We start from the raw sequence: 130,541 nt of genomic DNA, 5'->3' as shown, positions 1-130,541 counted from the left end.
TATCTGCTAGTCCTGAAGTACCACTGGAGATCTTTGACTGTCTTTTTTTCATTCCAGTTATTTACACAATTGAGGTCTTGCTTTAACCGGTGAGAACACAGACTCATTTTGCAGGTGGTGTGAGCCATCTGTGAGAACCTGCATGTTGACTTGGGTTTTTATTGGTCTTCAGGAAATAAAGAGCAGCTAATCAAACTTTCTTTTTTCCCTAATGCTTACATCTTTCTTGTTTACCTGGGTGTGTTAGGAACTTGACAAGAATATTTATTTTTTTACTCTTACTGCCTGTTGGATTCTGAAGTGTTCAGCCTCACAGGATATTGAGGGGCTCCAGTGTAAAAGTCTCTGCTTGCAGTGCTCTGAAGCTCAGCAGGCAGTGGGCTGCTGGAGGTCTGAGTGGCCCTGCTGGGATTCCTGTTCAGAGGTCTGAGTGACTGGGCAATGTCAGAGGTAGCCATGCCTGCCTTCTACTTGACACCACAGTTGTACTGTTTTTGTGGATGACTGGGCAAAACATAAAAATCAAAGCTGTCAGCCTGACAAGGCCTTGGGCTCAGTGTCTAGTAACACTGACAAATCAGCTACTCTTATGGAAATATGTTGTGTGTAAAAATAGGGGGCAAATAATAATTTCCGATCAGTAGCAATTACATAAAACAAAATGATTCCTATATCAAAATAAGCCATTTCACAGACTGGAGGATTATTGGCAGGAGCTACTTTTAATACAACTTTGAGCAAGATTATAAAGCACACATAAAGCGTCACTTTATCTTTATGCCATTTTGTGCACTTTCACATAGTATGTTTTGTTAACATTTCCCAGACATTGGATGTTTCAATTAAAATCTACCATGGAGCAATTGAAAAAAATACCTGTCAGGTTGCCTTCAAGTGCCTTGTATTTTAATAGCAGCCACAAGTGTCATACAGCTTAGTTAAATCTCACCCTGCGGTCCGTGTGGGTCCTAATGCCCCAGTATAGTGATGGGGACACTATACCGTAAACAGGCGCCGTCCTTCAGATGAGACGTAAAACCGAGGTCCTGACTTTCTGTGGTCATTAAAAATCCCAGGGCGTTTTTCAAAAAGAGTAAGGGTGTAACCCCGGCGTCCTGGCCAAATTTCCCATTGGCCCTTACCAGTCATGGCCTCCTAATAATCCCCATCTATGAATTGGCTTCATTACTCTGTTCTCCTCCCCACTGATAGCTGATGTGTGGTGAGCGTTCTGGCGCACTATGGCTGCCGTCGCATCATCCAGGTGGATGTGGCACATTGGTGGTGGTGGAGGGGAGTCCCCATTACCTGTAAAGTGCTTTGAGTGGAGTGTCCAGAAAAGCACTATATAAGTGTAAGCAATTATTATTATTATTATTATTATTAAATTTGACCACAAATCTACTAGGAAATGTTGTTCAGTTTTACAAGGTACTTCTGCTGAGCTGAGTACCGTGCATACTGATAAAATACAATCCTTTGAATGAAATAAATGTAACACCTTCCACAGGACTGATTATATCGACATTTCATTAAGCCTAACTCACATGCATTATTTCTAAGAGTTAGATAACATTCCTTTATCAGATACTCTTTTCAGGATAACTATGCAAAGGCAACGAGGGGAGTATCTGCTGAGGAAATGTGCATCTACAGTACCTACACAGCTCTCAGTGAGCAAGGTAAACACCCCGAAGGAACACTGATTTAGCATTACATAAGGCAAGGAGGACCAGACACAGAGCAGGAGATGAAGCCTGTAAAAACGAACATGTTAGAAATGGACACCAGTTTAATACATCATGCAGATTGGAAGGTAAAATCAATAGTGAACTAATGGGTGTTAAAAGTAATAATAAACTTCTAGAAGTTCACTTAGAATTCATAGAGAACTTCAGCCAGTGAACATGTGGAAAGGTTATGAGAGGAAGAATGTTTGTTTTGTTCTTGTCACACAATGCAATGAATAGACACATAATATATTAAGATATTTGGGGGCTCACAGATCTGGTAAGAATAAATAGTATTTGAAAGATGAGGCAAAATGGAAATTGAAAAGTGTATTTTGACAGCTGAACGTTGGGAAACAGTGAGCTAATATTAGTTCACATAATGCATAGTAACAGCATGCTCTTAAGGCACTCCATAACCCTGAAATGTGTTCCTTGTAAAATGTTAATCTGGTTATACAACTCAAAACTGTCTTAATGACTGATTCTGATTTTGGGTAATATTGATTCCTGAGAAAACTGTTCAGTTAGGAACCAGGAAGTTGCCATTCTGTAAGCAAGACACATGAAGGATCTTTTGACCAACATCACTAGTACAAACTATAATTTGGTGTTTGTGAAGTTCTTAACCTTTTTGCAGACTTCGTATAACAGAGCTCACCCAAGTGTGTTCTTTAGCAAACACTCAGATGTTAAGTTATAGACAGCACTGTGGATGTCAGGGATGAATTAGTCAGCTGTGTTGTTCAGTGATGGGTTACTCCTGTAGAAAGTGGCTCTTGTAACTTGCTTTTCTGTAAGAGAGGGTTTTAACAGGAGGCTGGGGTATTGTCCATCAAATCTCCTTAGCAATGTCAGGGTGTTAGTACCAATAAAGTTAGGATTGTTTTTGTCCCTCTCTTTTAACACCTCTCTGAGGCTGTGAATGAGCAGGATATGGTTCATTCTAGGCTTCTTTCTCTCACGTACACGTTTAAATTAATCAAGGCATCCACTTCTTGAAAAAATATTACTCATACGGTAAAAAAAAATCACTGTCCAAACTTTAGTGGTCTGTAACTAAAGTGGCTCTTCTGACAAAGGATAAATATACATCAGGATTTAAAGTTTTACCCAATTGGGGCACAAAGTTTTAGAGATCAAGACATTGTCTATATCTCTACACTGCTCATGTAGTAAAGCCACAAATCATTGAAGTATGTAAGGTAATTCTGCCAGTATAGTGATACCATTTTTCATGCCTTTTAATCCCTGCAGACTTGAGAAGACATTTTTTTTTCTGCAAACAAAAGACCACAGAAATAAATGTAAAAGCACAAGGTCAGCCATTGTACAGCGCCCCTGGAGCAGTTGGGGTTAAGGGCCTTGCTCAGGGGCCCATTGGAGTAGGATTCCTCTGCTGGCCGCAGGATTTGAACTGGCAACCTTCCAGCCACAGGCACAGATCTTTAGCCAAAGTGCCACCGCTTCACCTGGCACTTATTTATAGTGCCATATTGTGTGAGTGTAACAAATGAACACTGAACTTTTGATGGCAGAGCATCTCTCTAAACCCTTACATTGTGTGATTAACTTTAAAATGCATAGAAGTTTAATTCAGACATATCTTGTATTACATTATTCAAGCAATTCAAATTTTCAAAGAGCTTTCATCACACAGATTAATCTCATGATCACAAATACAAATTTCTTGACTGTAATGCAAAAATGAAGGACACTATGAAAAAAAACATTTCGCAATTTGAAATAAAATTAAATTGCAGAATGTGCACCTTGTTATTCGTTGCCATTTATACGTTTTTTTGTGTGCTTTTCTTGTTTTAAGGATGTGCCTTAATTAATAGTTTGCCTTTTTAAGGAGAAAAAAAATCTTAATTTTCCTTATTAGTCAACTTTTGTGAAACCCAGGACTATGTCTTAACACTGTGAAATCTAAGAATCACAGTGCTCCTATTTTCCCATTTATGGTTACATATGGCCTAGTGTGGAACTAAAAGTTTTTATCTGAAATATTGGTAATGACAATCAGAGCCAGAATGAATACCTCAGGTAAGAATAAATATGAGACATTAGTTTTCGATGAAACAGCTTTCTTATTTAATTTGCCCAAAGATATCTTTCTATCAGTCGCTCTTACTGTTCTACATACTGTCACAAGCACTCACTACAGAGGTATGTGGTGACCAAGTTCTCAGTTGAAATGACTTGTTTTTAAGGTATGTTCTTTTTGTTTTGCTGTAACACGGTATCTTATTGTCAGAGTCTTGCTGCTGCTGTTCTGCAATGCTTTCTTGAAATTTCCATTAAACTTTTTTTTTCTTCCAGTATAACAAAAGTCCTCATTCATAATTAACAAAGCCACAAGTTCATGAAAAGCAGAACATGAATTTCGAAGGGGAAAATGTCAGAATCAAATGTTTGTCTCTTTAACTTTTTAACAAACAAGCGTCTTGTCCCAGTTTCTTAAACTAATTAGGATTTCAAACTGTGTCTTTTCAGAAACGTAGCAGGCATTTTAACTGTGTGGTGAATCGATTCCAGCCTCCTCTAGACTACCCTCTGTTGGCATTGTTATGGTTTTCTACTGACTGGCATTAAGTGGTCACATCTGACACTTGTTGTGACACAGACGTGCTCCTCATGCAGGATGGACGGAATGTTACAACACAAGCCAGCAAAGTCACTGGGAGGAATGGCATTCCTCCGGCTCCAGTTGAAAGCCAGTTCAATTTCTATTTATCCTCCATTTTTATCGTATGTGTAAAATGTTGCTCTCCTAAATTGAAGGCATGAGGGATTTTATGAGACTGGACAATATAACCATAATCCTATTTTTCTATTCCTTAAGGGTGCAGAGTTTTTATTCTTTGGTGATAAAAAGAAAACCAGAAAAAAATAGACCTCCCATACAAGAAAACAGTAAGGAAAATAATAGTCTTCTTCTTCAGGTAAGTTTCTTGCCTAAGAAATGAGTAAAGGATGCCTAGCTGAGATTGAAATCACAGTTCAGTGTTTTTTAAACTGATCACATGAAGAGTAATTATAGTGTGTTGTTCACTACAAATGTAATACTTTGATTTGCATATATAACAGCTAACAATAATCTAGGTATCACCTTCTCTTAGTTTTGATTACAGTCATAATTTATGTCTGGCAAATTCTAGGGTTCTAGTACACACTGATATAGGTAGTATTAATAATAGTGTCATCATTGACATCACTAAAACAAGGCACATTTTTCAGACTTGCTTGTTGGTGCTTAATGATAAAAGTCAAAGTCATTAGCATGCCAGCAGTCCCTTCCTCATCAGATGATGCTTCTTTCAGATTACCCCATTTATAATTACAACCTTTATCAGACGGCTCAGGTCTGGGCATCATTTTCATATAATCATCTTAATATGAGGTAACAATTACACTGAGGCAACCCAACGTGCATTTAGCTGCAAACTGCCAGTACATTCATCCTAGTTTAAAATACATGGTGGGAGATGCCATTTGAACTACTCCAGGAACTAAAGATGTCCCTTTCCTCTGACTAAATATAGACTAAAAAGCATTAGTGGTTGTTTTAGTTGACATATCTCATTATTTTTACTTGAAAACTGTGAGGATGGGATTTCCTGCTGATTGATAAATGAATGGCAAAATACCTGTGTTGTCAACTTTTCAGACATCCTAAAGAATCTGAACTGTATATGTGGGTAGAAATTTAAGTCTTCGAAGGGGATCCACAAATAAGTATTCACTGACCCCATTATTAACCTTATTAGAAATTCAGCTAATGGACTGTTCATTGACAATTACAGCTTCAATTCTAAATTCTATCAAACATGTCTCTTCTGTTCAAATATTACATTTCAACCGTGTTTAATAACGTGTCCTGAGGTCATATTTGGTTTGATTTTTATTGGGTCTTACAGTTGTCAACTCTACTACTTTTATTCTGGGCTAAGGCCCTATAAACTGTTAGTAAAACACTCTCAACTTACTGGGTCTTGTGTCCATGCAGCTTAACATCTGGCAGGTTTATTAATCCTGACAGTTCTTCTCCAGGGGATGTTTTCATGAACTAACATAGGGAAGATGATAAAAAAAAGATACGGATGTTGGTTTCCATGGCTACATATCATGATGGTTAACCGCAGATCAAAGACAGTTTGATTTCTTGCCTTGGTTCTCTACTTTATAAATGGAATGTCAAAAACTAGGGGAAAGGCATTCTTTTATTTTTTTTTCCCAATACATTTCTATACTGAGCATCAGAACAAGGATATTTCTTTGCATGTACGTTAGAAGAAGTTAATAGATTTTAGTACTGTATTTGGACAGATTTTGACAGCAGTGGTCGGGGTTCTGGACTTGTAACTGGAAGGTTGTGGGTTCAAATTCTAGTTGAGAAACTGCTGCCATTCCCATGAGAAAAGTACTTCATCCAAAATGCCCGGTTGTAAAAATGGGACCATAAATGGGGCAGAAAGTTGCTTTGGATCAAAAATAAATTAGTAAACCACTACAAACAAGCATTGTTTTCAGTTACTGATCATTCATGACTGTGATTTTGAGTGATTTGTGAAACCATTGTTTAGGCACAGGTGTACCTGATGAAACCAGTCGAATTTCAAGCCTTGTGAAAATTCAAATTAAACAATACTTTGGAGCCGAGTCCTCTTCAGCAGTAAACCAAGAATTTGTGTAAAGGGCCCTGTGGATGTCAGCAAATGTACAAGACCGTTGAGAATAAAATGTTAATTGCAGTGCAGAACACACAATTCAATAGGGATTTCCAAGTATGATGATTTGAGTGTCTAGTCACTGAAGAACTCCACTTGTGATTGATGGCAACCTGACCACATGGAGCTTCGTTCCCACTTGCTCCACTTGCTGCCCTGCCTGCTGGCTCTCTTCATGTAATAAAGTTCCAGCAGGAAAACACACATCTGCATTTTGTCTGGACCATGACTTTCTTGCAAGAAGAATAAGATGACACCAGGGAAGCCCTGAAATTCCATTGAGCACCTGTAGGGTGAGCTAGCACAACATGTGACATCTGTGGCTCAAAGGCCAGTGAACAAGCACAGGCCTCTCCAGGCTCTAGGAGATGAAAGGGACAGAATCCCACAAGACAGCAACTGCCTCCTGGTGCAAAGCACGAGTCTCAGCTTCCGTTGCTTCCAGCAGTGGGCACACACACTATTAGCTTGTGACTTTCACAGTACAGCCACCATTGATCACTCTTGTTGATGTCAAATGTTAATCGGCATAATGAAAGCTCACACGGGGCCAAACAAGGCTGATTTTTTACCAGAAAACCAATACAAAAATGTTAATGGGCATAATGAGTTTACCTATGTCTCGACTGTTCATTAAAACAGTACACCTGCTACGAAGAAGACTCATTTTCCTGAGAACAGCCCTGTGAATTTACTCAAGTCAATAAAAGAGCATCCATTCTTGCTGAAGCTGAAAAATTCCACACAACAAATATGAAGTGCAAACATTCTGTTACCTACACATGTACTAATAAAGCTCTCATGAGTAGAAATTTCAGTGCTATACTGCTTTCAGACTATGCATGTATATCTTGAAACTAGTACTGTACGTCTGTGGAAACCCTCGTACATCCAAGCGCCACGGTATCTCCCAGCTTTTTGTTCAATTCTACCACTTATTTAAGTAATTGAGCAAATTTCCTTAACAGTATGAATTAAATTTCTCCACAGCTGTAAAGAGCTGATGATTTAAAGACTCCTGTAAAGCCTGAGTAAGTACATTTTAATGTCCCAAGAAATGTGGTGTGAGAGCTACCAGCCTGAGATGAAAACTGTGGTTTTCATTTAGTGTTTTAAATCTTTTTACCAAGAGTTAAATGCTGATTGTCTTTACTTTTTTTTAAACTAGTAGGCACCTAAAGATGGGAGCAGTGCAACAGTGGAAATGACAGCATTCAAGATGTCTGTGCTGGACACTAGTATGTACTGTATATATCTGCCCTCAATGATGTTATCTTCCACCTTGTGTAGCATTAATTTTAAATCAATTAAAAGCAGAAAATACTTGCAAATTCAGCAATATCCGTGCGCTTATAAGGTTTATTCAACATTAGCCGAATGAAAGCAAACAATCTTGCAGTGCACTGTTTTTTTTTCCAGCATTTCAATAATTGTGGTTGGCTAAAGGGTTACCAAAAAGGGCTACAGGCACACTTGTGTGGTAGAATGTCACAAATGCTGTAAAAGAGAATACTTTTCTATCTGTAGATCTGAAGTCATGTCCTGCAGTATGAGCTATTTTCTACAGTCTGAAGTTATTTTTTCTTTCCAGAGACAAACAAGTAATGTGATTCTTTCACTATCTTTAGCCATAGGCAGAATGTATTGGGAGTAAAGTCCAGAACAGGGCTGCAAGGTGGTCCACAGGCCATCTCTGTCCTTGGCAGTGAAGCTGTGCCATGCCACCGGCTGCCAATTTCACAGTCTACTGCCCAGGCGCCGTTGATCGTAACCGCTCAACAGGATTTTGTTTTTGGAAATCTGTTGTAAAGTGATAGTTCAAGATTTGATTGACAAGGTTTCAAATCATATTGTCCTTGAAAGAAAAAGTTTGAAAAAATCCAGAGAATGTTGTTTCGATTCTGTGGTCCTGGGGGAAGCTTCTTCGGTTATGTCTGAAGAAGGTAGAAAGTCCAGGACCTGTCCAGGTCCACCTGCATGGATCTTGGTCCGTTTGAATAATGAGCTTTAGTAAATCTGCTTGGCCACCTGGATTTTTATCCATTGTGAGTGGACATGTAGTCATATGCTATGCATGATCAATTAATCCAAATAAATCCAGAAATATATCTTCAGTATGGATATTGATTACATTTTTCTAGATTTATTTAATTTGAGTAATGGGATCATTCATGACCGACTGTGCCACATTAAAGAGACTCGGAGAGAAGTGCTGAAATAAGCATTAATTCACCACGTCAGTGAGAGAGCTGACTGGACACAGGTAACTGTGAAGTTCAATCTGTTCATACATTAAACACCCTGACCTGTTACCGGCAAGTCCATGGGGTTCTTTCCCAAAGCGAGATTACTCAGTTAACCTGATGGTTTTTGTAAATAGTTAACAAAGTCAGGATTTTCGGTTTCATGAAGCAGGATTGAAGGATTGCAGAATTGTATCCGTTGAAGAAACTATAGTAAAACTTCCTGTATTCTTAACTTGCCCCAGGGCAGGTTAAATTACACCCAACCTGATTTTGAGGTTAAGAGCTCGATTCACAGACCAACCAAAAACGTCAAAAAAACGTTGACAAAGAAAGGTTGACACTTTCTTTTAGGGATTCAGTTGACTTTAGAACTTTGCGGAGAGATCGAAAGTTTAGAAATTGCACTTTACGATTTGCTGATACTTTTTATTTGAAAGATACTGTTTCAGTAGACACACTATACTTTACATTTACGATCCCTAAAGCCCATACAATGTTAATACTACTCGTCAAAGCTAAGCTTTAAAAGAAACCCAAACTCTGTTCACAGGGCTAAGATTCCCTGTGACTGGTGCAGGGTTTTTTTTTCATTGTGTTGGTACTCAGAGTGTATTGTGCAATAGGAAAAGTGGTGTTTCACTAAAACAGCTTTTGTGTGCATTCAAAATGTTTCTAGGCCATACAGAAGTGAAGAAGGAATTTCATGAAATAAATAGTAATATTCTCATATTTCATTCTATCCACTGTAATTGTACCTTCTGTTCCCTGTAGCTATCCTGTGACCTAAACATTTCTTGCAACATTTTCTAATATAATATATTCTCTGGACTGGACAGACATTAAAACTCACACAGGGCAAAACAAGGCTGATTTTTTTTAACCAGAAAACCAATATACAGGCATCTACTTAAATTTAAAAAATAAAACACTTTCCTAAAAAAACATTGACTTTTTACCTAGCTCAAGACTTTCTGCAACCTGAGGGGGGAAGCACCTCAATTATACTGCATGATTCACACCACAAAAACACTGGGAAAAAGACAATACCCCAATGAAGGAATACATTCTTTATCGTGTTAATGATGATACCTCCTCCTTTAGTCTTACTCTGCTCACACTTCTTGTTGGCTAAAATTCGGGAACATTTTCAATCAGAAATTGCACTACACTGTATTGCACAGGACCACTGTGGATGATAATCCTGTATTGTGTCTTGACCTGCGGCCAGGTCCTCCCATGTGGTCCAGCTACTGTGAATGCTGTGAATAGTTTGTGAAATAGCCTCCATGACCTAAGATACATGGAAATAACATTCTTTTAATGACTAATAGGCATCTGTTTGTTTTTTAAGTTTACAGTAACGCTCTCAGTCACCTATGCTACAGACCAACAGCACATTCAGGTTCAGGATTAAGTTTGTAGTTTGAAGAACAGTAGCCGGACAAGCGCCGGTCTGATTCTATAGTGCCCTCTTGTGGTCTGGAGGGGAGCTGGTCTTCCTTTTTATTTGAATACAACGCTGTCAAACCATTTATCCTACTTAGCCTGGATATTAAAAAAAACACACTGAAAAAGTGTATAGATGCATTCTGGGGGGTTGGTTATTGGTAAAGTAAGTATAGATTGCACGTATGTAGAAAAAATCAGTTTTTTTCTTTCAAACTCACCTTGGTTGGTAACAAGGGAGACGAGCTTCAGGGATTAAATTGCAGGGCCTGCTACATTGGTCTGCAACACGTCTAACTATGATTTTATAGACACAAAAGACAGGTTTACAAGTCTCTAGACGAAACCACAGCAGTATATAATCATAGCTCTGAATGCTGTATGGTGTTAATATGGTGCCGTATGCTCTGAATACTGTATGGTGTTAATTGTGAGATCTATATGTTGAGATGTTCTCGACATTGTTCTTGAATGCTAGCATGCATTTTTTCCATTTTAAGGCAAAATAGATAAATAGACACGGAGCTATCAGTGAAATGGTCACTGCGGCATTTAGAAACAGCAGAGATGACAGGACCTGGCTCGGCTCCATCCAAGTTTATTCTATGATGTTGTTAGATGACCAAGGAACTGACAGATTCTAAAATTCCTTAGACACAGGTCAAATGAGCTTAATGTCTCCAGCTGTGTACCACTGAATCACTTATAAAATTGTCTACCCAAATAGCATTTTTACCTGCAAATATTGCACAGATTTAAATGTTAATAAAATTGTGAATTTATTGCTAAATACAGTATATCAACATCTAAATTCTGCACAACACCTGATCCACACAATAAGGAATTTCTTTGATAAGAAAAAGAAAAATGACACTGTATGGGATACTATTTTACATTCCAAATGCACTGGACAGTTTGAGTGAGAGTTCACCATTGTTTTTCATCACAAGTGTTGAAATAGAACATTTTAACATCAATTTCTAATTCACTGCTTGCCCGCTAATCTTAACATGCACCAAGCTTTCAATATACAAATCCTGTAAAAACAGTTCTCTGGATCTAGATTATGATGATTCTGGTTTCAGTGAGCAGGAACAACACTTATCTATTAATGATGCCCACCCTGGAACTTCCATTCTCGTAATTATTTCCTTCAATCAGTTAGCGTACAGAACATGCATAGAAAAACAGCCTCCCCTGAGACTGCATCTAATTTATGTCTTGAAGATAATCCCTTATTTATAAAATGGTGTAAGGTTTTTGCATATTGAAAGTTATAACATTAGAAATGTCAATACCAGTGGAAACTAATTTAATCAGGATCAGCCTCTATGAAATGCAGTTAGCACTATTCAGTGGCTGTACTGATTTTATCTCAGTGTTCATTACGCTTTTCCTAATAACTGAGTTTTAGGCTGGTATTGCCAGTTGAATGTTATACTTCTTCCAATACAAATGAAGGTCAATGTTTTTGTGTCTACAGCTGTTGGTAGGATTACCATTTATAAAATAGCACAGTTCATTTCACCCATTCTGCCTTTTTTGGACTGGGAATCTTCCTGTCTCAAACTAGAAAAATAAAATTGACAGTATTTGGATTAGAAAAGAATTTCTACAATAAATGGCAACCTTTCATCTACTGCTTTGATCAGCTCGACTGGCAGAGCCCTGATTGAAAGTCCCTGCAGCCTGTAATCTGGACGTCGGCTGACCATGATTTTTTTTTTTACCATGAATGATTAATGCCAACAACCGTTCTTAATCTTTCTTCTAATTTCTTTGACCTGCTTCCTTCCTTGTATTTCAATTTTACCTTGCTTTATGACTGTCTAGGACATCTAACTGTATGTGTTAAGATGCTTACAGTATTTTTCCTTCTCTTGATACACCAATATGAACACTTAATACAATTTCTTTTTGTCTTGTCTTGAGCTAATATTCCATAATCTATTTTTAATGAAATCTTTGCACCTGAAATGTCAAATAAAGCAATATACAATAAAACTGTACGGTCTAATTTCCCAGAAATTTGTCTTGCATCAAAGCAGCTATATTTTACACACACAGAAGCTCACATACCAGACAAACAGTACAAGTAACCATTACATTACAAATAAATATAACATTAAATAAGAGACAACTACGATATTCATTTCAGTATATAAAAGTGTGAATTTTTTTTTTCATTTAGCCGAGCATTTTTATAGTAGTATGTTCATTGTGGAACAATGAATAGATCAGTAATTTAACTCCATATTTTCTTTAGAAATGATGATATTTAAAAATCTTCAGGCCATTATTACAATTGAGAGACAACAGTTGTATTAGCATAAATGAAATGTGACAGCATTCATCAGAGAAATAATATGTAATGTAATTCATTCTGATTAGAAGGGCAACCAGAGTGTTCATACAGTATCATTAACCAAAATGCAGACTTTTTAATTTGCATCAGGATGACTTTCAATGATTTTCATTTTAAATTTATTATTTCCTGTATACAAGAAGTTTTTTTCTTAAATTGGTAAACAAATTATGTACAGTAGGAATTCTGAAGAATTTAATTACATTCACTGCAATTTGTTACACTTCAGGAATAAAGGCTTAAATACATTTCTCGTAAATTTTACTTATGAACTAGTCCAAAAGAAATAAAGCCATGCAGTCCACCTACCTAGCCTGTTAGATAAACAAAAGCCCACATACATTGAGACATTGAAGGCAGAACCAAGTCATTGAGTAAAAACAAAGCAATAACCCAAGTATACCAGTTGTAAGGCCTTATCTGGTAAGTCTTATCGTAATGTATACCATGTTTGAAAACAAGAGTAAGAAGATGAAAAGGTGCTCTTAGCTTTAGTACTCAGCACACAGCAATTAGCATTTCTCAGGGTCCTGGGGCTTACAAACCTGATACTGTTCCTCGTGGGTTAATTATTGTATCAAACTGTATGATCAAGCTGAAACACTCTACAAGCTTGGTGTGACTGTCTCACAGAGGAGAAGGCAATGCCTGCAAAGCAATGGCTCCACCTGCTGCTCTAATCAATTGAAATAAGACATTTGACTGCAGTTGCAGGATTTTCAAAATAAGTTTGAGTCAGAACATTTTGAATGGTGCAGGGGAACCGAAATGTAACTACGAGAATCGTATTTTATTTATACACCCCTCTTGTTCGGTAATCTGGTGTGTAGCTGGTGTTCTTGGACTACAAAACAGCCAGCATACCATTGTTCCCAGAAGTGTCCAAAGATTTTTACAATGTGGGAAAAAAATTATTAACAGTTCTACAGAAAGATCCACACAAAGATGGGTAAAAAGCTAAAACGTCTAAGGAAAGTGTTTCACGGGACATTCTTTTGGAAATAACCAATAATGTTATGTCACAATACTGTTATAAATATCACCAAAAAGCATTGGACTTAAAGAAATGTCACAACAATCAACCATTTATTCCTATTGTTACAATTATTTAAAAACATAAGCATTTTTATGGACCAGGTTATGAACAACAAATAAGAATAAATGATAAAGTCTCATTACTTTAATGGTGTCCTTAAATAGCTTTCTTGCAGCAGCAACCTGGCTCATTCTTCTTGAAGAGAGGGGTAGGATTCGGTCAGATTAAATCTAGTTTACATTTTCAAATATAACATTTTTTATTGAAAACAAGCAATATCATAGCAATTGTTCGGAAACTTGCAGTCAATCAAGGATAAACACATGAAAAACACCTTAAAAAGAGCCCTTTAAAAGGGCTCATACAGTAGCACCATAGGACACCCAGTAGAGGTTAGCTTGCAGAATTCACTGTTATTATGACAGTGCTATGTAGCTCAAGCTTGGGTGCTTTCCTGTGGGACACAGAGCAAATCCTATATGGACACAAACTCTTCCACCCACATGATAAAAGGTTATTTTTATAAAAATGTACCATAATTACATCAGTTTAAATGTAATGCAGAAAAAATGTTCAATGTGCAGCACACACTGTATGATGCTGTGGAAACATTATGTCAATATAAATCTGTCTTGTGTTGTTTTTCCTTCCCAGAGGCCTGGAAGTTGGAAGTGGTTTTATTTGTACAACAGAAAGTGCTTCAGCTCAGCTGGAATTGGGAGTCCAGACACTTCACTCAGCCTTGCTCTCCCCAAAACTTTCCTAATAGACCGACGACATATCTGCATTAAGGATGTGGGTCCTGGAGAGAGAAGCCAGATGTGACTATAAAAAAGCAATTATGCACCACAATTTGGATTTTACATTGAAAGTCACAACAAATAAAACAGAGAAAGACAACAAAAAGATATGGTAAATAAAAAAGGATTCTTCTTTATATAAATTTAATCTGGCAAAAACGTGCATTAGCACAGTAGGACTTTAGGTTGCTAAATATGACTTAATTTCAGAGAAGCTTGCCCTGTATCCACAGAATAATGCAGAGAAAGTAATGCCATGCAGGAAAGTGGGATTGGAAATGATGGGACATACCTTCCCCCTGCCTCAGAAGTTTCTCCACATCGCTGTTTGGAGGAGCCAGATCCCGGGGCTGTTTGCCTTCGGCATTTCTGACGTTCATATCTGCGTCATGAGCAAGCAGTGCCCGAACAAACTCAGGTCTAGAGTTTCGAGCTGCTGCATGAAGTGGGCTGTCCAGATGTTTACCGCTGTTCACGTTGGCGCCTTCAAGATAGGCATTGGCTCAATAAAGAACACTGTTACAGTGCAGAGAAGAATCTCTTCTAATTACCGATATTGTTTTGGGTTTGGTTAAATTCCAAAGAATGAGATACAGGGACAAAATATGTAGAGTGTATTTGGAATGACTTGCCATGAAGATAAAGCTGTCCAACCTCCCCTCAACATGGTGAGGATTGAGCCAGGGAGCTGCAGCAAAGGTGTAGATGGGATGGAGGTGCCAGGGACATGTGCAAAGGGAAGTCCCAGGAGTGTGAGACTTATATACATGGATGAGCTGAGGTATGTCAGATTAGGATCTAAACGTCCTCACAATTTTTTAGAAACTCCATTAACAGTACAATGTGTGTATTTTTTCATCAGATCAGGGAATGTATGTATGGAAGTAGATAATTTCATCAATGTAATCAGGTCACACAGAGACAAGAACCATTTTAGGAAGGAAGGTTAGTTAAATTGTAAAATAACTAAATATTATTTTAGAACAGCACACTTACTGTAGGCGTCATACCTGACTGAAGCAGTTTCGTCACAGATTCCAGATGCTGTCCCAAGCAAGCAACATACAGAGGTGAACCCAAGTGTTTAACCTGGCAGTCAATATCAGCCCCATGCTTCACTAAGAGTTCAATACAATCTGTATGACCTAAACAACAAAATAAAAATAAGAAGTTCAGGTGGGTAGCTGCATCAGCATGCTTAGGCTGCAAAGGAACAAGTAATAAGTTTATTCCATGCCGAAAAAAAGAAGTTCACTGAGTACAAAGAGCTGCACTGAAAGAGACCAAATACACTGAGATTCAAAAAAGAGCAAGCAGATCCTTCTATAACAGTTTAGACATCCTACTGTAGGTTCACCAAAATAATAAAAAACAGGGTCCTCTAAAAAAATGAAATTATTTCACATTTTAAAATTAAACACCCTTATACAGTACCCTTGAACTGTCACATTGGACATTTCACTGTGGAACAAAATTGTATGATGTAGTGCTATTTTGCTTATAGCTGTGATGCAGCTGAAAGATGTATTTTTGTATTTAAATGGGATTTCAAATGCATGTCTTTTACATTTTGGTTTACACATCAATTTACACTGAAATCTGACCATCTTTAAACAGTTTTTATGACACTTTATACAAAACATTTGCCCAGAGCATATTCTTCTTTGCTGTAAAGGTTCTTAAGTCCCTCACAATTTCCTGTTTTAAAAGGAGTAGGACTTGTCCTGCTCAACCTGCAAACATCCCGAAGAGAGAGGATTTCCTCTTTGCTCATGGGGAACAGCGTCATAAACCATCACCGTGTTTTGCAGCCTCGTGGATGGGTGAGGCCAGGTCATTTGCTCCCTGAGGTTCAGCCCTGTTCTGCAGGAGGAGGTTCACACAGGCAGTGTTTCCTCTGGAACAGGCATTGAACAGAGGGGTGTTCCAGTCTACTGTGGCCACATTCACCTGCAGAGGCATTGACATCCATGAATCAGTTTCTATCAATTGCACATCTTACGCTTTGCAAAGAATACATCTAGTCAATCTCAGAAATGTCCACTATTACATGTTACCATTAAATATATGTATAGAATGTAAAATGGGTAAAACAGACAAAGACAGAGTCAAAACCTTTGTTACAGTAGTTTTTAAAAATAATGAAGCAGATGCACAGTTCCACATCAAGACCACATTTGGAATACTCTCGTCATTTCTGGGTATCACATCCTGGATGCACATACCTTGGAAAAGGTCACATTGGCTTATTCCAGAAAAAAGGACAGGATGTCCCAAAGAAAAGAAAAAGACCTTAGCAAATGAGCCTTGACTAGAGTCTGTGAGCTACATTTCAGATTGATTTTCTGTGGTTATTTAAAACGTACTCATCTAGAAGAACAATTTTCTTATTTATACAGTATAATCAAGGGAAACACAATCTAGTTGTCAAAAAATTCAATACTCCAACATCCCCATGAATCAGCCGGGTGCTGTGTTAGGATCAATTAGAATATAATATTTCAATGGGCTGAAGGACCATTAAAGTGTTAGTTCAATGGACAAGGATACATAAAGGAAAATTATTCTATTCATTACTGAAGTTAAAAGAAGAACTCTGATGTCAAAATTAATGTTATGAATACCTTAAATAGCATACTTCTTTTTTATGGTTACTCTATGACTCAGTCAGAAAAAAATAATATATAATGTGCTTCCAGGAACAGTCACGAACACCTTTATTTTGCCAAAACATATTTTTTTAAAAAACAAAAGTACTTGGACATGGTAGCTAAGTCAATTCTGCACAGTTTTCTGACCTTGTCTAAGTATTTAGCTACAGTACTACTTACGTTTGCCCCATTTTCTATCAAATGTTTTGCACATAGGACATGTCCCTGCAGGCAGGCTCCATGGAGAGGGGTCACTCTGTCCAAAGTTGACAGGTTTACACTGTAGCCCTATAAGGAGGGAGGGTAAAATGGATGAAGACAGAGTCAAAACCTTTGTTACTCAACACACATTTTTTCTGTGTTTCAGTGATGTGTTCAATATTGTGTGCCACAGAAAAATTGCTTATTTAATTGTATGGTACAGATTCAAGAAACACATTACAAAGGTATTTCATTCAGACTATTGTACTTTTTCACATACTACAGTATATCTACGCAGCAGTGCAATCTTCTTTTACAGGAAGAAAAACATGATACATATTTAATTCAAAATAATCAGAAAGTACCTCAGGTGACAGCTACAAACCTGGCCAGATATCTAGACAAAGCAGACTTTTTAGAGTCAAAGTGAAACACAGTGGTGCTGAACAGCACACCCTACCTCGGCAATCAGTTTGTGCAGTGAGAGAAGGCGCCCATTAAAAGCAGCATCATGAAGCAGAGACCAATCAGACTCAAAATCTTTCAATGGAAAAGAAAATAATAAATGGTTAACATGTTAAAATACAAAAAAAAACAAGTAAAATTTTAATTTTCTAGGGGGCTTAGAGGTTAGCACTGCAACCTTTCAGCTCTTGTGTCATGAGTTCAAATCCCGACTGGGGTGTCATTCTCCATCTATCTGAGTTTGCTTTCTCCAAGTGCTCTATGTTCTAAAGACGTGCTACCTAGGACAATAGGTATCTCTTTGCTACCCCTGTAATTGACTGACATCTTATCCAGGGAGTAGTGCCACCTTATGCCCTTGTGCTTCTGCTTTTTGAGCAGGACCCAGATTTCTACAGATTTCTCACCAGGAAAGAAATAGTTTTCTGATAATGAATGGATAGATCAGTACACTTGCAGGCCAGAAGAGAGGACTCTAAAGATCGCAGGGTTTGGAGGAGCTGGGCGTAACATGTGATACATTTCAAGCTATAAAGAAACATTGTAATTTTTTAACTATGTCTATTTCCTATTGAATTATGTTGTGTGGGCATTATTGTTTCAGAGACTGCACTGTAAGCAAAGGAACATGAATAAAACGAAAGAATGAATGGAGAAAGAGACAAATGTTATATAACATCACAAACTCAAATATGAATAATTCACATCTATACAGCGTATGCTTGAATAAGCAGTTCTTCTTGTTTCACAAGCATAAGAGCGGCTATATGCTCAGTATGTATTTTCGACCCTGAGGTTTAAACTCGTACATAAAACAGAGGAGTAAAACCTATGTGGCAAGTACAAAATAATTACTTACATTAGGCTATAATAAGTCATCAAATAATCACGAGACAGTTGAATCCTAGGATGTAGGGAGGCCACTCTGTTCTCTTACATTGGGGAATGTACTGTTTCAGCACAATTTAAACCAAAATGTTGGCTACTATTCTAAAAAAAAGATGGTTTCTCCTCATAAAAAAATAATACTTTGAATGTTATGTATAAGATATTCAACAGGTTCAGTTCATTTTTCTCAATTAACATAAAAGACTCTTACCGTTCATGGCTGGGTTTGAGAACTTGTGTGGGTTTGCCTGAGGTTGCTGGTTCTCTTTGTTTGCACCATCTGTAAATAGTGGATATTTTACAGCTCTGGAAAACATGCAGGTACAGGGAATGGGGAACACAACAGTTCTTTCTTCAGAATCTGAAGCATGAAGAGAAGTAAAACTTACTTCGCACAATTTCCCCAGAAAATATGCTATTATCTGTCTCTTGTAGTAGCAGTTACGATGGCTTCTTCCTGCTGCAACTATGAAGCAAGCGATAAAAAAACAGAAAGTGAGTTATTCCTCTTCCCTGTTTTTTTTACCAAAGCACGCTTAGGGCAAGTTAGTGAAAGAATGTTCAGTGAGAACTGAAGCAGAAGCTTGTTGAGCAGGAATGTAATATGACACATAACCACAATCCCTCAGATGATCATTAACACACTGCAGTTCCAGAACAACACACAACGTCACAGAATACTGGATGAAGAGAGTCTAGGTTTAAAGAGTAAAGTGTTTAATTATTTAATTATATGCTTTTAATCAATAACAAACCTCTGCTTTACTCTTAGTATGTTTTGAATTAGTTTCTGAATCTGCAGACATGCATGCTGAACTCACACTTCAGAAGGCTGTCTTTATTAGGATATACAGAAAAGTTCGTTTGCTTGCCTAAATTGTACTATATATGAGGAATGCTTGCTTTGTATCAGACAATTTCTGCTTCTCCAGCAGGGGCAGCTTCTCCAGAAAAAATAGAAGCAGATTTAGCTTCGGTGTCTGCTCACTTCTCCCTTAAGAAATCCAAAACAGTACTGAAGGCTATTTTGCACATATAATTTATATTTATCTAGGACAGACTGTAAGGGTGTGTACTATTGTGGAGGTCATAATCTCACAATGGTGTAAATACCATCTGGGTATATCCTTGGACTGGACTTCTACTGATTCCAGGTGTATTGATGGACTTTTATCCTATGAATGTAACATCTGATAATGAACACTTTGACCAGAGGGAAAAGTATACCAGACTAAACATTTTCCAAATGTGGTGGAAAAACCTCATATGGTTATAATAACATTGTGATGTAACACTGCTACCACATAAGTTAGTGACATTGCATGAATGTTGCAGCAACAACGTTGCAGCTTAGACTTGTATATTGTACTTTAATGAAGCAGCAATTGAATGATAAATTGAAATGATCATCATTCCGCGTAGGAAGGATTAACTAACAAAGAAAGGGCAATATTTTTGGAAATACTGAAATAATCACTGAAGTGAAAATCCTTGCACCTGTGCCCTGTCCCAGACTGATGAACCCGTCTCATTCACTTTCAAAACAATCAACAAACAGAAACTCCCTGAACATTGCAGGATAGGAGCTGTTACTGATGTATCTGTGTGAAAATGCTCTACGGCCATTTCAGTGACCCCATTACAGACACCTTCAAGGTCAGATTCACTTGGTACACTAACACATTGCCTGGAATTAGATTCAGGGGGCTAGTCTACTGTTCATTGATTAATCAAGAGCTAAAACCCACCAAACATCTGCATGACATTATTGTCAGACTCCACTCATTCAGCAAAGCTGGAAAAAGAGCTCTTTAGAGCATGAAATTCCATTAGCCCAAGGCAAGACTAGAGATCTGATCAAGCCAAAGAGGTATCCATGTAACTTAGTCCTTGATACAGGGTAATACAGACTATTTGGTGATAATATACCAAACATGGCATTTGTATGCCAACAGTAACTTCAACAGCAGTGCTACTAACCCATAGCTTGATCGCATCAGATCTCAGAAACTACAGCATAGATTCCCCAGTCATCATGCTGGAGCACTGCTTTTGGAAAATTTTGATACAAGGAGATTGACACTTACTGGTCCACAAACACTACTTACAGCAGCAATCTGGTTTTTCTCAGAGGTCCCCCCATCCCATTATGTCCGGGTTCAACCTTACTGAGCTTCTGATGTCTGACAAAATCAGACGGCAACGCTATTGTCACAAGTCCATCACAAGAAAAGTCTCTTGCTTCGAGCAAGGTGATTTCACAATTCACTCATGAGCATAATCAAAAGCTGCATATTCCACAATCTTTCCTAACAAGCTGTTGCAAACCATTAGGGATGCCACTGAAATGCCATTCATGCACTTCCGGGATGTTGCAACACCAGCCCTAAGCTCGCTGTTTGCACATCCACGTCGAATGGCTACATCACAAGACAGATGGGTCACACGGCACTGTAATCCTCAGATGGCGACTGCAACAGTCAGAGGTTGCCTAGAAATTGCATCCAAAATATTTCTGGAAAAAAAAATCCAATACTGTTCAAGAGAATAAAACATCTGCTAAGTCACAAACTATTCATGTGATTTGTGATTAACTTTGTAACTTGCAAGACATTAAATATAAAACTTGATTATGTGCCATAGTCTAAAATTTCATTAAGACAAATCAAAGAAAGAGCACACTTCATTACCAGACACTGGCCTCATGCATTTGTTTTAGCAAAACCAATAACGGTGACGTTTTTAGACAAGTCTGTATTAATTCACAAAGAAAAATCGTTGTTATTGACCAAAGTTTTACAACATCCAGCTGCAACAAAAATAGTAAAAGCAAAAGAAATTGGTATGAAATATCACATTATATAATATTTTGGTATTTCTTTCAGTCTTGAACTATAACACACTTATTTATCCATAAATAAAAACAATCTAATAAAGCTAGTTTTCTATACAGTTTTCTGGGGAATATCACTTTATTTACTAACATTCTTTACATTATCAAGTACTGCATTTTATTTCTTTCACAAAACAAACGCTTTGAAATTGCTTTGAAATCTAAAACAGACTTCAAATAAAAGAAACACTGATGGACCCCCTGGTTATTGACAGTTTCCCTCTGCCTGTTTCTTGACTGAGGAAGCATCTTGAGCTCCAGTGTATCATGTTCTTAAGCTTCTCCTGAAAAATGACATGATAAAAAGAGTGCTGGACTGTTCAGCAGGCTCATTTTGTATTATCTCTGTAATATTCACCATTAGCCACCAGATGGCAGAAATAAATAGGAAATACCAAGATAACCTTCAGATATTTGCACACATCATACCTTTTATTGAGGACTTTTTTCTAATTCTAAATCTCCCGTTGGTCATTTTTGTTCTCAATTAACAAGAAAGGTAGGATTTTCTCTCTTCGTTTAAGGGTGCCATGCCTGAGAGAGTTTTAACAGGAATGGTTTAGTAAGCATGTAATACCTAATATAAAAAAATAATGTTGCTGTACAATGGATAAATTTAAAGAAGTAGAATTTGCACTGCAATCAACAATGGTAATGAAAAATATCTTCAGTTGGATCCCCACAAAATTACCATCTGGCAAATACTTGCAAAGCACTAGCATGGTGGCACACTGGTTAACATTGTTACAGTATCTCGCGGTGCTGGGGTTCTGGGTAAGGTTTCTGGGGTGCCGTCTGCAGGCACTTTTCCCCATGTTCATGTGGGATTCCTCTGGGAACTATGGTTTCCTCCCACAGTCCAAAGACATGCTGGTAGGTTACTTAGTTGTGGTGTGAATGTGTGCGTTTGTGTCTTTGTGCGCCCTGTGATGGACTGGCATCCTGTCCAGTGTGTACCTAGACATGCTTCCATGCTTCCATGCTGGGATTGGCTCTGGATCTTCCTATGACACTATACTGGATAAAGAAGGTAGAAATTGAATGGATGGATGAATATGCAAAGATCTGCTTTTTTTACTTGAAAACCCGAGTGGACACTGAATGAAAAGAAACCTTTCCCAGACTCTCTGTGATCCTCTACTGTACAACAGAGTAACACCTTTTCTTTTTTTTTAACCACAAAGGTAAAATATTGGGACAACCATTTTAGAATTATACATAAAAAATAACAGGAAGAATCCCATATGTCTAATCCATTGATTTACTGTTTATTTCCCTCCCTTTGAAACTTTTAAAAAGCTCTGTATTTTAAATGTTATCAATTAACTCTTTTGAATCAGTTAAATCTTAACCATTTTCTATTTTGTATAGCCAAAAGAATTGTATAGTATATTATAAATATAATGATCTTTTACAGTTTTGTCGACCTATTTTGTTTTAAATGTTGTTACCGTTTCTTTCACAGGGGGTCCTAAGAAGATGTAGGACAGAGTAGAGTCTGGCTGGAGGGATTAAGAAGAAGCACATGATAAATTATCCCGTGATTCCTCTGGGAACCCAGACTGCAGAGCAAATGAATGAATTTCCCTTTCTTTCTCTCTGACACGGACGCCTGACTCATTCCACAATGGCATCTCCTCGGCTAGAAAGTTTTTGCTGCCCTAACAGAGACAAATCCACCGAGTTTGTGATAAGCTTCCAGCCTCGTTTTTTCAGTGCCATCTGCATCGGTAGTGCCAGCGTCAGTTTCATCTTCGCCATCCTACAGATTCTGCCCAAAAGACGGAGCTATAGAAGACTTGGGCAGTATCCTCTTCCAAAACCTGCCTCTTCTTCTCGGATACTCCTCATCATTAGTCTGTGCGATATTCTAGGATGCGCAGGTATGTCAAAGGCCTGTGCAGTTGTGACCAGATTGTGTATTTCAGGATTGTGTGTGTGTGCACTTGGGGAGGAATACAATTTAAGAGAAGTGTTCTGTTTAATGGTTTTTCATGGCTAGCTTGTCTATGGAAATACTTAGAATTTTCAACTTACTGTATAACAGTTTTTGGATATTTTCAACCAGTTGAATTTACATATCAAGCAGCTATTAAAGTAATTGAGTATCCCTCTGATTACCATGTTTTCTCTGATTTTCTTTTCTAAAGACTGGTAGTAGGTAGGAACTACTCACAAACACGCTTCTGCATCATCAGGTGAGATGACAGACATATTAAAACAGTTTTTTTACCATGGAAAGTTATTTTTTATATGAAAAGAAAATTGTAGTTTGCCGCTACATGCAGCAACCTAGATCATTTTAACATCTGTTTTACTCCAGTTTGTTCTGCTACTGTGGAAAATCAGTTCCACTACATTTTGAAATATACTTAAAAAAGGATAAACACATTTGTTAAACATCACCATACACCATAACAGACCTGTCCTTTTATCTTTATATTTATTGGAACTCTGATTTTTATGCTCCGTTTGTTTTTTTAAGAGAAAAATCATTCTTGTGTTTATCATGTTTCTCAAGGGAGCAACTGTTGTTATATATTTTCATTTGAAAAAGAAATTAAATTGTCTGCTTCACCTAGATTTAGAGGACATTCTTACAATGTGATGGCGGGTCCCCAGTGTTATTCTAGAAAATAAGCACCAGGCGGTTTTGTTGGGATTTTCAAGGGAATAGTTCATCATACAAAGTGAAAGAGTGCATGTATAGTGCATCCTATTTCTTATTGAATGGACTCACCTGAAGCTTTTTGTTTCTATACTTACAAATCTGCAATATCTTATACACAGAGAGTTCTGCTAGAATGCGATGATCCACTCTGCCATGAAAGTAACACAGCAGCAAATGACCAAGCACAATGTGTGTTAACAATAGCCATTATGTGTGTCTGATAGTTTGCCCAGAGGCTCTGTTGAGGGTTCATACCAGTAGTACAGTAGAACAGGAAAGTGCTTGGGAATAACTGGATGACTTCACTGTTGGGAGGTCCTGTCATCACTAACAGAAGTGAACCCAGAGAAAAACCTATATTCAGGGTATTAACCCAATAAAACCAGTGAGTATAGCATGAGTATATAAATAAATTCTATTTACAAAACAGTAAAAATATAGGTATTCCAGTGGTCATGAAAATACAATATAATGGTTAAATACAAGCAGGTGCAGTTTAAAGGATTTGGATATTGACATAAAAGTCAAAGTCAGCTTTATTGCCAAACCAACCAATAAAGTTGTTAGTTGATAGGGAAGGTTTTGTGGTGGGAGCAAAATAACAGCTAAGAAAGAGAGATATAAGAAGATAAAGAGAAATCATAAATAACATACATGTACTATATACAAAATACAATATAATGCTACATTACTGGGAAGATAGAATCCAGAAATCTACCAATAAATACTTTTCTAAGAGTGTTGTGTTGAGAGAGCAAATACAGTAGCTTTAGGGTAGGTGCTCTTCCAGCACCAGGAAGGAAATCAGACAGGGGAAAAGCTGTATGGTAGTGGTCACTGATAATCTTCAGAGTTTATCAACTTAACTATTTTGTCGTTATTGAAGAATAGAGGGTATGTGACAACCAATTACTTTAGAATTTGTGTGGACCCTTCTCCTGAGTGGCAAAGTTCCCAAACCTGACTGTCACAGAAACAGTTAATACGCCCTTATCTGTTCCCGTGTCAAACTGGACTATTGCTTCCTGAGACACACTGGATGCCAGACTCTCCATGACATCACAGACATGGAATCTAGTCCCAAGCCCTGGACTAGTAGACCTCAGATTATATCTTTATTTTACTGTTGTAATGAGCTCTTAAGAGTACCTGAAGTTAGACTATTCAGTGCTCTTTAAATGAGAAGGACAACCTTCCAGTCCACTCTAAATTTCCCATGCTGTCACTGCAATTTATATTAGAACAGGAGTTAAGTGCAGTTTGAACTGCAGCACAAAACCATGTGGAATATCTTTTCAAATTAGCTTCTGTTAGCTTCTGTCTCCAAGTAGGAGACACAACAACAGAGGAAAGTAGTAACATTCCCCACTTGATATAATTTTCTATTCACTTCAGTAAAATATAATGATTGACAATATCAAAATCTACACTTAAGTCTAGCAGGAGGAGAATATTACATGACCTCAATTCGGCAGCCACTGGCAAAACCTTAACTACTTTAACACATGCTTATTGAGTGCTGTGTCTCTGTCTTAAAGAGCTCATTAGATGCAAGATACAGTACGTTTGTCATTGAACTGCCTACAGTATTTCAGAATTTTGTAAGAAAAGGCCAAGCCGTTTAACACTGACTTTAACTTTACAAAAAATAAAGGTGGTAGAATTAAGAAGGACTGTAGGAAGAAGGCACAAATTCAGTCACATAATGTAAAAAGTAAAATAAAGAGAAACACAAACCTATGAAAGCAGGAGAGGGAGAAGTAGTTGTCTCAGCTGCAGGCAGTCAGCAACCTCTTACCACTGTTATGTTTTTTACTGTGGAAGTATTGTATCAATGTCGTTGTTCAGTAGAGGGACTTATAAGTTCATTCAGGCATTTGTTCATGATGAAAAAAATTGCAACTCCTCTCAATAAGCCTGGAGTTAAAGGAAGATCTGTCTGCCTTAAGGACATCTTCACAGCTGAGAGTGTTCAGAAGTTGGCAGATGAGCAGTCAGCTGCATTCGTTCTTTTCCCCCAAATGCTCAAAACTTTGCTCTTCCAACATTCACAGAGCGCAGTTCATTTGTGATCAGGGTGAGGATAAAATAAAGAAACTCAATGGGTTTTAGTAACTACTAGACAATCAATAACCTGTATTAGTGTGTCACTGTAAAGATCAACAGAATCCTCAAGCAAAACACGTTGCGCTTCTCTAAGTGGTTTTTAAAGATCTCTTCCACCATATTAGTTGAAATAGTGTCAATAGAAGGCAAGCATTTTTTTCATGGTTCTGACAGCTTTTGTGGTCAGAAATGCACAGTTCAATTGCCTGTAGGCTCACTATCTAATATGTAGCCATGCTGAGTGCTGACATGCCAAGTAAAACTGACACAATCCAAAGTAGCTACGAAATCTGTTGTAGTCGAGCATTTAGAAGAGTGTATTTAAATCACCAAACAGAAATCGGACAAAGCAGAATTAGTAGCTTTAGGGCAGCCAGAGCTAGCAGGTAAAATGGGGAATCAAGTAGCGTTAAGAAATCATGAGCTTGAAAATACTGACATGTAGTTAGAACTAGCAAAAGATTAGTCCAAGCAAGGAAAAAAAATAGTCACAAACAATGAAGAGCTTTGAAGAAAACTGAGTAATGTGGATGGGAAAGGGCAGTCAAAGTGCCCTTAGTATCTTCTTATAACTGTCACAAGCTCTTACACAATAAAATTGGGAAAAGCCAGATTAAAAATAAAAACATCTTGACATTTTTAAGCAGAATCAGCCATGGAAGAACATGATGCATTAGTGAGATACAGTACATGTGCATAATCACATCAGACTGTCAAAATGTCCAAAAATCAATTTTTTAGGCAGATACTACAACTGAACCATGGCACATTCATTGAACATAGCAAAAGTTCTTTTGCTTTTCCCAGGCTAACAGAGTGCAAAGACATTGCTGTTTTCAAACTGAACAGAATCTTGATGAAACAATGATGGGATTTGTCCTTGTTCCTATGACAAAAGGTGTATCTTTGTATTAAAAAAGCTATCATCCTAATGAAAGCGATAATTCCCCTGGAATGTCTTGCAGATAACATCTTCTTTCTGAGTGTGATACCTCCCAGCAGCTTTCAGTTCTGAACCCCTCAATATGACCTTTTCAGAGCTTTATTGAGCTGCTGGAGCAGTTTTCGAATCCATATTATCATGTTGAATGCCTGACAGTTTCACAAGACTCTGGTGTTTTAAAAAATCAAAAGTTTGTTTTTTTTATCCCTTTCACATCCTTGGCTGTTTGATGTGGAAACCAGACATCTTATGGAATTGCAGTAATCTACCAAATTAGAGATCTAGACTGAAATGTGGAAATCCTTAGAATAAAACAGAATGAAAAAGATACACCTGGTATTGCTAAACAAAGACGCTTATTACAAGCACAAGTTGAGATGTTTTCCAAGGCAGGTGATTGAAATCTAAACTATGTCACTGAGTGACATAGCTGAGTGTGGCTGGAATTCCCCCATCGGTGGTGTACAAACAGCTGATATCTCTCAGGACTGGACAGGCATGAATCAAGCCATTGACTGTCCTTGTCTATATACGCATCACTCCTTCAGATTGATACTCTCTCGTTGAGTGCTGTGGTAGAAAAACATAGTGCCTCAACACTGGTACGAGTATTGCAGCAGTGATAATGAATAAACAAAATTCTAAATTGGATATACAGAATAATCTCTTGAACAACTGTGCAATCTACGGCCCCATAATCACGCCCTTCAAAATGAGATGTACTGTATTGCTAACATTTTTTTGTTCAAAATACCCTGACATTAAAAGGTGATATTTAAAAAAATAGGTATACCCCCCAAAAAAGTTTCAATATGTTTGCTTACCAGTAACATACATTTGGATATATGGAGAAGTAAATTGCTAAAATGTCTATGCATTCAAGACAATGAATCAAACGTTGTTAGTCATGACCTCTCAAGAGTTGTTCAGAATCTTGTAAGGTTGCAGGAGTACCACGAGCATGAGTGTCTTGCTATTGCCTATGGTGACCACAGCCTGTACAGTGGAATGTTTACAATATCACTAACCAAATACTAACTTTTTTATACCCTTTTATAATGTCTCAATGGATTTACTTGATTGTCAGTTTTCATTTGGAATTCCATTTGGAAGTGTAGAAGAGTTCATTCATGTCATCATTGACATTTGATTTTCTGGTTAGCTAGGTCATCACACATACTGTAGATGTAGTTGTTCTTGGCTCTTCGCAGAGCATCAGAAAGCACCCCTGTAGGGCACTAATAAAATAGGGAGGGCTAGACACATGAGATCAGTATGAAAGTGTTAAATCATTGCATGCATCTGCAAGCATCAGCAATATAAAGGGACTGTTTCATTAAATGAAGAGACTGTGAGTTTTTCTCTTTCAAGATGAAAACTTCTCTTAATGAAAACTTTTCAAGTTGTGTTTTACAAGTCGATATCCTTTACAAACTAGTACTCTTGGGCATCAATGTGAGTGTAAAGCGAGAGACACTTTATTAAAAAAATGAATGCTCTGGATAATAAAAATCAGTTCTTTGTTTCTATTTTGATATTCGAGGACAAGATTAATAATGCAGCTATCATATGGACAAGGCTTTTATTTAAAAGTTATTTTAAAGTTATTCACTCACCATTGTCAGAGTGCAGTTTTTGAAGCAGCAAAGAAAAAGACATTTTTGCTTGTATGTTTGTTTTAAAGGGATAATTCTTAGATCCTCCACATGGCTTGGTCTGCCAGACTTCGTTTCCAGAATGTCAGTTGTCAATACCACTGAAGTCTGGCCAGCTGCTTTCTGTGTGGGAAGTGCGGTACGTAAAAGCTAATTTTGTCTTCATGCAGGGAATCCACGACGTTGGTTTTACTGGAGATACTTCTTTTTTCCACCAGCTGCAGATTTGATGGCATAATGTCAGAACTACATTCCTTTTTTAGGAGCAGTTAATTAAATCTGAAAGGTTATAGCTTTTCTTTTTTATTAAACTGTACTGGCCTTTTTAAAAAATATATATTTATATTATTGTTGTGAGGTATATAAATCCATATACTGGATAACCACTTTTTCCAATTCAGGATTGCGGGGCGAATTGGAGCCCATCCTGTCAAGCAGCAGGCACAGGGCAGGATACACCCTGGAAGGAACACCAGTCCTTCACAGGGCAGACACACAGACACAAACCCAGGGACAGTTTTCTAAAAGTCAACTAACCTACTGTACCAGTATGTCTCTGGACTGTGGGAGGAAACCAGAGCACCAGGAGGAAACCCACACAAACACGAGGAGAACATATAAATTCCATACAGATGGCATGCTGCCCGGGGTGTATATTTACTCATTAATTACTGTACAGTATATAAAAGGAAATATATAAAAAAAGTGTAAATACCAAAGTAGTATTGAACAATACTCATTATGGGCTCTGGATAAACGTTTATATTTCAATTGAAAACAAGAAAACATAAAAATATTTCATGGTAGGAATTTAAGAACGTAGAACTACTTCACATTTAATCTGCTAACAGTAACAAATAACTGAATTATTTTTGCAGATATGGATTCAGCTGTTTTACAGTGCCTCTTTCTGGTGGACATTTTGCTATGCAGTGGATGTCTTCTTAGTTGTTAAAAGATCAGCTGGACTAAGGTACGTCCTGTTGATAATTCTATGTCAGGTTTGATTCTTTAATAATAAGGATGAAAATCTCTTTTCAGGGACTCCACTCATTCAAAAAGGTTCCATCCATTAATAAAATATACTGAATTTATTTAGGGAGAACTATGCTTTGCAGTAAAACAAAATGAATATGGAAAGCTGAAACCAATTACAGGGCTATTATGAAAGCTCATTATTTTGGGTCTTCTCCTTGAAATAAGTAACCTTTTATTTTTAATACTACAGAAAATGATACAAATGAAACAATATGTTTTTTTCTGATATTGAAAGGTAACCAACACATCTCAAAATTAAAATATGTATTAAAATATTGCTTTAAAAGAAAATGTCTATGGGAAATCCAACCAGTCATCTATCAGTCTTAAAATAGAGAGCAGTTAGAAATGACATCATATAGATTAACTGTTAAATTTAAAATATAATGGATGTACTAGAAAGGAATCAACTTTATAAAAGACACATTGATGGTAATAAAAGAGGAAGGGAAATAGTATTACAAAAGACTACAGTAATTGTTACACAATAACTTATTTTTGGCTAAGTAAGCTGAAAATTAAGAGTTGTAACACTCTGTGAATGTGTTCCTACACTAACCCATTTCAAAAGGGTTTAAGAATTTGGAATATCCAGCATCTCTTTTCTCATAGTATTTTTATTAAAGATATTAATTTATTGTTTGAACTGAAATATATATAGTAAAAATGTATCATCAGCAATGTACTTTAACCTTTTAAAGATCTTAGTGATCTTTTACATCCAGAGGTCAAATGTGTTCTGCACAACAGTCAATACAAAAGCTTCACAAGGAGAAAAGGCAAGGCCACGTGTCAGCTCATCAGTGCTTGTGGACACTCACGCTGCCGCCCCTCTGTTTCAGCACAATTGTGTTGTACCACATGATCACCTGGGGCCTGGCAGTGCTGCTGTGTGTGGAAGGCGTGGCCATGCTCTACTACCCTTCCATTTCAAGGTGTGTTTAAGCTTTCCTACAGACAAGCACTGGGTAAGAACCCTTCCCTGTCAAAGGCGTGAAAGGTTCATGTGTCGCTTCATCAGGTAGAATTACATTTTATGTGCTTTGGGATGTGAAGACACAGCAGGTTTTTATTATACATGCTTGGTCAATCCATAAGAGCTGAAGTATTATTGACAAAAGAAGCATTTCTAGAATATTGCAATTTTGCTTTTCAAAACTCAAACAGTGATATGAGTAGTGCAAAATGATGCTTTTTTTTACACACTAGGCTCAGAACCTTACCATTTTACTCTATTGTATAAAAGCACATTTTTATGACACAAAAATGTTTGGCATACATATAATGATTCTTCAAGAGAAGTCTCAAATTTGTAAGTGCATTGGGTATACAGGGGCATAACTACTAGAATGGCTATGAAATTGAATTCGAATTGCATTAAGCTTGTTAACTTCCAACGGAATAAAACAATTAATTCTGGTAGTTAACTTGAAGGTAATCTTTCACCACAAGAACTGGGGTGAACCGTATTACAGCTGGCGCACTAACATGAGATTCGAATTCCAGCTGTGAAAATGGACTAGAACATGCCGTGCCTCACTATATCACCACCTACGCTCCCATGTTGCTTGTCCTAATTGTGAACCCAATACTGTTTGGAAGAACGGTATCAGCCGGTGAGTACATTTACATTCTTTAGTAAAGCTGATCATCACTGATTAATCTATTTTATTATTGCGACTTTGTTATATGAACCCATGCACTAGAACAAGTAGAAGGCTTAATAGCCAAAACCTTGTGTTTCTTCTTTCTACTCTTCAATGACGAATTAACCTCTGTTTGTTGCTTGTGCACTGACACAGCTACCCACTCAAACACCTTTTAGCAACACACTTATCCATGTGTTACATGCCCATGTGACAGTTCTTCATACCTTCTCAACACCCATATGTATGACTAATTCATATAGTTGCTGTAAATAGCATAAAACTGACAGTATATCACAGTGCCATTCAAAAACTTAGAATCAGTTTGTACAGAGGGGCTGGGAGACAGAACAGAACAGCATTGTTCCTTCAGGAATAGTTTGTTTCCTAATACATCCGATTTGAATATTAGAAGAAAGTCAAGAACTGTTCAGAGAAACTGACATTTGTGCATAAAGTTAAATATTTACCAAACCTTGAGCGATATTTTGAAGCAAAATTGTATTAAAATAAATATACCCTTAGTTCATTTATCAGGTGAGACACACAGTTCTCAGTTTCATAGCTGCAAAACTCTGTCAGTCCTGACATTTGAACTGTGATGTTCTATCGATCGAGTATCAAAAGAAATCACTTATACTGTAACTACAATAAATGAAAAAATTCATCACAAAAATAACTATGATAGCAGGTGCGCTGAATTTTAATTGAAAAGACAATCTTAGCTGATTACTGTTCCTCATCAACAGGGGGTCTACTGCAAAAGTCACAGGCTAACAGCGAGTGTGGCACTGGAAGCATTACATGCATTTGTTTTGTCAATAAGGGGCATGTTGGGTTTCTTTCTTGATTTTCACAGGAACTGACTGTCAACAGACATGACTGTGCACACACATGAATTTCCAAGCATTTGAGACAAAACATGAACAAACGTGATGCACAGATTAATCAAAATAATTATAAAGGCATATCTAGTTGAGCAATTTCAAATCTATAAGCAGAATCAACTGCGGAAATATTTCACAATACTTGACTATATTACAATAAATTAGGTGTCACATACCAACACGTGTGATATGGGACATTAGGTGTACAACAGGTGTATAAAACAGTTACTTCAAATGCTCACATTTGTTGTTTTTTTCCAATGCAGTGACATCACTGCTGAAGGGAAGGCAAGGAATTTACACTGAGAATGAAAGACGACTGGGGACAGAGATAAAAATACGCTTCTTCAAGATTATGTTGGTTTTCATTATTTGGTGAGATTTGTTATCGACTTCTGAAATGTAACAGATATTTAGTGCTGTAAGTCAGAATGGTTAAAGTATTAAAAATAATTTTAAAATATTTTCTGTCTGTCGGTAGTCTTGTACATGGCCAGACAGATGACAATTGCTTTTCTATGTGCTGTCTAAAATCAATGGCATTTCTAACTGAATAAATCACTGCAAGACTCTTAGTGCATTAGACCAGACACATCCCTTTCTGGGATGTTATATTTACCTGGAAGTGTAAATATAACATTCCACTCACAAATTCACAAAGTAATACTTTGCAAGGTTATTACTCTAAATGTGTCAGTAAATCCATGCAATACTGAATACCAGTTTGAAAACATCATATCTCAATTGTACTGTATCAGTGGAATTTCTGTAAAATGTGTCTCCTTTACAGAACCAAATCAATAAGTGTCTTCAGGCACCTCTGTGTGAAAAACAAGCTTTAAAGATAGGGAATCGATAAACAATTGTACTTTAAATTTCACTTTAATTATCATAGTTACATGCAAAGATTTGGTTTCCCTTTTCAGTATTCTGTAACTTTAAAGCAGGTTGTTAATTCTATTTTCTATAATTCTGTAATTTAATTGTCCTGTAGCCTAAAGCTGAGAATTTTTAATATATACAACCATTAAAAACCTTAGTTGAAATATATGTTTTTACTAGGGATGGCACAGTGATGGAGTGGTTAGCATTTCTGCCCCACGGTGCTGGGACCCTGGGTTCAATTCTGGACCTGGGGTGCTATCTGCATAGAGCTTGAATTGAAAGAAGTGGTTAGAAAATGGATGAATGGGTGTTTTTGCTAACTGAAATACAAGACTGCACTATATTTAGACTCAAGGCTTGTTGTTTCCAAAGAAAGAATTTTATATTTTCTAATTGCTCTCAGTTACAGATATATAACAATTACTTTATATTGTCTATATATCATAATTACTCTACAGTCGTGTGTTCCTCACTGGGATAATGCAGGAACTGAAATCATCTGTTCTTTTCAATTTACAGTTGGCTGCCAAACCTCATCAATGAGAGCCTACTCTTTTACATGGAAATGCAGGATGATATCAGAGCTAGTCACCTCAAGAATGTGAGAAATGCAGCCCTCATCACGTGGTTCATAATGGTATGTTATAAGAATTGCTATGCTTAGTTCTGTAATGGTAATGATAGATGAGAATATTTTGGAATATGATTTGAACTGTTTTCCCTGAACTGTTTCTCCCTGCCTCACCTACTTTGTTTCTCAACCACACATGGGACATTAGTAGTCAAAGTACAAAATTGCATAGCAGAACACACCACACGAAGTGCAAACATAACGAAACTTCCAGTTGCATCACCATTTTTTACAAATTAAACATTGTGCCCTATGCAGTAAGTGAAAATAGGTTGTGAGAAAAGTAGCCATATAAGAGGTCTATCATCCGCTGTGACACAGTGGATTCTGTGAGCTCTGCAACTGCTTTCTGAATGAATAGCAGTAGGTGACTTATGGGTTAGACTGGAGTGTATAACCTATTATAGTGGTCCACCCTGTGTTTTGTCAATCAAAAACAAAAGTGTTCTGGATCAATATCCTGATCTCTCCAAGGCCAATAGCTGGCACTAGCAGTCAAGAGAAATCCACTAAAGCCAGAGAAAAAGCAAGATATCAGGGAAAGAAAAAAGCCAATTTCAGAGGCCACAGTACTGAACAACACCTATGTATGCCGAGTAAACATATTCATAGTGAATCTTTGGTCTTTGAGCTTTTATGTAGTTGTAACGTACCTTTAGAAGCTGTTGATGTAACACATTGTACTTATTAAACTCACATTACTATGTGTGTGTGCTTTTCTTGTACTTTGTATAGGGAATTCTCAACCCAATGCAGGGCTTTCTCAATACTCTGGCCTTTCGGGGCTGGACTGGCTTTGACGTTGATCTCAGCATTCAGAGGGAACGAGAGATTCCCTGGGAATCAGCCACAACGTCCTTGGTTACTGGGGGAGCCTACAATCCCACAGTGGGCTCCTCACTCAACTACCCAGGCCTTGTACAGGAGACCAAGAAGAGCATGAATGGGAATGACCAACAGTCCACTGATGCCATAAGTGTCCTCTCTGAAGGTAATAGTATGAGTAATGAAAACCCTGAAAGAAGAATCTGTCTGTTGATGCTGGTTATTCTGGTTTGATTATGTGCCAGTTTATCAACACAGGATGTTTTTGGTATTGTTGTATTTTTTAAAAATAACTTTAGAAATGTGCATGTATGGTGGTGGTGACTATTCTGAAGCAAGAACAAAGGAAACTTCTAAGGATAAAGAAATCAATTAAAATTAATCAAAATACAATAAGTGGGGTTTGTTATACTGTAGTATCAACAGCGAATGCAATACACCATGACTGATGGACAGGAACATCTCATGTATTTATTAATAATAATTAGCAGTTAATAAAACTTTGTAGGTCGGTGCACATTTTTAGACTTTACATTTGGTCCCATCATGATGATTTTTTTAAAACGATGTTTAAGAATTTATATTAAAATTGTATAATATTTATAATAGTTCACAAATATTTTCAATAAATAATAATTCAAGAATAATGATATAATTAATGATTATAATAATAAAAGCAAAATGCATAATAAGTGAGAGATGAAACCAAACAAAATATATATAAAAGAAGCTGAATAAAAATACCAGAACATCAACACGTGTATGCTGTAGAAATCAAGAGTCGCCCTTATCTCATAGACTGCTGCTGCTTCTTTTGAACAACGAGAACACTGGACTCTACGGCCACCAATCAGCACCACTGTGTTTTAGTACTGCAGATGAAAAACCCATTTTCTGTGGTGTTCACTGCAATTACAAAACAAGCTCCACTTTGTAGACTACATGCAGTATATCCTAAATTTTAAAAATAAAATAGATCAGCATAAAATTTCTCCTCAGATCTATGTTAATTAGCTGTTGCACTAATCTAGTAAATTGTTCCCATCAGTTGGAAATCTTTATAATAATGACAGAAAACCCAAAAGCTCTGAGCTCTTGTGCCTTGATATGGGTGATATAGGGCACAATTAGAAGGTAAGCACCCCAATAGGCTTCCATTGCTCTGAGGGTCAGATAATATCTTTCATTGCACAGGCAGAATTTCAACATGGATCTGCTGTCACACGATGTCCTTGATTTCAGAATAGTGTTGACTACTTTTCATTTCCAATTGAAATTTCAAAGGGTATTGAAAAACATGTGAATAAATATGGCGATTATCACACTCACAATCACTCAATTGCCCTTAGCCTCAGGCTACAGTGTGGAAGGGTGAACTATTTATGAAGTCCTTGAACAACATTGGAAAATAAAGATAATAGGTTCCATAGATAATAGAATCCCACAGTTCTGGTTCATAAAAAAGAAACCCAATAATCAGTTCTGTGCCTGGCTGCTGCCAAGGGATTTGCAGAAAGACGTTGTTACTATGTGAACTATGAAGATAAGGTCTATGCAATTTCAGGCAGGCAGGAATGTTGCAAGGAAGAGTACAAAGAATTTTACTACAGTAGCCACAATACATTTTTAAATATTATTGAACTTTATCATTTTTTTCCAATAAACTATATATTTTAAAGATCTGCTACTCCTATCCCTTAAATAACTATTACATTTTTTTTTGCAAATTCATATGCTATTATTGATGAGTAACTATTTTAAAAAAATCCAGAATATGCAATCTATACAGTATGGCATAAATACTGTTCTCAGGAAAAGCAGAAAAGTTAAAGGCTTGAACTAGCATACAATATGTCCCAAAGGGTCTTGCACATGTTTTTCTGTGCTCCCAGCATTTACAATTTACATATTTTAAAACCTTCAGAAAACGTCATGTCAATTTGAAGAAATGTAGAAAAAATTGGGAGGGCATCTTATGCTAAAGGGCTATGAAATGTCAAATTCTTGATCAAGAGAATTTTTAAATGTGGGACTGAAGTATTCTAGAAATGAATCAAAACCTTTCAAAAAATGTCTTCAGTACCGATATGAGAGTATAAAAGCAAGAAATGTAAAAACCTAAAGAGTTCTTTCCCTTCTTTGTCTTGTTAGATTCCGAGTCTAGTACAATTGAAATCCACATTTCAACTGAGCTCCGTGACTTTGAGGGCCTAGATGCTGATGGGGAAACAACCAGTAAATCTGAGAAACATCAGCTGGTGAGATGAGCTGCATTGTATTAGAAGTTCCAAACTCTTTGTATTCACTGTGTCTGGCACCTTCTTCTGTCTAGGAAAAAGTACTTTATTTATCAATCTTTAGTGATTCCACCTTACAGCAGTTTTATCCTCCTGCCAAATTTTATTGAATAAATGTTTATTTTTGCATTCCTCTTGTACGTTACTTATTCACTGAGCATACAAAAATAGACACCTCGAGGATCATGTATTGCTGAGTTTTCCATTCAGGTAGCTGCTGTTTTTATACTACTCTTAATAATGACACTACACATTAACCATTACGCAGAATTAAAGTATAATTTTTAAGTATATTTAAGTATAATTAAAGAAGCATTTTGTGTTTCAAAATGCCATATTTAACCAATAGCAACAATTAACCCTACTTAAAAGTCATTGTCAGATTAGTAGGCAGAGACTGAAGGCCGTACTGCTCCTTAATAAACAGCTAACTGAATGCAATCAAGTTTATTTCCATATTTTGTGGCTGAAAGACTCAAGAACACTAAAAAGAAAATGGCAAAATAAATGCAATGCCAATAAATTTCAGTGATTGGAATACATTTTGTTTGGAAGATGTTCAAAAATAAATGGCAGGCTTAAAGCTCTCAGAATGTGATCTGGACTCCTTACCTTGCCTGGTGTTTTGACTTTTTTCCGGTTTTCAAATAATTTTAAAACTGTGATTGTTTTTCTGAATAAGAATGATTCACTTGCCATGTATTACTGAAATTACTTAATGTAATTTTGAACAACAATGTATCAAGTCTTCAGTATTGTCTTCTCTGTGGGGATGTGCTAATCCTGGCAATGATACAGGAGAAAATTATGTTTTTCATAATAAACAAGTTTTAATTTTGCAGCATTCTTGAGACTAATCTTATTTTTTTATTTGATGTAGGAAAATATACTTTAGCCTGTACTAAAGCATTTAAAAAATTAGGGAATGTAAGGTTAAAAAAACCTAAACATCACAAAATGAAAAGCATTCATAAAAGTCTGCATGATCCATGAATATAATTTTTCTGACTAGCTTCTGAATACACAGACATACTTTATATTACTTACTAAATAACTAACTCAAAGTATGCAAAAAAAGCAATATGAGAAATGCAATTACAACATTTTATTGACTGCAAGACTGGTGTTATGATTTTTCTGATGTTATTGCTTTTGTAATTCTTAGAAAATGTTTCATATTTGACAGCAGTCTATAGAATCTGCCAAAGGAACTTGTGCTCATGGCAACAAGACAATGAGATACAGACACAGTGCATTCTAATATCAAAATAGATTTATTTCAGACATTGGATATGAATGTTATTTTTTTTTCTTTCTTGACCAGATGAAGTAGACAAAAACAGCAAAGGAATCTGTTCTACCCTGGACCTTACGCTGAAATGACCACTGATTGTAGTCTGGTTTCTGGTCTGAGACAGACAATAAAAACAGCAGAAGCCAGAAAAAAGTGAACAAATGTTTGAAAGTATGTTTGTGATGGACAGTATTTTTCAATAAAGATGGAGTAAAGCACACCCTACCATCTGACAAAGTGTCCTTTGTGTGGCTCTACAACTATTAGCTTTATTGAAACAAATCAAAAACAAACCCAAAACAAAGCATGTGATTGGTAAGTATTTAAAGATGCAGTATCCCCATATTAAACAGATTCTTATGAGGACACAAAAAAACATACAAAAGTAAAAACCAAATCCCTCTTCCCCCCTCAAAACAAAACAGCCTCAAGAAAATGAAAATGAAAATCGTATTCATCCAATTACAAGGTTCAGGCCCCTTAGAAAGAGATTCACAACATGACATTAACAAATTTCAAGAGAAAGCGACTGTCTTAATGCAAACATAATCTGGGACGTTCATGGTAATATTTAGGGAAAATTAAAGATGCACAGTTCAATCCATTTCAATTCTGTTTTACAGCAGGGCCACTACCGATGCCTCTGTCATGTCTTCTGAGTTTAACATGTAATATGAAGGTAGCAAAGGTCAGATGTTTTTACTTCATGTCAGTTTTCAAAACCTGCCAAATACACCCTGTTGCTAGTTTCTGTTGAAAACATTGTTATAGGGAAGATACTTCCTTATGAGGTACTTGCAGCTTATTTTGTATCTGTATACCGTCAATCCCCAAAACTGGACGCACTTCAATATATCATCAACTAACAAAGCCGTTTTGTGTTACTTCTGCTTCAGACATTCCCAAAGCTGTGACAAATCAATCTCAAAAACAGGCAAAAGAAGCATCAGTTCCAGTTTTGTTTTGATGGAGCAACGTACTGAATACTTCACTGGTTTACTGAGCTAAAAAACTGTTCTACATCGTGGGCCTAAAACCTCACAAAGGCATAGCCAATTACTTCCGAGGTCAAATGGCTGCTTCCACAACAGCCCCAACATGCAATACCTGACCTCTCCAAAGTGACAAACTTCTAGCCACCAAGACAGGGTATGGATGAAATATAACTTAATAAATCAGCTACTCAGCTGTTCACATTTTCATGAGGTTTTAGCCCCAAAACCTCTGAATCTCCAGCAACCAGAACCTTTAACATTGTAAGGCTCCATAAAGCAGCCTCTGAATTAAAGGCTTAATATGGTTCTAGTACAGAAACTAGGTCAGAAAAAAACACTCAACTCAGCAGCACAAAAGGAATTGTCTAGAGAGACAAATGTCTCAACATAAAGGATCCTCAATATGTGAATATGTGAACACCCCATGGCATGGTGTGCAAATTGTGTGATCCTGAAAAATTAACCCAAAACACACTCCCAAGAAATGTTGCGTGTTTGGTCCTGAACTGGGGTCGTGTAAACCCTGTTCTCTAAATAATGAAAATGCATAAACGCAAACAAATGGTAAATTCAAGGCATTGCAATAGAATCTGAACATTACTATGAACATAAACACATACAGTCTTGGCCACGGTTTGAACATACCTTTGATGTTTTGGAACTATTACAATCTTAGTACTGAAAGAAAAAAATATGATTTTGTATGTTGCTGGCCTTCTATCTGCTTGCTTTGGTGCTGAGATCCTTTACTGCACCAAGAGTAATTTGCATGACCCTATAAGTGACATGGAAGTGGCACTTAGAATATTAATCCATCTCAACCAATTCTTGTTTTACTTTTGCCATAGAACACACACTTCCTGACAGCTTTAGTCTAAAGTCTTCATAGACATTGAAATGTTTTAAATTAGGAGATTGGAAGGCCACCTGAGAGGAGCAGACTAATTTTTACAAACTATAATAGTCTAGAATATCTGCAACATACATATTTAACCAGGACTCAAGTTGCATTTTAGTACTAAAAATAATTTTGAGACACACCCCCATGACACACAGATATAGGCAATTACTAAACCAAATGCGACAATTACGACCGACTGATCCATCAGGATAAAACACCTCTCCATCACTTAAAAAACAAAAGTATGGAAAATGTTATCACTAAGAAAAAAGGATCAGTGTTGGGGGAGCTAGGATATAAAGTCTTTTTGAAGCAATTGTTCCTCACCTGCATGCTGCTCTAACCTCATAACTGCTTCATCTTAATAAAAAGCTCCTTTGCCAAGTTCCCAGTAATTTCACGTTTGCCGATACTTAATCCATATGTTTTCCTTTTTCTACAAAAGGCTTTCTGTTGAGGCTTTACTCTTGTTTTACATCCATTGAATCCACCATTATCTAGTATTTTTCTGTCAGGTGTGACTAGGTTAATTCCAGCTCCTTCTTGAAACAGTAGAGCTCTGATTTTTTTTTTAAATATTGAAGAGATTTAAAATGTCTTTTCTCTTCTTTTCTCTACCATTGAGGCACTTAAATGTTTAGGATTTGGTGTTTAAAGGGTTTGGGTTTTGGGGGAAATTTGCTGTGCTGATTTCTTGTGTTTAGAGCTCAGTAATAATCCTTTATTGTAAAAATACAAATATGCATTATCCATTTCTGAAAAAAAGAAAACAGCAACTATAAATGTAGCTATTCATATTCATTCATTACTTAAGAACATCATGCGACAAAGGGCTCTAACAATATTAAGAGCAGGTGGAATTTCCACAAATTATAAGAACAGATTTAAAAAAAATAAAAGTGCTTGCATTAATTTATGTGGAATTCTTATTTAAATAATCAATTTCAGGGTGTGTCTATTCATTTTAGCAGAGACTGGAGATATATTTATATATGTATTTGTATTTATTTTACAAACTTTACATTCATGAAATTTACATCCAAAAGAAAAGGTTTACATATATTTGTGGTAATAAATGTTTCCATTGAAAAGTTAAAAGGATGTTTTTCAGTTTTATTTAACTTCAAGTTATTCAAAAGCATTACATGAAAAAAAAACTTTATAAACAATACTGAGTTTTGTATTGCGGTTTATCTTATTATCTTAATATTAACTTTGAAATGAACTTGCACAAATTAAAGGTAGTCTGAAGATGTAATTTGAACATTTTTCATTAAATAAACCTTAAACAGTGCCTGTCCAAACTTCTGAAGTCCAGTGAAAAATCTTGAGGCCTACATTGATAACATTTACAATTTAGAAAACAAAAAGGTTTACATTGCATCCTGTGAACGATAGTTCCGTTTAAGAAGGATACTGCAGCTTTAAAAACGTGTCTGTATTCAGTTTGAGTCACCCCAAGTGACTTTTTTTTTTAAAGAAAGCAGTCTGTCCTTGTTTAGCCCATTCTGTCTCCAAAACTCATGTTTTACATAAAAAATTATACACTTTTATTTTTTTTCAAAAAATACACTGCGTTCTTTCCTTGTATGACATTTCCCTGTATAAAGCTCCTTGTGCACAGGAATATTGTCAAAGCACTTTTTATTCTTAGAGTTTTCTTAAGTGCTCTAGAGATATCAAGACCTATAAGCGAGGAAAGATTAACCACCTATTGAATGTTTTACATCTTTTCACTCCACTCTTCACTCCCCAGCTAGGAAGAACAGATAACAGAAAAGATTTTATCCATTCAAATGCCAAGGCCGAAAGCATCTCGGGATTCTACGTCTTATTCCAGCTTCTATCAAACAGTGCAGAACCATGTTGTACAGAAAACAGGCGATTTTGATGTTACAGGTTTACTGAAATCCTTTGGGAAATTGACAGTAGTGTCCAAATATACGAACAGAGATCCACATTTAGAAGGGCAACTTTTTTTTCCTTTGTTTTGGTTTATACATTTTCTCTTTTTTGGCACACCTTTTACAGTCCTTACTATGTTCTCCCATTACCAAGCATAAACTGTTTCTCTCCACAGAATCGCTTCTTTTTCTTCCCTGCACCTCTTTTCTCTTCACTCAACAAGGTTCACCAGAGAACAGTTGAATCCAGTTGCCAAGGAGGATAGTTGAGTGGTGTAAATATGGTTCACAGCAATGTTTTCTACTGGTTCTGAAGCTGTTGTTACAGAATGGAGAATGTTTCTTCCAACATTGATCACTGATGGTCCATCTTAATTAAATACTGCCAGATCACTATTTTCGAAGGTCAAGAACACAGACCTAAAATTACAAGAGACAAAAACATTTTCTTGTCAAAACAGACTATTTGTCCCTGCAGTTTCCCTCCAAGATCATCCAATCCATCTCAAGTTTAATCCACCAATGACTTCTTTTATATTCAGGTTTTCTTGTAAAAGCAATGCAAATTCTGAACCTTTTCACTACAGTCACATCAAACATGAGAGGTAACTGTCCTGAACAAAAACTAAAAGTTCACAGCAAGGAAGTATTAAGCAGATACTATATACCCTCAACTTAGCAGAATAATAGGGGGAAGTTGTTTTCAATATTGCCGGCTGTCCATTAAATTATGAATAAAACATTTTGAATTTACATTTACTGAATATGTATATACATGATTTTGCTGTAGATAAAAATAATATACCCTTGTATATTACAATGTAAGGTATACTGTATATACAAATATAGAAAATAAAATACTTTTATACAGTACTGGCACATTGTTAAATAAGAAGGTTGGAGGACTAACTCTGTTATGCCACTAGCTACCACTGTGTATTAGTAGTGGTAATGGCATACCCTCAAATCCGATGGTTCTGAGTCAATTTGGGCAGAGACTCATCACGTTTCATGAAGGTGCGTGATTACCATCACTAAAAGACAGCGCCACCTTGTGGCACACCAGAGTTAGTCCTCCACCCTACTTACGCATTTGCACTTCTATAACATCAAACCTAAATACTACACTGCGTTTTAGTTTTATTTGTGATCCATAAGAATCATCATAATTTAAATACCTAGAGAAAAAAATATTGTTCGTTACAGTTAATTTTTATCTTTTGAGGGTTTACTGTATTCTAACAGAAAACATCACCACTTTTTCTTCACTACTTACGGATCCATCGGATGCACTAGCCCCAACCTTGTCCCCTGTGCCATTCCAGCACACCTCAAAGATTCCCCCAGTCCCTCTGTAGCTGTGAACCAGGGACCCGCTCTGAAAACACAGGTGTTTAAGGTGGGAGAGTTTCCAAGAGATCTAATGCAAAAACATCTGTACATTAGCTTTAACAAAATATGCAAATGTAATATAAAAATATAAAACGATTGGATTGCACATCTTCCTTAGCACTTATTCATCCATTTTCTAACTGCTTGCTCCAATTCAGGGTCACAAGGGAGCTGGAGTCTATCCTGGTAAGCAACGGGTTCAAGACAGGGTACACCCTGGATGGGACACCAGTCCATTGTAGGGCAGACACACACACACTCACACCTAGGGCCAGTCATTGTTTTTTAATGACGAGAGGACACTAGGACAACATACAAACTCCACACAGAGAGAGCCCGAGGTCCAGAATTGAACCCAGGGCCCCAATGATGTTATGCAGCAATGCTAACCACTGTGCCGCCCTGCACTTATTCAGTAATCTAAAAAAAAAATTAACACTAGAGTATAATCCATTATACTAGAGAATAAAATTCCATTTGTTAACAATGTTCATTTATAATATATCACATTTTGAATCTTGTCATATTTCTTTAGCACTGATAAACAGTATAGTGATTTTTGCTGCACGTATGCCAAATAATTTTAAAATGAATGGAAGAACTATTCTCTCTTGACCTTTCTTAAATCGGAATGAATGAAAGAAGGTTATTACCATTGTGTTCCATATATGCACACATTTGTCAAAGGATCCGCTGGCCAGGTACTTGCCATCTGGGCTGAAGGCCACACTGTATACTGGTTCTTGGTGTTTGGTTAAAGTGTGGATACAGACTCCTCTTTCTACATCCCACAGACGGACAGTGGAGTCGAAGGAAGCACTGAGCAAGCAAAGAAAACAAGTTCATTATCTGTTTTAATAGGCACAAATCAAATTATTTTTTGGAACCATTTGTTGATTTTTTACCCCGTAATGATTAAATTGCTCAAATAAAATAAAAAACAAAAGCTTGCTAGTATTTGGGAAAAGCAGAAATACTAGTCTGCAACAAACTCTAGGAAAGAAAAGTCTGCAAAAATGAGTTCTCACTTTTCAGTCTTGCCCATTGGAACTGAGCCAACAAATTGCCCACAGTACAGAAAATCATTCCAGACTATCCCACACTGCCTATCCATGGCCCTCCTGAACTTTAAGAAACTAAGTTACCACAATGAACTTGCTATTCTAGAGTTAATTATTTACACACCAAGTGTATAATTGTGCAAATCCCTAACATAGAGACATCTTACAAAAACATCACCACAGGAGACCAGTTTTAATGAGAACACCAGGCAGTTACAGAATTGAAAAAAAGCGTTAAGATATACTGTATGTCAGCACTTGAGAGGAAAAAATAAACTACAATCAAAATGTGTAAAGAGGTGCAGATTTTAACACTAAATAAGAACACTTATTTTTGTTAAGTTTGACAGCATAAGTAATGAAGGAATATAAGCATAAAATACTTTTTGTTCATGTTTAAGCTGAATTTGCTGAAAAGGCACAGTATTCTCAGAATTGCCCTTTCAATTTCACTGTTACCCTTTCAAGGTTTAAGACATAGACCTAAATAAAATCAGAACTTTGACCCAGCTGGTCATAAATGATGCACCTAACACTGTACCTGGAGGCAGATTGCCATTGGATATTAGGAAGAAGCATTTGTTTAATAGACAGCCACCAACACCATTTTCAATCCTGGGGTAAGAAGGTGGATTGCATTTTATTTCCTAAAAAATACCTAGTTACTTTAAAGAAACAATTCTTATAGGGTATTTAAGTGCATTTGAGATTCTCAACAGTCTTTATTCTTTTTTTGCAGCTTCAGTTTAAGATGACAACCTTAATGTAGGATAAATACTGTTCTTCATTATCAGTGCAAAAACAAAATGCTAGGGAATGCTTCTGTGGTAGCCGAGGTGACCAGGATATCCTGGGCTGCCTGCTGAGTGGCAAAAGATAAAAAAAGGTCTCACTGGGAACGGTCTCCCCTGAGAATGCAGGTGACACCTGTTCTCGTACCTGGCTAGCATAATATTGGAGTTGGGACTGTTGGTGCCCGGGCCAGTTGGGCTCCATTTGATGGTGTAGATTTCCTTACTGTGGGCCTGGAGGTCGTGCACACAGGAGTCCTGCTTCATGCTCCAGATCTCAAAATCAAACGCACATGCAATTACTTTTATTTTTAGTTCAAATTTAAAAAAACAAACATCCGGAGTCTCTCAAAGACAAGCAAGTTCACAAAGACAAAAGCAAATACACAGAAATGCTAAACTTAATTCCTATTAAAAATATAATTTGTGCTGCATTTTACTTTAACCGTATTATTTCCACGATTTAAACAACTGAATAACATAGAAAAAAAATCATCTTTTTTTAAACTCACAATTACCTTAAAATAAACATCTCAACACTTTCCCCAGAGTTTGATGCTTGTTCACCTAACACTCAATTACCATTGATAAAGAAACCTGAAGGTTTAAAAATCAGCTCTACTTTGTGTATTATACAAACAAAATATTTATCAAAGTTCTTCAATAGGGGGCCAACAGACACTGTAGATAATTTCAACCAACATTAGAATCTATATATTAATTTATTCAACAGAACAGGCTGTTAGATTATAGTGTAAACCTTTTAACAAATTAGAAGTGTGGTGTGAGGACTTGATGTGATTAATGACAATCACTTCTTTTTCATAAGACAATTATTCTGTGATATTTATTACGAAAAAACTAAATCAAATTCCTATTTTCTTACCTTCAGCGTCATGTCATCTGAGCAGGATGCAAGCAGCATGCCAGATGGGTCCCACTTGATTGCATTAACTTCATTCTGAAAAAAAATAAAATCATTAGGTAATGAAGGCTTTGAAGCTCAGGTCCTATATAGCTGTCCTTGTAAGAAAGACAATTTAATTGAAGGGTTTAGATGCAATGTTAAGTAAACCTTGAGATTTATGCACACATATGGCATGTAATTTTAAAACTAACATTTTAAAAAAGTATTTGCTATAAAAAGAAATTGAAACATTTATTTAAAATGTATTAAGAATTTACTAGCACCTCATAGCAGTTGTCTACAAGTAACTGGACAGGTATCTACAGTCTTTAGTTTAACAGATGTCCATTAAAAAGCAATAAACACACTGGTATTCTCAAATACATTTAAAGTATTTAGAATTGTTGCAGTGCAGTGTACTTTAATTACTTCATTATAGCAGTGCTGAAGAGCTATTTCATATGGGTCAATAGACACTCTATTAAGTTTCTGGATTAACAATATCACCTCTTGTTCTGTAAACGTTTATTGAACTTTAAAGCTATGATTAAACCACTGAAAATGAAGTGATGACTTTACGGAAACAGAAAAAACATTTGCGAGAGAACATTTTAACTAACGTATTCCTAAAAATGGGTCCACTATACCAATAAATAAAAAGAAAATATTGTCCAGACAGAAAATAAAATGTACTTAAATGGACGTTAAACTAATGCTGCTCCTTAAAACAATTTTAAATGACAGTCCTATGATATGGTAAAAACAGAGTGCATTCTTTATACTAAGTACTCAGGACAATGAGGAACGACAGTAAATTAGTAAACTAGGTTCTAAACTAGACCGGAGCTTCAACAGCAGATGTTTTGCAGTCCAAGTTCAATCTTTCTGCTCTAAAACGTCTCAAATCTCAAGCTAGCACCCGACACTGGTATGGGAAGTGTCTTTACATCTCTCCCGAGACAGTCTGTCTCAAGGTTGTTAATGAGAGTGACAGGACAGAAATAGCTGGTAAACCTTACTCTTCAGTGTTGTTAATAAAGAAACAGAAGGAAAATGATTATATATGCTGACTCTTGGTGAAGCACACCTACCGTATGCCCTTGAAAGGTTTTGACTGGCCGATCGCAGCCTAGCCGGCACACATGAATGCACATGTCTGTGCTGCAGGAAGCAAAGGTTGTGTTGTTCTGCCAGTCCACATCGAGGGCAGGCGCTGTGGAGTACAAAGTTACCATCTTGAAATTAAAGCCCTATACCCAGTTTAAGGAAGTTCTACATTTTTTATTTGCTTCCATCCCGAGTGAGTTACATTCATATGAGATTTACAGTTCTTGTCCTTGCACAACACATGACATTTTGAAATTTGAGTGGCGAGGAGGTTCTTAGCAAACAACAGCTTTATGGCTCTGGAGAGAGGAGATGTCAGAATATATACTTAAAATACAACATGCTTAATTGGCAGCCTTCGCTTATCAATGTGAATTATTCTCTGGTTATAAACCTCTTCTACATTCTTGACTACTTTCCTATTTCAACTTACTGCAAAATCCTTCACTTTTAGTACAAAAACCTCACTTTATTCAAGAGTGTTAAGCTTTTAAATCCTTTATCGATTTAAAGGATACATCACCTGATAACAATATCATCATCATAAAATGTGGTTTAAAAACACTATCTCGTTTAAGCAATACATAACATTCAGGTTTCAGATACATACAGATACATTATATTAAAAGCAAATAAAATTGCATTGCTCGTCACTGTTGTCTACTATGCTTATAGCATTCTAGCAATATTTCAGGGTAAGAATCTCAAACCTTGTTCAGGATGAATTAACAGATGCGTATGTACATATACAATAATGTGCCTGTGCAGTGTAGTGTTCTTGTCTTCTGTGAAACAATGTGGGATTTAAAAATAAATATTCCTTAGCCAGTTTATGGCCCAGAGTATGCAAATCAAAAGATTCTCAAAACCATAATTATGTTCAACATGCTAGTTTGGGAGTGAGATATTTGATGGCAACACCGGGGGATGATCTGCCACACTTCTATGTACTTGTCTTTAAAACACATAATGGAAAGTATGGTTCCTCACTGAGGAGGAGAACACTGCAGTTGCACAAGATGGCCATTTAATTCTAAAAAATAGTAATTATCAATTTAAGAGGCAGCACAAAGTGATCTATTACACTAACACTGTAATAATACTGTAGCAATTAGCAGTGATTACTTAAAAGGGGTACAAATTGCTGCTCTGCTTAACCTTGTCTGAATGAAAATAGCACTTCACCAAGGCAACTGATGAGGAATATGTAGCAGCTAAGGGCAGCAGCAAGAACGCAGTGGCATTTTGATAGCATCACAGATGTTAGTGTCGCCACCCTCAAAAGGCTTCATTTGTTTTGATTACAAATGTTCCCTCCCAACAATCTGCCATTATCAGTCCCTGACGACAGCAGCCGTGCAACACTGTAATCTTCTTCTGTGGCAACGCACCTGAGTGGAATGGAAACTGCTGCTTAGCCTCTCCTGTGTGTGCATCCCAGATGATTGTTGTCTGTAAGAAAAAGAAAATACACAGTCTGAACAACACTTACAATTTTTCAAATGTCTAAATGTCCTCAGCGGTTACTTTCAGCAAAGGTTTCCAATGCAGCGCTTTATGTTCGTCACAGAGTACGTAATTGTTCAAAATATTTTGTTAAAAATTAAGAACTTATAAATCAGTGGAGATTAATTTACGGAAAAGCTATGTATCTAACAACACCAAGCACCAAGTATAGAGTCTTACGATTTCTGACAACAGTTGTTTTGCCTATTTGTAAAGTGATTATGATTTATAATTCCAGAATGATAACCTCATCTGTCATCTCAATTTTAAAGAAGTTGTTTAAACAAAAAATCAGTATAATTCAAACATGATTTCTGAATAAGTTTTATGGGATTCATTGAAGTACCTTGTCCACTCCCGCACTGAGAATGCAGTTTGCTTTCTTGTTCCACTTCAGGGCAAAAATAGGACCTTTATGCTGTCCCAGAGTGCTTGCAAGATTACCTACATGGAAAACATAAACAGTCATACTAATAACTGAAGCTTTTCAAATCACATTTTAGGTTAAGATGGACACAGAAATAAGAAACATACCATCCTTTGTCCATATCCTTGCAAAGCCATCGTACGATCCTGTTGCTAAAAGTGTTCCATCACTCTGTTGATAAAACAAGTACATGAGAAGGTGTTGTCATACTGCATTACCAGAAGCTGAAACATCTGAAACTTAATCTTGTCAGACATCAGAAGATAAGGACTGCAGCTGGGGAATATCATGAGGAGTCAACTCAACGGAAAATCATGTCTCATTTGGAAGTGGGGCAGCTGAACCACTAGATGGGCCTCTGTCCTTTGAATGAGAAATTCCAAACCAAAACAGGCCAGCAGGTGTCATAGAGGTCTCAAGACAGACAATACAGACCTATGATGCCATCTGCGACAAGAGGGAGTAGTAACTCCCATGTCATGGCCTTAAGTCCCCTGTCCTAATGAAGGTTAAAGACTTGTTTCTGACTCTGCTGCTGTGCAACTGGTCTCTGATGAAAAGGGCAGTTTGAGTTCAACATTATAGTGAGCACCAAAAAAATGTATGGATAGCTTTAGAAAAATGTACATTTTGCTTGAGTGTTTCTGACATCATTTTGATTAATTGATAATTCATGGTGCATTGCATTGGCCGGGAAACGAACCCGGGCCTCCCATGTGGCAGGTGAGAAAATTAATAATAATAATTCATGACTAACTGTGATACATTCGAGTGACTGATACTGTAGCATAAGCAAATGAATTATAGCACCAGTGGAAGAGTTGACTGGGCAAAGGTGATAAGGCAATTTAACATGCTAAGTGTCAAAATACTGGTAAATAGAAATTATGTCTTGGTAAATCAAGAAATTAAAACATGGATATTCTCCAACAATTAAGAGAATACCACGTACAAGACTTCACAACAAATCTTCTTTAGTGAATAAGGTTGTGCAGATGAATCTGGTGGACATCAGTGAGTGGGGTACAGATGAGTAGAATGAAGTGTTGTGTGAACCAGACCAATCAATGGAGAGGCCCAAATGAGAGCTGGAGTGTCTATTGCTACAGAATTCCATCTGTAGTGACCGATGGCTTCTTGACTGCACAGTGTAGCGCCAATATCACAGCAGGATGATGCACGTCTTCATTCTGCACATGTATCAACAGCTTTCCCATGAGCTGAGAATTTTAGAATTTTTGTATGTATTAGTGTCCTACTTGCCACACCTGTGCCCAGCTGAATGTCTCTGGGGAGGACATAGCTCCTAGTATTCAGAGAATAGTGAACAGACACATGCTTGTCTTGGCTCTACAAGAGGAAAGAGACAGATTCTGCAACATTGCAGATATGCAGCTAATATTGCTTTCGATAGTGGCCTCCTGACTGCTAGCCTGCAACTTCCTCAACAGATGCCCAGTTGCTCAGCCCTGGTGATGACCAGTTCCAGAAAGCACTATGAATTTACTGATATCATACTCATTCAACAAATATACCAGTGAACCAGCTACAAAAAAGCATTGGTTTAAAAGTGACAAGTGTCTTTCAATGCTCAGTATGTTTCTCGATTTAATAAAAGTTAAATAAAATGAAGAAATGATCCTAGCATAAACTAGTCCTACAAATAGAAACATTGTAGGATGCACTGCAGACTTTTAAGAAGAGTTAGTAACAAGTTCATGAATACCTGAAATAAGATGTTAATGAAATGACACTATCTGGAAGCTTTGAAGCTGGTCTCCAGCCCTTGTGGTCCAAAGCCAAGCAGGTTTTCTGTTTCCTTAAGTTTTAAATCTTTCTTCACCTCAGAAAAGTGTTAAATAGATCCAGTTAAGGTCTAACTGGACCAGTCTACCCCTTCTCCACAGCTCTAGGTATTGATGGGGTAAACAGACATAGAAGACCTGCTCAGTTCTCGACCCCAAGGTTTGGAGATGGGAGCCCCTGCTGTGAAGGTTCCCTTGCCAGATACTCACGTTCCAGTCCAAGGAGGTGACATCCTTGTTGCTTGGGACGTCCTGCCCACCTTCTCTTATACAGTGCCTGAGAACCAGCTGAGTGGAGCCACTGCTTCCGTTCTCATTCAAGTTCCATATACGCGCAGTGGAGTCACCAGACCTACGTGCAAGAACATCACACATCTGAACTCTTCCTTGCTGTCATTTCAAGAAAAGCACAGCAGTCATACAGCAATAAAAAGAATGTAACACTGCTCGAAGTTTTCTTACAATTGTCTTCTTTTCCTTGACTTTTCAACAAGTTAATCTTTTAACCAAGTCTAGGACCCAGAATATAAACAGTGGTGGGCAACACAGAGGCATGGCTTCCCAACAGCTCCTGGGGTCCCAGGTTCATTTCACTGGTGGAGGAGGCTTCTTTGTGGATTCTGCATGTTCTCTTTGTTGCTGCACATGTTTTGGGGTTCTTTGGTTTCCTCCCACGCTCAAAAGACATGCTGTCTAAATGATCAACTCCAAAGTGTCCTCTGTGTGTGCATGTGTGTAAGCAACTGTGAAAGTGAATGTCGCTTACAATTTAAAGGTGTAAATCTTACAGGTCAGCAGAGTGACACCGCAATTAAACACTGCCCATTGTACAGGGTAGGAAGCAGTCATACACATCCAATGATATTTGTCAACAGAGCTGTGGCTGCTGTGTTCAGAGATGTGAAGGCCATATTCCATTTTCTTGCTATATCTCAGTATTCTTTTTATATTCTAGATCCTACAGAACAATTATTCTATTTTACTCTATTCACTATTTTACACTTGATACAACCAATTTATAATTTGTGCAATTAAAATCTATAAGAATATATTCTTCAATCCATCTTCTAGCTGCTTTATCCAGTACAGGGTCGCGGGAGACCCAGAGCCTATCCTGGCAAGCAGTGGACACAAGACAGGGTACATCCTGGATGGGATGCCAGTCCATTGCAGGACACACACAAATACAAATACACACACACTCCTGCCTGGGCCAGTTTTTCAGGAGTCAATTGAACTACCCATGTGTCTTTGGATCGTTGGAGGAAATAATCACACAAGTTTATAATCCTGACACACCTTTTTTGGGGCACCATATATACTGATGGAAAAAAGAAACACAACACCTCCTCCTCCACACTCTGGCCCTCCCTTCTGTGTGGAACAGGCTGAAGAGTGACTCATCTGTGAAGGGGACCTGATGCCACTGCTGACGAGACCATCGCAGCTTCTGTCTGGCCCAAGCCAGTCGGGTGTGATGTCTAGGAGGCGTGAGCAGAGGGCCTCTGACAAGTCGCCTTGCATGGAGCCTCACTGTCCTGTCACTGATGTGGACACTGTCTGCCGGCAGTTTCAGCAGCAGTATGGTTGGAAGATCTGAAACGATCTCTCAGATGGACAAGTCTGATGTGTTGGTCCTGCTCTGGTGTGGCCACTCGAGGGCGACTGGATCTTGTACGGTCATTTGTCCTGCTGGTCTGCTGAAACCTTTTCTGCAGTCAGGACACAGTGGAGCGGCTTACTCCATAGTGTCTGGCAACGCTGGCACATGACATGCCTGCCTGCAGCACGCCAATGGTCCTCTCCCTTGCTTCTGGTGACATTCAAGGCATTATGGAATGCACAGAAAACTGACTAAGTATGTCTTTTTCCTTGCAGTCACCTAAGCTTTGAATTAAAGCCTTTTTAAAGGTGACCTGATCGGGCATTGTTCCATCTGGACCTAACGAGATTTCGTGTGATTGGCAAGTTGCAATGCTGCACTTCACAAGCTGTATTGCTGGTCAGAGGGCTTAAAACAAATTGACAACTTTTTGTGAGAGTACATAAGCTAAAACTATAGTATTCTCATTCCAGAAAATGTTGTGTTTCTTTTTCCCTCCCCCATCAGTATACATAGTATATGTAGCGTATTGTTTCCTATATTTATAGGAATGGCATACTTTTATCATAATGACAAATTATACATGTGCAAAACCTGCTGATATGTTTTATATATTGTGCTAATTTGTATTTTTGTATCATAAGATACAATACAAACATGCTCCCCATTCTTTCCTCACCCTGATGCCAGAAGGTCACTGACAGGGTTCCAGGCACAGATAAAGACTTCCGACTCATGCCCTCTCAGGACTGTAGCCTTGTTCGCTGGAATCTCGACATCACCATCAATCTCCATGGCCTCCGTATGGTTATCTGTAACATTATTCATTTAAAGCTATTCTTAAGATTTGGATGATGAAAACCATAACAACAGATGACAGACCTTGCAAAGGATGGAAATCTCCAGCTCTCCTTAATTTGTTTTGATCAATCTCTCCAGGTCGTGTGTAATAAGTTAAAAGAGGTATCCTATTTGAAAGATTCTGGACCACAATAACGAAATAAGCTCAAAACAAGAGCAGTGGAATGCAAAATGCAGATCTGTCTAAAAAAGGCATATGTATATTTGGAAGTAAGTAAAAATTCCATCCTTTAAACTGATACAGGGCAATTAACCAATAACAACACTGCAGAAATTACAGCTTTCTTAATCGTTTCTCATGATGTAGGAAAAGATTTACACTTTCAGGCGTCAGGATTATTGAGATTTCAGAATCCATTCCTACAAAGTCTTACGCCAAGATATTTGTCAAACCCATAACCCATTCAAACAGATCAGAGGTACCCAAAACTAACAACCTTAAAAACACTTAATAAAACTAATAATAATAACACAAGCTGGGAAGGTGATTTTCTAAATGAAATAATGTTGTCTTATTGTAGGACTTGTCTTTACCTTGAGTTACAAACTGAGTATCACATTCCTGAGAGGTAACACAAGCATTACTTACAGCACAGATCTTTACTTTCAGTTGCCTTCTTCACTTGAATTGTTAATGGGATGAAGATCTGTTGATGGGCATATTGCCTATCCTGTCTTTTAAAGAAAGTGTACAGCCTGCACCTCAGGAGTGTGGAAAACTGTTTCCTCCTACTTATATTACACTGAAAATCAAAACCAGCTAACTTCTGCAGGACAATATTTACTCAGTATTTAGAGTGGTAAAGATGCTATAAATGGAGTATGAACTAAAGACCACACTGATCACCATCGAGCTCATTTCCTCGGAGGACTGTCTGCTGAAATGGAATCTCATATACTATATAGATAAAAACTAAGTAATTAAAGGTCTACTGAAAACTATCATAAAGCTCTAAATATTAACATGAATCACTCCATTTCCTTATTATAATCAATACACTGTTCTGCTGCTTTGTGTCCATGCACAGCAGTTTCAGATAATTTCAAAATGACAAAAGGGCACACCCACATGATGTTAGTGAGCTTTTCTTTCTTGCTTTGTGTTGCCAAGTCCCATCAAATGTGTACTGTAGGGTATAGTTAATGCAGAAGCAATTTTCCTTTGCCTGCTGATTTTATGACCTGCGGGGAAATAGCTTCTTCTTTCTCGAAAAGCAATTATTAAAATATTCTAGACGTCCATTTACCAGGATGAAGATTTTTCTTAGTATCACAGAATTCAATGCAATGCTTCATCATGTTGAAATGCACCATGAAAAAGAGCTCAATGGGAGTTAACTTATAATGTTTTTTGTATGATATTTCTTTAATAAGGTACCTGCTGTTGCTGCAGGTTTCTGGATCTTTAAGGAAACGGAAGGAAGTTGGGAGGGTGCACGCCAAGCCACATCTTGAAGATGGGACAAGTGAACAAAGTCCACAGAAACACTGAATGCAAGCTGTGGACACCTTCCGTGACAAAACGCTTAAATGCAGAACCATAAGATAAATTTAAGATGTGAGCAGTTATGCTGTGTGAAGGCAATGTGGTCAAACCGAATGTAATGCGTACTTTGAGGGACAGTGAATTGAACAAGTGAATGAAGTGGCACTGCTGGAAAAATGAGATGGAATAGAACAAGTGGAGAAATAAAAAGGCAGGGGAATCCTGGTTCATAAGTAGTTATCATCCTCAGACCACTCTTCTAAGAGAGGGCTATAAAGTGAATACAATTCTCAGCTTCATGAAGCCCTGGATGTTCAGTAACATATGTATGGTTGCAAAGCCTGAACTACGAGTAGAACAAAGCAATCAAAAGCCAAGGAAATGTGGAAATGAAAACTGCATCACTGGGTCTTATACAGCATGTACATATATTTGCATGAAAACAGCAGATGTTCCCTTAAAAGTTTGTTAGATGTCGCCAAGTGGCTATAGCACAGATCTTTACTTTTGGTTGTCTTTTCCACTTTATATGACCCCTTGGTGTCTCATACTAAATTAAGAAGAGTGTGAATGAGTTGTGACTTCAAGAGTCAAATGTTATATACAAGAATTATTTAGCTAAACCCAAAGGAAATTTTTAACAGGGAGCTGGATAATCTTCAGCTTTGTGTGTTGTATGTATTAATTTAAGTCACCCTTGATAGAATACTCATCTAAATTCACTGCTATCATCATCATGTCTCACTCTCAGCTTGCTTGTTACTTGGTACAGGAGGGGTTTGCAGGTAGGAAAGTCGGAAATGGCTACCTGCCCATGGCAAAGCTGAAGGTGCCTGCAGTAGGTTTCTAACATTATTTTAAAATCACTAAAAGATACATTTTAAATGCAATAAAGCTAACAAACAGCACAGGGTATTAATTGTAATAAGGATGGTGTAAAGTTCAGTAGATCTTTAAGGAAAAAGATAAGACAATTACTTGACATTCATTAAGGAAAAAAAGTCCCTTACTCTGGTCCTGCATACAAATTCAGTAAGTATAAACTGTACCACTTCCTTAACTGAGACCCTTCTTTGAAGCTATCCATGTTATATAGCAACAATGATGAGAATCATCACATTTATAATCACAGAGTGACTGAAATCTAATTGGTGCGGTTTCAATTTTTTTTCTTAAAAACTTGTAAATTGACCTGTTTTCCCTATTCACTGTCACAAACACAAATCCAGTTTCAGACTGTCAGCTCAGCACTGGTGTAAATAGCTCATGCAGCTGTTCAACTCTGACAATGTGGGAAACATGAAAAAATGACCTAATCTGTGATCCATCTGGATTCGGTGGGTACTGTTTGGTGGGTTTTTGCAATGCCTTTAAAAAAAAAAAGCTGCTCGAATATCCAAGACCTTTGCTAATTGCATGTGCCCCGTTCTCTTCTCCATTCACAGTAGCTTCCCCGTTCTTTGGTGCGTTCTGCTGGGCAGCAGCTGTGGCCACAGCCACGGCAGCCTGCTGCTGGGCCAGCTTCTCCCGGAAAGCCTGCTGCCGAGTCTGGACCACATCGGGCATCACCGCGTCGATGAGCGAAAGCGATTCGATCGGCCTGCCGTCGAAAACTGTGCCGTCCTGCAAAGAGAGCACAACACTCTGTAGCCCAGACCTCTTACAGCTCACCCTACAAAGGCATCATTTCCTGACGTGGCAGAACCCTCACTCACTTTAACAATCGCGTGTTGCCAACACAGTTTTTACATTCTGGAGAGCGTTTTTGACATTTCCAAATAAATAAATGTCTCAGTCTCAGGGTCTAGGCTTTGATGTAGAGCGGTAACCTCTAAAGCAGTGGCTCCCAATCCTGGTCATGGTGACCCGCACACCTGTCGATTTTCATTTAATCCCACCTTAACTACCGAATTGAAGCCTTGTTTGATCTAATAAGCTTCATTAGAATATTTGCATTCTTCTTCTAGTCACAAGTTTATCCACCATGTTAAAATTCCAACATGTTTAAAGAGCTGGGAACAAACAGTTCAAATTAATTTTATTATTAAGTCAATGAAAGGTTTGATTGTGTAACTGAGGGCTCGGCTAGAACAAAACCCAACAGGTGTGTGGGTCACCAGGACCAGGATTGGGAACCCATTGCTCTAAGAATTGTCTCAGCTCTTGAAAATAATTAATTCTTGTGTCTGTCCCCTGGACGAGCCTAAAGCCAATCCTGCTAACAACTGCGGGTCAGCGGACTTCATCATAGTAGAGGCTGCTTACCATTCACAGGGATGATTTTTCCTTAAGAAGCTGAAACTTCTACCAAATACACAATGGACTTTGATTTCACTGAAGTGTGTTTATGTAAATAATATTAACTATAAAAAGTTTATTAGTAACTGTCAGCATGTGAAAACTGTAAGGTGAATTGTTTTCTTTATTAAAATGCTTTATTTTAAAATAAATTAAAATTCTGCAGAATAATTCTGAAATGAGTAAAACAGTACTTAAACTTACATTCTATTTTTAGTCTTACAGAGCTGGAACCCACCTTTTCCAGCTTCTCTCTTGGCTGGATTTCATTCTAGGCCAGCTCTCAGACGCACAATTGAAACCATAAATGAACCCACTATCTTTGATATCTTTCATTACTGTTGGTTCCTACGAAATTAGTGGCACCATATGAAATATAAAATTTTACCCTGAAACCTCTGACTGGTTGAGAAAAGATAGTCAAAAGGATTTTATCAAACTAATTGTGAATCTAATTAAGAGCTTGATTAAGAAAACAGTGTTAAAGTTAACACTGATCACCTGCAAATCAATATGACTAATACACAAGCAGTCTCCACTGTATAAACTGAATTTTATTGTTCACGCATAAGCACAAAGGGCTGTTGTACTTTAGAAGCTTGTACAGATGCTACCTATTGTATTCTTTAGTCTTTACAAGTTGTTGTTTTCTTCCTTCTGTATTTTAGATTTTCAGCACATTACTCATTCCTTTAAAGATCTATCCATTCATTCATTCATTTTCTAACTGCTTTATCCATTACAAGGTAGCAGGGGAACTGGAGTCTATCCGGGCAAGCAATGGGCACAAATGGGATACACCCTGGACAGGATGCCAGACCATCGCAGGGCAAACTCGGGGAGAACATTCAAACACCACACATTTAGCCCCCCGGGCCCGGAATTGAATCCAGGGCTCCAGCACTGCGAGGCCACAATGCTAATCACTGCGCCACTGCGTCCCCCTAAAGAAACATCGGAAACACACTGCAGAAGAAGCTTTGTTCTGGGTGCACGAACACAAAAACAACACCAACTGTCAGTGCTGCTTACCTCGTTGATACTGATTTCTGCTTCCACATACTGTAAGCCTTTCTGAAGAATGGAAATGAGAGCAGCAGGGGGCACTAGTGTCCCATTTATGTTAGACTGGCTGATGTGGCTTTCAATACCAAACGTGAACGCTGAGTGGGAGAAGCCTGCAATGCAAACAACAACAATAATAATTACACTTCTGGCATTAAGACACTGGGGGATTAAGACAACCAGGATTTGCTTTCTTTTTTTAGGATGTCATTCATCAAATGTTATTAAAGAATTTTGATAATTTAATACTGTGTGAAAACTGCCACACATTACCCTCTACATGTGAAAATCTAGCCAATTTCTTCTCCTTACAAACATGTTAATTCCACATTTCCTTAGGAAGCTAAAATGTTTATTTTACAGTCATTTTCTCAGTTGGATTTGACATACCCAACATCTCCTACAAATTGCAGGATGATTTGAGAGTGTATATATTAGAAGGAGTAACCAAATATTTCAGATGTCTGCAAATTTCGTTGCTGTACATAACTCTCACGCATACTCAAATTTTCCTTGAGCCCTCAGTCATCATGACTGATCCCAACTTTTCAATTTTTGTGGCACAAATGTTAATAAAAAAATCAGAAAATAAACCTCTCAGAGTAATCCCTGAGAGCAGGTGTTTGAAGGCGGTAAGAAACGGGTCACCGTGATCTGATCTCACCAGCCACTGATCTGGCAAACCATCTCTCTGATCATAAAAGCACATGGGTTCTTTACGACATTGATCCTACATATCTAGATATGATACCTTAAAACCACTTCATGCTGACCAGTTCTTTAAGATTTTCCAGCATTTTAGTGCCTTCCCCAAGATTATTTCTAGTTGCAACATTTCTGAAACAGACAAGCACTGTTCAAAGCAAGAAAGTCAATAAGCACACAAAGTGAAGCCAACAGCATGTCCCATCATAGATAAAGTGTAGATGTTGAAGTTATTGTGCTTATTAAACCCCTACATTTTCTTAAAAAAGGCTTTTCATTCTTTAAAGAGTTAAACATTTTTCCCATACCATGGAAAAGTTTAGTAATTTATTTTGCAGTTTTCTGAACTATTAGATAGGGTCTATGTGATACACATCTTCAGTTTCCCCAAAGATCACATTTTATCTACAGCATACTATAAAGAAAAAAATGCTATTATCATTAATTATAGGCAAGACAAACTGCAGAGCAACCTATTTCCTAATGCTACTGCTCAAACACTGTACATCTCTAGTCAACACATTAATCATTAGTTTAACTAATGAGCTCAACTGTGGCTATGGCATTTTTCCCTTTACCTGCCATTAACAGAAAACAGTTTCGGCAATCTGCCTTAATCCAGCATCCCAGTGTGCTCTCAACACAACGTCAAGATGCCCTGTAAACAGACCTTGTTGTACTAAGACCTTACTGCTAATGATGCTAACTGTTGAGAACACCCCAGTCTGACTCACAGGAATTACTCTTAAACCACTAGAAAAGCACATTGTGCCCGTCTTGATACTTTTACACCACTCATACGGATATGTATCATTTTCATGTACTGTAACTCTTAGAAATGAAAATGAGCAATTAAGCAAAAAGGTAAAGGAGCAGATATAAAACAGAAACGTAGCGACATTGCCCACTGAAGAGACAGATGTTCAGTTATTCAGTGTTATTCGGTGGTAACTGAAACCAATATATTTGTCTGCTCAAGTCGTCCCACCACTGCTTGAAAAGGTTAAAACACAGCGATAAACAGGATCAGTATTTGACACTGTTGGATTAACAAAGAAATCCTTGCGTGATACTTGCCATGTGGGGAGAAGCCTTATTATACTGAAAAATTAAATGGTTATTTTTGGTGTTGTAACAGAACATGCGCAGATTTCAGAATATGGTCAACCTGATATTGTGCGGTGAGATCACTGCCACGGCTGACAACATGCCAACTCCTAATACTGCCAGTAACAAGTACCCTCACCTTAAACCACTGCAGCAAATGGGCTCTACCATCACTAAATGAGACACAGGCTTCACAAAAACCACCAAAGGGTGTGTGTAATCAGGTAATTGGGTTACTCCAATTTTATGGATGTCCCCTCCCAGCCTGTCAGAAATACAGCTGGATTGTAATTCATATTTAGCCATTACTGAACTGAATACAGGTATGCCTCTGTAAATTGCAGCTGCTGCTGAACAGGCCTTGAAAGTCCCAGTAGCTAAATATTGTGACATTCCGGCAATACCCCCAGAGGCACTCCCTCTCTGACTCTGTCACAACATTACCGAGCACACATCACAGTCTCTCCTATTCTACTCTAACAGGTCATATACACGTTTGCATTACATATTAGAAATGAACTTTCATGTTTCTACTGAAAAAACAAAATATCCAAAATATTACTTAGTGCTGGAATTCATTAAATAAAAATAAAATATAAGGACTTTAGATGTTGATTAACTGTTTTTGGTGTCAGTTTTATTAAATGTTATTTTATGACCATGATGCACATGGGTGACCTAGAATTTTGCATGAGCATTATATCACCTCCTGAATGAGTATGTTTTGGCACAGGTGAAAAGGTTTTACTGTAATTGGTCAGGTGACTGAGGTCAACAGGTCACTCCCCACTGCCTCATGGGAACAGTGGTTCCAACAATAACTGCCATCTTGTCTCCACTGACCGCCCTCTGACAATTATAAATAACAGCATTTAAATGTCCAAAGAATTTCATTTGAAATAATCCCTCAGCACTTTACATACAAGAGGGAGCCCACTTCATCCAGCATTAAAGTGCACCCATCTGGCTCCTTAAACATTAGCACAGACTGCATGGCATTTATTTAACCAGATGACAGATTTCAAACTCTGGAGAACTCATTTAGCAATAAAGCAAGTCTGTGGTCAAAGGACGGGGTATGGCTAGTCGCCATTTGAAGAAATACCAACAGACAATTTGCCAAAATCCACAGTAAAATCTGTGGTCTATTAGAAGTGCTGGTACTGCAAAAATGTAAGATTTTGAGGCTGCTTCAGATTAGAAAGTACTTACAGTAATTAATAGTTTGAAGACTAAGAACTGATACTGAGATCAAGCCACAGCTTTCTGCACAAGAGCTTGAAAACATTTCAATCGGATTAGGAATTACTTCAAGAAATGTTTCATCTCATCAAAAGAAGGAAAGTTGTGAATTTAGCAATAATGGCTTTCATGGAGGTACGCAGCATATAGGATGAGGATGTTATCTAATACAAAAGTTTCAGTTATGATTGTCTCTTTTCACATTTGGAAAATCCCATACAGTACTAACTGGTCAACAGACTCCAGATGGTGCAGGAATACAGCAACCATAATTTTAGTTTTACAATGCAGCCTGGACATTGTATTCTGTACCAGGCTCATCTACCCAGACTGCCTCATCAGGGTTTCAATTACACTCAGGACTTATCATGACATACTGACCCCTCCACAATGCTGGTTCTGATTAACTCCCTGACCCCTCACCCTGTCTGTGTCTATGTATAAACACAGATGCTATAATGAAGACACATTTATTCTTACTGGTTTTCACAGTCAGATATTTCATCTGAAATGACTAGCACTTTCTGATCAGCTCAATTTCAGGTTTACTAATGCTTACTAGTTTTTGTACTGATACCTTGCTTTATCAAAACTTTTTTCTTCAACTGTTTGCCGAGTAGCATTCAAATTTATTCATATCCTTGATAAACCAAACCTAAAGTTTGCTTCAGCAAAAACGATTTTAGTTTTACATTCATGGTCTGTCATTTTTACAACAATAAAATGTGATAATGAATTAAAATGAGTGAAAAATGGACAAGTAGCATAACTAACAACTATGTATTTCTAAATACATAACATTTTAATTTCTTCACATCTTGAAAACAGATTGAAAGCAAACTCTGTCAACTTAACACTCCTTTCTTTAATCATCCAGTAGTTTCACAGTCTCACAATGTTCACAGTAACATCCAGATGTCACCTTGATTACCACTGGGTATAAAAGGAAAATGAACACTGAAGCAAAACACTCAGCACCAAAGTGAGATAATTCTCTGAGGATTTAAAGTAAAAGATTACCGATCACAACAAATCAAGCAATGACTAATTAATGACTCACAAACAATTCATGGCAGTAACTAAAAACTGAATCTGTTTCCATCACAAGTCAACCAGTGGCAGACCTTCAGCAGTAATTGTGACTTTTGTTGGTGGATCTTCTTGATTGACCTTTTAAGTAAAATCCACAGGGATTCAAAAGCCCTGCCTGTTCCAGTTCATGGCACTAACTTATTTTCTAGCAAATTCAAGTACTTTACTAAATCTTCAGAGCGAGGAACTGAAAATAGCAGTGAATTCTATATAAAGCAATGAACAGTCCTGATCTTGCCCTGCCAAGTTCTGTCAACTGGAGAAAAACATTCTGCTGGCACATACAAACAGACCCAAGTCCACCTTGAAACTAAAGGACCTTAATTGCTGGCCTCAGCACAGACTGCAGCTCAGGAAAGGTATTAAAAGACTCCTCTAATAAAAGAAACTCCTCGCTCGGCCATCAGGAGAAAATGAAGTTACTCCACCCTTATAATCCTGTGGCAATACTACAGTAACATAGTAGGTTAAGTTACAGAACATAATAAATGAAATAAATAATGTAATGTGCAAAATTTCAGCATGAATTTCACAGGATATGCAAGAACATTTCATATATCAGAGTGAATGGACTATTTTAAGCGTTTACACCAAACTAGGAAAACTAAGAACATTTTTAGTAATTCATCTCAGAAGACAGTATTTGTGAAACAACTATTAAATTCTATATTAATCTACTTAAATTCTATAAGGGATATACAAGCCATAGTGTAAAAAATTTACAATAGCATGAGAATTTCAAATCTAACCTGACATTTCATGAAATTTAAGGGAGAAAGGGCAGTTTTTAAAAAACAGATTCAGTTAACTCAACTGGTGAGGAGCCTGTTCTTAGCACAGGTCAGGCTCTGCGATCCAGAAATCACAAATTTGGAACCCAGATAACATCAAGGGTCATCAGCATGAGCTGAGAACGTTCCAAACTTAATATACAACTTGACATTACCTAAAGCAGTAATTTCCAAGTGTTAAGTCAAAATTTAAAAAAACATATAGACATTTTACTTTCATTACTATTTAACAAGCTCTAAACCACCAAAAATATGGGGGATTTATAATACAACCTGTATTAGTTTTTAATATAAGCAGGTAGTTGTTTTCCTGCACAAACAAGATTTATTATATTAAGCAGGATCACTACAGCAATTGGAGGCCCTGCCAGTGATATGCAGAGATGCAGAGTACAGAAATTTATTGCAACAGCAAAAAGATGCTGAAGGGTCTGTTTCTGTAATGTTTTATGACAAACCCACCATATTCCTGTATTCATTTAAGATTAATAATCGAGAAACTCAAAAGGTAAGATTAAGGGAAAGGTAGTGTTTTTTCTGAACACTGTATAGAAAATCCCCTTCCCCCCCACTTATTTTCAGGATAAAAGAGCAGCTGAAACACTGCTATATTTAGACTTTTTCTGTTACACACCCCCACTCACCCCTCAGGGAATGTGGAAGCAGTCAAAGAGAATAAGAAAACGCATTTTCCGTTATTTTTCTGGATACTACTTGCTGAAAAGATCCTAAAGCACAAGGCATTCCATGTTCTGTGTGAAAATAAAAATGATGCTTGATTCATCACAGCCACTGACTTTGACCTTAATGAGAGGTCTCCAAGGAATTAATCTATCCTGTCCAGTATTATTCCCTTCCCAAAGAAGAAAACTCCTGAGCCACTGTGGAGGTCTGTCAATCACAGAGCATTGCTACAGCTTTGTGTTTCCACATTCAATTAATCTGTGTTTCCAGACTTTACCTAATTTATACGGCATTAATATGGACACATTTGGTGATGTGGGGAATACACAGTAAAATGTGCCATTTCATAGTCTTCCTATGTAAGGATGATTGGTGACTTTTCATACAGAAACAAATGAAATGCAATTAAGCAGCTAAACAAAAACAAATTGTTAAATGTCAAACGGTTAAACATTTACAATGTGTGCACAGCACAATTTTTGCATGCCCTTACTTAAAACATCTTGTTTAAGAATAAGTACCCTGAAATGGGACATTGTCCACAAATACCAATTTAAAAAATATATATTCTCATATTTCCCAACTGTTTACAATCTGTAAAGACTATTGGAAGTCAATGTTTGAGAGAAATTATTATATACATACATATACCAATTGCAGCTATTTTAAAAGAGACAATTTTACATAAAGTTTATTTCTTCCAAGTAAAGAAAGAATAAGAATATCTCTTATAAAAATACTGGTGCAGGAAATCACTAGGGGTACACATTGACTTAGCGTGTGGAAAATGTGTTTTAAGTCATAGAGAATTCATTCCACCTGATCCTTTGCCAAGAGCTATTATTGTAAATGTTTTATTTCTTCTTAACAATGGTTATCACCCTACATTGTCCTTTTCTCTGTGGTACAGAGATTTTTATTTCCTTTACTTTATTATTAGCCTTTCATATGAACTAGCCAAGAAAGGATTATATTTAGTCTGCAAAACAAATAGCAGAGACAAGAGTGGAAATTTACATCAGTTCTGTGATCTGGAACATGTAGACAGTTATGGTTGATCTAGTCAGATTCTGTGTTAAAGGCACCCCAACAGTTGAAGAAGGCTACACATGTGAAAGTTTGTTTTTTTTATCTTTTCACACTTTATGTTTTAATGTGGAATTAACCTCTACTTGTTCCTAAATAGTTTCCTTCACTGGCTGTCCCTTGCTGTCTTGGATGATTGTCTTCCATTATCAAAAAGGTGACTGATCAGATATCAGAGAGATCATGCGATATGCTATCCAGCCATTAAGCACTCTCTTCAACACTCTTGCTTTGCTTTCTTGTTCTGACACATTTTAATCTGAACATGATGCTCCTTTCCCAGATATTTCTCTTCAGTGTGGTTTGTTCAAAGGCCATTATCTCCCAATAGATGAAACTGCATTTTGTATTCGATTTTACCATATCCTTGACACACATCTTTCCACCTCCTCACGTGCTATATCCTTGGCTAAGCTAGAAGGAGAAAACATTCTTTGGAATCTTGGAGTTTCTCATTTGCACAACAACACAATGTTGTCATAATTTGAGAACTTGCAGTTCCTACTTGGGAGAAAACACTAGTGTTCTGTAAACACCAACATCACTATTGGTGATGCAGTCATTTTACATGTACCTTGTACACTGCTCATGTTCTAGCCCAGTGGTCTGACGGCAGACCATCTGATTGGTTTAATGTTGCAGTACTCAAATAATGGATCTCAGGTACATCTTATAGATTTCAACTGATGCTAGAATTGTTTGGAAATATCAGATGACTCTCAGATAAGGGAAATACTCTAATTCTCTAGACACAGGCTGTGAGTCTGAATCAATAGGATTGGGGCCTGTGAATTTGAATCTTTCTAATTAATAACTGTCTTATGAATAAAAGTGTAGAGATGTCTCCTCTGTAAGGACGTTCACAGTTGTCTGAAAATTCCATAAAGACTATAGGATGTGCTATGAATGAGAGAGGTCTTCCTCATATTTTCTTAAATACAATAATTTATAATGTAAAGTAAAAATAGATATATTTACTGTATTTCACAGTTTCTGGTTGAATCTATAGTTCAAAGAGTCATTTTACATCATTTCTTTGCCAATTGAGTTGCACACCATCATGACAATGTTATCAGGAAACAGAACCTCAAAAACTTCAACACCAAGACAGACATCCTTGAGAAATAAAAGCATTACAACCTTGGCTGTTTTCTTGGTTAGCTGTTAGTCAAAATTTCTGAAAATCCATAAATGTGCAGCCGAAGAACAAAGATGCTCTAAATACATAAAAAATATGAATGTCTACCCAATACTCCTGCAGAGTATTTGTGATTATAGCACTATTAACAATTAGCTACAATAAAACTGTATAAATAGCATTACCCACCAGAACCCACCTTGACTTCTGTCTAAAAGCACCACACTTATAAGTTATTTTTTAAAGAAGTCCTTACCTGATTCCTGGAGGTATCTATAAACCAAGAAGTTCACTTCGTCACTGGTTATACTCATCTTAGCCTCACCTCAACGTATGAGGTTTATATAAAGGGAGTGCCACACTCTGCAAGAGAAAAAAAAAAACAGTTCAAACAATCAGTTATGAAGGACTACTAAATGGACATGGTAACCTAAGAAATAAAATGTTGCATGCAAAAAAAAAATTACAGATTATGTAGTGGAGATGGGCACTTTGTAGAACACAGTGTTGTAGTTCTAAGCTATAATAAAAAATCATAGCCATTTTTTTAGAATGTCGATTCCGGAAGCACTGCACTGAGAACAGTTCAGCACACTTCGACAGACTGTGTGGAAGTTAACCACCAGACTGTTGTATCCAATCATCAACATCACTGCAGTGCAAGACTGCTGTATTTATACTGGAGGTTATGATTTACAGCAACACAAAAGATAAAATTAACTTATCAAGGGTTTCAGTACTAATAAGGCTTACAATAACATTCAAATGGCATTGTGTCAGGAGTTCTCTACAGACCAGAAAATCCAGATATTATATTTCAATATTGTAAAATTAAATCAGGGATGTACAGTATGTGCAAAGAAGTAGTTGTCATGGGAGAGTTCAGCTTTCCTCAAAGACCAATTGTATTTTTGTTTTATTGCATATTGTGATTCCATGTTTTTGCTGAAGCTGCTAGGAGTGGGATGAGTTGCCAATGGGATCTTTTGGCTTTGGTTTTTAGTTCAGCTTGTAAAATGCTTGTTCACATTCTTTGTAAGTCTAAGACTTTCACTTCTTGCTCCTAAAGAGCTCCATGGTTGCACTGGTTATACAGTTCATGTCGGGCCACTGTCACGCTGCATGGAACCATGGAAGCAGTTTCTTCTACTTAGACAAAATTTGTGTAAACGACAGAATTCATGGTAATGCTGCCTTCATGTGTTACATCTTCAATAAAGATAAGTGATTCAGTTCACAGATGACTGAGTATTCCTCAGAGTTTTAGCAATTTCTTTCTTCACATTCTAACCTTCTTGTCACTGACAAATGAAACCAGGATAAACCCTTACTGATGATACTTTCAAAACTCTCCTGACTCATGTTTGTATTTCCATGCAAAAGCTAATCTGGCCTTACCGCTGCAGGCACTAATGGGAGTTTTGTGTCTTGCAGTGTAACTCTTGTAATTCTGCTGTCTGTCTCTTCTGCTAATGGAGGATTTTGATGTCTTCACCCCTGCACTTGGGAGGTTGCTGGCAATTTCAGGCAGGTGTTTTAGGGCAGGAATGGTCAATCCTGCTCCTGGAGGGACTGTGTGTCAGCAGGTCTTATAGATCTCTTTAAAGCAGCAGTACAGGCAGAGCTATGTGAGGTTATTAAACTGGTTCCATTTAGCCCATATTGAGCTGAACTGGGTGGTTAAGAGCAGAGTTGGAACAAAAACCTGCAGACACATTGGCCCTCCAAGTTGAGGATTGGACAGCCAAGTTTTTAACCCATGTTTTTTTTTCCCTGATAGCTGTGATTATTTTTCCGTCATCAACTGCAGATGTTTTTCTTGGCCTACCTGGTCTTGCCTGATTGGAAATTATAGTTGTGGTTTCTTTCTTTTTCAGTATATACCAAATTGTTGATTTTAGTATGCCTAATTTCTTTGTTATGGTTCTAACTGAGTTTTATTTTCTTCATCACAGCTGTCTGCTTTTCTTTAAGAGAAAGCCCTTGTTGTCAAAACATTTTTACTTTTGACTACAAACTCCAAATGCTGAAGTGAGTTGATGGGAAGGTCACAGCTATTTTATGATCTTAATTACCCAACAACAAAAAGCTTTTCAACAAGAGACAAATGCCGAGCAATTTTCAAACAACTTTTGCTCCTGCAAAATAGAGGTTCAAATCTATTCATTGACCCAAGAGCATAGAACTCTACTGATTTAATAAAAAATTACATACCTGGGACTTGTACTTATCAACCATGTTTTTTATGACAAATGTTTATTATGAAAATCTCAGTTTAGACTTCACTTTCTCAATACATTTGGACCCAATATATAATTTAATAATTGATTAAAAGCACAAAGTTTAATCAAGACAATTAAACAATATCTAATTCAGAATAGCACAATATTAGACACATTACTACAAAAAATATATTGCTTCTATTAAATCAGTTCAGAGAATACCACCATCTTCAGGAGACAATACTCCATGCAAAAGAAAGCATTTTATCTGATTTGATAAAAAACAGAAGCTGATGGGAGTGGAGGGCTTGTCGTTTTTACAATGTGAAACTTGGTAGTGCAACTTAGAAAAATGTCAACCAATTCTTTACCTGCAAGTCTGAAAAGCAGCACGTGACTGGTTTTCTGCAAAAATGGAAAATCTACATATGGAAACTCAGAAAGCTGCCAATCAGCTCAAAAGAAGAAATCACAACAAAAAACTGGTCCGGCCAAAAGCTGTGATCAATTAAATAACTTGCTCTATCATTCTATTAATGCAAATCAGACAGAACTAAAAAATAAAATAAAATCAACTGCCCACGATAAAGTAAAATCTAATAATTATAGGTTACGCTTTTGACATTTGTATCTAGTTTCTTTTCTTTGTAAGACAAGGAACACATAAAAACTTTATGTTTATATTACATCATCATAAATACAAACCAGACTATGCATGGCTCAAAGGCTAAAACAAAGACTTCCCAACCTCAGAAATCTCTCAACTTCCCAATCTCAAAAATGTCATCTTGAAGAGCAGCAGGAAGTGGAACACATTATGTCCACCAGGATAAAATCAATTAAGTGTCAACAGAGGCTTACAACAATCTGCTTCCCTTTACACGCAATTTTAATTCCTATTGACTTTATGAGTACAGTTTTTGAAGTCTAACCAGATTATGTTTTTCTTAGCTTATACTGGTAAAGTATCTATTACTGCATTTTGTTTTAAATTTGTGTTAGCAGCCCACACATCATACTGTGATGATGTTAGTTTATCACTAGATGTCAACAGCAAACAACTTCAATCTTCCCCCCCCCTGTTTGTCAGTTTTGGAAGCATTACAAAACTCATTCATGGGGAACAAACATGAGACAGAAAGTGTGTGGAAGGACTGCAGGAGAAGCTTGATCAGGGATGGGCAATACTGTCAGCTCTCCCAGCTCTTGTATGTTTCACTCCATCTCTGAAATGAATTATGACTGCAATCGTGATGAAGGCCTCCCCTGCATCAGTGGATTAAATGATTTCCCTCACTGTCCCCTTATGATGACAATAATGCTAAGTGCTGAAGTGTATTACCCCAAGTCAAGAAATGATGAAATATCTTAATTCATGCCTCCATTAGTGCAGTTTCACCTTGCCTAACACAACGATTGCAACGGTCTGCTGAGAATGTCAATGACACGGCTGGTTGCCGAGCAAATCCATCTCTACTACATAAAAAAATATTTTTCATCAAGTCTCTTCAACCTGACAGTGACTTCTAATGTAATTTAGCTTTATGTGGCTACAGTTTCTGGCTTAACTACTTGGCCAGTGAAAAAATGTGAAAAGTTAAATAGTCCTTGTAGAGGTATTTTATGTGTTCTCATTGTTCCACCATGTAATAGGTTTTGGCAAGTGTACATTGGCTATAAAGCACTAACTTTGGGTAAAGCTTTTCGGGAGCAGTCAGCATTCAAGGTATTGTCTCAACTGAGCAAAAACCTAAAGGACCCAGATACTTAAAACTGTCAAGAAGTAGAATCTGTAAAACACACAGAAGAACACCTAGGGCAAGTCAATAAAGATTTAAAAACAACTGTTGCAGAGTAACAATGAGTGACAACATTGTAAGGTTGAAGTACTAATTCCAATACCATAATAAGGTCATGGAAATTTTAATGTAGTTTATTTTTGCCAATTATTAAAAGCAACAAGCCTTATTCTGTATTCTCTTAAATTAGAAGTGCCCATTGTCTTTAAGACTCGGGTCTCCAGCAATGACTCCTGCACTTTCTCAAGAAAGAATATGTCTAGACGTGCTCTGCCAGAACAGTCACCAAAAGGGCCACTTGCCATTTGACACAACACGCAGCATTGGTGAGAAGAGCTCGTGCTTATGGAAGGAGCTGTACATCTCCACTGGCAAACAGGGGCAGGTTCCCAGCAAGATACAGCCCTGGCCAACTGATCTCCCAGTCAACACTGACTACAGTTAACTGTGTGATGCCGAGAGTCCCTCTCATTTTTAAGTTTCTACATCTGGAATAAGTGCAGATCTGACTCTCTAAGGCAGTGCTTTCACTAGCTGAGCCACAGGGGAACCCTTCATCTGAATAACGTTTAATGCCATTGCCCAGAATTTAACATTTTTCACTAGACACTTTCTCAATCACAGTACATTACTTGTAATTTATTCAAAGAAAAAAAAAATCTGCAAGTCTCGGAGGACATGTCCCACAAGATAAAGTCGTTACTGAAACAGGGAAAAGGGTACTAAATAACTCACTAATTCATTTAGCTAAAATAATTCACCACCAATACAAGAATGCTAAAGAGCATGTGCAGCACAAAGAAGGAACATTTGTGTTGATAATCTTGGTGCTTCCCGATCGGTCTAGTTTGCTTCTCTAAGTCATAGTGAAACACTGTGACAAACTGGAGTTAGGTCCAATTGCCTGAACTAACAGTCAAAGCACACAGCTGTTAATAAACATCAACGCAGATTGCCACAGAATTTTATTTTGAAATCAGAATCACTACCACTGAATACAAGTGGAGGCTAATTTGCTTGTTGCGATTTGGAAGGCAATTGTTTACACCAGAGCTAATTTACAGTTGCAATTACTAAGGGGTATGCACGCTTACCTAACCCATTTTTCTAGGTTTAATTTGAAATTACTTTTCGGATTGTTTGACCGTTTGTTTTTCACTTGCAGGTTGCATGTTACAATGTGTAAATAATGGGAAAATAAATCTGGCTTAAGGGGTTTTGATTTTGCACTGTTAGGCTACAAAATGTGTTGCTTTGGAAAGGCTGTGTAGATACTGTACTGTATATCAAAAATAGCAGTGAACACAAATAGCTCCCTTATTCCAAAATACCTCCCCTGAAGCCAGATCCTATCACCCCATCTCAGAGAGGAACACTCTCAAGAAGAAGAATCAAGATGTAAAGGGTGATGATGGATGTGACAGTGCTGGAATGGTGTTGGCTGCTGTTTCCTTTGGGTACACAATCTCCTCCACAGCCTGGAGCAGTCCAAGCATTATTTCAAAGATAGACAGGAAAGCCACTACCACATGAGAAAAGTGAAGACTTTATTTGTATGATTCAATTAAAGGATGACAAAACACTCTGAAACACTTTCTAGTCTTCTATGTTGACACAAAGGAATGATGACAACAACGCTGGGTTATTTGGACCCATTAGATGGGAAAGGTCTTCTAGCACTGCATAGGCCATCAGGCCTTATTCCAAGTGTGATTATTACATGTAATAAATGCAACTGAAGCTTTTTAAGCTTAAGCATCTACCTATAGGCTATATCTGTCAATCAGATTAGCTCTTCTGGCAGTGCATCAATCCCTAGGAATGAGTGGCCTCATAAAAAAAAGAAAACTACTAGTAGAGCCGTTGAGATCCCCACTTGCCTTTGGTCTATATGGTAATGTTCAGGAAATGCACTCAGATTTCAGACATTAGGCAATCCAATCAAGTTTTATTTCTACATCCACACAGAGTCTTGGCTGAGCATGTAAAACAATCAAAACAGGAATCAGAGTATCTATCAACTGCTGCTTAAAACTCATCTGTTCATAGATAAAAGATAGAGTGATTCAATTAGTGATGAGCCTAAGGCATGCACAGTAACAGTAAATATTTTTTTCAAAATAGTGTGCTTTTTTCTCCACTCAAATCTGCATTTGACTTTTTTAGCTTTAAAGAAACATTCAGAATTTATATATGGAGAAACTGAAGTCGTCTACAAAACAGCAATAGATTTTCTTTGTATAAGTACTAGTTGTTACTGTGAATAAGCACTTGTTGATGTACACTGTCAGCCCTTTTTATTGATGCATTTCCCAATGCTTATTTGATAAGCTGACCAATGTGTTCTACTTTCAATGCCAGAACAGCTAGTCAAATAAGTATTTCCTTTAGAACACAGAGGCATCTAAGGCACAGAATATTACCTGTAACTAAGGTTTCTAAAATTATATACAGTATGTAATTGATACATATACAGTACATCATAGAAACCCCATTTGAAGAACATGTTTGAGTTTCATGAAAAGAGGCATGATTTAGATGACGAAGAGTAAAAGTGGATGAGCAACCTAATGTGTACACAATATACTTCATTTTCAAGTGTAAGTGAACAGTAGCTATTTTCAGGTACTTCAGACAAATCACACCCTTGGATTTTACATGCCTGAACATAAAACACGGTGATCGTGACAATTCTCGTCATCCCACAATTTTTTATGACAGGGGTTCAGAGATGTCCTCTTTACAGTTCTGCTTGATTTCAGATTTGTTCCATATAATGCAAGTGAAAACTGCACAAGGAAGTGGAATACTCACTTTCAATTTACCACACTATGAACGCCTCTCAAAATACAGATCCTTTAATATTAAAATGTTCTTAATATTGAAACTTATGTGCTAAGATAATGAAGTACCAGAAAAGGGAAGTGGTGCATGGAGAGAATGCATCAAAGCCAAAAACATCAAAGATGGAAAATAGAATTATGACAAAATCCAGTTATCTCCCCTTCTAGGTCTTTTAGAGAGAAGGCGAGCTTTGAATGAATGAAAGAGGAAGGCTCACAGTTTTAGATTTCAAACAAGCTGATCCCTGTGACATCAGAGTTATAAAACTGCAGCTGAAAAACACTAATGGGTTTCACATTCCCTTGAGGCCAGGCTGAAAGGGAATGTAAGTGAAGGAATGCATAACTATGTAGATCCACACAACTCCTTTATATGTGTACTTTAATCCTGAGCTCTTTCAAATTCAGATGTGCTGAAGAATTCCTTTCTGGTAGCATAGCAACCACAAGAAAGTGAAGGAATACTGTCCTAATTTTTGCTGGATTTGTAATAGAAGGAAATGAACAAGTTACTCAACATTAATAAATGACTAGTTTACCCTAGGAAATTATTTAAGATGCATTTTTATCTCATTATCCCAAGAGCATCGTGAAGCCTATCCAAAAGGCATTAACTGACTCAAAATTCAAGGTTTCGTAAGCATTAGAGAAAAAAATCCAGCTGATCTTTCCAGTTATTACATGACAATTTTTGTAATAAACATTCTTCTTTTTTTCAAGTAAAGGAAATTATTTGGATTTGTGTCCTACCATTATTGAAAATAGCTTTAAGACATAAAAAGAATGTTCTAAGCTATTCAAAAATACTCCTATTTCCTAAACTGCTTTGGATAGAATATCACCAAATGAGAACGACATTGGAGTTCTCAACCATTTATATTCACAGCCACAGTTAAAAAGTAAAAGATAATGAAAGCTTTTGTATAAATATCAGGGTCAGCATTTGAATCCAAAAATATTCAGGGTCCTCCTACCTGAATAGCAAATATACAATTTGGTCCCTCACATATGCACTTGTACATTATGAAGGCATTATTTATCCTGATTACCCAGAATATGAACTTGATTTAAAAATGCATGTTGATGAAAATGGGGGCACAATACATTCCTGAACAAGCACAGCCACAGCATTTACTGAGTGAAATAAAAAGAAATGCAGTACAACTGTTACAAAGTGCAGTGTGCTTGTATTGTGTATAACAGAAAATGCTTTTTTAAAAACCAATGAACTTCTCAATTAAATTACAATACTTGCAAGAGAATTTTACAGAACAGAGACTCAGGGCAGCAACAATTCACATTTCCTTTACAAGCCATCCTCTAATAAGTGACAGCTGGCTACCAGTTTTTGCCCATACATATCTCATTTGAATGTAGCATGTTTTATGCTCATTTTTCATTAATATTCTATCCTTCCATTATGGGAAAGGGCTTACTCCTGGTGAGCATCATGCAAGCACAGAGCACAAGACTACACCCTGGATATACTTTCATCATTACTGGTATTAGTAACTGCATTAATCACTTCATAGTATGTGAGGCACAAGATAAATGCAACATGGAAATCTTTGAGCACCTTAAGTATTTTAAGGCAATAATTAATCAGGTAGAAAGGCAAGATTGCATTATTATGTTGGTGACCTCACTTAGAGTTTAAATTCCTTAGTGACTAATTCTGATTACGCTCTGATTTTTTCCTCTGCTGTCGCCTTCTGATTGGAACAGGATGTGTATATGTCATCTAATGCAAACTAAATATACCATCTAAACCCGTTTCTACCTAAATAAGAGTTTAACATCTGTGGTCACAAATAATCGCCTTCCTTTGTTAACTCAGTATAACCCTACAGAGAAACATCTCTCTATCTGAAGAATTAATATTTAGTATAACTCCACAGGAAAATAAACAGAGTGCTACGTGAATAACAGTAAATGAGTGTATTCATACAATTTTTATGTTGTGTTAATTTGACCATCTGTTAGAAAACACAAACTCCTAAAAGTCAACATTTGATTCCTTTCAGTAACTCTTAAATTAGTATTCTGATAAATGTCACTTTCTAAGTTTGTGTTCAATAAGGAAAAAACGGGTTTTCATTTATAATGATTGTAAAAGCATTACAATAAGGTCCAATAAAGGTTTAATCCGTTTTCATTCTACAAATATATGTAACTGCCCTAGATATCAATAACTTCATCTTCTGCATTTAGTCTTTATTTCAATGTTCTTTTGATAAAATGTGGCAACGATAATTTAAATCCTCTATTTTTGAAGATATATTTTAGAAGGTGAATATGCAGTTTAACCATGCACATAAAATTGTCTCCTATTGAAGCAGTTTAACTTTGTTCAACATGGTTAATACATTCTTTGTACAGTATATCACAAAACAGCAGAAACCTCTCCAATAGCTGCATTGTGTTCAAATCATATTAATGCCCGTGGCTGATAAGAGTTGCCTTTGGTGTAAGATTCAAATAAGCGGATAGAAACACTCATCCTCATCTCTCAAGAGACTGGGTGATATGGCACCTTGTATTATTTTTTGTTTTGCAAACCAAAGCACAAATGATGTTTTGAGGATGAGCGCAGTGAAACCTGGCACTATGAAAAAATGTAATGTCCCTTAAGAGAGGAATTTCATTCAGCAATTGATCCTATTGCAGCAACACGTGTCTTTATCAGATTAGCTTTGCAGGCTGGTAATGAGAGGCTCATACTGAAAGCATAGTTGAGACCTGAGCAATTAGCGCCTCACTATCCTTGTCATACTGGCACACTGCTACAACTCTAATTACACGCAGGCCTTTAAACATTTAGGAGAAACAGGTAGCATTTTGATCAGAATACCTGTCAAATAAATTATTTAACCTCAACAGCTTCTATACAACAGGTGTGGTCCTGGTTATTTTTGCCTACAACTTCAATATTTGTTGCATTACCACCTTGCTGTCAGGGCTCATTTTCAAAAGCACAGAATTCCTTCGTGATCCTAACCCTTGAATGCTATTGATTCTGGATACACATACTTACACTTATCTCCTTTCGAGATCACACCGTTTCCTCCAGTCCTCCACTGTGCCCTCTTTTACATCTTTGGTTTAGGCCAGTTAATTGTTTGACTAAAGCAATCAGCTTCTTGCAACTCTGAACATTTGTACTCTCAATATAAACAGGACCCAACCCAAAAGTGTATTGCAAAATATAAGGCCATGAAACACAGAAATGAAGAAAATATAACCATATTTTACCACTGTACTCAATATATATGCCTGCTATTCTTACAATGTTATGGCAGATACTCAGGTTTTTTATGGTTCCAAGCTGGCTGCTGCACTGAATTTCATATTTCTACCAAAGGATATATTTTTGTTTCATTTTTCCTAGAGGGAACAGAAAACATTACAAATTTTATTTAGTCTTTCCAGAGTGCCCATCAATGATAATTATGTGTTCAACTGCATGTAAATGATGCATCTTATGCATACCTGACATTCAAGCACAATGGCAAAATGATATATCTCGTTAAAATAATAATAACAATAATTGCTTAAACTTATATAGTGCTTTTCTGGACACGCTTTACAGGTAATGGGGATACCCCCCACCGCCATCAATGTGTAGCCCCATCTGGATGATGTGACGGCAGCCATAGTGCGCCAGAACGCTCACCACACATCAGTGGGGAGAAGAACAGAGTGATGAAGCCAATTTCAAGATGGGGATTATTAGGAGGCCATGATTGGTAAGGGCCAATGGGAAATTTGGCCAGGATGCCAGGGTTACACCCCTACTCTTTTCGAGAAATGCCCTGGGATTTTTAATGACCACAGAGAGTCAGGACCTCAGTTTTATGTCTCATCTGAAGGATGGCACCTTTTTACACTGTAGTGTCCCCGTCACTATACTTGGGCATTAGGAGCCACATAGACCGCAGAATGAGCACCCCCTTCTGGCCCCACTAATACCTCCTCCAGCAGCAACCTTCGTTTTTCGCAGGAGGTCTCCATTTAGGTACTGACCAGGCTCACATCTTAGGAGAACTCTTTTGGGAGAAACCAGCCTCACAGAGACATAAGGTTTCACAGACATAGTCCACTCAAAATTCCCCGATATTTTCTGTAATACCACACATTTGCAAAAAGCGAAACCATAGATTTTATCAGCTTAACGTTTGAGATGTTCAAAATACAGATGAATCACTGAAAGACCTGGTGTACTTCTATGATTTAAACTGAAAACATGCCACAATCTACTGTTTATGACCGTTTTTAAAAAAGATTTTAATAAAAATCAACTACAGGTCTCAGATGTAAACTTTAAGATAATCACATTATAAATTAAAAAGCACCTTCTTTTGACCGTGAACCGAATTTACATTTACCAATAATTTATACACTCAGAGAGAAGCAAGGCTAATAATTCTCAGTTTAACAAAAAAAAACCTTTTGAACTTAATCCAGGCAGTGGCAATAATAATGAAGGTCTTCTGAACCTGAATAAGTACCTAAATCAAATAGAGTGTTTTCCAAGAGCCAACTGTCCTTTTGCTATCTGTGCATAAATATCTGTGCATAACTATGCATTTACTTTTTGTGCATAAACCTTACATCTCTCAAACTTTATCTTGCACTGAAATATCAATGGACAATTAGTAATGATCTCTTCTCCACAAAAAAGGTTCTGTATCGAAGCACATAAAAAATAATCGTGCTTCCAGGAAGAAAATAGTTCAAAGCCTGAATCAGATTTGGCATTACATAACATGTTTTGAGAGTATGTGGCTATCTTCAGGAGGATAGCAGTGTTTTAGTTTCCCCAACACTAGACCAAAGGAATACCATGAAAACCATGAATACCAGTATTCCCAATGCCACATGTAGTAAAGCACCGTGAAGACATGACAAACCAACAGAAATCCATAGGAACTTGTGGCAAAATTACCTCTTGGAAAACTTTCAGAGGAGCGACGTTAGGTGAACAGTCAAACCTAGGGAAGTCATATGCATCAGGGTAACAGGTAGTGAATGGAATTTTTCTCGCCTAATATTCCTAACCTGTATTTCAAATCCAAATAATTTCCTTTACTTGAAAAAAAGAAGAATGTTTATTACAAAAATTATAATGTAATAACTGGAAAGATCAGCCGGATTTTTTTCTCTAATGCTTACAAAACCTTGAATTTTGTCAGTTAATGCCTTTTGGATAGGCTTCACGATGCTCTTAGGATAATGAGATAAAAATGCATCTTAAAGAATTTCCTAGGGTAAACTAGTCATTTATTAATGTTGAGTAACTTGTTCATTTCCTTCTATTACAAATCCAGCAAAAATTAGGACAGTATTCCTTCACTTTCAGTCCTCTAGGACCTGGAGGTCAATATAGACTCCTAAAGGCATTTACTAATTAATCACCTCAACCTATCCACCCATTTTCTAAAAGTTTTATCCAGTACAGGGAAGCTTGAGCCTATCCTGGCAAGCAAAGGGCACAAGACAGGATACACCCTAGATGGAATATCTGTCCATTGCAGGGCACACACAGACTGGCATACACTCATATTAATTATCCCAGAAGCCAATTAACTTACCAGTATGTCTCTGGACGGGGGGAGGAAACTGGACACCTGGGGAAGTCTATGTGAACACAGGGAGAACATAAAACCTCCAGCAGATAACACCCCAGGAATTGAACCCAGGGCCCCAGTGCAGCGAGGCCGCGAAGCTAACCACTGTACACGGTGCCGTGCAACACCGCCTCAATCGCCTCAGTGCAACACCTTAATCATCTAAATTAATCATTTCATTACTGCTACTAACATGCGTAACCAGATTAACTGCAGTGTACAGGGCTACTGACAATAGTGTTCGTTTTATTCAGTAGTACAATAGATAATGCAGGAATAAATTGAAGCTGACTGTGAACACAGATATAATGTATCAACAGACCAGTTATGCTTTGCTCAGAGACGAAAAATAATAAAATCCAAAAATAAGTGCAGTCACAGTAAAGCTTCAGTAGCCTGCATAAAAGCTATTCACAAGGAACCTATAATTGTCACTTACAGTACCAGGAAATAAAGCACCCAATGTGTTGTGTTTTGCTGTTAAATTTAATCATTGTCAGTTCCCCATTCTTCTTTCATAGATTGATGTTGCTGTGTGAAAACCTGCCCATGTGGAGAAACACTTTTTTCAGCATCCAAAGAACTGGTAACAACTCAAAAATATCATTTATCTTTCAAACTGAGAAATATGTTTTTAGCCGCATTCCAATATTTTCTCAGAACACATTCCACTGACATTTTCATTTGCATAGTGCTTGTATTTGTGCATTTCAGATATACTGTCAGCCTGGAATAAAATCTAACGGGAACCTAACATCCAAACTGCACACTGACTTTGATTTGAATAACCTAACTGTGAGCCAGTTGAATTGTTTTATTTTTTAACTGATCCATGTGGATGTATGCAATCAGTTTTTTGGTAGCTTCACTTAAGGTTTTAACAGCTCTGCATGCATTTATTAATGCCTCAGTTTTCTTGTATGCTACATGTACTCAAGGTATACAACAATCAAACCTCATCAGATCAGCAAGACCTTTGCCATATGTCAATTAAAAAAACTAACTGTCCAAACCTCATACATCTTTAGCAATGCTTTCAGCTCCTGTAACACCACCGTATGAAATATCCTATGCCACAAAAGCTTTGAGAAAAACTACTATATTTGGAATGGTATTCTGCGCCAGAATATCAAGTGTACACAATTCAAGTTGGCTTGGTTGGCAGCTTTATACGTAGAGTACATTCTTTCTATTGCATGTCTCGGCTGCTCTTTAAAACATTCTCCTGCTTAGTCAATGTTTAAAAACTGTCTTCATTGCTGCAACAAGCTTATTTGTTTAGAGGAAATGATTAGCCCTTATAAGTATCATATGAACAAATCTCGATGAATACCAAGTTAAATGTACTGAATTCGACAACAAGCCTTGAAGAATGTCACTGTAAGCCTTGATCATGCAACTGGCATTGTCTGATACAAATCCAGTCATGTTTTTTTTTTAAATCCATTTCAAATGAACTTTTCACATTTCACAAAGTTCTGTGCCTTAGAGGTGTAAATCACAGACAGCAAATAAACTATCTCGGATTGAATAACCGAGTTCACCAGTACTTGATCACTCTTGGAAAACAATGTGCAAAACTGATCTTTTAGACATTTTACTTCCACAGTTACTAATGTTACATTGTCCTATAGTTATCTTCCGAATGTACACTAATTTCAAATTGCAGATCTTGGAAAATATGGTATACCAATGGATACAAAGTACACCAGTTGGATGGTGTTGCATTCCTTTACTTAAAGAAATGCTTTTTGATGATTTGTACCAGTAAACACATTTTATTTCATTTTTAATTCCCATTTCCTTTGCCAATTACCTAATGATTGCTGAGATTAGCGTATTTACGGGGATACCTAGAGGATAATGACTGAACTACAGGTGAGGAGCCCTAAAAATCACATCGTTAATAACACTCCAGGCCCTAGTAATAGGATGAGCCTACATTTAACACAAGGGACACTTATGCTCTTAGCCTTGTAAAAGCATAATTTAAAGGGAGAACAGATCTAATGACAGCCTTATGGTTATAGATAAGTGAAACAGCTGCAACATGATTAATTTTTATTCAGTGTCACCTTAGTATATATGAATATGTTCACATACAAAATTACTAATTAGAGCTCCACTGGTGTAGAAAATTCATATTTAATATATTAAACCTAAGAGGTTTATCAGTTTCCATCAGGGCTGACTGAGTTACACAAGGCAGACGTAATAATTTCAACATGTAAATATTTTTTTTCTTCTAAAACATTAAGTGACTCACCTGGGTATATCGCATTTTATGGAAGTTGCTATATAACACTTCTCCATGAATGCATCCCACTCAATTTTTTAGACAGATTAGGAATTTTATTTTAATATACTTTAATTTTAAATTGAGCTGAGTTGTACTAAAATTGGGAAAGTAAACTTCTGCTATAATGAAAGTAAAAAAATCTATATATATACACACAGGATTGGTTACTCATGTTCAGTCTTTTTCCTTCATCTGCTGTAGCAGAATATCCCTGTTGAAACTAAAGAACAAACAGAATTATATTGGTTTCCAGAATTTACCCTGTGGATTCTCGCAATGAGCTGTAGACACATGCTCATTGAGATCTTTAAATTCTCCCACGCTACTTTGATATCACTTTATTAACTTTTTCTTTCTAATACTGTCAGTCACACTGTAGGACGGAGAGCACTCATCTGACTTGGCATACACCTTCATCCCTTGTGATGTATGCGCCCCCAATAATTTTGTGGTTTCACAAGTTAAGGATCCCAAATTCCTCTGGATTTTTTCAACCTTCATCACTATAATCTGCACTGAGGAGGAAATTACTAATAGGACTATAGAACTCCAAGGAAACCCGGGCTGCTGCAGTTAATGGTGGTGATGGAATTTCTAAAACATGGCCTGGGTTAGTGCATAGGGCACTGTGCTGTAGGAGGCGCTGTCCTTCTGATGAGATGTTAAACTGGGGTCCTTGTTATCCAGCCATTGAAAAAATAATAATTGCTTACACTTATATAGCTCTTTTCAGGACACTCCACTCAAAGCGCTTTACAGGAAATGGGGACTCTCAGCCACCACTACTAATGAGCCGCATCCACCTGGATGATGCAACGGCAGCCATAGTGTGCCAGAACGCTGCCCACACATCAGTTATCAGTGGGGAGGTGTTGAAGCTAATTCATAGATGGGGATTGTTAACAGGCATTATTACTAGAGGAGGTCATGTGGCACTTTCAGGAAGAGTAGGGGTGTTAATAAAGATATCCCAGCTAAAGTTCACTTTAAATTAACTAAAAATTGGCCAGGCTGGAAAGCTTTAATGCATCTTCATGACATGATATCAATGAGAACAAACCGGAGGTTATGTGATTGAAGTAGGGCACCGCAATGATTTGATTTTTATGCTAAATTTTAGAAAACAAAACAGTTCAGAATATGCATTCTGTAGCCATTAGTCTTTCTGACAGGGAATAGCAATATATGTATTTAATAGCATTCCCTTGTGGAAGATGGGTGTAACTAGGTGGATGGTAAGCAAGCCCAGGGAAAACTAGGTAACACAATGAAAAAAATCTAGTCTAAAAGGCTACTACTTGGCATAAAGGCAAGTTCCAAAAATACACACATTTCTAATAAATAAACAAAGGGCATGGAAGAAAACAATTGGAACTTACATCATTGAGCCAAATTATCACTAGTCTATTAACAGTGCAGAAACGGATTAACAATATGAAATGCTAGGAAGGGGTTTGGAGAAGAATGAATGTGGATAATTAATATATTTTTGAATCTAAATCATTCTATCTTCTTTCTCCAAACTCTGCAGGCCAGATACATTCCCATATTTTGTTTTGCTTCAAACTTGCCAGGAAAGAGTTCCAGACACAAGTATCATGACAGAGTACCCCAGTGTGCCTTTTAAATAATATTTTATCATTTTTTTACTTTGCTGTTCTGTGACAGACCTTCTAAAATCTATTTCTTTTGTACTGCTTTCATCACACAGATTAATTGGGATGGCAGGGTTATTGGCCTGGATTCCTGTCTCCTTAAGCCTGGTGACATCTCCTCCTCATTACTCCTGCATTACTGTATAGTCTTCTACAAAAATAAATATCTCTGCCTGTGAACTGCTGGAGAGGGGCGGGTAATTACGACACATTAAAAAGTTCTGTCCCCAGAGTACATAAATCACTAAAAACCACTTAGTCTAAACTTTTAATGTTATTGTAAATTTTGCAAGGTCCTTAAAACCTACTTACACTCTCTAGTTCCCTAACCAATTCTGTTTTTTAAAAGATATCAAGAAATATATATAATAAAACAGAACAGAAATAAATGAAAAACATTAAACAGGCTATATAATTCAGTATATCACAGATGTTGTCCTTAAACCTAATTGCAGAAAAGGTAATTTTCTTCTTTGCAAATCAGATGCAGGAGCAGGAAGATGGGTATCTGACTATAATGTGCTTATGTCTGAGGGCTTTGCTTTTATTGTTCCTTGTCATTTCTCAGTTTTGAGCCTCAGTGGTTAATTAGCTACCGAACAAGGACTAATGGGGCACACTGCATCAAAGCTTTCAGCTACTAACTGGATGCTGCTCCCTTACAGTACCAAACAACTTAAATATAATTAGCAGGGAGCCCTGAAGGGCCGCATCTCCCAGTGGAACACCTCTTGTACTAATCCATTTATCAGACTGACAGATGACTGAATCATTTTCAACACGGGTCCCATTACATTAATATTACTCCAGTCAAAACGCCACAGTTTCTGCCATCTCTCTCAAAATAAAACGAAGACAAAAGATACGTTAAGGAATGTGTTACTGTGCTATTGGAAGTGAGAAAGGATATTTTGGACTGAGTCCTCCTTAACGGAACAAGGCATACATTAATAATGTTGCCTATTTTTAGATAAAATCAAATGTGGAAAACTGAGAATAAAAATAAAAAAGATGAACAGCAGGCATGTACAAAAGCTGATTTGCCCAGTGATTATGACTCACTGAATAAAAATAGTGCATGTAAGGTCTTAAATACGAGCGGATTAAGAGCTGCAATAGTGTCTTTTCAATCTTCATTGAAGGAAAACTAACCTGTGTTTGATCAATCTTTGAGCCTTTTAGGACATTAAATCTCACGAGCTGTGCTTTGAGGCAGATTTACACTGTCCCTTCCAAAGACTTTGGAAACTGAAAATCCACTGTCTGTCCGAGAAACCCATGTGGCATGTGAGGAACTTCTTCTAAAACGTGATGAAGATACGGTATAGTTACCCCACTGAACACCATATTCTCCTTCCCAAAATCCAGGTAGTGGGAGATTACCCTGAATAAGGATGAGAAGATTGCATTTTCCAAAGGTGGACTTCACACATGTAGTGGCAGTTCCTTGCTGTGCCATGCCACATCTGGTCAAAACGTTGCTTTGTGTGCAAAAAAAAATTAGGAATTTCTTTTCATTAAAAAATAACTCCTGATACGTGGGGTTTCAATCAATTTTCAGTATATTGTTCTTTCCAAAATATTTTTTTTTATAGTACAAGAAACAACATTAAAGGTTGGCTAGAAATGGAAGCTGCAGCTGTATGTGGGAATGCAGGGAGACTCCTACGATCCTAGAGAAGGTGCGGGTTCAAGTACAGATCACGTGACATGGCAGAATAGGACTCCCCAATCAGCACCACAGAAAGGAACGATGGGATTAGCTCCCAAGGGCACTCTGCTTCCAGTGACCGCAAGGAGATTCCGGGTGCTGTCAGGGAGGGACATGCTTCTGCGCCAACTGGACGCTACATGCCCAGAAATGGACGCGTTCTTGCCCGACTGCAAGGATTCCTTGCCTCGACCAAAGATGTGGAAAACACAAGTGGCCATCCTAAACTGGGTCAGCAGGCCAAAAATAATCATCTATGAATCAGAACGGAAACCCCAGTCTTAATCACGCCTTATTCTATATTCCTGGTGGGATCTGAAAAGAATGAGAAGCGAGATGGATCAGGCAAGGTAGGTGGGCAGGCAGGTATTGCTGATCCCTTGAATACAACGAAAAGGAATAATACTTTAATAGGCATACACTCTAATCGTGCTGGTCCTGCAAAACAAGTCAAACTGATGTGTATACAGAAGGGCTGCTGTGCTCGCTCAGGGGTGGGCTGCTCTTCAGGGGTGGATAAAATAGGTCCCATTCTATACGGGACTCACTTTCCAATATAAATGTTAGGTATTATTTAATAAAATACCACAATGAGAAGAAAGCCCGATTTTGCTGACGTGTTTTTTTGCAGCATAACTGGGCACCCAACAACCGTCAATTCTCCACGCAGTTAAGAAACTTTCAGCCAGCAACTGCATAGAAAACAGAGCCACAAAGGGTATTTGTTTCAAACTACACTACAATTATCTTAAAACAAACTTTGTAACTGTTAGAAATCAATCATTTTAAAGATTTTACTGAATGACGGCTGAACTGACAAAACAAACACCTGGAGGGAAATGGCAACCTCATTATTTAAATGAGTGCCGAATTCTCCGCACTGAAAACAAACAGCTTAGGGGCCCAACTCTTAATTGTTCCATTCACTTCACAATAAACAGTCTCGTAGGAACGAAGCTGTGTTGGCTTGTTGTCAATGTCCACAAAAGTAGAAAATGAAAACTGGACAAAGATCCAACAACGAAAAAACATCTTGGAAAAATAAGGAAAACGTTTGTTAAAACAAATTTTATACAAACAATTAAATACATGTATTGCATTGCATTCTCTCTGAAGTACGCAACACTGCACCACACAGAAAGCGTCTTCTCCAAAAAGGAAAATGAACTGCTGTTCTCTAAGAAAGCATGATTATCCCCATTTGCAAATTAGGACAGTACTTCATAGATTCTAATAGTGGCAGTACATTTTAAAAAGAAAATTTAAAAATAAGCTTAATGTGTTCAAGCCATCATGCTTGATCTTACTCCATTTAAATGTTGATTTTCTCATCACAAGGCATCACAAGGAAATGCATTAACTTTAAAATAAACCACCTTATGGACATTAGTACCATGAATGTAGAACCGGTAATACAAATTCAAAATCTAACTAAAAGCCGCACATGACAATAGGGGAAGGGGGAGTCTTAAAATATGCAAAACCAAAGAACAAGGATAATTTTATAGAACTATAGCTTTACATGAGAATCGCTCTTAAAAAAATGATTTTTATGGAGATACTGGCTGCTGAATACATCCAGTTTTGCCATATTAACTGTAAAGCTGTTGCATTAAAAAAATGTATCATCTGCTGAGCACCCTTAAGAATGTTGTGCATGTATTTGTAAGCATACTATTCTGGTTCAATTTATATGTGATAAATTAGGCTATATCTGCTTTAGACAAACCCCCAAACAGTTGTTTCTTCATGACATACATCCTAGAATTACCCATTTGGTGCATCAGCACACAGTCAAAAAGTGAAAATGAATAGGTGCTTCCAGAACGTAAAAGTTCTTCACATTTCTTAAATCTGCCGTTTTATTAATTATACACTTGGTCTGATTAAAACACAAATTTATTTTCTTAATCCATGTTGTTAGGCTCCACCAACACATAATCTGTTCTACCTGGATATTCATGGATATTATCAAGGATAAGGATATTTTTTCAATTGCTTCAGATGATTAAGGATATTCAGATTACAATTATATATAAGTTTCATTATGTAATTTAGTGATTACTTTAAGGATAGAACAGGTATGTTGGTAGCATTCATACTTATATACCATACATAAGTTAAAGAAAAAGCCAGCAATTATTTTTCTATTAAGAAAGTGCAAAGAAAATGACACTGGAGGGTCTGTCGGAGCCCATAAGTTTTAAATTGCACTGGCTGCCAAGTTGATCCACTCATAATTGTCACCTACCTCAAATCACTGCCAGGTGATCAGACCCATGAGGATGAAGCACCTCTGGATGACGTATCTCTGGTTCCACACCAAGTTTTGAAATCATAATTCTCCAAAGAGCAATCCTTTATTCTACTGTAGGAAATGTAAACATAGTTCTGAGGACTCCACCCTTCATCTAATTCAAGTTCAGCTTTGTTCAATTTGACAAAGAATAAATCAGTACTTTAATCATAATGTGTTTCTAATATCTTTTTTTCAGCAGATGTACATTACTATCAAGAAATGTCTACCACAGTGTTCAGAGAGGCTCCACAACTTTTAAAGCTTTGAAATGTTACCACTGTCTGAATTTATCAGAAATATTCTTCCAATTACCAGTAATAATTCTCAGCAATGTTGATAGTCTCACACAATTGCATGTCATCGAAAATAGTGTTACTGCTGTCCCTTGGCACTCATTTATGTTTTATTTCCTGCTAATACTGCTGATTGGGGGAGAAGATGCATAATTTTCTCACTTTTTTTGGTTGGGGAATTTAACTATGAATGCCTCTGCTCAAACCATTAGTCCCGAGGCTAATTTCTTGATCCTATCCTTCAATGGGCATAGGATTTAAGCTCAGGTGTAATTCAAAGATGCATTTCCTGCCAAGTGGTGTCACAGGACTGTTTTATGCTTGGCTTAGTCATAGTTTTAAGGACACAGTTATAAGACAAGTGTAAATTTCACTGGCACAACCCCCTTTAGGAATGTACCCATAGACAGAGGAGTGCCTGAGAAAATGCATATCTAGAGGCCAATTAAAGGAAGAAATTCAAATCTTGAACAAAATCTAAAAGGAAACTAATGGACTCCCCAGGACAACAAAACAAAATGTACCATTTTCCATTACTGGTAATGAAAAGTTAAATACTCCTTTAAAAGGGATTCATATTTGATTTTAGAAGATCTGATTGTTCGTAGTAAGTTTGTAAAAAAAATAAGTGTAAACAAATCAATTTGTGATCATAGCTTGTCAGATGGTCTTCAAGCAGGCAGCTGTTACAATAAAAATGTTTCAAATGATTTTGACATTTGGCTACTTAGCATTATAGCAATCTGTTATTAGACACATCAGGAAATATTTAGAGAATGACATGTGTGGGATTTCACCACCCAGAGATCGTCGTGCACCAACTTACATAGTGTCTTCTGGATGTGTAATATGATAAATTTGAGATCTTACTGCATGGGTATATGTCTAAAACAACTGGTCATGCTGGAAACTGCAAGTGTCAGACCTTTTGTGTTTGATACGAACAGTTAAAAAAGCCAGAATCACATCTAATGTCTGGCAGAACCATGCTTACATGCAATCGAATTTTAAAAATGGGACACTCCTTTTAAGTTTTCATTGTTTAAGTGGTGATGTAAGTTCAGTCTCCAGCTACAAATTTGAGCCCACAGATTACTCAAGCTTCTTGCTCTGTAATAGTTCGCCTGCATCCACTTTTATAACCCTCATTCTCCTCAAAACCATCTGGCAACAGTGTTTCTGACCTGCAACCTTCATGTAACCTCTAATCATGCCTGTGTCTGTTCAGATGTACGACAAAGAGTAAGAAGCCACAGAAAGAAACCTGGGTACTACAGGAAAACCAGTCACAGGAAGGCAGGTGCAGAAACGTTTTTCATTTGCACAACCAGTGTACACATGCTCTGCATTTTCATTTACTACAATTTATGTTTCTCCATGAATCTTTTTGCGACTCAATATGATGATATAATGCGTCACAATGATGATAGTTATTTTTGCTCAGTCCTTGAACTTTGTCCAGAGCTACACAGCTGGGCACTTCTAGCACATCACAAATCAGCAGTATTCCAAAGAAACTGCTGGTCATCCACATGGAATAAAACAGTTAACTCCATGTCTCCATGTCAAAGCACATGCATAATTTATGTGGAGCCTTTCAGTGTTTCATGAATTATCCCCACAGTTAGGCATATTACAGAAGCTATATAGCCAAGATCCTTTAAGTAAGATCTTTAAGAAGAAAAACATTTTATCGGCTTATTGTAAGGACAGTTGGGTAGCAAACCATGGTTTTAAGGTGAACTGTAGCAGTAACTGGTGAGTACAATTATAAACCCTTTTTAAAAAATGTTTTCTCAAAGCATTTATACGTCTGTTGCTTACTATTATATGATGACTAAATACTGTGGTCATTCTTCTTATATTTCCCCATATGGAGATTGGGCTGCAGTGTAGAAATTTAGACCCTGAAAAGAAAGGGTTCCTGTGTTGTTGTACACAAGATTTAAACTATTAGAAAACCATGTGTTACAGGCCGTTTCAAACAAAAGCTGAATCGTTTGTATTTTAATAATGTAAATAAACTACTTTGATAGATTTCTATTTTGACACACAAATCAAGCCTCTCCCAATGTTAAAGCTGGAATTTCACATTGAAATAAAACAAACAAGTTCAAAAAACACAAATCACTTTATTTGGGAGCACTTCATTAAAAACAGATGTAATTTCGTGAGTCCTTCATTCTAAAAACCACAAACCCAGATGTCCTAATATAAAGGTGTCAGTAATGTTAAAGAGTTAATCTCCAAAGTCAAATATATTTATAATCATGCTAAATCAACTATTGTAGGCTTGGTGAGTGTTAATCTTATTCAGCTTATTATCATATTTGTATTAAAAGGTATTAAAGTACAAATGCATTCTTTTCTTTCTTACACATCATGAGTTATTATTGGCTACACTTCTTCACTAACCACTATAATTAAAAGAAACATTAATACATGTGTGCTTTAAGATAAAAATTGTTTTTGAACATTAGGTGGTCTTGGCATTGTTTTGATTATTGGAATCTTTCAAATATTTCATCTTTTAAAATGTGTGGAAGTTATTTTAATTAGAACTACTCAAAGTAGTTGATTCAATAGAATTCTTGCATTTTCAGAATTTTAGTCTCGCTTGGTTCTACTTCATGTGTAGCATCATTTTTGCTAAAAACTGTGAATAACCTGTGTTGTAGTCATATCATACTACTGAGCAGATCAGTTGAGGGTAATGAAATGTACAGTATTTATAAATTCCTGTAAATGTCATTCTCCCTCCAATGTTTCCTTTATTATTTTCTGTATATTTTCAAAGTGTGCAAATATTCTATATTTGGTGTTAAATTATTTTGATTATAGGGTTTTAAAATGTTTCATTTAGGAAAATGTTTTGATTTACAATAAAAGATTATGAATGGTAATTTTCTAAGGGTAGGCATGGTGATACAGTGATTCGCAATGCTGCCTTACAGTGCTGGGGCCCTGGGTTCAATTCTGGACCTGGGATGCTATCTGCATGGAATTTGTAGGTTCTCCCTTAGTTTACATGGGTTTCCTCCGTGTGCTCCGGTTTCCTCCCACAGTTCAAAGACATACTGGAATTGTAGTTGGCGTCTTGGAAAATTGACCCTGGTATGTGTACGTCTGTCAGTTTTGCTATGCATCCCATCCGGGGTGTACCCAACCTTGCCCCACGATAGGATAGGCTGGATAGGCTCCGGCTCTCCCCTAACACTGAACTGGGAGAAGCCATTAGAAGATGGATGGTAATGATGGTGTATTCATGCAACAGCTCGTAGACTATTGTTTATGAAAGCTGCACTTATACTGCAATAGTCTAATTCTGCATTATTACAGTACCATAATAATATCTGGAATTGCCAAGTACTGTACAAGAGTGCGTTCTAACTTATGTAAATTTCAGTAGATGTCAATTTGTTAGGGTTACGTTCTGCACGGAATTCATAGAGCACATAGATCACTAACGTACTCCAGTTGTAAATGAAATAGGTTCCCACCTACTGTATATATAGAGCACTACTGGGTAATTTGGGATGAAAGTCACTGTGTAAGCATTAACTATTACTACAATCAAAAGAGCTATCAGCTATAATTTAACTTATACTTATATTATCATATAAGAATAGGCAAAGAAAAATCACTTTGTACTAACTCAATGTAGTTTAGCATCCAGTACCACTATCCTGTTGTCCTAAAATCCAGCAACATATGAAAAGAATATCATTTCTACATTTCTCAAATCAAAGCAATCTTTACACTATGCCATTTTTAAAAGCCTGCAGTATTCATAATAAGCCAGGATCAATAAATTGAACATCAGACTGAAACCCACAAATCATCTCTTAAAGGTCATATTGTAAACATGAGTCACAGAAGCAATGTAATTATCAACAGAGAGGAACGATGTTATTGAAAATAAGAAAATTCAGCATCATTTTGTTCTGGAATAACTCCATCATTAGTTTGGCACCGTGAAGTCACAATGTAATAATACAAAAGGTTATATTTTAATTATCATGTGTCAGCAAAAATGAATTCTAAAGTGTGTCATGAAAGGTGCGATAAAAGCCTTTTTAAATTAACACAATTGTCCCGTGAGCTTCCTTCATACTATTCTAAGTAGTCACTTTAAAAGTGGCAACCTTGTGGACAACTCTTTCAATTTCTTTTAAACTGTAAAACAGAATGATGCGACAACAGAAAGAAAGGCAAAAAGATCAAATTTAAGCAAAGCTTTCATCTATAATATTGATCAAAACACTTGAGAAATACTCGTTTTTAGAGAACAGGAGGACAACATACCTTAAAGTTAAACGGAAATAAATTAACATAGATTATCTGTAGATGATCAAGTTTTAAACCTCAAATAACTGTTAAACAATTTACAGCTCCCAATTACAGACCACCCCCATCTTTCAGCCCCAAGAAGTCCATTAGTGCTATGCCAGTTTCCCAGTTTATTTTCGAGCCCAAAGTTATCCCAAGTAAAATGTTCCTCTGAAGTTTCTCTGTTGTGCTGCTTACCGTTCTTCAGACAAACATCCCCGTATTCCAAAACCATTCAAAAAGCGCACATCAGATCATAATATCATGATGTGAGACAGAAACATTGCAGGGAAACTGAGGTAACAATTCTTTGGTAACTGGGGAGAGCAATGAGATCTGAATTATTTTGTACAAAGTAGAAAAGGTAACAACACTAATTATTGTTAATGGCAGTAGAATGCAAGATGTGCCGTTGTCCTGCTGTGCCAAATGCCTAACATTGCACCTAAGGTGTCAATTGAAGTGGAGCTCAAGACAGGGGTAGAAATGGTTCTGCTTATAAACTCAATATTTGTTTGAACTGAATTTGACTAGAAATCACAATTTTAACAAATCTTTAAAGTATTTTGAGTTATAGAGCTTGATTCATGAAGCAAACTATTCATCAACAGACAAAACCTTTATACAAAATCCCTCCCTAGAATTGACAGTACAATAGCACTCATACACACTGGCTACTTGAAATTTAGAACCAAGGTGTCACCATTGTGAATCCTAATTAAGAGGGTCCAGCCTATTCTTAGGAACTTTACGGTTGATTAATTGTGATTACTTTATGGTGTAAAGATAAATTACTAGCATTTATTATAGCTGTTATGTTTAGGTATCAGATGAATTACTTGCCTCAAGCAATGCTCTTTGCACACCAGGATTTAATTTAACTCTCAATTAGACCACCGTTGCTACATTCTAAACGGCTGCGTCCTGCAGACATCATTACCGCACTGATCATGCTGTCATTTAAAGCTAACTAAACCATCCGTGAGGAGTCTGCAGTGTATAATTGCACACTTGGCCTAAATTTGTAAGATGATAATAACATTATACAATTATGCCAACAGAACACAAAAGCTGATAAACTGACAGTTTCATCTAATGATAAAGACCTGTACCTCCAAGTGGTGGCACCACACTGGCAGCATTTTTAAAAGCTCACCATGGTCTCTCTGGCTATCCATAAAACAACGTTAATAATCGCATTTTTTGTATTTCAACTTAAAATACATGTCATGATAAGGTTTACTTGGCCATAGGTTTTATAGCCTTCAGGAAGGGATAACCTAAGACACGTATATTGAAATGATGCTTGAGCTCTGGTTCCCAGAGGTTAATAAGACAGGGTTTGCGATTTTATACCTGCTCCAGTTGATCTGATCTCCATTCCACATCAGAGAGCACATGGGACCATTACAGTGTGCCAGAAGGCACAACCAGCAGCTTCCAGACTGCTACGGTAGTTTTTTTTTTAATTAGATCGTTTCCTCAAAAAATGTATTTCATACTGATTGCTCACCAGAAAAATGTCTTGAAATGTTTCACAAACCCTCTTATAGTGGTTGTTTGAAATTCCACAACTTGACTTAGTCAACTCAATTAAAAAAAAATACATGAGTTGTAGTCCGTCTCAGGTAGGTTTGGGGTCTCAAATAAAATGTCCTGACATCAATAAGAATGCTGCATTTTTTTTCCTCTTCGAGCGACAACATAACAGATAGTACTTGGCTATTAATCAGCAAAGCTAATGAAGAAAACAAGGCAGTGCACAGGTACAGTATCAACAGCAGAAGAATGTGGCTGCCCCGAAGGCCTCTGAAACCCTGAGATGACCGCAGGGATCAAGGAAAATCACACCACAACAGTGTTCTGTTTGATGACGTCTTGACAAGGTCACATGGGATAGCAGCCCTAAACATCCCAGGAAACAGTACAGGAATGTCAAGCAGAATTACTTGTGGGAGGCGAGAACAGAGGATTAACTACACTACTGTTTTCTGTGGCTGGGGGAGGGGAGGCCCAGAAACACTCAGCATGTTTATACGCCTCTATTTTTATACTGACTGACACGTAACATTCTGCCCTGCAGATCTCATTCAGATTGCTTCTGCTGGGATGAGTCAACTCTCCTTGTGTGCTGGCTCTTCTGAAGGCCCGAGAACACAGTCCTCTAGTGCACAATCCAGGCTTCTCGGAAGAAAAACGGTCTGCTAAAAACACAGCACTATTATGCTGCAGTATAAGCGAATACAATCAAAGACTACAAAATACAAAACCAATGAATGTAGTAGTCTTGAAACTATTCAGACTTTCTCAAAAAACAAACGGAAATCAGAGCAAAGGCTTGGTTTGATACACCAAACCAGAAATGAAATGAGAAAATCAATAAATAGGTTTTTAAAAATGTTCAGCAAAACCGCCACCCACGTTGATCCTAATGATTATTTGCTAAAGTCTAATCTTCCGCTCTCAGATCCTTAAAGAATGTACTGTATTAACAAGGAAAAAAATCTCATTTACTAGATGCATTTATCTGAAACACTACTGTGTTCATTATATTTTCACAGCCCTCCTCACTGCAAAATGCAGAATGTACACAGGGTCAGAATCTCTAGCAACAAAGATTAAAGATGTTTAATCCACCAAAAGCTTACATAAAAGCACAAAGCAAAAGTTGAGATTTCTGAAAGGCAGTAAAAAAAAAATATAAATTTGTTTCCATAGTGTTGAGCACCTTAATGGAGCAGTACACTCATTAGAGGTAATTTTAAACTAAAACAGTTGTAACTTTAGAGTAGTCTTGGAAGCGATGCTTTACAAGGATCAAATTATGAAACTATGCAAAAGAGAAATAATTGTATATGAGAAATTTTGTTTGCAGGCTAAGCTACTCCAAAAATAGCACAGAATTCTGTGACACAGAATTCAAGGACTAAGCTGAATGTTTTGCCATGAGTGTTGCTTAGTACAGAAGCTGAGACTTACAACCTGGTAGCTCAACTGAAGAATCAAACACCAGCTTGAGTTTACAAACCATGCTTGCCCACTAAATACGGCACAGTACAACATTCAAGATTATGAAATAGTCACTCCTGATTCTAGGGTTACATTCCCAAGGCTGATACAACAGAAGTAGTTTAGGTGTGTAGCTGCGTCAGCATGTGTAGGCTGCAAAGGAACAAGTAATAGGTTTATTCCATGTTGAAAAAAAGAAGAAAGAAAACACAACGTTTTGGCAATGGAGCCTTCTTCAGGTGAAGAAGAATACCTGAAGAAGGCTCCACGGCCGAAACGTTGTGTTTTCTTTCTTCTTTATTCAGCATGGAATAAACCTATTACTTGTTCCAAATACAACAGAAGTGTGACATGAGCAAATGTTATTCACTTACATGCACATTTTAAAGGATGCAAACATACAAAGCAAGAAACATGACTAACATCTTAACTAATCAGGATAATATGTAAGTAACTGGAAATGTAATTGTACTGTATCATGTGCCAACAGAAATCGTAACACTAAATTAGAAAAATAGAAGCAAATTTTTAAACATGGCAGTTTGGTACAGCTTTATTTCACATTTGAGCAGAATGCATATCTTTAGTGGCTGGAAAGAAACATCTTTGTCATTAAGACAGAATCATTTTTCAAGAACAACAGCAAAAAAAGGAGTTTTATATATACATATTCATGAGAATAAACGGGGAAAAATGCAATGCTTTGCATTTAAATGTAGTGTATTCTCAAAGAACTGATGGAGAGAAAAAGAACTCCATAATAATAAGAAAAAAAACATTCAGGCTTCACATGATGGAGACCCCATTTTCTCCTGTGCAGTCATCTCCTGACAGATGTGCAAACAAGGCATGGAAACAGCAGCCATTTTCTCTTGAACTGTTACACTGAGCAAACTAGCTTTGAAGCACTTGATGAGCGGCTGTTCTCTTCCGAGCCTCCAGCAACTGGGGGGATGGGGGCAACCAATCAACCACAAACAGGTAGCAACCACAGCCATTTTTGTCTGTGCATACATCTCCCTCCCACACGATGACTCACGGAACTATGAGAGCTGCAGGTGGGGGAGGGGAGTCCGTGATGTTCTGTCTAGAAGGCGCAGGTACATGCCCATTATCCGCTTCATCTGCTACTTCTAGACACAGCAGCGTGATCGATTTTAGGACTGTGTACTGTAACGGCCATAATTAAAACACTGGGAGAAATGGAGAACATATAAACTAATGATATCAGGAGCACAGATTTCATTCTCAGACAGGAATTACTCAGAGGAGTTTTTCCCAAAATTATTTTGGAGACAGCAAGGATAAGTTATACTTCAGTGTTTAGTCCACTTTTAACATCTGGAGTAAATATTTTTACCTATCGGTTTCAGTGCTTTAAAAATGTAGACTTTGGTCTTTCTGCTCCAGTTGATAAAAGTTAGCTTGGTTCCATTTTCTATTTTTGTGGATTTTTATTTCATATACTTAAACAAGCTAAAATGGACGGGTTTATAAATCAAATCCTTGTTCTGTACTTCTTTGGTATCTTCTTTAACTCTGCCTTTCTGAAGAAACATAAGAATCACTATCTGCTGCTTAGGGTGCTCCTCCAAATGTGTTCTTTTCAATATGTAAAGAACTAATAAATGCAGAAACAAATGCACAAAAATACAGCCTAATACCAACAGTAACTGTGACTGGCAGAAAGGAAGTGTTAATTTGATTTTGAGTACACAGGTCCCTGTATAGGTCGGTGCATTAAGAATCAGCTAATGTTTGTGACAGAAGAAAACTGCAGAATTACATTGTTTTTCTTCAGAGTACAATCTGTCAATGCATTTCACTCCACTGCTTTTCTGGTGCACTGGTGTGTGAAATAAGGATAGATCACAAGATATCTGAATAGGATTCCACTCCCCAAAAAAACCCGCCTTGAGTTTCCATGGAAAGCATCTGGCAGCAACACTGTGCCCTTTAACACAATGAAAAAACAAAGCTAAAGAGGACCTTTTTTTAAGAAAATGGAGGAGGTGCATAAACATCTGCCTGAGAAGAAAATAACCACAGCACAAACCAATCAAAACGATGACAATCAAAACATCCTTAACTTCAAACATCAGAAAACAAGATGAATCCAAGTTGAAACAAAACAATGCAGTCCTTTCCAACTTTTACATTCCTCTGTAAAAACATAATCTGAGCCCATATTCTGCTCATAATACTTGGTCAGTACCAGTAATGATTAATGCAATAAGGACTAGAAGTATTGATTACTGCCGATTTTGAAACACCAGAAGGAGTAGTAATAAGAAATGACTTCCAATTACAGTATCCATATATTTATAAATTAAATTGCCAAATTACTTTTTTGGGTTATTTTTCTTTTTTTAATCAGTTTCCCCATGTATCAGACATCTCCACTTAGTGCTGACGTACATGTAGACTTAAATTCTTAATGCTCAAAGCACCAAGTTTGTCCATTTCAACTATCTGGTGTTTACATGGTTCTATTGAATAGCAATGAATTCCTGTTGAGAATGTTAAGGTTGTCAGATGCAGCAATTATTGTGCCATAAGTTAACATGCAGCTGAGTGCTCACACCCTGGGGCCAGGACATTTAGACACACATAGACCAGACGGAATGTGATAGATTAAAACTACAAAGCCTAATTCTGAATCCGTAATTGGCCTGTGTAAGCGATCCCACCTATGCATGAGAATCTGAACTGAGGCATGAATCTTTCTGACCCAATCCTTTTTATTACAATTGGACACTATTTCTGTTTTGAGGCAACAAGTTGGAATTTGCCAATTGACCTTTCTTCTTTGCTATTTTATTTGCACTCCAAGCCTGTGTTCTGAAATAAGGATATCAGCAGGGCGCAGCACTCTGGGAAACGCAGGACTTATAATCGGATCCTCCACTTTGCTCACGACTACAATTAATTCAAACTCACAACTACATTACCCTTTGAGACAAATGGACTTTAGAAAGTGCTTAACCTTACAATCTCAGTAACAATCTAGGCTAAAACATTACTATTTAAGATGTTTGCTGCCTGAACAGTAATCTCATTTTTTAAACAATCAAACCAATTCTCTAATTTCAAGACTAGCATTGTAACTAGCACTCAAGAGACATGATTAATGCTGACAATTAATAGAAATTTGGAGTGCAAATTTACCTCAAGACAGTGTATCACCGGGTTAAAGTTTCAAACTGAATCACATTACTTTGATGTAGGGGTGTAAAAGTCTCCCGACACTTGTGGTCTTAAAAGCAATAATACATTTCAGGAGCCATTCTTAGAATTACTGTGATTAATGCATTTAGTGTTTCTCTTTCATTTCCCCAAATGCAATGAGTAAATCATGCTTTCACAAATCTCCCACATGCTATAGTCCATCTAGTCCCAAGAAAACACCCATCACTTGCAATAGCCATGTTTAGCATCTTTCACACAAATTTAAAACACATTTAAATCAGAAATAGATAGTAAGGTCTTAGTGTTTGATTCAAATATTGCTGAATTTAAATGCAAACCACAGAATGCGGAATGCAAACGTACGTAATATAGTACCTCGAATATAAGAGAAAATCCTGTTTTGCAGTAAAATGTGAAGGTTATAAATCTAAATATATCAAATATCAAAAGAAACATCACTTGTTACTGCTACAGAAACAGAAAGTTTATGATCTTTGCCAAATCTGCTAAATAATAGATCGATCTTTTTTGCAGCTGGTGAACTGACATTTTATTGAACAGATATATCAGGTAAATTCATTATGCGGATTAACATTTAGCATTGTGAAAGTCGCAGGTTATCAGCATGTGTGGCCACAATCAGAGGCAGTACAAGCAGCATTTTTGCCATGCCTGCTTTGCACTGGGTAGAAGATGCTCCCTTGAAGGATTCTGTCCCATTTCACTCATAACTTCAGGACAACCATGTGCCTTGTCTCTGAACCATAGATGTCACGTCCTAGTAACGGTCAGAATCCAAGTCTGGAGAAGGAGATACCAACAACATGTTCTCATCAAGTTTCACACTCTCATCCTGCAACAAAACCATGTTGTTACAGGAGCAGCACGAAGACAAATACAATCAGGCTAGAATGATGTCAGGAGGAGCCCACAGGAAAGTCTTGGTCAACTTGTGGCCATGCAGTCATCAATATTTCCAAGCAGAGTTCTGTAACTTCCAGGCACTCCTCCCCACACAATCAGCTCAGACCTCCCCATTGACTGGTCGGCAGTACACAGAAATGAGGATGTTGCTCTGCACGTCTGCACCATGCTTGCTGACATCCACCAAGGCAGTCAACAGAAAATTGTCATTCCTGCCTCAACTTGACTCCTGCTGAACTGGACAGTTGAACTGGTATGATCCAACATACCATCAAGGCAGCATTCTCTTGCTAAGTATGACATATTGGTTCCTTTTCTTTTACCTTTCACAATTTCAACAATTTAAATCACCACCTGTGCCCAATCAACTGACTCTCTAATGAGGGGATTTAGTACTTAAGCAACAAAGTCACCTGAGACTCACAATCTGTCACAAACAATCCACTAAAACAATGCCAAAAAGTATTTAGTCCCTACCCAAAATATGTATACTGTTTTTTCTAAAGACATACATTTTTTTATATTAAGCAATGTCAGCCGTTTTCTATATTATGATGTCCAGAAAAAAAAATAACCGGAGCTAAATATGCAGTCCATATCTGAAATCGATATTCAAAGGATGCAGGTTAAGACTGAATAAATTTCAACAGTCTACAGTGCAACAGTCTCGAGTTTCTACAAATGTACAGGAAACGCCAGAATGTGTAGGCTTGCAGTTTTTTTTCTGATCCCATTCACACAATGCAAAAATACTGGGTTTTTGCCATCGTTACTGAGTCACACAGACTAACAGCAAATACCTGTCATTTTTTACTACAGTAACTGTAATACTAAAGCCGCATTCTAACTTCTGTGGTGATTCATCCTCGACCCTTACCAGAAATAAGCACATCTGTGAATAAAATGGTCACATATGACAGGCAGCAGTTCTGCCTATTTAGCCCCTTTAGTACGTAGGAGCTAGTTGATCCAAGAATCTCTTAACAGTGCTTCTTGAATGAAACCATGGAATGGACTTCAACAGCATGATTGGGTAGCTTGTTCCACAGTGCCACCAGCCAGGAAGTATCTCCTCTTTTTGTTTTTAAATGCACTTTTACATAGTTTCCACTTGTATATTCTGGTTCACATTTCAGTGCTCAGTCTTAAGAAGTGCATTGTGGTGACCGTTACAGACATTGAGGATTTTGATGACTTGTATCTCGTTTCCTGTTCTACATTCCATACTAAAGAGACAACACCAGGATTCTGCTTCAGCTAGAACTCATCTGCTTGCCTTTCATTGCACAAGGTAACAGTGACAATTAACTACCTACTCTTGGACTGCTGAAAATATTTTTTATAAAGAACATACTAAGGAATATGGAACTTTGTGCAATTAACTGCGGTTATGAGACAGATGGGACAATGACAAGAAGAAACAGCTTTCATTAATTGAGCTTTAGATTTTAAAAAGTAACAAAATTCACACAGAACAAGCAATTTATTTTTAGGCACAAAACAAAATAACTCTGACTAAATGCATTAATTGAACTGTAGGCATAATGAGGAGTTATTTTGCGATTTCAGACTCCCGGCCTGTACAGAGTGCCAAGGCTTCTCTCGAAGTGCACTCGAACAAGGGCAGATCTGGTGTTAAGAGATTTGAACCCAAGGAGGGAGGACAAGTGAGAAAATCAAATAAAATATTTTTTATTCGCCCCCACCCAGGACATACGTTATTGCTGTCTGCTACTGCTTGGAATGGATCAGCAACCCACACACAGGTCTGAGCAAGCAAACAGTCCCATCACTCTGCCTCACAGAAGATGACAATCCCTTCTCTTAACCCTAAATGTGTTACCCCTGTGCTCCATGCTAACAACATGCAAGCTCAAGTTTTTCTGCTCGTAAACATGTCTTTCTGAAAGCTGAAGTGATGTAGCCACTGCAGTCACAAAAGGATCATGTAGTTGTCCTTGGTCAGGATAGAGACCCGAGAGCACTTTCAAAGATCAGGTCTCTTCTGGTGTCTGTTCTCCAGGCAGCTTCAATCAAGCTGACAGCAAGCAGGAGATCTTCATTACCCCAGCAGGGCACAAGCATGTCTTTCCATGTTTAATTAAAAGCCTGCCTTTTTAAACAGTTGTCGATACGGATTCTTAAGAAGCTAATTTAAACAATTTTATCAAACACAATACCAAACACTGAGAAATAGAATGTTTTTATGAGTTGAGACTGAATACTGTGCTATTCCATCAAACAACAAACACATCTGCTCCCTACTGAACATGTCAACAACATTATGTGTCCGATAGACTATCGATGTAAAATCTGCAGTTTGTTCCACTTTCATTATGCATCATGCCAATAATATCTGCACCTCCTGCCTATTTTGCTTTCCTACTATTCATTATTAAATGTTTTAACAAGTTGAGTATTTATGAGGTATTAGACAAACTTGGCAACAATGCCAGTTTGTCTAATACCTAATAGCATTATTTATAGCTCATTAGAGTATAAACTTCTTTTATAAATCTGAATCCACAACATAAATACTTCAACTTCTCAGGTTGCAATGCTTCTGTTTCCTCAAGTTTCCCATATTTCAGCTTCAAGCAATGGAGCTGAAAGAAAACGTTGTCAATGCTTCACAATTCCACAAGGGTTGCAAAGCAAACTTCACAAAACAAGCCTTCCAATATCCTTGACGCTTGACCTTATATTTTGGTAGAGCAACAGAAAATGACAACGAATATGTTACCACATGCAATGAAAAGATCTGAAAGTGAGTGCAAACTTAATAAAGGAGTAATGCAGCTCAAAGTTACTTCTCTGGGTCTGATGCTAAGAGGCACAAATGAGCTCACTGTACACTTGGAGAGAGGGCTACAAGTCCCTGCTTGCACACAGAAGGGGGTTCGACTTTCAGCGGCTGTGGCGACCGCAGAGACGTGGCCATGTGTTTCTGTGTTCAGCAACGGTAATGGCCACGTGGCTCACTGACTATTTCACACTTGTTCACACTTGGCAGACTCCAGTTATTGGCAAGTCTGCAATTACACAGCCCTGGCTTCCATTGCAAAAGCTGTCAAGGGTCAGAATACATGTTAGTTATAATGTTATACATCACTTTTTTCCCCCCAATCTGCAAAGGTTTTTTTTAAATTCCCTATCACAAAACAAAAAGCAATTTATGGAAGCACTCATGGATCATTGAAGTGGTTATCACAAACTATGAGATCCTTCTACATTATATGTGGAACAATTGAATTGCAAATCAAAATCACATATGTAATTGAGTCTGAGCTTAACTGTAACCACTACTTCCCAGGTGGCTGGAAACAATCTGCAGAATGCTGTCGGGGTTGGGTCAGTTTGAGTCAACCAGGATCACTTTGGTTGCCAGGTAAGTGTGGCCCCTGAGCCTTGTCTGGTGCAAGGGAGCATTTAGTGTTGTCAGCAAGCACCACCTCCCTCCTGTATCCATTGCTAACTCTGCCGGAGGCAGTGTGTGAAAACTCACGATAGCTCTGACAGTGCAGATTTCTAAAGACAGCATGCACTGTGCTCATTTCTGTTGTGTGCACAAAAAGGTCTGAATGGAGATTCTGCACTAGGATGGCCAGGCTTAGATAAAAAAGGAATAACTGGTGACTCCATAGGAAGAAACAAAGTAAGTCTTTAGGAAGAAAATAAAAAAGTATTTTCTTTATGCAGAATCTCAAACCTCTGTATTGAACCAATGTCTTGCCTGCATTTTAGGAATTCTGAAGAGTCTCAGCTTGGCTGCATAGCTTCATGGTTCGGAAAAGCACAGCACAACGCCTGCCTTGAACAGCAAAACTCAGAAAACTAATGTTGTGTATTGATTTGATGGAATGTATACGGTTGAATAGAATATGTACTGATGTGAACAGAATGAAATAGCCCATTGCATTATAATTTCAACAAATCCTACAGGGGCAAAAAAGAAGACCTGCAAGTTAAATCCCTTTACAAAGTGAAAATTAGTTACATTTATTATTTCTATGCTAAATTATATTGGAAAATACAGGTAATGTGTTTTGTGTGCTTATACATCACTCTGGAAAGAAATCACTCCGGAACAGTACTAGGAAAATGAGGAATTTATGTACGACCAACTTTAATGCAGGCGTTAAAACAAAACAGCTTAAACTGGTTTTAGAAAACCAGATGAATGCAATGCAAAATGCTACAATGAAATGGTGAAAAAGCTACATTAGGTTTATACTGGTTTATTCAATTGCACTATTTATGTTATAAATAGAAAACTGCAGAGGGCTCCCTGATCTCCCCAGATCCCAGGGTGCCATGACAGTTACCCAGGAGCTTCACAAGCTGGCCGACGATCCCATAAACAACACCACCAGCTCAGAGGCGAGAGAGGGTAGGGAAGGCATTACTTAGTCAGACCTCCCTTCTCCACCAAAATAGCTGTTGCAACGTCCTGGTTGGTGGAGGCAGATGGTGATGTCATAGAAGGAGGTGCCTCTCCTCCAATCCGCACTGAATCACCTGTCTCTCACTGCAGAGCAGGCTCAGTGAATGGGTGGACCTGGAGGACTGCTTGCAGGTGTCCTCCCTGTGTGGGTACAGGGGTTGTCACTGTAACATGAAACATTAAGAGTGGTAATTCCCACTTGAGCAGGAGTATAATAAAACATAATTGGCCGTTCTAAACTAATTAACCAACTTTATATTTAATAAATGTGGAAATGTTTCTGAATTCATTTTAATGTCATTCAGAATTTTTATAAATTTACTCTACAGGTTTTCTTAGCATATTTAGTCATGCAATATGCTAGATCTTGCATGACTGATGCTGGCCGGAGTGTAATTGAAGTTTTTTCACAATGTAGAATTACTTCCCATTTAAAAACTATATCCACATGGAGCAATGAATACGAACAAGTACTCAATTTTAAATCACTGGTTTGAAAGACAGCCTTTCAAACGCAGGTATTCAGCAAATTTGATTTTTAAATGGCAGCATGTGAAACCTCAGGAAATTTCACACAGTAACGGGGACAAACAAATCAGTCTAACGTAGAAATCAAAAGCCTGCTGTTTCTTCACATACTTAGACATCTTTGACATTTCAATTCAGAAAAGAACGCAAAGTGTTATTGCCTTCACAGGATCTTGTAAATCAAGACAGAAGCTTTCAGACACATCCAGCACAAAGCATTGCGTGCTGGAAATAGCTGTTTATTGGTTTAGTTTGAAATGAAGAGTAAACTTTTAAAAAGATGGTATGGACATTCATTAGTACTTACAGTTATGATGCCATGTGTAATTTTAAGGTACATTATCTGACTTATTTTAAATTAATTCCATTATAAAACTAAACACACAGGTACTGTGGGTTAAATATCTCAATTAAATGCCATTTTCTAAAAGAAGTAGAATAATTGCAATTTGCCAACCAATAGCTTCCAGATATTAAACAAATATTGAAATATGTACATAAATGTATTTTATATATAATGTATACACTGCTATGCAATCATTGCAGCACTTTCTCTCATTGATCTTCTTAGTGACAAAAGTATATATATATATTGCGCCTTTAAAGGTGGGTTCTCAAAGCGCTTTACAGAATGAGAACAACAATAAATAAAAAGAATACACAAGATAAAACACAATTACAATGTACAGAGGAGACCATGGATGCTGGTACTAGGAAAAGCAGAGGGGTGAAAAATGGAACCAGTTAAGTAAAGGCTTTTTTGAAGAAGAGGGTTTTGAGTCTGGATTTGAAGGAGTTTAGAGAAGGTGACTCTCTGATATCCTTGGGCAGAGAGTTCCAGAGCTTGGGGGCATAACAGGAGAAGGCCCTGTCACCCATACAATGTAGACGGGCTTGGGGGACAGTTAGGAGACCAGAATGAGAAGAGCAAAGTTTGCGAAGTGGGGAGCAGGACAATAATAGTTCAGATAGGTACTGAGGTGTCAAGCCATGCAGAGCCTTACAGGCGAGCATGAGGATTTTAAAGTCCACATGGAATTTGACAGGAAGCCAGTGCAAGGACTCCAGGATAGGAGTAATGTGATCACTTGCACTTGACCTGGTCAGGATCCTGGCTGCTAAATTTTGGACATAATAATAAAATATAATAATAAATATGGTACAATAAAAAACATCACTGCAAGGACTGAGTAAATTGCTGATGCTCATAACATACATATCAACTCATGATGGCTTCTAAGCTATCCAAGATATTTGCTCATCAATGTATATACATGCACACACTATGTAAGCATTAGGTTAATTAATTGTGTGCACAGTTTGCTATTGTAAGAAAGTTTCCATTCTTTAAAGGGAGATGCATAACATTTACATGCCATTTAAAACTTTACATGGAATCATGTAATCTTCCCCAACCAGACTGGAAGCATAATTAACAAGTGTCAGAGAAAACGGAGCAAGCCTATTCACTTTAAAAGGCAAAAGGTGTGTCAAGCAATTCCTGCCCTTTGAAATAAAAAAGTGAATGGAAATGGAGTGAGTGAAAAAATAACTTTGCAGAAAGCCTGAAGGAGCTCATGATGGTACAAATAAGCATGTCCCTAAATGGCAAATGCTCCTCTGGATAAGAACGTCTATGTTAACATGCGGGTTTAACTGAACGCTTTGGGCAGTTCAGACAGACAACTTCATATACTGTTTGTTGGCTTTTACTTTGCTTATGACTAAAGAAGAATGATACACAAAAAATGATTCATGTCTTTCTGCACACAATGTAAGTACCAGAGGTTAGCACTGGTTTGATTATAAATACTTGATAACCCAAGATACCGGGACGAGTATGAGCATTAGACATTACCCACATACCCAAATCCATTCTAGAATATGTCAGGTCTCTCTATGGCATCAAAGGTTTTACTGAAGAGTCGTTCCAGACATTCAAAAAATCTCCATTTGAAAATGTCTTTAAAATAGACCACATGCTTTAATGTATATGTGGTGTAGAAATAGAAAGGAAAAGACATTTCAGCTTAATAACACAATTATTGACAATACAGAATTAGCTAGTGACAATAACATCTGGAAAAACATTGCAATGTTTAAAATGCAGAACATACAAATTCAGTGAAACAGTGAAGAACAGACAGCAAAATGCATGTTAAACCCTTTGCAGAACTGTTGATATTGTGTCTTCATCAGCACTTATTGAGTGGTTTACAAATTGTTTCAAACGGCTAAGCAAAGAGAAAGATGATAGACATTTTTTTTTGTAAAAATTACAACCATCTTGTCTCACCACACAAAGAGAAATGAAAAAATCTCTTAAAGCAATTGCAAACATACAATTTCACCATTTAAAAAATCCTGTCAAATAATCTTCTGAAAATGTGCATTCTATTTATGAAATGTGGAGTAGAGGTCAGGCCCTGGGAAGTTGTAAGTTGAAAATTTTGTGTGAGTCATAACAGTTGTACCCTAGACTAGAGCAAGGTAATTCACTTACAGTGCTCTGGTAAAATGCCCTGCCTTATAAATGGGTTTTATCCAAGAAGTCTTACATTTGCACCATTAGCCAAACCTTTTAATTTAAGATGACTTGAATGACAATAAAATAAAATGTGTAATATTAATACATTATATTTTAAGTTAAATATTTTAAGAAAAAATAAAAACGATGCATATTTATAGAAAAATAAAGTATGATGACTTGGATATTGATTAAAAGTTTTTTGCAGAATTTTGATGAACTGATCTTTCATGACCATAATGCATTCAAGTGAGTGGCTTGTGCATATGCACTTAATCACCTCATTAGGGTGAAAGTTGAGTGGCCACGGGTACTATGCTTAAAGGTGCCTAGCATGGAGAAATTAAAGAAAAAAAAACCACAAAGAAACCAATATGTGCTACCAAGATTACAACATCTTTGTGCCATCGGTACTACATGGTTGGATCGTATTAGTGCACTGTCGCTAATCAACAAGTGGTGTTCGCACCCAGCAGTGTCTCACAGACCATGATCTGGAGACTAAGTCACAACACCTCCCTCAGATTAAAGGGGATTGGGGAGGTCTGGGTAAGACAGTGTATTCATTACAGAACTATGACTGCACAGTGCCATATAGATCAGGTCCTGAAACCTCACTTACTGGCCTCCTTGATAGCTCATACTGACATGACAACAAGCTAGTATGAGCAATGTTCACGCTGTTCGTGCAACACCAGCTTTCATACCAGACGAGAACAAGACAGTAATACCACAGATGCTCAGCTCGCTAGACTTGAGCCCCACATGACATTTGTGGGATGAGCTGGGATGATCTGCGGCATCTAGGGTTCAGAGAGCAGTGAACAGGAACATGCTTGTCCAGCCCATGAGAATAACGAGACTGGATCTGCAACCTGGTGCATCACACATATTCAGTTGGCATTGCTATTAGCTACTGCCCTATAACCTTCATAGGAGAGCCCCTGCTGATCAACCATGATGATGACAAATGTTAATCTGCATAATTAACTTATTTCTAAGAACAGAAAAATGGTTACAAATGAGATGAGTCCATTCAGTCTATCTAGCTCTTTTGGTAGTTAGTAGTTAATTGATCCATGTGTTAAGTCTGTTCAATCAAATGTCAGTGCACTCACTACAGAAATTACTGTTATTTTCCTGATAATTACCAGATTTTAACACCTCGACTGTTCTTGTGGATGCTTTCTTGTTCAACCTGCATACCATCAGAGAAAGGATCAAAGTTTTAAAAAGATCACACTTTCTGCAAGTGTCTTAGATCCTGTGATCCTGTGAAGTCTACTCACCCTCCAAGTGTGTCATTAAGAACTGAACCTTAAGTACAGGGCAAACCTGTGGTCTCACTAAGCATCTGACTGTGAATATAACTTCTTTTTTTTCCTTTCCAGAATAAATCAGTAGAAGAGAACTGCAATACCAAATTCTGTTATTTAATGTAGACATTCCTAAGTATGTAACTGAAATGACAGATGCAAGAACTGCTATACAAGTTTAAGCCAAACAAACAAAAAAAAGAAAAGCCTTGAAAAAAAATGACTTAGCAGAAATGAGTCCTACTCAGTGGCCATAAAGCATCCAGACTGAAGTTATTCTCCACTACACAATTTTTCCCCACTAATCTTATACATTAAGTCAATCTCTCACAAAATTCAAACAAATTTTCATTTACAATGATGAACTGGCGACTATTATATTTCATATTTACTGGAGCAGTCGGACTGAAACGTACCTCACTCAAGGGTACTACTGCAGTGCCCTGCCTGGGGTTTGGACCCAGGACTCTCCGCTCCAGACCACTGACCACTTTTCCACACTGCGGCCTTTTTTTAGGAAAATTAAATCAGTAAGCGCCTGGCACAGATATTGCTTTGCAGCTCTTGGGTTGGCCTTCAAACACAACTTTTCTCTTCCCACGGGACAAATAAAACATTCTACACTGGTGGGGGGGGGGGGGGGGAACACAAAGCACGTTTGTATAAAAAGGAGCAATGGAACAGAAAAAAAAACAGAACTAGGAATTCCCAACAATGACATGAAATTATCCAGATGTCCTGTGTATTGGATGATCCTCCCAAATGCTAGTCTCAATTCAGTTTCTATTTGCAGTTCTGCAGCAGGAGGTGAACACACCTCCCCAGTGAAACATGATGAAATATCATACACCCATTAGGCTACACATCAGGACTTTATTATGAAGGGCTGCACTGGAAATAGAAAAAAAGGATTTGCCGAAGCAAAAATCAAGCAGAGAACGTCAGGATTCACAACTGTTTTTGTGTAAATGCATTAGACCTAGAATACAGAACAGTGACCCAACAAATATTACCTTTATTTTTATTAACGTGAAGCAACATCTCTATCAAGGGGCTTTAGAGCCAGATGTAACTGGCTAAGAACAGGGAACATCATTAGTCAAGACGAAGATATTTGTTGCTGTTCCTAAGTTTCTTCATCTAAATGTGCATCTGGTTATCATACACTTAGCAGTTTGTAATTAGATATCAGATATCCTGATGAATTAGAGGTATGTTAATCAATGAGAGTTGTTGCAGTCCAAAAAGATCACAAACCTGCATCTGCTTTGTTTGAAATTATTTACCAAAATACAACTGCGAGTTCACTTTATCTTCTCCAACATTTTTCAAATCTGTCTGCAGCATTCTTTTCCTGAGCAAAAAAATCACATAAAAGAAAAAAAGTCATACTAATAACCGAACTAATCAATTTCTTTAACACCCATATTGTTTCTGTTCCAATACAGATTACCCCTCCATTACTAATGGTTGATCCTCTTCTCATACATTAGTAATAAACAGAAAATCACCAGTGAAGAAGTCAATAAATGTCTTGTAAGTCAGGGGGAACAGTCCTTGGTTTGGTACACATTGCTAAATTTAAATCAGCTGTATGTTTGATTTACAGGAAACACGGCTAGATATTTAGACCTCACAAGACAAAGAACTTATCTGAAGACAAATCTGACATGTTGCTGGTTACTGTGATTCTGAAACTGGCACACAATTGCATGGCGTCTTTGTTAAGTCTCAGGCCTTGAAGTACCTGTGCAGTGAATCACAGGATATCTGTATAAACATCACTGCTCAGTCCTGAGCTTCTATGAAGGAGAGAAATTAAGAAACAAGAATGTTCTTGTAAACAGACACTGTGAATGAATACCTAAAAATAGAAGGGATATGCTGAAGTATACTGTAAATCAGTCATGAACTTACAAGTTACTTTTACAGTAACCCAATGCCTAACTTAAAAAGGTTCCCCTGGAAACCTAAGCTTGGCTTGTGTGCTCAAGAAGGTACACTAGGACAACTGCCGGACAGCAAGAGACTACAGGGCAGGTTGTTCTGCTTGTTCCGAGAATTGAAACGCAACCCTTGTTGTAGCACGGTCTTGTGAATCCCAAACCACAGTGAATTGTTTAAATAATTAAAGACATTGGTCCGATTTGACAAGCAACAGGCAGCTTTAATACCTGCAGTTACTTGAGACACAATCTCCCACTGAGACTATTATACTTTCTCCCCTTGCACGTGATTATATAATTACCGGCTGTACACAGAAATGTAGCCTGAAAAAGGTGAAACATCACTGAAAATGTTCATCTTGCTAGTCTTCGAAAAAGAATTTACAGTTGACTCATACACATTGTTTCAAATTATTAATGATAGACAGATGTGGGTACAAGTCTGAAACTTGCAAAAATTCCCTTAGTATCACCCAGTCCTTTAAAGTGATGGAAAGTCCTGCAGTCTCAGTGGTTGGTTTTGTGATTTTCAGAGCATGTCACAGATATTTTGTCAATTTACATAATTTTGTGAATGCAGAAAATATTCCTTTTCGCTGTCATTTCACATTGTTTCAAAATTACTCCTGTCTTTACGAAAGTATGTACTTACAAGAAAATGGCCTACTGAGGTAACTGTAATTTTATTATAAAATCAAGAAGCATGTCACTTCCAGGAAATTAGACACTAATTCCAAAATTAATTACAAAAGAAACTTCCAACAAAACTTGCAATTGGTACTACATAATGAATAGATCTAATTTAAAATATTTTAATAATTGTTAATGGCGTATCAGAAAGATTTACGACAGTGACTAAAAGTTTTATGACCAGTATTTTAAAAACAAATTCAGTTACAGACAACAACAAAATAAAACTGCAATGTACAACTATACTAATTTAACCCTCACTTATATGACACCCTTGATGAGCCATGTAGCCTGAGGTGTCAAGACAAACACAAAAGCTTTGCTTTCTTGTTATTCATTTTTGTTTTTCCCATCCATCAACCCATTCTCTAACTGGTTCATCCAATCCAGTTGTAAGGGAGCTGGGGACTATTTCAGCAAGCAGCAGGCACAAGATGTGATACACCCTCACAACAACAAAGCCAATTTTCCCAGAAGCCAATTAACCTACCGGCACGTCTTTGGACCCAGAGGTAAGACACATGAACACAGGGAAAACACACAAACTCCACACAGATAGCACCCCGGGAATTAAGCCCAGGTCCCCCAACACTGCAAGGCAGCAATGCTAACCACTGCTCCTCTGTGCAGCTCCTTTTTGTTATTGTAGACACTTGCAAATATTTTCTTACAACATGGCAAATTCATATTACAGTACAACCTTTATTTCCAAGAGTATTTTAAAAGGTAAGCAAACCTTCCATTCCACATTGTACATCCTTAAACAACCTCTTTTGCAGCTTGTTAAAGGAAGTTCTAGGTTTTTTTTTCTCTATAATCGATAAAATACTTTATAGCGGATTTCAAATTCAAGTTAGGGATCAGTTTATATGGATCTACACTGCAAGTTACCAATGAAGTTTTATTAACGAAAAAGTAAAAGCACTTTATGGTGGCTATAATATATATTATATATATTCTAGATATTTGTTACATAATCAACAAAACAATTGTGTAGAAGACTAGATTAAACCAAAATGTAATGGCTACATTTTGGACTTGGAAAACTTACACTGCATAAAGGGTGAGGAAGTCAACTGTTAATATATTTAGAAATAAGTTGTATACAAATTACCTCCTGTAAGTACTCTAGGGTTATGAGTATGGAGTTTAAGCTTTTGCTACTAACATGCAACCAATCTACAATAGAGGTAGGTTTTACCACATACAGTATAAGTTACTATTAACACTGAATAATTCTATTAAATTATGCAAAAATGACAGACCATAAAGTTGAACACTATCTGAAATGTTGCTCTTAAGTCTCTCTTGTATGAGCACTTTCTATATCTAATAAAAATATTATATATCACACAAATATTTTAATATTTTGTATTTTAATGAGATATTTTAACATGACATTGCCAATAAACATTTCAAACATACAAATTTGTTACCAGATCTTTAGTCTGAACCTTCACTGCAATAGAATATATGACCCAACAACAGTTCGATAAAGGCATCAATATCTATTCTGAGCCTTTAGGAAGTGCTGTATTGAAGCACAAACAGTAAAGAGAGGTGAGAAACTTCAGCTTGCAATACTGAAGTAATCACTTCAACTTTCACTACAGTGAGAAAAGGGCAGTACCATCATTTCCCATTCTGCCTCACACTGAGCTTCCCCCCACAACAGTGAAATATACTTACTAAGGAGAATTGGACAAATCCGTAATTTCAGCTATCCGTTTTGGGCATGTGAACACAGACAAGTGTCCCCTTTCAGGAGAAAAACCTAATTTTCTAATTTCACCTTTCTATATTTAAAAAAAACACATTAGTCCCGAGACCATTTATACTGGATAAATGAAGTATTGCAGCTGTAACGTCTTTTAACTTTTATATTCTAGGTTTAATTTTAATTAATTTGTAACCGCTTAACTTGTAATAAACAAATTTGGATCAAGTTTGAATCATGCTACCAAAAATCACAATAGTCAACGTTATCTGTAAAAAAGCATGCTGTTTGCACAATAGTTTAAGATTAAAATACTGATAGCATGGAGATACAGTCAAGTAAAATTAGCAATGCCGCTAACACAAGCAAAAATAAACTAGCGAAACCATTCAACTGAAATGTAAACTGTACCATGAAGTATTTTGCTGAGCCATCAGTAGTGTACAGTAGGCCTCATACAAAGTAGTGAGAGTAGAGCTCATACAAAATTACTTTAATGGTGGAGAGCACGAGAACTACAAATGGTTTTCAGTGAAACAGTTTTAACAACAACATGTCATATTGGACCAGTTTAGAGTTCACTCCACTAAGAGCAGTCACCCTTTTCCTTTTAAGATAAACCTGCTTCAGTCTAGCCAGCCCTTAGGCCTTAAGCATCTGCTTTCCTTGTGACCTTAACTTGCTAATTTAAGACCCATAGTCCTTCCTGCTGCGAGGCGTATACAGGAAAGAGCTATTTCACAAAAATGTGGTAAACACAATGACAAAATCGGCAATCGCAGGTCTACACAGATCTGAGAATCTGAGCCAGCCGATCTGAGAAGTGTTTGCCACCCATCCCCCATCGCACAGAACAACCCCCACAGTCAGACATTTCAGATTATACCACTGCTTCAGCAGCACGACAGGAATCTTTAAAACTCAGAAGTAGTATGCCAAGACTTCTAAGCCTGCCCGTTTCCAAAGGCAGATATTATTATATAGGCTGGAGCTCCTTTAAAAAAATACAGCTTTCACAGACATCTTAATGGAACACGGAAACATGTCTTGTTCATTTATTTGTCACGGCAGTTGAAACTATTTCCATTCTGATAACAATCACATAATTTCATGCATATTAAAAATCAATCCAGAACTACATTTTAAAATTATATTTTAGTTTATAAGTTATACCTGATCAATACATGCATTTTTTTAATGTGGTGATATACTGCTGCTTCCAAAAGCACACCGCAAATAATGCTAATGCAACATATGCGGTTTGTACGTCATGCCAACACATTACAGGTACCTCAAAACCTTTGGAATTTTTTCAGTCTTGGACATAGTCAATAAAAAGCTCAGAAATAGCCCTGTGTGCAAAAAATAAGCAGGGGAGGGGGTAGGGAGATTTCAGTAACAATATCATCAAAGAGTAAAGCACAACATAAATATTGAAGAGCACAAAGAATGAGCACAAGCATAAGGCTCAGATGAAAAGGGGAAGCAGGAAAATTGTGTTACCAAAAACCATACGTCTATGATATATGGACAAAAAAAATCTTAATAAATGGGGCATTCAAAATGAATTAGCTCCAAAACTCTATATTCAACTATGCATGCAAAGGAAAGTCATAAACCCAGTCTGTGAAATTAGTGATATTTAAGTTTAAACAAAACGGTACTAGCCTGAACTCCAAACTGAAAACTTGTAATTGTAAGGGAAGAACAAAATGTTCAGTTTTCTCCATAAACAAGGCCTGTGTTGCAGTCCGCACAGAAAATTCAAGGTGACAAAAGAGTGTGAGCAAACTGAAACATGAGTCATGAGCTACAGCACAGGCAGGAAAGGTCACGGTCGTCACAGAACCCAGGAATCCAATGAAATGCAGTTAAATATTACAAACGGCTATGAAACCATTAACACACATAAAACTGTCCACTAATGCATAAAGCTGTATTTGAATGTGCAATACGACAAGACCTAGAATTTCTGTGCAGGCTGTAACATCCCACGGTTTCCAGAAAATAATGAATAAACAGATTAAAAGTGCCGTAATAATGCAGGCCTTTGACCTGAGGGGAAATCGGTATGCAAATAAGAAACAGTTGATTTTTAAAAATTAATTTAAGAAAAAAACTCCAGTGTGTAAAAAACAGAAATTGAAAAATTCCATATGTAACTTTTTCATTGCATCTCTGCCGTGATACTGAATAAAACACTGTGCCCGATTCTTCTTCTTATTGTTGTTGTCTTTCACACTCTGGGACGGGTCATCTTCAGGGTTAGTCATCCATGTCACAGTTACCAGCGTAGAATGATGCGAAACCACATATTCAGGTCAGCAGCGACCACTTGTGAGTAACGCAGACGAGAGAGAGCCACGCCAGCTCCAGTACTGGAACAGCACATCCTTTTTCTGTTAACAGCCTGTTGATAGTGTGAATGACACACAAGTGCTGTAGGAATGGTGTGGAGCGACACAGAGACAGCTGCTCTCACCATCCTTAGAACCAACAATTCGATCCAAACAAGTCTGGAGGGGAAGCATCTGCAACAAGAACGTCTTCTACAATATTTCGATGAGGATTCTTCCCAACAGTATTGCATAGAACCAGTATGGACATAAACAAGCTAAAAAGAGTCATCCTTTCAGACTGCCGTTCTGGCACCTTGCACACGTGTCATTGTGACCCCAGGTCAAACCTTGCTCGAAATGCAGAGTGAAAACTGCACCACGGTGGGTGGAACTCACTCATGACAATGACTATATGCTTCGAGAGCAGCCAGTTAATTAGCATGCAAACTTAAAAATCCTAAGACAGAGTCATCTTTGGAATATCAGCCAATATCAAATCAAGACTCTCCATTACCAGCCAGGGGCTTTTACTTTGCAGATCCTTCATTATCCCATCCTAAATGTGAGGGTGCGAGACTGGGGTCAAGGTTTCGTCAAACGTGTAGCTTCCATGTGTTGACCAGTCCCTTCCACGTGTTGACCAGTCCCTTCCACGTGCAGGGAATGCAGCTCTCCCTGCCCCTGCTGGGATTCCATCCCACTTGATCGCAGGCTCTGAGCACACACAGCGCCCCTCTCGATGCAGTGGGTAACTGCGCCACACCAAAAGACCGGCTGTGCTGCTGCGGCAGAGATCTACATGCTCTAGATCTCAGAGGGGGGGACATCACTCCGGTAACTGGCTCAGGCAGGAGCCCTGTGACTCACACTTACTATCCTCCAAAGATTAACTATGGACGACCCTTCAAAGTAAATTGTGCAGGAAATGCAGTAGATAAATAATAAAAACCTTATAATAAAAGTGACTGCACATCTACAATCCATCATTATGCCTGGAAAAGAGAAAAATGAACAAAGGAATTTACTCTGTTTAGGCTAATTGCCAGAGGAACAAGAAAAGTCTGACCATTTTGATGTCTCTCAATATTGCCTGAAACCAAGGAATTGGAGTCACTGTTACTATCGCTGCCATTTGCATTGACACCAATAATCATCTTTTCAATTCTCTCAACTGGACCACTTCCCTGCTAAACACACTCGTTACACTGCCAGCAACTGAGCCAACAACTGGCTCGTTCTTTTACAGAGTCCCCACACGCAAGTTATTTTATTGATCTCAAATGATTTTTTCTTGTACCAAAGACCAAACGCCTGTCAATCCCACAGGCACACAGGGCAAAATAATTAAATGATCAAATTAGTTACAAACTCCTCTACAAAAAGCTGTTGCAATTGTACGGTGGTCCAGTGTACAAATATACATTTTTCCCCATGAGACAAATATCTGAATTGGAGATGAACACAATGTGATCACTTCTCTCTTCCCATTATACCAAATTCAACATGGTTGATGCCTTAATATTGAAAGGAACATGTTTTTTTCCCCCTCTTTATGCCTAATGAAAGAAATTAATACTGTTCACTTATTTGACTCCATCCAAGATGTCAGTTACTAAAATGTCCACATAAATTAAATGTACTTTTTTCTCTCGAGAACTAGAGTACCCGTTCTCAAAAACTGAAATTCTTCCAAGAAAAGCAGAATGCGGTTGCATTGAAATGTAGAAGGGATTACATGTATCCAGTTGCAATGTGACCTAGAGCAACTCTCTCAACAGATCCATCTGGAACACACTTTACAACACATCTTTAAGTCTGAGGATGCATTCTGTTTAAGCGCACTTTATAAATAAATGCATTTAAGGTATCATCTGAAAAAAATTGAGCTTTGAAAAGACAGTAAAATAACGTATACTCAAGTTGAAGCTTTCAAGCCCAAAACAAAAAGCTGCTTGAATTTGCCAATTATTCTAAAGTCGTTTGACAACTGTGGGATAAAAATAGGCTATTGTTAACACCCTTGTCATGAATCTGAATTTCCATCTATAAAAAAAGTCTTTAGGCAAAATGTGCCTTAAAAACAAAATAATATAGCACTTGCCTATCTATCATACTTTTTGGTGCATCCACAATAAGACTGATGAACAAACAAAAAGTTCATTTCAAATATTAACATTGACCAAACAATTTTTAAAATGACTTTTAAAAAGTGCACTATAGAAAGTTTAAAAATTTAAGTCCTTGACAATTTTCAGTATATACAAAGGAAAGTAGAAAGTTCCGGACATACATGACATACAAATGAAAAGGGTAAGTTACTTTAAAGTTTCACCCACCAACAACTCTTCTTCGCAGTGAAGAGACCGCAGGCTCCTGCAAAGTTCAGCTGGCACAGGGCCTGGAGCCTAGATAGGGTCTTGCAATTCAGTGAACACCAGAGCCCGAGCTCTGACACTGGCCAGCTATGAGCAAGAGCTCTGTGAAGGCAGCCTGAGCCTGATCAAGCCCTCTAGGGCTCGGTTAGGCTTGAGGTCACTCAGCTTTGCAACACAACAGCAACCAGTAACTGGTTAGGTATTGGTTAGGTTTGCAAGGCTTTGCTCGGCTACATTAGTGTTTGCTCATCTCTACTCACTGCAATGAGGACATGCAGTGGATGACGTAAGACATACATACCATCATGTCTTTTATGCTAAAATGAATGCTTATCTAATTATCGATGAAATTGATAGCATTTTGGTAAGAAAAAAAGATATTTTCATATCAGGGAGACCTCCTGGGAAAAGGTGTTGGAAGGTGCTGGAAGAGGTGTTAATGGGGCCAGCAAGAGGCGCTCACCCTGCGGTCCATGTGGGTCCTAATGCCCCAGTATAGTGACGGGGACACTATGCTGTAAACAGGCGCCGTCCTATGGATGAGACGTAATAACCGAGGTCCTGACTCTCTGTGGTCATAAAAAATCCCAGGGCGTTTCTCGAAAAGAGTAGGGATATAACCCCGGCGTCCTGGCCAAATTTCCCATTGGCCCTTACTAATCATGGCCTCCTAATAATCCCCATCTATCAATTGGCTTCATTACTCTGCTCTCCTCCCCACTGTTAGCTGATGTGTGGTGAGCGTCCTGGCGCACTATGGCTACCGCCACATCATCCAGGTGGATGCTGCACATTGGTGGTGGTGGAGGGGAGTCCCCATTACCTGTAAAGCACTTTACACTGGACACTGGAGTGTCAATATCAAATTATTGGAGTGTCCAGAAAAGCAACTATATAAGTGTAAGCAATAATTATTATTATTAAAAGAAGCGTACTAGAAGAAGATAGAAAAGCTGCTACATTGGAATAATAACTGTCCCAGAAGAGACAGATTGTAGCCAAGAAATCAGAAGACAATAGTTTCTGTACCCTTATTTTAACATTAATAGTGCAGAACGCAGAAAAAACCCTACAAATTATTTGACTTTTAAACTGAGGTGTCACTGATTTCCACATTGCAGCCTTAAGCTCAAAATTATACTTCTGGATTTTGAAGTGAATGTAGTCTCCATGATGCTCTAGTGTTTTCATAGATCCTAAGTGCTTTCATGATTCAGGTGGTTGATTTTGGCCTGTTCGCACACAACAGCCAAATGGCATGCCTCAGTTCCACTGCTGCCCTTTAGCAGAACCCTGGAGCCATGTGAGGCTAAGGAAGCTGCTAAGGCTAAGGGTTTCCAGTGCCACTGAGCTACACCCACAGGGACTACAGAGACGGCAAAGTAAAGTCCCAACTTCCTGGTCATTTCACATGTTCATAAGAGTGGGTTTGTCAACTCTGGCATCCTAACTAAATTCCACCTTGGGCTTACATCAGTCCTCCAGAAAATCTACCCTTAATTCAAGGGATGAAGTAATTTCTCTCTTCTCCAGCTTTGGGGCTGCTGATGAATAATGGGTGCTGATGAAGGAAGTGCCCCCGCCCCGCACCACAAGTAAGCCCTCTGGGATATCTGGGATTAAAAACAGCAATTATTCTTCTTGCATGTTGTTTCATCAGGTTTTCCAAGCTTGTGTAAGGTGTGAAATACTTCATCAAAAAATGCCAGTCATGGAAACCTTTAATTAGCTTTTCTATAGTGTTTTAGAGTTTTGCACAGGAGTGCAAAATAACAATTACAAGACAGTACCAACCACCGCACAGGGCCAAAACTGAGATCTGTTAAAACAACACTGATTGTGCATAAAATGTAAACCATTTCTTTACAAGTTTCTATGCCTAATCCTAAAAGTGTAACATGCAGTTTTATATTAACCATTAGTAAAAAAAATAATGAAGGACAAGGTAAGGAAGAAAATATGAATAAATAAAATAAGAGATTCATTTCTCCGTCTAGAAAATGGATATGTTTGGTTACCCAAAATCACAATTGACTTGGCACAGCACAAATTATATTAATCTGTGCGTGTTAAAGGAGATCATTAAACACTCTCTCTGTTTAACTCTTAACAGAACACACTCAATGGAAACACCTGGGTAAAAGAGGGACATGAAGTATACTGAAAACAAGGGCTTCCAAACCCTTCCAAAGGGCATTTCATGCATCACTTCAGTAAATAAAATCCCAGCATGCTTTTGGTCATGTATAAAAATACTAGAGGGGCCTGGTTACCTATAATTACAAACCTCAGTGACTCTGAATGAAAGGCTGATGTTTCACACGTAACAGTGTTTAAAATGATGTCAACATACACCCCACAAGGGAGCGCATGGGCCAGGATGGCTATGTCCCTGCATTAATACAAAGTGCAAGACAGGCGAGCTATTGCAGATCATTTAGCTACAAATTTCAGCCTTGGATGCAAGTAGCCAATTTAATTAAAAATAGTCCACAGAGAGCTCCACTGAGCAAAATACCATAGTCATGCTGCAGTGTGCCCAATAGTTTGAAAAGCTAGACACTGACACTGATGTTATTTGTATGTCATGGCCTTCACATTCACCAGACCTGAATTCATTTAAGCACTGATGGGATATTATGGAACGATTACCAAGACAGAGCTTTCCACCTCCATCAACAATGAATGAGCTGATTGACTTTTTTGTGGAACACTGCAGAATTCCAGATGCCGGGAGAGTCTATGCCACAACTCATACAGGCTATGCAACATCCACTTTTTGGTGCACTACCTGCACATTGACATAAGTCTTCCATGGTCTACCCCTAGATTTCCACTGAGGTTTTCATAAGTTACACCTGGTATAATAATTAGCTGACACTTTCTTACTTCTCTTAAGTCATGTCCTAAATCAGTGCAAGACACATATAAAAGGTCTGACAGTTACGATGACGTAAACTCCTAAGACTCTCATGAGCATTGAACTCTGCAACAGTAGGAGGCCCGCCCTTTGGCATAGGGGGATTTCTGGCCATGTTAGAGAGCACTTTATGGCTTTGGGCTGGAAGTATGTCTTAGAGACACTTACCAGAAAATAAATCTTTTCTTAAAAGCTAATCATAGGAGAGTAACGGAGTTACCACATCATTGAAATTATTAGGTCTATCCCTCTGCTTAGAAATACTTAGTATGAGAGCAACCTAATTTTACAGATACTCAAAGAGTGATTATAGTACAACAGAAAAATCACAAATGTGATATTGACATAAATTAATGACAAATCTAGGGTAAAAAATAAAAATATGTAGTCAAATATTACACATGACAAATTCTTTTAAGATTACATTGTCTGCTCCCAACGCCTGAGAAAACTTCCTTATATGCAGTACCAAGAAATAATGATACATTTAAACAGCTACTTGCATTTGATTTGAGCAACACATACATTTTATAAAAGTAAAATCCGCTCAGAGAAAACAATGGATCCAAATGCAGAGCTGCAGCTGTTTATATGGTTGGAAATAAACCATTTTTGAGTTTTCATTAGGCTTCTCTCCACACTCAACCCCAATTATCCGATATGGAACATCTGCACTACTTCTACAGTCAATAAAGAAACAGACACTAGATATGAGTCTGAGTGACCAGGGCGTAATGAGCAACACTGCCTTCAGAATCTCTTGGAACTAGAGTTTCAGCACATTCAACCAATACTGATATTTCTTCATGATGCCACTGTACCTTTAATGTGGGCAAGTCAAATGAGAACAAACTGTCCTTTACAATGACCTGCAGAAGACCCATTTCTACAAGTGAGCACTGTGCTTGCTTACTGCACTGAGTGAAATAACCTGCAAAAAGATCCAACAGCAATGGCCTGCAACCTCCTAGTTACAAGAGCAGAGACCTAACCACTCCTCCAAACTGCTGTTTGTCCTCACTTTCAAAGCATGTCAGATTAATCATTAAAATAAGTACAGCCCTTTACTCCTGGTATATAAAACAGCCCCAAACCTTTGTCCAAGGTTAATTTTGCAACATCCTGCACAGTTAGTACAATAGTAGATGTCTGTCTTTTTGACAGCCTTTTCAACATTTCAGGTTCTATTACAAACAAAATTATAGTTTCTATTGCTGCACAATAAGGAGGAAACATGCTCTTCCTTACAGATATGCAGATAACTTGATAATGTAATGCAAATATTATGTAACTGGCATAACTAAGTCACCCCCTCCCCCCACCACACACACGCCATAATGAGTGAACATGTTTCTATGGATTTGTGGTGTATTTCTACTGCACTTAGTATTACAACACCATGATACACTGGCCTTTTTACTCCTTCAAGGAAGTTTCACATTTGTACAATCAAGCTGTTTCACTGAGAAATTGAAATTCAAACAAGCAAAATGATGTATAACTCTCTATATCCACATAGCAGCCATCCTCCCTGTTATCTCCATTACTCAACAATAATTGCCATCAAACCCACACGTTTTCCTGACAATGCTAAGAAATTAAAAAAAAACACTAAAAATGTAATTCTGTAGAGAATATAACAGGTTTTGAATTTTGCCCTAAGCCCTCCACCTGGACTATATTGTTGTTGTTCAACAGGAGGCGACTGAAGAATTGATTCATAGAGCTTCACCACACAGAAATACAAATTCTCTCTCCCACCCACATGTTGCTGTAGTTTAACAGCAGAAAAGTGACTGTAGTGACCACCCCTCCAATCTGCCTTCAGTAATAACCACCTGATTTATTCAGGAGAGCTCAGGATGTTGTAAACTGATGTGTACAACACAGGAGAAACTCTGAAAAGCCCCAAAAAATAGGCAAAGTGAAGTTGTTACAACTTTAACCCACATTGAGTTATTACTTAATTACTATGAAATGTTCACATGGAAAATGACATAAGCGTACTATATTTTCTAAAAGGCCGCAAGGCTATTTGTGTGGTAATATTGTTTTTGAGAATCACATCGTATTGGATAAAAAATAAACTTCCTTATCCATAACTAAAAAAGCTAGGTGACTTCACTGTTTACTCACATTTAATTTCCAAGATTTATAATTTTTCAAACAACTTTCCACACTGTGACCAGCAACACATCCTTCTGCCTGTGTCCAACAGGTGATCCCAAACAGAATATGGATCACTGCAGGCTGACGTACATTAGCTGGCACTGCTCCATGTCTTAAGGGTGGCATTGTGACTTTTCTTCACTTAGTGCACCATAAATGTATAGCTATTGAGCTTACATCAGAAGTTGCATTTTTATCATACACTTATGAGCAGGATTATAGGGCTCAACATTTCCTAAATTAGATACAAAGCAGACAGAAAAGGCCTTGGTAGCCAGCAGTCAGACAATTTCTGAAGAAAGTTGGAGGAATTTGGTTGCCTTATTTAACAACCCACCAGCTAACAAAATACTTCTAAAAGACACGGTCTGCTGGTGCAATTCTACATGCCGCCCATCCCCCCCCCCCCCCCACTTACTTCTGAAGTCTGGCCATCTGCATGGCTTAGTTCTGTACCTTCCTATCTGGAAAGATTTGTTTTTAAAAAATGGAAGTGCAGGAAAGAATCACAACATTCAGCACTTTTAAAAGCTATCAAAACCAAAGTGACAATATTTTGGCTCAAACGCTCACGACTCCATATTAAACACATTAACAGCACAGTTCAAGAGGTTACACGTTTAGTTTCCACAAGGCAAAACAAACTAGGTCTCCAGTTTTACTCACATCAACTGCTGCTCTTGAAAAGCCACACTAACACCGTAAAGGAGAACAAATGAATTACAGTGTGATTAACCTAGACACACCAGATCAACTATTTTAAAAGCAAGCACACATCGCCGAAAAAGTAATGCAAAAACAAGGAAATTTTAAGACGATGCTGTAATTGTACAGCACCACATAAAAGACAACTTAAAACAATCATTTGAAACTTTACAATATGCGGTATATCATGGGTTGATTTTACCTTAATTCGAGTGTGTGCGCGCCGACGCCAGAGCTTTCACTTCCACAAGGAAAGAGATTCCAACTTCAGTGAGGAAATGCGGACTTTTCTTCACATAATATTCGCTACAACTCAGCAGAAGGCTCCCGTGTGTCCTTTGCACCCTGTAATCCGCAAACCCCAGAGAAACCCGAAATAAATATGTCGTATACACCAAGGGCAGACAAGCCAGAGGGTAAAGTTTGGAGTGGAATGAAGTCAGGAGGTGCCGCTAACTATTTCATTAGCAGTTACTGTGTCTGCGTTGTAAGAGAAGCTACAGGAGACAGCGGCAACCACTCGCAGACCAAGAGAGAGAGCCACTTTTGAGACGAGAGCCACAGCCAGTGACCTACAAGGGAAAAATCAGCGAGTGACCTTAAACCCGCTTTCACAGAGCATTATTTCCACATGGGAAAAAATATTAGAAGACACATTTTACATTGTAGATCATCTAAAGACTGAAACAATTAGCGCAGCATCCCTGACAACACACATTGCTGTATAATGGTCACGCACAGGACTGGTGTGCTTGTTTAGACGCGAAGTATCATAGACTAAAGCCACTTTGTTTTTAATATGAACACAGATTTTTAATTTTCAGAAAAAAAAACTTACAAGATAAGTCTAAGTAAAACTGAAACTATACCAGGTTTTGGAAAAAAATCGAATTTTAAGACTTACAACACCTCATTTTTGGTTTTTCTCAGATATACTAAGAGTTTCTAAAAATATAATTCAGTATGAACTAATATTATGTGGTTTGATTTTTATAGGTCTACTCTCGATTATGTAGGCTGTACCTTGCCTTCAAAAGCAACATGGGAACGGTTATTAATTTCTGCAAATGACCTGAACATAAGAATAACTATCACAAAATACATACATAGATTTCTACCCCCAAATTAATTCAAGGTAAACAGCGTTTGTACGTTTTGGAATATGAATCAGCATTAATGATAAGCAATTATTTTTCGCTCGTTGAGTGTTTTTCGTTATGTAACTCAGTCGTTTTACTCATATTTCAAACAGACTCCGAAATATAGTCACATTTACTGGAAGAAAATAAATCCTAAGTACAACCTTTACTACATCATGCAACGTTACCTTGCATTGGGTCCATGTGCTAGATCGGTATCCCTTCCCCCCACGCGGCCGTGTGCTTTGTGAGCTCGTTTTTTTCGCCTGCACGGTCACATTGTGGTTGATTAATTCTCCTTTCGCCTTGCTCAGTCATTCAGATTTGGAAAGTAAATAACAAGTTGACATCATTACAGCTCTGCATTAGTGTGACACATTCCTTTGGTTACCCAGCACTTTCGAGTATCTGCGCACTCAAAAAGAAGGCCTGGGAGTACTGTAGTTAAAAAAAGGAAAATACACTGCCTGTTTATTTAAGCGTTTGAGCACAAGGAACCATTTCAGGTCACAGTCTGCGTGTTCTTAAAAGAAACTCAAAAATATAATGCATAATTTGAGATTATCAGGGAAAGAGTTACGTCTATGACATAATACCACGACTGCCACCAATAATTAATACAAATGATATACATTCATTAGCTTTTTTCCCAGCGGTAAACAATAGCACACACGTGGTACACTTTAACATAAATAAAAATCCCAACAATTTGACAATTATACTGTCATAAACACTGAACAGTGTTTAGATTGTTTATACTGAAAATCAATTCTAGGGTAATTGTAAAGACACCACTGCTATTTGATAAAGGTCGTGTCTGAGAGCAATATAAAACCTTTGTCTCATGCATATGTAAGATCATATTAAATACTCGGACAATTATAAACAACTTATCCCCCACAAGCATAAATTTCTTTCAGTCATATTTCCTACACCTCTGGTAATAATAAATAAAAATATTTCAGCACCAGGTGACAGTCCTGTGTTGTCTGGAAGAATGAATTCTTACATTAATTGCACTTTTAATTCCTTATTTGTATTAGCAAAGTTTGCAATTTAGCATTAAAATCAATTAACTACCATTTTAAACTCAGCTGATTCAGATGTTTATGCACAATTTGCATTTACACGGAAACTGCCTTTTTGACACACAAATGAGTGTCAGAAATGCTGTGACACTGTTGACTGGATTATGTATTTTTAAAAATGATGGAACCTATATATTGCTGCTTCCATCTTTAAACCAGGAGGAGCAACTGGTTCGCCATGGGGTTTTTCATGCTTGAACTGTAGATCATAGACTCAAGAAAAACTTCCAGGTCGCTAAAGCTCTTTTTCTGCAGAAGTGTTTAGCTCATGCACAACAGCTGCTACATGCACATAATGGCCAGGGGGTTATCCGGAGGGAAACCTCAAAACTGTCCTGGAGCCTGGAGCATCCATAAGAGAACAGTGAGATGTGGTGTTCTGAAAAACTAAGGTTGCTGCTGGAAGAGGTGTTAGTGGGACCTGTAGGGGGTGCTCACCCTGCAGTCTGTGTATGTCTTAGTGCCCCAGTATAGTGATGGGGCCACTTTACTGTAAAAAGGTGCAGTCCTTCAGATGAGATATAAACCCAAGGTCCTGTGGTCATTAAGAATCCAAGGGTGTATCTCGAAAAGAGTAGGAGTGTTACCCTGGGGATCTGGCCTTTACCAACCATGATCTCTTAATAATCCCCATCTATGAATTGGCTTAATTACTCTCTTCTTCTCCCCACTGACAGCTGATGTGTCGGGAGTGTACTGGCACATCATCCAGGTGAATGGTGGTGGATGGGAGTCACCATTACATGCAAAGTGCTTTGAGTGGAATGTCCAGAAAAATGCTATATAAGTGTAAGCAATTATTAATGAACTGTTTTCCCACAGTTCTGCCAAGGGCTTTACAGAACACAACTGGCCACTAGAGAGGACATCTTGCCACAGTACCCCACATTACACATGTAATGTGAGGAAGACCTTGGAGAAGAGGTAACAATTTTAGCTAAAGAGTTCAACTGGCTTGACCCTTCATGGGACATTGTGTCCATCGCCCAGTTGGGGTATTGCAGCACTTGGATCCTGGCTTTGCTAACAGGCTTGGGGTGTCTGTCTGTGTGGAGGTTGCATGTTCTCAGCCTGTCCATGTGAGTTATCTCTGAGGGCATGCTGGCTTATTGCTGTCTGTCAGTTGCTTCTGGTGTGGTTCCACCTTGTGCAAAGTGCTTCCAGAATACACTTTAGGTTGGCATGACCCTTACCAGGATTAAGGCTTCTACAAATGGTGTATGGAGGATGGTATGATGTAGAATAACCATATTATTTAGTTTTGCATGTTGTATCAAAACCTGCAGTTTGGTGTTGATTGAGGGCACTTAGGACATAGATCCACAGACATAGAAGTATGCCAACTTTATTAACAAAGAAACCCACAAACCTAAAATCCCCCTGCCTGTGGTGGTGTTTCTCAGGTGTTGGAGAAATTTCCATTCATCACAGATCCGCCTGCCCAATGAGAGACCCTTCACACATATGTCCTCTCTGCCGTGTGGGTCCTGTGTGACCTCTTGCCAAAGTGGCATCCACCTGCACACTCCCACACACACAGGGAGAACAGAAAAAAGGAAAACACAAACAAGAAAAATGGCACAACTGTGAACTAGGGCTCTGGATCCACGATACTGTCACTGGCATCACAGACTTGCAAGAATCCGGGAGGCTACAGCAGTCCATCTTTAAATATGGGTGATGTAATTAGTGGAGTACCACAGGGATCTGAATTAGGACAACTAGGTTCTGAAACTGTGGGTTAGTCAAAAGTGCCGATGATACTGATTTAGGAGAATTGGCAAATACTATAGAAGCAGCAAAAATTCAAAATTCAAAACCAGGCAAACATATGGCAGAAGACTTTATATGTGAATAAATGCAGAGATTTGCTTGCAGAAGGCAAAACAAAAATGGGACATATAGACACAAAATGGGAAACAGTGGAAGGCTACACATGAAAAAATGAAAGTTTTTATATTGATACATCATTTATGTTTTCTAGACAGTGGGGAAACAATAACAATGGGTAAATAAGAAGAGTGTACTTTTGTAATATTTTAGTTTTTCTGTCTTTTACCCAATTAATGACAACTGTGTGTACTGTATAAACAGGTTAGGTTCTCATCAATTAAACTGTTAGTACATGATATCTCTTCTATTATTTTCACAATAATATAATATTGTTTCTCAAACTAAATATCTTTCCATGTGAATGAATGAACACTATCAAGAATACATATCACACGACATTATGTGTATTTTACAGAGCATATTATTATAAATTTATATAGATGGTAATTATTAAATAATTACTTATATGATATGTTATTTAGTAGCAACAAGTCGATCACTGTTTTAGACTCGATTCAGCGGGACTAATTCGTCTCACTGGCTCAAACTCGATCCAGTGGCTTTCTAGTCAGCTGACTTGGTTAGTCAAATGAACGAGCTGATTCAATCAAGGATTCACCAGAAGGAATCGAACTGCCCAGCCCTGCTGTCCCAACTCCCCCAAAGGGTGCAAGCCTGATTTGTTTCATCCCCTACCAGGGCTGGGGCCCCAGGAGGAGAGACAGAGGCTCCATTCACCATTCAGGCCCATCAGCTCACCAGGGGTTCCTCCACTTTCGTCACATTTGTCCCCCATGTGTCCAACGTTTCGTTCCCCTGTGCTAAAGCAAGCCGGAGCGGCCACGCCCACGCCCACCTGCGCCCATGCCGACACACACGTGGGAGAACAGGACCCAGAGAGCAGAGCAAAGGAGTGTACACCTACTGAAGTCCGTTGTAGTGGCTACAGGGCTCTGCATCCCGTTCAGTCCATTCTTAGGAACTGAGACGATTTTAAAGATTAGTCGAACTGCATTTTACAAAATATGTGAAAAAGAAAATAACGTGTTGTGTTGTACACAGGGTTTAAATAAATAATACGGTTCCTACATACATACCCACTCACACGGGGAAACGTGAGATTGAACATCATGAACGTTAGGATGCAGTGAGTTTGCTCTTTGGGTCTTTTTTTATTTGAAAACGAAAAAATCTGCTTGCGTTCGTGAATTTATTATACGCAGGCAACAGCAAAAGGATCACACATTTAATGCTAAGGAAATGAGGAAAACAAATAAAGTTTTGTGCGCCAAACAGCAAAATGGGAATTGTAGTTTAGGTAAGAAAAATACTTTGCCGGTGTATTCTTACGTTTGTTAAATAAAACCACACAGACCACAGTGCAGTGCGGCTGTGACTGGCGCAAGAGAAAGATGGATACGCAGCCAGTGATGAGTAGTGGAATATATACAGAGAAGCAAAGAGGCAAAGTTTGTTTTTCAATGACACTTTCTGTTCATGTTTCGGATTTATTTTGAGATGTATTTTTAATTGAGTACTTTCTGCATCAAGAAGATTAATCATGAGACGATGTGAAGTGGTCGCATCAAGCTGTTGCCAGGAACAGACGCTGGTCTCTGTGAATAACCAAATCTCTTTATTTTAGAAGTTACCAGTTGAGATTCACATGTGAAGTCATCGTACAATTGCTGCACTTTGGTCGGGACTGCTGAAAGTTAAACCTACTTACCATGAAACCGTAATACCTGCAACGCAGTTCTTCTCGTCACGTTAAAATTACAATTCGTACTGTTTTGAACTGAGGCAGGCTTCAAAACGATAGGGAATATTGGGCTTTTTTTGGTTTTAGGAAGTATTCAGACATTGTTCTCCCTGTAAAAAATGGGGAAGGTAAAGGAGACTTCTTTGGATTTGCGACAGCAGGTTGTTGACTTGAAAAAAAAGGAACTTCTTGGATACAAATCTATAGCCAAGAAACTGAACATGCCCATATCTACTGTCAGAAGCATTGTGAAAAAATACGAGGCCACAGGGATGGTGGAGAATATCAGGAGAAGTGGAAGACCTCAGAAGCGCCCAGATGGTGTTGAGCTGTACTTAAAGACACTGGTCAGGAAAGAGAAAAACACCCCTGCAGATAGAACGGATGGGGAACAGTGCTCTCTCGCAGGTGTGTCTCCGGTTGCTCAGGAGGAGATTGTTAAGGAAAATCTGCAAACTTCTAGCACGAAGCTTTTGCAGAAGCCCTCTTTGAAGAAGAAAACACAAAAAAGGAAAAGGATTAGCAAGGCAATGTGCTGATACCATATGTAGTTTGGAGTCAAGTTGTCTGCAACGGTGAGATTACATTTGAACAGAAAACTTTTTGACTTTTCCTAGTCAAGAGGTTCTGATGAAAACTACTGTGAGAGCTGGATATTTAATTGGTATTCAACAATCAGTTGTGGCTGAAACGTGTTTGGGTTTAGCTGCATATTATTTAAAGACCATTTAAATACAATTTTCTGTATTGTGCATCCAAGAACAGTTAACATTAAAAAAAAGAATGTCATCTCTTCATTTTAGCAACTATCCCAGATTCAAAACCAGGGAATCCAAATCCTCTTGTGGTGTTTAGTCTGTTATTCCATCTTCTGCTTCCTAAACTGAAGACGTTGCTACAAAGCTTGGCAGCCTTCTCATAGACATGGAAACAATCTGGAAGAAATTGAATGTAATGTAGATTTTTGGAGTCAAAATGAAGCTGAACCCGAAATATTCAGCCACATTTTTTCATTTAAATTTTTGATGGACATTTCCCAGTGGTTTCATAGGCCTGGATGAGCTCTTGTCTGGACTCCCTAATATTATTTTAGATGAACAAGTCCAAAAGTATAGCTTGGTCTTTGTAATCAAACCTTAATGTGTAATTGTTGTAAATATTCAATTCTGACTACAACCTAGCTCTGTGAGAGAAATTGACTGATTGCTATTTTAATGCCAATACATTTAAAATTATTCACATCTATTGCCTCCATTTCATAACACCCTTTCTTTTTAGAATTGGGATTTTATGTATTGAATTAAACTATACGAGAAGTCTGTTGGCTTAATAGCCGCTTCCAGTAAACTAAATGTTTAAAGAAGCCATTCCATACATGTGCCAAGACGGTTCCTCTGATGTGCAAGATTGCACTTTCCTACTTCGTTTGCTGTATCCTATGACTAAAACTTAAAAATGATTAGGAAGAGAAGCTCTACATTTACAAAAACAACTACAGAGGAGGTTAAGACAATTATTCAGAACTCATCAAACAGTATTCTTAAGAAAACCCCAGTTACAAAAATAACTATAACTTAAAATGTATTTTATTTTCATTACACGTCATTTTCTGAAGCTTGTAAAGTACTATGTTAATAGTTTATTTTATAACAATATTAATTCAGTGTAACTGTAGTATATTCGTTATAGAGTGAAGTACTATGGAACCTTTGATATTTTAGGCTTCACCTTCCTTTTTAAATGTTGTATTTTTCTGCACAATTTTTGTTTTACCAAAATGAAATATTAGTATGAAATAACATTATAAATTACATTATAAAAATCTAGGTAGCTCTTATTGCTTTCTATATATATATTTAAAAATTTATTGGCAAAAAAAATCAAACTCAGTATCAGTTTCCACCTTAACATTTTGTATTTGTTTATCCTGCAATTTAGATATTTTTCTAGTAATTTTTTCAAAGCATGTAATCTTTTAAGACAGGTTTGCCTGCATTTCATTACTGTAATAGGAAAGTTTGGACAGGGTTATAGTGGTGTTATGAATAAAATCAGCGTATTTTGATGTTTAAGCTTGACTATACAAGAGAAAATGTACTTCTAAACATTTTTTTTTATTTTTGGATAAATGTTACCAAAGTGCATACTAACACATCTTGCAATTTTTACTGTTTCTGTTAACTGCATTGAATTGTCAGTTTCTAAAAGAGTTTTTGTGATATTGAAGGTTTTGGTGCATTATAAAAGACATAAGTAAGGAGATCTGTTCTGTCTATTGTTTTCCCATATTTTTTATGTCTTCATGATGATCATGTGTGGGTGAAGGCCTAAAGCCTCCAGCCTACCTGTAATTGTTCCCCTTGCATAGAAATAAAAAAGTAAATCATTGTGTGATTTTGAATCCTGAGGTCTGTCTGGAAGATCTTTTAGTGCAACTGTTCAGCATAAAAGTACAGTATTCCCAATTGTAGCTACTGATTTTCTAAACATGTCCCAAAATAAATGTAGAATAAATTACACCATTGCTAGTATGTTCATTGCTAGACTACCTCGTTGGT

The 130,541-nt window shown here is 37.5% G+C and overlaps 3 protein-coding genes across 4 annotated transcripts; 1 reads left to right on the top strand and 2 right to left on the bottom strand.

Annotated features, from left to right (window-relative positions):
• Positions 1-13,592: 13,592 nt before the first annotated feature.
• LOC148836504 (ankyrin repeat and SOCS box protein 9-like) lies at positions 13,593-19,140 on the bottom strand. 2 transcript variants are annotated; one of them, XM_088914620.1, is made up of 8 exons: positions 18,951-19,140; positions 18,773-18,841; positions 17,669-17,748; positions 17,188-17,295; positions 16,156-16,306; positions 15,367-15,501; positions 14,649-14,840; positions 13,593-14,358 (listed from the first exon to the last, which is right to left on the bottom strand). In XM_088914620.1, exons 2-8 carry the CDS (start codon positions 18,777-18,779, stop codon positions 14,234-14,236), a joined length of 798 nt encoding a protein of 265 aa, XP_088770746.1. In that variant the 5' UTR covers positions 18,780-18,841; positions 18,951-19,140; the 3' UTR covers positions 13,593-14,233. The 2 variants fall into 2 exon arrangements, with proteins under 2 accessions (XP_088770746.1, XP_088770745.1); XM_088914619.1 differs by having other exon boundaries at positions 18,773-19,134.
• A 3,941-nt stretch (positions 19,141-23,081) lies between these two features.
• Positions 23,082-37,008, top strand: gpr143 (G protein-coupled receptor 143). Its single transcript, XM_088914773.1, has 9 exons — positions 23,082-23,337; positions 28,859-28,968; positions 29,708-29,802; positions 30,710-30,802; positions 31,374-31,483; positions 32,667-32,775; positions 33,805-33,922; positions 34,652-34,907; positions 36,893-37,008. The coding sequence occupies exons 1-9, from the start codon at positions 23,082-23,084 to the stop codon at positions 37,006-37,008; spliced, it is 1,263 nt and encodes a 420-aa protein (XP_088770899.1).
• A 4,312-nt stretch (positions 37,009-41,320) lies between these two features.
• Positions 41,321-123,560, bottom strand: tbl1x (transducin beta like 1 X-linked). The gene is made up of 16 exons (XM_088912622.1): positions 123,489-123,560; positions 122,364-122,506; positions 66,543-66,649; positions 58,409-58,554; positions 56,482-56,701; positions 53,411-53,543; positions 51,339-51,480; positions 49,431-49,494; positions 49,243-49,340; positions 48,782-48,842; positions 47,375-47,496; positions 46,263-46,337; positions 45,525-45,652; positions 44,178-44,343; positions 43,409-43,510; positions 41,321-42,552 (listed from the first exon to the last, which is right to left on the bottom strand). The coding sequence occupies exons 3-16, from the start codon at positions 66,598-66,600 to the stop codon at positions 42,526-42,528; spliced, it is 1,542 nt and encodes a 513-aa protein (XP_088768748.1). The 5' UTR covers positions 66,601-66,649; positions 122,364-122,506; positions 123,489-123,560; the 3' UTR covers positions 41,321-42,525.
• Positions 123,561-130,541: the final 6,981 nt, after the last annotated feature.

This window comes from Atractosteus spatula, chromosome 4 (genome assembly GCF_055471065.1).
Source record: "Atractosteus spatula isolate fAtrSpa1 chromosome 4, fAtrSpa1.hap1, whole genome shotgun sequence".
NCBI classification, from domain to species: domain Eukaryota; kingdom Metazoa; phylum Chordata; class Actinopteri; order Semionotiformes; family Lepisosteidae; genus Atractosteus; species Atractosteus spatula.
Note: the sequence above shows the minus strand (reverse complement) of the source record. Positions and strands in the feature narration are given on the sequence as shown.

Excerpts from the sequence above, each read along its gene's own strand:
- LOC148836504 (XM_088914619.1), bottom strand. The coding sequence starts at position 18,878 with ATGTTTTCCAGAGCTGTAAAATATCCACTATTTACAGATGGTGCAAAC. Across the intron at positions 14,841-15,366 it reads GACGAAACTGCTTCAGTCAG|GCGCCAACGTGAACAGCGGT; the intron begins GTATGACGCCTA and ends CCTATCTTGAAG. Across the intron at positions 14,359-14,648 it reads ACTTCTGAGGCAGGGGGAAG|GACCCACATCCTTAATGCAG; the intron begins GTATGTCCCATC and ends TTCTCTCTCCAG.
- tbl1x (XM_088912622.1), bottom strand. The coding sequence starts at position 66,600 with ATGAGTATAACCAGTGACGAAGTGAACTTCTTGGTTTATAGATACCTC. Across the intron at positions 46,338-47,374 it reads AAACCTTTCAAGGGCATACG|AATGAAGTTAATGCAATCAA; the intron begins GTAGGTGTGCTT and ends ATTTTTTTTCAG. Across the intron at positions 42,553-43,408 it reads CTAGTGCATCCGATGGATCC|GTCTGTGTTCTTGACCTTCG; the intron begins GTAAGTAGTGAA and ends TTGTAATTTTAG.
- gpr143 (XM_088914773.1), top strand. The coding sequence starts at position 23,082 with ATGGCATCTCCTCGGCTAGAAAGTTTTTGCTGCCCTAACAGAGACAAA. Across the intron at positions 28,969-29,707 it reads CTTTCTGTGTGGGAAGTGCG|ATATGGATTCAGCTGTTTTA; the intron begins GTACGTAAAAGC and ends TTATTTTTGCAG. Across the intron at positions 30,803-31,373 it reads TACTACCCTTCCATTTCAAG|CTGTGAAAATGGACTAGAAC; the intron begins GTGTGTTTAAGC and ends TTCGAATTCCAG.